Source organism: Pituophis catenifer, unplaced genomic scaffold (assembly GCF_029215685.1).
Source record: "Pituophis catenifer annectens isolate HBS135680 unplaced genomic scaffold, rPitCat1.0.hap2 SCAF_1, whole genome shotgun sequence".
NCBI lineage: Eukaryota > Metazoa > Chordata > Lepidosauria > Squamata > Colubridae > Pituophis > Pituophis catenifer.
Genome location: NW_027256881.1, coordinates 354,181,948 through 354,303,843, shown reverse-complemented (window position 1 = coordinate 354,303,843; position 121,896 = coordinate 354,181,948). Strand labels below are relative to the sequence as shown.

At 42.5% G+C, this 121,896-nt stretch overlaps 5 protein-coding genes and 1 pseudogene across 5 annotated transcripts in view; 2 read left to right on the top strand and 4 right to left on the bottom strand.

Annotated features, from left to right (window-relative positions):
• Positions 1 to 316: 316 nt before the first annotated feature.
• LOC139313816 (vomeronasal type-2 receptor 26-like) lies at positions 317 to 8,976 on the bottom strand. Its single transcript, XM_070939288.1, has 6 exons — positions 8,641 to 8,976; positions 8,327 to 8,406; positions 7,508 to 7,799; positions 5,351 to 5,569; positions 4,681 to 4,810; positions 317 to 1,221 (listed from the first exon to the last, which is right to left on the bottom strand). Exons 1-6 carry the CDS (start codon positions 8,974 to 8,976, stop codon positions 317 to 319), a joined length of 1,962 nt encoding a protein of 653 aa, XP_070795389.1.
• Positions 8,977 to 12,072: 3,096 nt separating this feature from the next.
• On the bottom strand, positions 12,073 to 30,374 carry LOC139313806 (vomeronasal type-2 receptor 26-like; annotated as a pseudogene).
• A 277-nt stretch (positions 30,375 to 30,651) lies between these two features.
• Positions 30,652 to 44,404, bottom strand: LOC139313797 (vomeronasal type-2 receptor 26-like). Its single transcript, XM_070939265.1, has 9 exons — positions 44,212 to 44,404; positions 42,666 to 42,827; positions 42,181 to 42,410; positions 40,996 to 41,009; positions 38,949 to 39,240; positions 37,628 to 38,461; positions 35,590 to 35,811; positions 34,934 to 35,063; positions 30,652 to 31,556 (listed from the first exon to the last, which is right to left on the bottom strand). The coding sequence occupies exons 1-9, from the start codon at positions 44,402 to 44,404 to the stop codon at positions 30,652 to 30,654; spliced, it is 2,982 nt and encodes a 993-aa protein (XP_070795366.1).
• Positions 44,405 to 51,295: 6,891 nt separating this feature from the next.
• Positions 51,296 to 58,961, bottom strand: LOC139313755 (vomeronasal type-2 receptor 26-like). The gene is made up of 6 exons (XM_070939204.1): positions 58,798 to 58,961; positions 57,423 to 57,714; positions 56,305 to 57,165; positions 54,823 to 55,041; positions 54,528 to 54,654; positions 51,296 to 52,200 (listed from the first exon to the last, which is right to left on the bottom strand). The coding sequence occupies exons 1-6, from the start codon at positions 58,959 to 58,961 to the stop codon at positions 51,296 to 51,298; spliced, it is 2,568 nt and encodes an 855-aa protein (XP_070795305.1).
• Positions 58,962 to 62,442: 3,481 nt separating this feature from the next.
• On the top strand, positions 62,443 to 78,727 carry LOC139313746 (vomeronasal type-2 receptor 26-like). Its single transcript, XM_070939193.1, has 10 exons — positions 62,443 to 62,543; positions 62,817 to 62,888; positions 63,640 to 63,809; positions 68,624 to 68,701; positions 69,195 to 69,264; positions 70,271 to 70,562; positions 70,818 to 71,678; positions 76,896 to 77,114; positions 77,278 to 77,404; positions 77,832 to 78,727. The coding sequence occupies exons 1-10, from the start codon at positions 62,443 to 62,445 to the stop codon at positions 78,725 to 78,727; spliced, it is 2,886 nt and encodes a 961-aa protein (XP_070795294.1).
• Positions 78,728 to 109,125: 30,398 nt separating this feature from the next.
• The window catches only part of LOC139313736 (vomeronasal type-2 receptor 26-like), a 13,073-nt gene continuing 302 nt past the window's right edge, over positions 109,126 to 121,896 (top strand). Inside the window, exons 1-5 of the mRNA XM_070939181.1 lie at positions 109,126 to 109,166; positions 115,763 to 116,054; positions 118,462 to 118,680; positions 120,465 to 120,528; positions 121,294 to 121,896. The exon at positions 121,294 to 121,896 is cut by the window's right edge and continues 302 nt beyond it. Of these exons, the coding sequence (XP_070795282.1) occupies positions 109,126 to 109,166; positions 115,763 to 116,054; positions 118,462 to 118,680; positions 120,465 to 120,528; positions 121,294 to 121,896 (1,219 nt within the window). The remainder of the gene's footprint in view (positions 109,167 to 115,762; positions 116,055 to 118,461; positions 118,681 to 120,464; positions 120,529 to 121,293) is intronic.

Genomic DNA, 121,896 nt, shown 5'->3' with positions numbered 1-121,896 from the left:
ACATGACTTGTTAAAAAACTCCTGCTGGCTCCTTTCAAACATTGCAGGACCTTCTAAATTGCTGGGGCCCAGGAACAAAGACATGAAACAAATTGTGAGGAATATATATTATAATATACTCAAATGCAAATAGAAGGAATTTCAAACAGGAATTAAAAATGGTACATTTTTGGACAGAGATGATTATACAATATTTATATGATTTCTAATCTTTTACTGAACAAGCCCCTCTCTTATTTCATTATTGTTAAGAAATCACATCAAATTTTTTAAAAAACCCAAAAGTCAAAATAAAAGTTACTACTTTTCACATAAATCAGAGATTCTTGTGCCTCATTATATTTTCCCTACAATTCAGATGGGGCCTCAGTAGGACAATGAAGCATTTGGGGAAAAAGATACAAGCCAAGAGAGCAGTTCCAGAAGCCAAGATGGAGAAGATCTCCACGGCCACCATGGACTTCCCTTTGGTGCTCAGGTAGGTGGGGAGGAAGGAGATCCAAACACTGCAAAAGACCAGCATGCTGAAAGTAATGAACTTGGCTTCGTTAAAGCTGTCGGGCAATTTCCTGGCCAGAAAGGCCACCGTGAAACTGACACTGGCCAGGAAACCCAAGTAGGCGAGGACAGCATAAAACATTAAAGCTGAGCCTTCATTGCATTCCAAGATGGCCTCTCCTACCAAAGAGTGGAAGTCCATGTTGGGAAATGGGGGAGACTTTGCCAGCCAGGTGGCACAAAGAACTGCTTGGACCAGGGGACAGGCTAAAACAATGGAGTTGGTCAGTGGTTTTCCTAAGAGTTTCCTTGCCCTGTTCCCTGGTTTGGTAACCATGAAGGCCAGAACCACCATGACAGTTTTTGCCAAGACAGAGGACACTGCAAGGGTAAAGAGAATGGCAAAGGCAGTTTGTCGGAAGAAACAGGTGAGCTTCCCTGGTTGACCGATGAAGAGGAAGGAACAGAGGAAGCAGAGCAGGAGGGAGACCAGGAGGATGTAGGTGAGATTTCGGTTGTTGGCTTTGACAATCGGTGTGTCACGATGTTTAAGGAAAATCACCAGGACAGCGGATGTGATCACAGAGAGGAAAAGAGTGAGGGAAACTAAAATGTATCCTAGGGGGTCTTGATAGGAAAGGAAGTGGATCTTCTTGGCAATGCAGTGGTCCTTGTCCTTGTTGGGATATTGGTCTTCTGGGCAGGGGTCACAGCGAGCTGCATCTGAAATCAAGAATCTTTGTGTAAGGGTTTCATTGTATGTGCTATGAGCATTATCCCTCCCTTAAGGGTAACATGTCTTCTTTCTGCTGTGGCCAAACTATAGTTAGTAACTGAATGACCTTCGACATTTCAGAGTGAGAGAAATTGTGAACTGTGTTTTTTTCCAATTTATACAGAAACCCACAGAATTCGCGTAGATCTGTTTGCCAGGAACCTTGCTACTTTCGTTATGTGTCCATTGCCCATTGTTCTGGGCTGAGAGGATTCACAAAATGAGAGAGAAAAGGACATGCAACTGTGTATTGCTGAAAAGTGAATTAGAGGGTAATTTATTACAGGAGGGAGAAAGGAAAGAAAGGTCCAAAGACAAAATAGCACTGAGAGCTCTCTAGGTCAACTTCTCTGCTTTGTACTTCAAATCCACTCACTGATTAACAGATTAAGAGTTGGAAGGGACCTTGTAGGTCATCTAGTCCAACCCGCTGCCCAAGCAGGAGACCATACACCATTTCTGACAGATGGCAGTCAAATCTCTTCTTCTTCTTTTTATATTTATATTAAAAAAAAAACAAATATAAAACATTCCATCTTTCCTTATGCCGTGTGTTGTCTGGATAAATACAGTACATCTCTGTGCTACATCATTCATCATTTATCACATCTTCCATGTTCACATTAACATTAATTTTATAATATGTTAAGTACATTACACATTTAAATATTGTAAAATTCCCCATTTTCTTCTTAGCACCTTTCAATAATAATACCCTGTTAACATCAAATAGCATTATTCTCTTCATACATATACTAACAATTTTCATCTTATTTATAACTCTTTCCTAATATATTTAACTAAATAATAAAACGAAGATGGGGGACTTAAAACAAAAGAAGAAATGAACGAGCAAGGGATCAATATAATGTGGTATTCATATGTGCAGATACAGTCTAGATATGAGAAAGATGTTAAATTACAGGGCCTTTATAAAGAATTAACGGAGGTAGATAAAATCCTAACAGGAAGAGAGGAGAGGACAATAAAGAAATTGTATAATTATTTATTGGGCATGAAATTGGAGGAGGAATAAGTAAAAGAGACTTTGGTTATACGATAGAATTGGATAAATGGCAGAAATTGTGTGATAGGAACTACAAATTAACGATGTCAACTGCATATAAAGAGAATTTGTATAAGATGTTTTACAGATGGCATTTACCACCAGCGAGGTTGGCAAAGATGTTTAAAGATAAATCAGCTAAATGTTGGAAATGTCACTAACTACCTGGATCTTACTATCGTATGTGGTGGACAAAAAGAGCCTGGTGGCGCAGTGGACTAAGTGCTGTTAAAGTAGCACTTAGTTGCCAGCTGCCTGCAATTACTGCAAGTTCGAATCTCACCAGGCTCAAGGTTGACTCAGCCTTCCATCCTTCCGAGGTAGGTAAAATGAGGACCTGGATTGTGGGGGCAATAAGCTGACTTTGTATAAAAAAGAACACCGCTTAGGAGGGGCCGAAAGCCCTACTAAGCAGGCATATACAAAAGTATGAAGGCGATTGCTTAATGCATTGTAAGCTGCCCTGAATCTCCGGAGAAGGGCGGCATATAAATCTAACTAACAAATAAATAAATAAATAAATAAATAAATAAATAAATAAATAAATAAATAAATGTGAAGAAGCGAAGTACTGGAAAAAAATTAAGACATGGTTGGAAGAGATGATACAACAACGTATTGAGTTGAAACCAGAAATATTTCTGTTAGGACTTTTACCGGAAACCTATAATAAAGAGAATGCATATTTAATTATTCATGTATCAACTACAGCTAGAATTGTATTTGCCCAACATTGGAAAAGTGGAAAGATTCCTATTGAAGAGAAGGTGATAAGGAAAATATTAGAATGTGCAGAAATGAATAGATTTATTCATTTATTCATTTATTCATTAGCAATTAAAGAGAAAGAGCAAACGGAATATTATATGATATGGGAAGTATTTTATCAATTGGAGAATAAAAATGTAGTTTGGAAATGAAGGAGACCAAAAATAAGCAGTCCAATCTCTTCTTGAAAGCCTCCAGTGATGAAGCTCCCACAACTTCTGAAGGCAACTTCTGTTCCATTGGTTGATTGTTCTCATTGACAGAAAATTCCTTCTTATTTCCAGGTTGAATCTCTCCTTGATCAGTTTCCATCCATTATTCCTTATCTGGCCTTCGGCTGCCTTGGAAAATAGCTTGACCCCTCCTCTCTGTGGTAGCCCCTCAAATATTGGAAGATGCTATCATGTCTCTCCTGGTTCTTCTCTTCACTAGACTAGCCAGGCCCAGTTCCTGCAACTGTTCTTCATATGTTTTAGTCTCCAGTCCCCTCATCATTTTGTTGCTCTTCTCTGCACTCTTTCTAGAGTCTCAACCTCTTTTTTTAAAAAAAAACATTTTCCTCCAGGGAAAGGTTAGCAGAGATGGGTAGATGGAGCTCCTATTTCCCCAATAACAGGGCCTGGTGGCTCAGCAGACTAAAAGCATTGTGATTAACACCAGCTGTCTGCAATTACTGCAGGTTCGAATCTTACCAGGCTCAAGGTTGACTCAGCCTTCCATCCTTTCTAAGGTAGGTTAAATGAGGACCCAGTTTGTGGGGGCAATAAGCTGACTTTGTATAAATATACAAAAGTATGAAGGCTATTGCTTAACTCATTGTAAGCCCCCTGAGTCTCCAGAGAAGGGCGGCATATAAATCAAATAAAAAAAAAAATAGGTCTATCAATTTCCTAGGTCAGCAGCCCCCAACTTTTGGGGCACCAGGGACCAGTTCTGTGGAGAGGGGTTTTCTCATGGACTGAAGGGGGCTTGTGTGGTTTCCAGGGCTGCCTGCATCCCATGGATGGGGCTTTGCTTGTTTGTGTGGCCCAGTTTCTGGCATGCTGTGGACTGATGCTGCTCTGGGGACCAGAGGTTGGGCCCCCTGACCTAGGTGAGTGATAGTGCTGAAAGATATTGGACAATCCCTGGTCTGAAATGGTGTAGGGTCTCCAGCCTGAGCAGGAAGTTGGACTAGAAGACCTCCAGGGTCCCTTCCAAGTTGGTCATTCTGAAAGAAGCAGCACACCCTGAATAATAAATAGGAAAGCTTGAACCTCCCACTCCCCTCCTTTATGAAAAGATTAGTATCTGGTTGTCTCAATGGAATGTGAAAGTAGGGGAGGAAAGGCTAGTAGTGTACCCATAAGTTATGTATTGAAACTATCCAGCATTAACTTGATGAGGCACAGGAAAGTTGGCTTGTGGGGGAGGTTGACTTTAGATCCATGAACTGAGATGTTTTGTGAGAACTATGAATACTTTGAAGCGTGACAATCCTACCAAAAGTGAATTAATATGAAAACATAGTAATATTAAGGTCTACTGAATAGCTTCTTGATCCTGGAATATCTACATCTGAAGTTTGCTCTACCTGTCTGATCAGAAATGGTCCCTTCTGGACAAGGGTCACATTGGTAGCAGCAGACCTGCTCGCCCTCTGGAACTCTTCTCCTCTCTCCTGCCTGGCACCTCTTCATGCCACACCTGGCAAAGGGCACCTTCTAGGAGAGAAAAGGGAAATGCTTGAGATGGCATAAGCAACTAACATGCTTCATTGATTCATTTGTACATTTCTACATCCATCATCAGAAGGTCTTCAAAAGAAATGGTTCACCATATCTACAAGAAACTGGGAACATCTCCTGAGGGCTTCTGGCCAGTAGCATTCCTGACCCATCAATGGATGCTGGAGATTGGAGCTCAGTCTTGAGAGAAAGGGGGGGGAAAGAGCATTGAGCTTTGTTTAAAAAAAGATTCATGAGGATCCAACTGAACAGGAATGGTCCATGGAAACCATTGTTGTCTCCTCCAATTGCATCCTGGGTTTCAAGCAGAAGTTCTTCCCAACCCTGAATCTTTGTAGACCTGCCACATATCTCACCTCAATTGCATTACTCACAAAGCAGGTTTTTCACCAAATGTCTGCATGCTTCAATAGTTCATGAATTCAATAGTTCTGTTTCCAGTTAGAAGGATATTCTCCATCCCCAGGAGAGAAATTAATTATTTCCCTAAATTTCCAGCGTTTCCTTTGAGCTCACCTTTGTGGCCCAGATGATTGCATCAGAGTGAATGGTGAAATCTTGGCCCGGGGAAGCCCCAGGATCTATTTGCCCAACTTTCACAGGGACAAAAGATTGATTGGGGAGGAAAACCCAGTTGAGAATATCATATTGAGAAGATCCGAGACCATTTTCTGAGAGGGACACTTCCTCTCCAGCACTGTTGTTGAAGTGGATGTTCCTCAAATGGGGAAGGATCTGAAAGAAAAGAGACCTTCAGAAATTGGAGTAACCACCTGGACGCCACAAATGAGGCATCATGGCTTCTATCATTCTGTGATGGTCAGCATCTTAGGTGAATGTCTGAAAGGCTAGACAAGTTCCCTTGGTGGAGATCCAAGCAATCAGGAGTAACATCAAATATTTGACTCATTCTCCAGCATTTTACAATTGGGCATTTGTATCATGGCTTCTCCCCTGCCAAGATTTTAATTCTGTACTCCAAATTTCCTTGTATGGTTCTGCTCCTGTGATACTTGGCTATATACATTTTTTAAATAATTATTTTGACCCAAGGTCTCGTGAATGACAAATGCATCGACATCACTCCATTATCTACAGTGCTTAAGAACTGTGACAAAAATGATGTAAAATGAGGCAAAACTTACTTAACAACTGCCATGGAAATTTTGGACTCATTGTGATCATAAATTGAAGTTCACCTGTATTTATTTGATATTACTGTTTTTAAATAATTCCTTCCCGATTCTGTTCTGAGATGCACTAGTATGGTAGCGTACAGATATTTAACCAGTAATTCAAGAAATACATACAGGAGACTTGCTAAGGATCTGTGGACTGAATATAAAGTCAAATAGATTACCTTCCATGGCTGGACATTTGAGATCTTCTTTCCAAGCCTCATCATGGCTGGTTGGGCTCCTGATCCATGAATCGCATGGAATGCATGTGCCACAGCATAAATGGCATTGTAGATGTTATAACTTTCACCTGTCATGCTCGTTTCAAAAATGTGAGCTGGCACATTCTGCAAATTCTCCTTTCCTGTACATTGTTTTTGCTTCTTTCTTCGTTTGTGGATCTTGCAGTCAAAGATCTTTTCCCACCATACAGGGAGAAAGATGTTCCCTTCTGGGCTCAAAGGATCTAAAGACATGAGAAAGTGGCTGAATTGTAAGACATCCCCTGTATGGTCTCTTAAATGCAAAGCCCCATGGAAGGGCTTTATAACTTGCAATGCATCTTTAGCTGCCCCGACATTATGTTTCCATTGGGAAGTTAAAATCCAAACTTTCTGAAGCAATGACTTTGTGAACTTTATATAATGCAGAGCTGACTGTATATGTGCATTAGTATGAGGGTCTCCAAAGATAATAATCACATCAGCTTTACAACAGTTGTTTAAAAAAGGAAGAAATTTATTTATTGTAATAAGATAATTATCTGATTCCAACATTTTGGTGAAGGCCAGGCAGATCTCCTTCTCCTTCAGCATTGGCATCAGAGCTGAGATGAAACGTTCTCCACTGTCATCTTCATTGGCTATCAGCCCAACCCAGTTCCAGTGGAAATACAGGAGCAGCTGGACTAACCCCACATACTGAGGAGATTCTTTGGAATTAATCCGGAAGAAGGAAGGATAAACTCTTCTGTCTCCCTGAGAGAACTCAAAGCCAACACCGAGCTGGAGAAAGTGAGATTCTTGTGTCAAAGGCAAAGTAAAGTTTTATGGTGACTTTAGAGGTCACCATTGTCTTGTTATTGCCCTACCAGTCAGGGTGATGCAGCTAGAGTTGCAAGTTAATGCTTCTTCCCATCTTATGAAGAGCCACCATTTACATATTTGATCTCGTTAGGACAGATCAGAAGACAAGGGAAGAAAATATCAACCTAATACAGCGAATAATCTGCACTGAAAAGGTGGCTACATTCACGAAGAATAAGTCAGGAAGGAACTTTTCTTGGCAAGTGAAACATTTCAGAAATATATCATTATCTATTATATCACTTTGGGATTATATAAAATATATCTTGACCCATAAAATATAAGAAAAAAACTTTAGCATGGATTCTCTAAATCTCATGCCCCCCTCTCAACATCTTCGGTTTCATCTTGAGCTTTTGGGTGTCCTTCTGTTTGTCTACTCCATATTGTCTCCAGTGGAGCTCTCTTACCTGTGGGACCTTGAAGATGCTGAAGATGGAGGCCATCAGCCTTGAGGATTTGGAGTTGAGACCTCCAATGACAGAGAGCAGAGGGTCCTGCCTGTCACATTTGTAGCCTGGAACCATTTCACCTCGTGTGGAGACCAAGGAGAGGCTAATTAAGGAAATATTCTTCTCAGTCTGGCGATTGTCATACATGTGGAAGCCAAGGGTGATGTTGGACAGGAGAACCGGATCCTTGTTGACCTCTCTGACTGCAAACACCAAGACCAGGAACTGCTGGTAATTCTTGGGTATGAGTCTACAGAAAGAAAAAAATTGGGGACCCTTATAGGAAAGGATGCATGTATGGGTAGAGCTTCTTTGGCCTTTTGTGGTGATTTTTGCAGCAACAAGTTCCAGGTATAAGTGGATTTTTTTAAACGAAGAAAGAAGGACAATCAGTTCTGTTTTGTTGAGAGAACTCAAAGCCAATACTGAGCTGGAGAAAGTGAGATTCTTCTTTCAAAGACAAAGATAAGCTTTATCATGACTTTAGTGGTCAACATGGTGTGGTTGATTGTCCCACCATTCAGTCTGACTCACTTTGAGTGGCAGGCTGAAGCTTCTTCCCTTCTTAGGAAGAGCCACCAGTTGCATATTTTGCTTCCTTATGACACGTCAGAAGGCAAGGAAACAAACAAACCATCCACCTGATACAGAGAATAAACTCCACTGAAAGAGCAGCTACACTTTTATGAAGTATTAACTAGGAAGCAATTCCTATATAAAATATATCTTGACCCATAAATCAAATCAACTTTAGCATGGATTCTCTAAGTCTCACACTCTTGATGTTCCTCCCTCAACATCTTTGGTTTCATCTTCAGCTTCCGGGTGCACTTTTGCTGTTTCTTACTCCGTATTGTCTATATTGGCAAGTTCAGCATTTAGGAAATATCTCATTATCTACTTCTATTGTGTTATGCAATATTTTATCTTGACAAATCAAACATAAAAATGAATTTAGCTATTGTGTGGATTCCCTAAGTCACATATTCTTGATATCCCCCCCCCCCAAGCACTTCTGCTTTCATCTTTGGTTTCTGTGTGTGCTTCTCTTGTTTGTCTAAACCACACTGTATCTAAAGGAGGCCCCTTACCTGTGGGACCTTGAAGAGGCTGAAGATGGAGGCCATCTGCCTTGAGGACTTGGGGTTGTCACCCCCAATGATAGAAAGCAGAGAGCCCTGCCTGTCACATTTATAACCTGGAACCATTTGGCCTGGTCTGAAGAGCAGGGAGAGGCAGATTATTGAAATACGTCTCTCAATCTGGTGACTGTTACACATGTGGAAGCTAAGGGTCCTATTGTGAAGGATAACCAGGTCCTTGTTGACCTCTCTGACTGCAAATATAAAGGCCATGGACTTCTGGTAGCCCTTTGGAATGACTCTATCGTGAGAAAAACCATTGAGGAAATTTTCAGGCAAGGTCATGCTGTTGGATTTGCCTTGCCTTTTTTTTTAAAGTGTTGTTTGGAATCACAAGTCCCAAGTTTCATTGGCTTGAGTCCTCAGATGTTTCTTGATGAAACTTGGAAGACTTTGTGAGAAAAGAGAAAGGGATCTCTCTTCATATCATGGACCATTTTGTACCTTCTAAGGTTCCCCCCCTTCTTTCCTGTGCTCCAGTGGCTGTAACCCTTCCCAATTGCTCCACTAGGACCCTAATTAATTAGATTCTCTCTTGGAGCAGCTTCTTCAGTGGGAATCCCAGCCTCTATTGATTAAAGATTGTCAGCCTAAAACTGAAGGGGTTTTATGCAACCCCTGGACACTGGAAAAAGAATTGAAATTCTCTTTGCACTTCCAACCATGACCTTCTGTCGAAATTAATATGATAACTCAAATTCTTCACTAGGCCAGCACAGTTTCTAAAGTGTTGTCTCTTCTCACTTTTTCACCTGATGAAAAATTCTGGAAAGCTAGAAGATCCAAACTATTGAACGGAAGAATTGAAGCGACCTTGGAGGTCTTCTAGTACAACCCCCTGCCCAAGCAGGAGACCCTATCCCATTTCAGACAAATGACTTTCTAATCTCTAAAAACATCCAGTGTTGTAGCATCCACAACATCTGGAGGCAAGTAATTCCACTGATTAATCGTTCTAACTATCAGGAAATTTCTTAGTTCTAGGTTGCTTCTTCCCTTGATTATTTTCCATCCATTGCTTCTTGTTTTGCCTTCAGATGTTTTGGAGAATAGGCTGACCCCCCTCTTCTTTGGGGCAGCCCCTGAGATATTGGAAGACTGCTATCCTGTCTCCCCTGGTCCTTCTCTTCACTAGACTAGCCAGGCCCAATTCCTGCAACCGTTCTTCGTATGTTTTAGCCTCCAGTCCATTAATCCTCTTGGTTGCTCTTCTTTGCATTCTTTCTAGAGTCTCAACATTTTCTATATCATGGTGACCAAAACTTTAAAAAAAAGAGTTTTAAATCTTAAAATATTTAGAACTTGGCAGTTTACTGAGAAAAAAGACAGAGCTTTGAACTTCACTGCAAAGATGCTATTGCAGGTATTTTTGAAGGAGTCCCTGAATTTAAAACAAAGCAAACAATTATCTAGATCATATCCCTCCAGGTGAGACTTACGAAGTGAACATACGAAGCAAGAATGGGTCTTTTTGAAAGTCTGGGACACTGGAAAAAGGAGTGGTTCCTAGTTGCAAATTCCCACCAATGATGAGATCACCCGGTCTATAGTAGCTTTCCTGCGACTGGAAATAATTCCTCAATAAACATACAGTTTGCATCCTCTTAGCAGCCAGTGGAGGCAGGAGCCAGAAGAGCAGCAGCAGGAGGAGGAGAGGCAGCCCAGTCATTCTTGTCACCTCCCCTCCTAGATTATCAAGGTTTCTGCAGAAACTGAATTGCAGGGAGCACTTGAAATATCACCAGAGATTTAGCAGAATATGGATGTCTCCAGGGTAAACGTATATCAAGAATGCTGCCTCTTCCCTGTGTTTGGTAAGCTAAACTAGGTATGGAGGCATGTTCCGTCCCCATTGGGAGAACATATTTTTTTTAATGAGGAAATTTTTTGTGGGTAGGGATCCATAAGGGATACGTACCTTAAAAATTACTGTTCTTTTGATAATTGCAAGGAAAAGCAACTGTCATACCCACTTAGCAATAGCTTCTCTTTGTACGCCAGAAGGGGAAAAACATGCTTGTGTGTTCTTTGACAAAGTGACTAAGTGAATCAGTGAAATTCTGTAGTCATGGTGTACTTGGACATCAATAAGGCATTTGACAAAGTAGGCTACCACCCAGTGGTGGGATTCAACACCACTGTTGAACGATCGGTTCTCTGCCCTAATGACCGGCTGGGGGAGCATGGCCATGGGGGGGGGGCATGACCAGGGGGCGTGACAGGCAGCACTCGGCTTTCTGCACCCCCCTGGAAGCAAAAACAGTCCACGGGGGAGGGGTCGCACACCTCCCTGCACCTCATTTTGGGCTTAGTAGGCCTCCCTGCAGCCTCCTGGGAGCAGAAACGGGCTGTGGAGGGCCTGTTTTCAACCTCCCCGGGCTCCAGTGGCTCTCTGGAGGCTGGAAATAGGCCCATTTTCCATGTCTCTAGGCTCTGGAGGCTCTCTGGAGGCAGGAAATAGGCCCATTTTCCATGTCTCTAGGCTCTGGAGGCTCTCTGGAGGCAGGAAATAGGCCCATTTTCCATGTCTCTAGGCTCTGGAGGCTCTCTGGAGGCAGGAAATAGGCCCATTTCTGCCCTCCATGAGCATCTGGGAGGCCCATTTTCCACCTTCTTGGTGGAAAATGGGCCTTCCACATGCCCCCTGCACTTACCTGGGATCCAAAACAGGCCATGTGGGGACTCCTGGGATGAGAAGGGTGGGGTGGGGCAGGGCGGGGCTAGCCGGTCATCAGAACTACTGGTTCGTCAAACCAGACATAAAATTAACATCCAGTTTACCTGAACCTGTCCGAACCAGCTGAATCCCACCTCTGCTACCACATACCTCTTGGTAAGATAGGAAAATGTGGGATAGACAGCAACAGCACCAAACAGATTCATAACTGGCTGATCAGCCACACTCAATGCATAGCTCTCAATGGAAACAATGCGCCTAAATGGAGGGAAGCATGTATTGGGGTTCTCTAAAGTTCTGACTTAGGTCCAGCGCTCTTCGATATCTTCATAAATGATCTCAATGAGGGGAGAGAAGGGGAATTCATTAATTTTCAGATGATACCCAGCTGGGGAGAGTAGCCAAGAGTTTAGAATATAGGCTCAAAATCCAGAAGGCTCTTGACAGACTTGACAACTAAGATGATCAAAGCTCTGGAGACTAAAACATATGAAGAACCAGTTCATATGGATTTGGGTTTGGCTAGTCTAGAGAAAAGAAGAATTAGAGGGGACATAATAGCAGTATTCCAGTATTTGAGGGGCTGCCACAAAGAAAAGGGGGGCTAATTATTTTCCAAAGTATCTGAAGCAGTGGAATTAAGGAGAAACTTCCTGACAGTGAGAACAATTAACAGCTTGTTAACAGCAAGGAACAGCTTGTCTTTAGAAGGCCAGGACCTGCTGGAAGTTCTTGGGTATGACTCTATAATGAGAAAAAAAACCCACACCATTGGGGAACATTACAAGGAAGCTAGAGTCTGCTGGTAGAGATTCTGTTTCCATATTTTTGGTTTAGTCTGCAACAGCAAGTCCCAAGTTTCATTGAGTCCTTGATTAAACTTCTATGGCTTAGTGAGGAAGAAGAAAGGCTCTTTCTCCATATCATGGACCATTTTATATGATTCCATCACCCTCCCTTTGACACTTTGCTTTAGTGAGTGTAATTGAGTCATTCTTGGAGCAGCTTCTTCAGGTCTGGTAACCATTGATGACCACAAGAATCCAGTGGCTGGATCATAGCTCAGATTTACTGCAGTCCATTATTCATGAGAGAAATGCTGATTTCTAAAGTGAGGGATTTTGGCAGTACCCATCACTGGAAAAGGACTGAGCTTGTACGTTTCTTTAACCATGATTTTACGTCCAAATTAGTATTATAAGTCAACTTCTTCACTAGGCCAGCAGAGTCTCTAAGGTGTCATCTCTCCCCCCCATTTTTTTTAATGCATGATAATCATCTGGATGAAGACTTCTGCAAAGACTGGGAATTCTTGAGTTGGGCTCCTTATTGAGAAAAGGACAAAGATCCAAACTACACAAGGACATTGCAAACATTACCAGAACAATTATTTCTGAAAAAAAGAACCCTGAACCCTGAAAAAACGTGGTTGGCATTGGTAGAAGTCATAGACATTCTCCTTATTGGATGATCAATCCTCACAGCCTGTGATGGGAACTCTTAGCAGCATCTGACGTTAAGTGGTAAAAATTTCATCTCAGTTGCTCAAGATAAGAAAAACTGCAAATTATGAAAATTTAATGCAACGTTACAAAGCACAATAATTAAAGGCTGAGCTTTTTGGAATAAAAGGGAGGGATGTATAAGGCTAAGCAGAGTTATTCTGGTTAAAATGTATGTTTGAATAAAATCGAAAGGCTTCTTGGAGACCCTTCTAAGAAGGTCACATAGTTAAGTCAGACTCTAACTATAAGACAGTCAGCAAAATGAGTCAGGAAAAACAAGAAAACCTCAATGTCACTTTTAGCTAGAATGTGCTTGTTGTGTTTGGATATATTTGGAGTGGAAACTTCTCTATCCATCTGTACAGAAGGGACTATAAGTTTTCTTACTTTCCTACTTAACTTTCCTCATGAGGTGACTTCTATTGTTCAGATCTGGCCTCAGCACTATAACGTAGCATTTGGGGAGAAAGATACAACTCAGCAGACCAGCTGCAGAGGCCAAGATGGAGAAGATCTCCACGGCCACCATGGACTTCCCTTTGGTGCTCAGGTAGGTGGGGAGGAAGCTGATCCAAACGCTGCAGAAGACCAGCATGCTAAAAGTAATGAACTTGGCTTCATTAAAGCTGTCAGGCAGTTTCCTGGCCAGAAAACCCACTATGAAGCTGATGAGACTCAGAAAACCCATGTAGCCCAGGACAGCATAAAACATGGCAGTTGAACCTTCATTGCATTCCATCACAATTTCTCCTATCACAGAATGAAAATCCAAATTACTAAATGGGGGGCAGATTGCCAGCCAGGAGGCACAAAGAGCTGTTTGCACGAGGGGACAGGCCAGGACTAACACCAGCTGCTTCCCCAAGAGTTTTCTTGCCCTGTTTCCTGGCTTAGTAGCCATGAAGGCCACAACTACAGTCAGAGTTTTTGCCAACACAGATGAAATAGCAACGGAGAAGACAATGCCGAAAGTGGTTTGTCGGAGGAGACAGGTGAGGTTCCTTGGCTGCCCGATGAAGAGGAAGGAGCAGAGGAAGCAGAGCAGGAGGGAAACCAGGAGAAGGTAGGTGAGATCACGGTTGTTGGCCTTGACGATGGGTGTGTTGCGGTGCTTGATGAAGGCTGCCAACATGAGGATTGTGGTCAAAGCGAAGAAAAGAGCTAGACAAACTAAAGTGAAGCTGAGTGTATCCTCATAGGAGAGGAAGTTCATAGTCTTGGGAATGCACAGGACGTGGTTCTTGTTTGGTCTTCTGGGCAGGGGATGCACTGAGCAGCATCTGGAAGAACAGGCACCAGCTGACATTAGACAGAGAACCAGGGTTTCTCTTTGAGGGGAAATGTTTTCCCAGTGAAGGAAGTGAAATGTCCTATCCTCCCTGTCTCTTTATTTCTGCTCCACACAATGCAGATGCATCCAGTGGAATCAATCTCAGAAGATAATAATTGATTTGTTTTATTTAATTATTACATTTTGAAATTCTCATAGCCCACACCAAGAGTCTCTGGGCAGTGTTCATTAAAATATTAAAACATAGAAAAAGTATATAAAAGTTAAACCTGCTGCTAGCAACTTAAAGAAGGATGCATTCAATGGACCACTCTTAAAAGTTTTGAATAATTTCCATGTTGATTTGCTCAACTGATTTGCCACCTCATATTCTCTCACTCCTCCCCAGGCAGCCACTCCAGACCTCCTCATTCGTGCTTGAGGGTCTCACTGAGCAACTTGCCTGTTTCATTAGAAATGGTCCCTTCTGGGCAAGAAACACATTCGTAGCAACAAGAGCGCTTCCCCTCTGCAACTTTCCTGACTTGTCCTGGACAGCAGCGCTTCACACAACAGGAGAAAGGCTTTGTCTGAAAGGAGAGTGAGAGTAGCTTTGAGATGGAGAGGTTAAAAATGTTCAGCTTGGCTTCGGGGTCTGCGTCAAAGCAGCCCTTTTTCCTCCTTCCCCTGAATAGAATTTCCATTGCAACATCCTGGAAACAAAATCTACTCCCCACCTGGTTAGCCCACACAATGGAATCAGCGTTGATGCTGAAACCTTCAGCTGAAGGAGCCTCCGGATTGACCCATCCGACTTTCTCTTGAAGGATCGTCATATTTGCAAAGACGACCCAGTTGAGGATGTCAAATCCTGCATATTTCATTCCAGTTTCTGAAAAGGAGACTTCCTCACCAGCGGTGTTGTTGAAAAGGACCTTTCTCAAGAAGTTGTGCATCTGGAATCGCGAGACAAGCAACAAACAACCAAGAGAATTTAAATCGTGATATGCAAAATAAATGTTTTTCTGTATCCCAGAGATAAAAGACAGATGGAGTTAACCATTTTTGAAGTTGATGAACCCAGCATTTCCCCAATAGTTTTTACATGTAGTTATTATATTTTTATCCAGCCTTTATTACTTTATAAGTAGCTCAATGTGGTGAACATAGGTAATATTTCTTATTATTCCCTGCTATTTTCCCCACCACCAACAATTTTGTGAGTTTATTATGCACTGTTGCACAGCCACAATTGCAAATGTGCCGATAGCTGTTGGAGAGAATCACCTCTGGTGAATAAATGGGCAAACATTAGAAAAAAAGTTTGAAGGGAGAGGAAAATATCTTGCTGAAAGGAGATTTAATTAATATTGTAAAATATGGTATCTGGTTATATCAAAGTTACAACTAAGCATTAAATGGAGGCCACGTTCTATTTCTGGAGCTGCTGGATATTCAGCTTCAAGGATTGAAACCACAAATTATATCCAAGGAAAACTAGGTGCTTAGAAAGATAAATGAGTCAAACTCTGGTTCCAAATGACTTGCCTGCAAAATATTTTTGGTTAAGCTGTTAACCGAAGTCATGAATGAGATGCACTGATATTGCACGTTGCTCCAGTTCTGGCAAGAGGCATTGATGTCCTTCATGGGAACAGAAGGGACTTTCTTGCCCCTAATCCAAACTTTGGCCACCTAATGAGAAGGAAGGACTCCCTGGAGAAGAGCCGAATGCTGGGAACGATTGAGGGCAGAAGAAGAAGGGGACAGCAGAGAATGTGGTGGCTGGATTGAGTCACTGAAGCAATCAGTGTGAGTTTAAATGGACTCCAGAGGATGGTAGAGGACAGGAAGGCCTGGAGGAATGTTGTCCATGGGGTCGCGATGGGTCAGACACGACTTCACAACTAACAACAATAACAACAATCCAAACTTCTAACCCTTGTCCTGATCACCAATCTTACAATAGCAATAGAAATAGCACTTAGACTTATATACCACTTCATAGTTCTTTTACAGCCCTCTCTAAATGACTTATAGAGTCAGTCTCTTTGCCCCCAACAATCTGGGTTCTCATTTTACCCACCTTGGAAGGATGGAAGACTGAGTCAACCTTGAGCCAGTGAGATTTGAACTGCTGAACTGCAGCTAGCAGTCAGCTGAAGTAGCCTGCAGTACTGCACTCTAACCACTGCACCATCTCGGCTCATCATTGTACAGTCTGTTTATTTATTTGTTTATTCACATTGACTATTTCAGATGCTTTCTCAACAAGCCCAGTTTTGTCTTGTCATGTACTCACCAAAAATGTAGCAGAAATTAAAAGGTGCCTTTAATACACACTTCAGCCTACTGACTAAAGTGGGAACTGATCCTATTAATCTTTGAGTGCCTTACAGCCAGTGAAAGTTTTATATCAGACAGCTACGCTCTTTGACTAATGCTGCTTGTGAAGTTCACACTCACTTCCAAGGGTCTTCTGGATCTCTCTTCCTTTGATTCCAGTTACAAATGTTCAAGAGGAATAGAAAGTACTGAAGTATTGGAAGTTTTCAGAAATAGACTGAACAGCCATTTGTCTGGGAAGATATAAGGTCTTCCCTGAGCAGACGGTTGGACTAGAAGACCTCTTCCAGCCCTATGATTCTATATTCCAGAACATATCAGGGCTGTTCTGTCATTGGCAAGACATTTCCAAATGGAAAGGTGACTTCAAAATGGAACAAGCTCTAAACTGATTTCAACATTTGTGGGGCAGCATTACACAATGGGCAAACATGGACAAGTGTGGAGGATACATGTGAGCCTCAAGAGAACCCAAAAACTTATAATGGAAGAAAAACAGAGTTGGAAGGGACTTTGGAGGTCTTCTTGTCCCACCCCCTGCTCAAGTTATACAGTATATCGATATTGTCAGGATAATGAAGATTTAAAACTGACCAGCCGCTGGAAGGCTGTGGACCAGGATGAGTCAGCAGGGTTATTGCCACTTTAAGACTGAGGATGAGTCAGCAGGGTTATTGCCACTTTAAGAAGATGTCTATATAAGGGAGACCATAAGAGGGTGTCTCTCTCTCTCCCCGTGAATCAGACTCTTCATTGTGTTCTACCTGCATTGTACTGTAGTTCTCCATGTAGAGTTGAAGATTGATTGCTTGCCTAGTATGTGCCTACCACATTTATGTCTGTATATAAAAGTCTATAACAGTAAACAGTATATAAGTCATTGTTTGTAATGACAAAACCACTGTGTCCTGTATTTTGTTCCTGGGTTGTCTCAAAAATAGTAGTCATGCTGTAAACACTTTGACAGATATTATCAAGATATGTAAGAGTCTACGTAGTAGGATCCAAATTTATAAATTGCTGGAAAAATTATTGAAAATAATGACCAAGGTAAAGATTGAATGATTAACTGGCTACACAAGGTTGGCTGAACAATCGAAATAGAGCAATGAAAATCCCATGGATAACTCAGTCACAGCACCAGCAAACGGTATAATTAGGGCAAAACAGTGTACGACTCTTTTTTCCTTTTCCAGCTGTGATTGCTAAAATAGAAATGGCATTAAAAATTTCAAGATTTATATAAGTTTTAAATAGAGGAGGAAAATATTAGGGAAAAGACAAGACAGTGGAGTTCACAGGCAAAAGTAAATGAATCTTAAAAGAGTGTAAATGTCAGATCCCTAATGTGATACTGCCATTCAAATGGAGGGAGGGGGAAGCACGGAGATAAGCTGTATTTTATAACCTTTTTCCTGGCACCTAAATGCCCTGCAATATTCTCACCTTCTGGGAGTGAAATAAGGAGGGAGGGCCATGTGGATTGTGTCAGTTGGTTGAAAGCGGAAGAAGACCATGGGAACGGATCCTTATCTGGTTCTCAGGACGGCTGTTACAATAAACATCTTCACAGCTGTGGATTGGCTGAAATCCACGTTTAGACTGGAGGGATGGATTCTAGACCCCTATTTCTAACTGTGCAATTCGGGAGGAAATTTAGAGTCTGCTTCGCTTGTTCTGCTATCACTTGCTATGATTCCACGTTGGTTTTAACATTTGATACTGATTTTTAATTGATATGTTTTAAATTATGGGCCAAATTTCATTTAATTATTTTAATAATTATTTTAACTTTTGTGTACAAATGTTTTTATTTTGGCTGTTCACTGCCCTGAGTCCGAAAGGAGAAGGGCGGTATACAAATCTAATAAAAGATAAAGATAAAGACTTCTTCTCAATAAAAGATTCCTTTTGAAATACCATGTTTCAAGAGTCTATGCTTTCTTGGGAAAGGAGGAGAGGCAGATCCTTACAGTAAATCTGTTTCCTGGACCAGAAGGGAAGAGTTGAAGATGAGAATTACCTGCCAGGGCTCCACAGAGAAGTGAAGGTGTGGCTTCTTTCTGCCCCTCTTCAATGCCCATTGTGATTCCAACGTATATGCAGCACATAATGCATGTGCCACAGAATAGGCAGCATTGTAGACACTGTAGCTGAATCCAGTCATCTTTCCATCAAAGACGGAGGCCGGGAGGGTGTCCAGGTTCTCCTCCCCTGTGCAAACCCTTCGGCCATCAGGTGAGGCCAGACCTGCCTTCAAAACCACACAGTCAAATGCAACTTCCCACCATTCGGGGAGAAAGACGTCTCCGTGGGGTTCCTGTGGATTCAGAGCCCAGAGATAATCTTTGAATCCTGGCACCGGTTTTGTGTGAACCGTGAAAGACAAAGCGCCATGGAGAGATTTTAATTTCACCCAATCGTAGTGATAGCCAATAGCTGAAAATTCCCATTGGGTGGTCAGGATCCAGACCTTCCCAGAAGAAGCATTGTTCTCTTCTTCATAAACGTAGAGGGTTAGTATAAGACTTTGCAGAGAATTTGAATCCCCTGAGACAATCACAACATGAGCATCACTGTTCAAAATTGTCCAAAGCATATCTATTTGATCGCCCTGCAATTCATTGAACACTGAGATTCGAGGCAAGATCTGTTTCACAAATTGTATGCAAATGTCATTCTGGGCGAGGGTGGCATTAAAAATCTGGATGAAATAGTCAGTGCTCTCTGACCTCTGAACAACCATCCCAATCCAGTTCCACTGGAAATAGAGAAGGAGCTGGACAATGGCTTCATTCTGCAGGTGATACTGGGGATCGATCTGGTAGAAGGTGGGGAACCGGCTCTTATCCCTCAAAACAGGGTCACAGAAGTGGTAACCTAGCTGAAGGGAGGGTGGAGATGGAGGAAAGGGAAGAGGTTAAGCAAGGAGCATGGTACATGTATTAATCTAAGACCATCCAGAATAGCAGAGTATCCTATTCTAGACCCTCTTCCCTACAACCTTGCTCCTTCATGAGGTCTTTTCTGGTCACAGAATTGGCTCTGTAAGTTGTTGGCAGTAACCACAGAAGGCAGAGCTTACATCATTCCCCCTTTCATCATGTTACGTGTCCACGTACCTGAGAAACCTTGAAATTGCCAAACATGGTTGCCATCTGGTATGAGGTTCTGGAGTTGAGACCCCCAAGGACAGAGAGAAGGTTGTCCTGTGTGTCACACTTATAGTTAGGGAACAATTTTCCATGACTGGAGAGCAGAGACAGGCTGACATCTTGAGTCATGCTTGCATAGTCATTCTCTTCGTAGATACGGAAACCCAGGGTGATGTTGGGGAGAAGCTGTGGGTCTTTGTTGATCTCCTGGACAGCAAATGCCAAGGCCAGGACGTGTTGGTAGTTCTTGGGAATAGGTCTTTGTTGCAAGTGTTAGTGTCAGGGCATTTATTAATCCCATGTTTGGCTCTGGGACTAATTACCCTGGTTTAGAGGAGATGTATCGTGGCTTATTCCAAGTTGCAATAATCTGAAAAGAAACGCGAGGAAAAGTTTCTAATAAAACTCATTTATTTGTTATAAAGAAAATAAAACACCTCACTAACTAAGAAAAGTTAATTGTTACATTTTGGCAAGCGAGGTCTCCTGCCGGGCCAAGCCGGACCTTGCTGGCAGGAAAACAAAGGAAGGAGTGTGAGAGCAAGTGAAGGAATGTGGGTGGATGGACATGCATAGTAGCTTCTGATAACAATTCTTGGCAAGGTACGGAAAGTCTGATAGTCCAGAAATAAGAAGCTCAGCTGGTAAATAAAATAACGCAGTGACAGTTAGAAGACAAAAACAGGAGCAGGAGGGAGATTTTTGTTAAGAAAGTATTATCAGGATTCTAGGAGTTAATCATGAAACAGATCAATACAATTTATTATACTGCTGTCAGAAAACAGGGTTGTTGTCAATCAGTTGATCCTACTACTACTGTCAACAGTGTTATGACAAAGCCTCTTCCCCCCTCTCTCTGCAGTACATTTAAATGAGTTGATACACAAGTTATAATTTACACCATGAGCTGTATTCCAATGGATGGAAACTAATCAAGGAGTGAAGCAACTTGGAATTAAGGACACATTTTCTAACAGTGAGAACGATAAAGCAGTGGAATGGTTTGCCTTCAGAAGTTATGGGTGTTTCACTGGAGGTCTTTAAGAAGAGAATGGACAGAAATGGTACAGGGTCTCCTGCTTGAGCTTGAGGAGGTTGAACTAGAAGACCTCCAAGGTCCCTTCCAGCTTTATTCTGATTGATTGATTGATTGATTGATTGATTATCATGTTCTCAGAGTCCTTTTGAATTTGGTGACTTTATAATCCAATAAATGGGATGAAATTGAATTAAATTGAATGCCTGACCAGTTTAATTTTTGCTGGCTAGTAATGTTTAAGTCAATAAATCTGGATTGTCCCCAGTGAGAAATAATGAGATGGAAAGATGAATTTAGTCCAGCTAATGACAGAGGACTCTAACATTATTTCTCCCCAAGTTCAGCCCAAAGTGGATTCTCTGCAATGTGTATCCTGCCTTCAGGAACGTGGAGAAAAGATTGACTCCCTATTCATTGTGAAGGACTTGAGGAGGGGATTAGAGAGAGATTGAATCATCAAGAAGAATCAATGTGTCCTAATTAGGAACACTCTACATCAACTGAAGCTGGGTGGGATTTAAATCTGCCCCATCTTCAAGACTGCCCTTTCCACATTGCCCTGAGAAAAAAAGACAATCAAGGAAACACTTACAGAGACAGGACATCCCAATCAGCAGGAGACTCATGGAAAGAAAGCTGTAGAACTAGAGTAATGGAGAGAGGCAGGTTTCCACTGATAATGAGATCTCCAGGTCTGTAATAGTCTTTTTGCTCTTCTAAAGGTCTCCTCCAGAAGCAGTTCGGCCTCAGGTCCATCTGGATGGTTGCAGGCAAGGTCCAAAGCAAGACTAACAGTGAAATCATTGGTCACAGAAAGAGATCTCTTTCCTAGAGCAAGCCAAAGGAGGGTCTTGCAGGAACTGTGATGCTCTGATGACTTGAGACGGTTCAAGTTGAGTTTTAAAGCTTCAGGATAATTTTTTATTTTTTTATTTTATTTTGAATTTGTATACCGCCCTTCTCCCTGAGGACTCAGGGCGGTGAACAGCCAAGTAAAAACATCAAGTACAAATATTAAAATACAGTTAAAATATACATATATAAATTTGGCCCCATTAATTAAAAACAATAAACAAAACACTTAAAAACACTTAAAAAATTAGGCCAGCCCGGCTTGCTGGAAAAGGAAGGTTTTAAGGGCACGGCGGAAGGCACCGAGGTCTTGGATTCTCCTTATCTCTGGAGGCAATTGATTCCAGAGGGTAGGAGCCCCCACAGAGAAGGCCCTCCCCCTGGGGGTCACCAGCCTGCACTGTTTGGCTGATGGCACCCCGAGGAGGCCCTCTCTGTGGGAGCGCACAGGTCGATGGGAGATTGTCGGTGGCAGCAGGCGGTCTCGAAGATAGCTAGGCCCTATGCCATGGAGCGCTTTAAAGGTAATAACCAACACCTTGAAGCGCACCCGGAAGACCACTGGGAGCCAGTGCAGCTCGCGCAGGAGTGGTGTTACATGGGAGCGCCATGCTGCTCCCGTCACTACCCGCGCTGCTGCATTCTGGACCAGTTGGAGCCTCCGGGTGCTCCTCAAGGGGAGCCCCATGTAGAGAGCATTGCAGTAATCAAGGCGAGAGGTGACGAGGGCATGAGTGACTGTGCACAGGGAATCCCGATCAAGAAAGGGCCGCAACTGGCGGATCAGGCGAACCTGACAAAAGGTCCCCCTGGTTACAGCCGTCAGATGTTCCTCCAAGGACAGCTGCCTATCCAGGAGGACTCCCAGATTGCGAGCCCTCTCTGTGGGGGCCAACGACTCGCCCCCAATAGTCAGTGATGGAGTCAACTGACTATATCGGGATGCCGGGAGCCACAGCCACTCAGTCTTGGAAGGGTTGAGCCTGAGCCTGTTCCTCCCCATCCAGATCCGCACAGCCTCCAGGCACTGGGACATCACTTCAAGGGCATCGTTGGGGTGGCCTGGGGTGGAGATGTACAGCTGGGTGTCATCAGCGTACTGGTGGTATCTCACCCCAAAGCCACAGATGATCTCGCCCAGCGGCTTCACATAAATGTTGAACAGGAGCGGCGAGAGGACCGACCCCTGAGGCACTCCACATATAAGAGGCCTTGAGGTCGACCTCTGCCCACCTGCCAACACAAACTGCGACCGGTCGGAGAGAAAGGAGGAGAACCACCGTAATACGGTGCCCCCCATCCCCAACTCTTCCAGCCGGTGCAGCATGATACCATGGTCGATGGTATCAAAAGCCGCTGAGAGGTCTAACAGGACCAGAACAGAGGAACAACCCCTGTCCCGAGCCCTCCAGAGATCATCAACCAACGCGACCAATGCCGTTTCCGTGCTGTGTCCAGGCCTGAAACCCGACTGGAACGGATCTAGATAGGATGTTTCCTCCAAGAATTGTGGAAACTGTCGCGCGACCACACTCTCAACAACCTTCGCCAGGAAGCGAAGGTTGGAGACAGGACGATAGTTGGCCAATATTGCCGGATCCAGGGACGGCTTCTTGAGGAGAGGCCTCACCACCGCTTCTTTCAAGGCGGCGGGGAAGTGACCCTCACTCAACGAAGCGTTGATAACACCCTGGAGCCAGCCTCGTGTAACCTCCCGGGAGGCCAGTACCAACCAGGAGGGACACGGGTCCAGTAAACATGTGACCGCACTAAGTCTCCCCAAAATCCTGTCCACATCATCCGGAGTCACAGCATCAAACTCCTCCCAGGTAACATTCTCAAGACTATTCCTCGTCACCCTGCCCTGATCTACCCAGTCAGAGTCCAAATCCCCCCGGATCTGAGCGATTTTGTCATACAGGTATTGTCCGAAATCCTCCGCCCTGCCTTCCAAGGGATCCTCCCGCGCTCCCGGATGGAGCAGGGAGCGGGTTACCCTGAACAGGGCGGCCGGACGATTCCCTGATGATGCAATAGAGGTGGAAAAGTAGTTAAACTTTGCCGTCTTTATCGCCACTAGGTAGGTCTTAATATGCGACCTTACCAGTGTTCGGTCAGATTCAGCGAGACTGGCCCTCCAACCGCTCTCTAGGCGTCTTTTCCGGCGTTTCATCTCCCTCAGCTCCTCGGTGAACCAAGGAGCCACGAGGGATCGACACCGGGTCAGAGGCCGCAAAGGCACGACTCGATCCAAGGCCCCACCAGCCGCCCGATCCCAGGCAGCTACCAGGTCCTCGACCGAGTCGTGTGCCAGATCTTCAGGAATTGGCCCAAGCTCCGTCTGGAACCTATCAGGATCCATCAGGTGCCTGGGGTGGATCCATCTAATTGGGTCCGCCTCCCTGCGGTGGGGTGTAGCGGTTCGAAGGTCCAGACGAAGGAGTGAGTGATCTGACCATGACAAGGGTTTCATGTCTATATCCCCTATAATAAGACCACTCAACCACTGGCCAGAGACAAAAATCAGGTCCAGCGTGTGTCCCCCCCTGTGAGTGGGGCCATGAACTAACTGGGTCAGGTCCATGGCCGTCATGGAAGCCATGAACTCCCGAGCCATCTCTGACGTTTCACCAACGGACGGCAGATTGAAATCACCCATGACCATAAGCCTGGGTGTATCAACTGCCACCGTGGCTATCACGTCGAGTAGCTCGGGCAGGGCCGTTGCCACGCGGCAGGGAGCCAGGTACATAAGCAGCAAGCCCATCTGAACCCCATGACCCCATCTCACAAAGAGGGACTCACACCCGGCAATCTGTGGCACAGTGGTCTCCCTCGGACCCAGACCTTCGTTAATAATAACCGCCACCCCCCCCGCCCCTCCCCTGGGCCCTCGGCTGATGGAATGCTCTGAAGCCTGGTGGACACATCTCAACCAGAGGGACCCCTTCCATCCGGCCCCAACCTCATCTCCGTAATGCCCGCCAGGTCCGCTCCCCCCTCTTGAATAAGATCGTAAATGAGGGGGGCCTTATTTACCACGGACCTGGCGTTGCACAGCATCAGCCGGAGGCCCAGGTCCTGAGTATCTGAGCCACCTAGTATCCGAGGGGAGCCTTGAGGACCGGGGCGTGCAATCGCTCTCAAGTAGCGAGTGCGCACCCCCGGCACAAGATAAGGTCCTCTGCTCCCGCCATATCTGCCCCTCCCATCCACCGTGCTGATGACATCCCCAATCCCTCGTCCTGCACCCTCCAGACCGTTACCCTGTGCCAGGCTGGGCCCTGACCTAGGTGGATTACCCCCCCCATCCCCTTTGGTCGCCCTCCCAGTTCCCCTTAAAAGATTATTAAAAACCCTAATTAAAAAACCCCTCAATCCCCGCTTTAAAACATGCCACCTCTCGGGGCTCCAAAGCCCGTCCTTAAGGTAGGCCTTCGATAGAGTGGAAGGCCATCGCCGCGAGAGGGGGGCATCTCGCAGCGCAAGCAAATCTGCCGAGGTATAAGCCATACAACTATGATGAGATGGAAAAGGGGAACCTTGGATGTCAGCGAAATTTAAAGATAGTCATTGAGGTGAGAGATGGCAAAAGAGGCTGGCCAGGATGAAGCTGGGGCCCCTTCACTCTCTCACAGTGATGGGGGCGACCAGATCAGATGGTTGCAGTGCAGGCGGATGGCCACAGCCATTCTCTCACCGCGGCTGGATGTAAAAGGCCAACAATAGTCACTTTCTCCCTGCAGATGGAGCAGCAGTCCTTGACCTGGACTCTCAGCTTCTCCCTCCAGCCTGCAATCTCTCCTCCCCCGAGCCAAGGCCTAAAGGTGGAAATCGGGCGGCAGGAATAAACTAGCCAGCAGCAGAAGGAGATAGAGAACAAACATAAAAATCCAGGAGGGTGATAATAAAGTCCCAGAGTCAGTAGTGATGGAAAAATGGGCCGACCTAATAGAGAGTCCAGGTAGCAACGGGGGGGGGGGGAGGCCATTTTCATAGGGGGGGGGGCGAATCCAAGGGGGAAACCAGATGGTAATTGGAAATCCCCCTCTATCACTCCCCAACTCCCTTCGATGTTCCGGGCCAAATCCCCCCAATAGTCCTGCCCGTTTTCTCCGAGTAAATTCTGCCACGATCTTCCCAGGTCTCGGTCCATATAGGGGGTTTTCAGGCGCAGCTGACCGCTGGGCCATACACCCCGGGCCTCAAATCTGGGCTAAATAACTGTTTGAAGCGGCCAACAGGCCTCCGAGCCTCCGGGTGCCGGGTCCATCGCCTTCCCGCACCCCCCCTCCCCCGGCAGCCCAGCTTTTTTTCGTCCACCGTCAAATCGAAGGGAGGCTTGGGTCGCTATAGATGATTCCCTCAGCTCCCTCAGTTCTCCATCCGGCTCAGTTAGACTCCCCAGACCACCTTAACTCCTTCACCTCCTACAGTCAGTCCGTAGGATGAAATGCCCGATCTCCGGGGCTCCGCAGCTGTGGAGTCATCGTGGAGGCCGCCATCGCCGCCCTCCTTACAGCGCTCCGATTACGTCTCCTCGCTGTAGCTCTGCCATCCCAGGGCCAATCCCGATAAGGGATGGCACATCTGAACCGTCAGACCATCGGCATGCTGAACGTGGGGCTCAAGATCACTAAAACAGCCTCCGACGTTTCCAAAGTTCTCCTTTTCCCCATCAACCTCAACAGCGAGCCCCTCGGAGGTCCGCCATCTTACGCTCCAACTGTAAAAGAGTTCATCTATAGTATTCAGAGCATGTGAATAAACTTGTTTTGAGTGGAAGCTCTTTAGGCTTAGGGACGATTAATCTCTGGAAATCCACTGAGATGAAGTTAGAATTACTAGTATTTTATGAATCTCAGGAGAGAGAAATGTCCACATTACCCCCATAACTCTCCAGTCCTTGGCATTTGGCAAGTGGAAAACTTGTTAATGAAGCCACAATGTTTCTTTCTGTGAGTTTTATGACTGCGATTGGGAAAGAATTTGGGGGGATCATCTAGTTTGATCCCCATAATATTAGGATATGCCTGATGCACACTCTTTTAGTTCCTCTGAGACTTCCTTGAACTGCTTCACATGGCCTCTGTCCAAGTGATGTTTCCCAAACTGCCCGATGGAGATGCGTTTCAGCTATGGGGGACCTAGATTGTTTTTGACAATCAAACATTTTCTTCTTTTCTTTATGACTTAGTTTTATTCTGTCCAGTCTAACTGTCAAGAGTGAAACTTTGGCAGCTAAGTACCTCTTTGCTTCAACTTGTCATTAGAGAAGCAGAGGAGGTGTTGATTAACTCGAGAAATGAATGGGTTAACTAGAGAAATGAAACTTCCAGAGCTCCACTGAAGCTTGTGAGAGTCTGGAAACCTTTAAAGGACATCTTAACAAGGTGTGAAGCTGAGGCAGATGGTTCCCATAACAAAGTGGAAGCCAGGGGGTTTGGCTGGGAAAATCTTTGTTTAATACTATGAACTGATGTCTGAGGATCGCTGAGTTAGTTTTGCTTCAACGTTACTCTGCAATGTATTCAATAAACAGTAAGCATTTCAGAAACGAAATGGTCCTGGATTTTCATTTGGATACTCAAGCTGGATGTTGACACTAACTCTTATTGAAGTGGGTCATCAATATTTTAAATGCAATTCAAATCCAATCACTTTGACCGATAGAGGGTTTCCTAAAGACAGGATCCAGAGCTTCTCTCAGATGCTCCATTCTGCTCCTCACTGTTCTTCAATCCTCACCCTTTGTGGTTTGAGCCAGGAAGGGTTGCCTTTCCTTGAGTGACAAGCATAATATCCAACCATTACCCTACCAGACAAATCCTGCATTTGTAGTGGACCAAAGAGATGATAGATGCCCCATTGAGCATCCTCCTCCTCATCTATGAGGAGTTCTTGTCATCAAGCAGGGTACCTTACTGGGCCACCTAGGGAAGTTGGGGATAGGAGACCCTGGTCTGCTCTGCACTTTTACTCTGGGGTGGTGGGAGATGAGAAGTTGGACCTGTGGGCTCGGCTCTGTGGGGAGTTGCAAGGTTGGGTCTCTCCCTAACCCTAAGCATTATTGAAAGATCATGAAACATATGTCATACAATGTTGTCTTCCTTCCTGTCTACCCAAGATTGAACTTTTCTAATAATTTCATTAATGAAGACCCATCTATCTCTCCTCATAATAATCTGACAAAATAAATAACTGCAGGGACAAGGGAAGACGCCTTAATATTCAGTCCACATGATATTCCGAAAGCTTTTTTTTTTCAAGAGGCAACTGGACTTTCTTGTTTTTCTTTGAAGTATCAAATCAGCGTCCATTCCTGTGCCAAAAAAAGATGACTGCAAGGATTGCTGCAATTCCTATCCTGATCCTTCACACTAGCAAGAGGCGCCTTAAGAACATAAAATAATGTCTGGCGTTGGCCATTGAAATGGAATTACCAGATGTTCAAGCTGGCTTCAGAATGGGTCATGGCACCTGTGACGTTATTGCAAATCTATGCTCATGGGAAAACATCCAGAATATCAAAAGAATATCCACATCTGCAGGAAAGTCATCAATTGTGTTGATCATGACATGTGGTGGAGAGCCCTAGAAGGCCTAGGGTCAACTTGGTGTAGTTCTGTGTAGAAATTGGGGAACCATTGGGCAAATACCACTGTAAGGACCTGCCCCAGCTGGTCCCTCAGGAAAGCAAAACTCCTGACTCCATTGAGTTGATTCAAAAGAACTTTTACTGAGAGAAAGTGGTTGAAGTAAAGTCAGGAGGAAACTGAAGGTCCCACACAGAGCACAAAGCAATTCTCCTGTTTCCCCAAACCCACCCACTCCCGACCAGTCCACTGGCAGCCAATATTAAGCTAGAAGGTGGTTTGAGAATGCTGAAGTGCCAGGCAGATAACACTTCATTCTCGGGACACGGTGGCCTTGGAACCAAGTTGGAACCAGTTGGGAGGCTCCTTCTCTGAAGACTCATAACTTCTCCAAGGTGGCTCCCTCTCTATGAAAAATAGCCCCCCCCCCAGAGAATGGACCCCACTCTAATACTCTTCTGGAAGGCGCTGAAGACCTGGTTCTGCCAACTGGCCTGGGGAACCCAGAGCGGGAGGAAGCCCATTAAATGACCGGGGGTGGGGGTGATTTTATTTTATTATATTAATTTATTTGATTCTTTTTATTAGTTTATTGTTTTAAATGAGGTTTTATATTCTATAAGCCACCTTGTGTTGCCATGGGCAAATAGGTGGCAGTATAAAATCAATCAATCAATCAATCAATCAATCAATCATAAATAATTTAAACTTTGCAGGAGTGTTGTCTAGCAACTAGTTGGAGCCAGCAAAGTTAGTCTTTTCTGTTGTCTTGGGAAACAAGATCCGTTTGCAAAGGTGGTGAATATTTGTAGCTCGGGTGTAGGATGAGGGTGGAGCAGGGGTGAAATCCAGCAGGTTCTAGTAGGTTCTGGAGAACCGGTAGCGGAAATTTTGAGAGTTCAGAGAACCAGCAAATGCCACTTCTGGTTGGTCCCAGAGTGGGGTGGGAATGGAGATTTTGCAGTATCCTTCCCCTGCCAGGCCAACCAAGCCACAGAACCGGTAGGAAAATTTTTGAATTTCACCCCTGGGGTGGAGGTTCATTCTCCGAGCTTGTGGGTTGGTTTACAAACATTTCATTACCAGGCGAGGTAACATCTTCACATCTTCACTGGAATGAAACATTTGGGAACCAACCCACAAGCTTGGGGAATGGACCTCCACCCTCCGTACTATATGTGTTCAGCATTGTCAGCTGGTGTGGGAAGGATACTATCACCCTGGGTAAACCTTTGATTGGCTGGGATAATTTAATTTAATTTAATTTAATTTAATTTAATTTAATTTAATTTAATTTAATTTAATTTAATTTAATTTAATTTAATTTAATTTAATTTAATTTAATTTAATTTAATTTAATTTAATTTAATTTAATTTAATTTAATTTAATTTATTCAATTTATATGCCGCCCCTCTCAGGGCGGCTGAGTGGCAGCAATGTGTTATGTGCTTCTCTCCTTTCTCTGAAGTTGGTTCCAATCAATGTTGGTTGGTTGGGAGAGATTGAACCCAAACTGCTGGTTTTTTAGGTGGCCCAGTGAGGCCTTCTCAGTTCTAGCTCAGATGTTAACTGTAGGTTGATGACATTCAGTTCTACAAGCATTGACTGACGAAGCAAGGCAGCCAATTTTTTGTCCTAGCTCTTGAAGGCTGTTGGATGGGGAGGAACAATCTCAGTTTGAATCCTATCAAACCTAAGTAACTGTGGATGATTGGTCCACTCAGAACTGGGGACTTTCCCGCTTTGACCCTGCATGAGTTTGCACTGCTATGGTGTGTGATATGGGGGTCCCCTTTGACTCTCAGCTCCCACTCAAGGATTGGATCCTTTTAAGCTGCTGCCCCTGTTCTCTGGAGTATTTATTTTGTCTATTTATTTAAAATATTTATATAGCCCCCCCTCCACTCCACCTTTCAGGCCATTGTCAGCTTTGCCTGAGAAATTGGATCTGCTTCTCATGTCCCACAAGCTATTAAAAACAGAATTATTCTGGAATGCATTTGGTGTTTAAAACCTTGCTCTCAATTTTATTGGTTTTAGAGAAACTACTCAGCATACCTTTCCCTCCCTGCAGGCCACCATTGCTTCCACCAAATCTGTGCACCACAAAATAATTGCTCTTTCTTCTTTCAGGTTCTCTTGGGAGGCTCCCCTCAGTTTCCTCCATCCATAACTTTCCAGGCCTCTCCTTAACTATGCTGAATTGTTCATCGATGTTCATTCCTCCCAACAGTTTATTCATTGTGCTCCTGCAACCAGTGCACGCCTCATGATTGTTTCACTAATTTCTCCACTCGATTATGATCCGACATTCATCCACCTTCTGTTAAAGACTCAATTGTTCCAGGTGGGAAATGGGAAAAGGTGAGTGATTGTTCCACATTAGCGGATGCTTTGTAATGGTTCACCTCAGTTGATTATTTCATGGAAAAGTCCTTCCCTCATTTCATATTTTTGAGAAATCTGATAAAATAAAAAAGTCCAAAAATCGAAATAAAAATTCTCAAGAACTGCAGTAATTAGAGATTTTTGTTTCTTATCATATTTTCTCTACAATTGAGGTGGGGTCTAAATAGGATAATGTAGCATTTGGGGAAAAAGATACAAGACAAGAGACCAGCCCCAGAGGCCAAGATGGAGAAGATCTCCACGGCCACCATGGACTTCCCTTTGGTGCTCAGATAGGTCGGCAGGAAGGTGATCCACACACTGCAAAAGACCAGCATGCTAAAAGTAATGAACTTGGCTTCATTAAAGCTGTCGGGCAATTTCCTAGCCAGAAAGGCCACCATGAAGCTGATGAGGGCTAGGAAACCCAGGTAGGCAAGGACAGCATAAAACGACAAAGCTGAGCCTTCATTACATTCCAAAATGGTCTCTCCAGTCAAGGAATGGAAGTCCATATTAGGAAATGGGGGAGTGGTTACCAGCCAGGTGGCACAAAGGACTGCTTGGACCAGGGGACAGGCTATGACAATGGAGTTGGTCAGTGGTTTTCCTAAGAGTTTCCTTGACTTGTTTCCAGGTTTGGTGGCCATGAAGGCCAGAACCACCATGACAGTTTTTGCCAAGACAGAGGAAACTGCAAGGGAAAAGAGAATGGCAAAGGCAGTTTGTTGGAAGAGACAGGTGAGCTTCCTCGGTTGACCAATGAAAAGGAAGGAACAGAGGAAACAGAGCAGGAGGGAGACCAGGAGGATGTATGTCAGATCTCGATTGTTGGCCTTGACGATCGGTGTGTCATGATGCTTATGGAAAATTACTAGGACTGCCAATGTGATCAAAGAGAGAAAAAGAGCGAGAGATGCTAAAGAGTATCCCAGGGGGTCTTGATAGGAGAGGAAGTGGATCTTCTTCGCAATGCAGTGGTCCTTGTCCATGTTGGGATATTGGTCTTCTGGGCAGGGGTCACAGCGAGCTGCATCTGAAATCAAGAGTCATTTTGTATTTCATGATGTATCAAAAAGGGCTAATCATCCTTTACTGATAACCCTGATGACAGGTTAGCCAGAGGTAAGGTTGCTTTCAGCTTTTTGGCTCAAATTCTCTGCTTTGTGTTTTTTGTTTACTGTCAGGGTTCCAAGTAACACCCACAACCAAATAAGTCTCTGAGACAAGCAATTCCTCAAAAATCCATTTTATTAGACATGTCATATTGGCACATCTGGGAAAACCCAAAGCTGAAAGCTGAAAAAGAAAGTCAAAGTCCCTTCCCCTGCACCCACATGTCCATCATATGGTCCAATCAATCCATCGTCCCAACTGGAGATGCCTCCCAGTCAAGCCACACCAGGTGCAGGCTCGATGTCCTTGACTCTCAGAGAAAAGAATGTTGTTCTGGATAAATAACTCTATTAACTCCATGTAACCCTCCCACCACCACCACCACCACTTTCCCACAGCACTAAGTGTGGCAGCCCTGAAAATCCAACAGAAAAGATGGCCTCCAGGGCTGACATTTACTCTTTCAGAATTTTCTTGCAGAGAAGAAGAAGACATACCTGGATAGAACTTCTCATTTTCCAACAGGTCTATCAATTTCCTGGGACTGAACAAACATACTCTAGATAATAAATATTAGAGCTTGAACCTCACACTCCTTCGTGAAAAGATTTGTAATGGGATTTCTCAATGGGTTGTAAGAGAAGGAGTAGAAAGTCGAGGAGGTAACACATGAAGAGCACCAAGGATTCCTCAACACATAAATTGTGTCCCAAACTGCCTTGCATTAAATTGCTGAGGAGCAGGACAGGTGGCCTGGGGAGAGGGGTGGGCAGGACAATTTAGATCCATGAACTCAGAGGTTCTGCTGAAAATCATGAATATATTTTTTTTTATTGAAAAGTTTTATAGAAGATACAAACATTTTCTCCTCCCCTCCCACCCCTCCACCCTCGCCCCATCCCACCCCCCTTGCCCACCCACCCACCCTTTCCCCCTCCCCCTTCCCCCCACCCCCCTCCCTAGACTTCCCAGAACAAGCACAGGGTATAGCATTCACAAACATAAAGCTAAAATCTGCTAACAATTTGTTGACTTCATATTCTCCCTAGGTCTTTAACTCCTTATAACTCAAAACACTATAAACATAAACTAAAGATTAAAAGTATTTCATTCATAAACTATATGAAACTTCTTAGTCTGATACTTGTTTTGAATATAGTCAATCCATCTTCTCCATTCCGATATATATTTTTCGTTTGAGTGATCTTTAAAATATGATGAAATTTTCACCATCTCTGCCAAATGTGCAACTTTTAGTGTCCATTCCTCAATCGTAGGTGGATCTTCTTTCTTCCAATACTGTGCCACCAGTAACCTGGCTGCTGTTATTAAGTTTAAAACCAACTTAGTCTCTGTCACAGTACAATCCGTAACTATTCCCAACAAAAAAAACCTGTGGTGTAAATTTGATCTTTTTCTTTAAAATATTTTGAATAATCCACCATATTTTTATCCAAAAAGCCTTCATTTTTTTACATGTCCACCATATATGAAAATACGTAGCATCTTCACACTCACATCGCCAACATTTAGGTTGTACATTTGGATACATACAGGCTAGTTTTTTTGGGATCTAAATGCCATCTATAAAACATTTTATAAAAGTTCTCTCTTAAATTTTGGGCTTGTGTAAATCTTACATTTCTAACCCATATCTTTTCCCATGTTTCCATCATTATTGGTTCTCCTATATTTTGTGCCCATTTTATCATACAATCCTTGACTAGCTCTGTTTCTGAATCTATTTCCACTAATACATTATACAACCTTTTTATATGCCTTTGACTTTTGTCTCTTATTTGTTTTATCAAGTTCTCATCCTGTTGCAAAATACCAATTTTCTGATCTTCTCCCCATCTGGCCTGCAGCTGTCTATACTGAAACCAAGTTCTAATTATTATTCCTTCTCTTAATTGTTCCATAGATTTTAGTTGTAGTCTAACTCCTTCTTTATAAAGGAGTTCCTTATATGTAATCTTATCTTGTTTTTGCTCCACATTTATATTCTCTATCGCGTGTCTGGGTACTGTCCATATTGGTAATTTATCATTTAATTTGTATTGATACTTCTTTCAGACACGCAATGAAGCATTCCTTAATATATGACTTTTAAAAGTCTTATCTACTTTCTTATCATACAATAAATAAGCATGCCAGCCGTAGACCAGACCATATCCTTCAATGTTTAATATCCTTTCCTCCGTTAAATTTATCCAATCAGTAACTGCTGAGAGGGCAGCGGCTTCATAATACAATCTTAAATTGGGCATTTTAACACCTCCTCTTTCTCGTGTATCTTGCATTATCTTTTGATTTACTCTCGGTTTCTTCCCTGCCCACACAAACTTATTTATGCCCTTCTGCCATTCCTTCAAATTTTCATCTTTTTTAAGTATAGGTATCATTTGAAAAAAAAAAAAAAAACCTTGGTATGACATTCATTTTTATTGCCGCTATCCTTCCCAGCAAAGACAATTGTAATTTTTTCCACTTTTCCATCTCTTTCTGTATTTTTTGCCACAACGGTTCATAATTGTGCTGATATAGTTTCATATTTGTGGTCATAATATAAACCCCTACATATTTAACCTTCTTTACTATCTCAAATCCTGTTTCCAGTTTTAAATTGATGTCTTAAAATCCTCCTTCTCTCAGTACAAAATTTTTTCCCAAGCAAGAGGCTGTAAACGAAATGAAACTTTCCTGTAACTTTCACTTTCCACGCCCTTTCAAGCCTCAATCACCATCCTGTTGCAAGTTTACTGAGTTGTTATTTCCGAAGGAGGTAATGATCAATGAAGTGAAGTTTAGATACTTGCAGTCTGACTTCTCCTGCCTTGTTCCACCTGCAGCAATTTAAGATGTTGAAAATCCCCTCAGTTGTTGTTTGCAGAATTGGTCGCGGCGCCTTGCTCTGCTAATTAGCAGAGTCGTCCAAGGTCCGGAGCAGATTGACAGGCTTCTAGGGAGTTCTCACCCTTCGTGCCCCAGAATTTCTCCTAGGGTGCTTGGGGAGCTCTACCTTCACCTGTCAGCTCTCCTCTCTCCCCTTTTCCCAGGGAGAGAATTTTCAAGTCTCCAGACAGCTATTTTTTGGCTGTTCTGGCGGCTTTTATGATCCCGGGGATCGGGCGCTCACGGAGGAGCGTCTGAGACACGTGCAGAGCCAACCGGAAGCCCAAAATCATGAATATTTTGAAGGATGTCAATTTACAAAAAATAACAACAAAATTGATATTTGTTTCTACTGAATGGCTTTCTAGATCCTGGAAGATCTACATTAGAAGTGTGCTCTACCTGTCTGATTAGAAATGGTCCCTTCTGGACAAAGGTCACATTGGTAGCAGCAAACCTGCTGGCCCTCTGGAATGCTTCTCCTCTCTCCTGCCTGGCACCTCTTCATGCCACACCTGGCAAAGGGCACCTTCTACAAGAGAAGAGAGGAAAGGCTGAGATGGCATAAGCAACGGACATGCTTCATTGATTCATTTGTACATTTCTATATTCATCATCAGAAGGTCTTCAAAAGAAATGGTTAACTGGGGTCTAGCAGAAACCTGGAAAAGGCACAGGGAGAGTAAGGCCAGTTCCATTCCAAACCCCCAATGGATGCTGGAGATTGGAACTGGGGTTTGGCATGCAAAGAAGGCTTGTGAGTTGAGCTGTAGCTTTTCTAAAGCAAGCAACTATGGGCCTCCAACTGAAGAGGAATAATCCATGGAAACCACTGTTGGGTGCTTTAAATGCATCCTGGGTTTCAAGCAGAAGTTGAGAATAATCTCAACCTTTGAGCACAAATCAGACCTAAAATATGTTACATGCAAAGTAGTTTTGTTACAAAATAGTTGCCAAAGTTTTGATTCAGTAACCCGTTCTCTAGTAAGGAGGAGGGTATGTTGAATCCCCAGAAGAAAATGAGTCTTTTGTTGAATTTATTTGATCTTCCAGCTCACCTTTCTTGACCAGACAATTGCCTTGGAGTTAATGTTGAAATCCTGGCCTGGGGGAGCCCCAGGATCTATTTGTCCAACTTTCATGTGGACAAAAGATAGATTGGGGAGGAAAACCCAGTTGAGAAGATCATAACGAGCAGATCCCAGTCCTTTTTCTGAGAAGGAGATTTCATCTCCAGCACTGTTGTTGAACTGGATTTTCCTCAAAAAGGGAAGAAGTTGAATGAGAAGAAATTGGATTAATTGGCTGAAATCCACACATGAGACACCGTGGCTTCTATCGTTGTGTGATGGCCCTCATATTAGGGGATTTGTATGTATCTGAGAATGTAGAAGAGTTTCCTTTCTGGAGATTTGTGCAATCCGGAATAACATTAAAAATTTAACTACTTCCCCTACAAAATTTTCTCTTTTTGCATTGGGCATTTGTATCACAGCTTCTTCAGCTGAGTTTTATCAGGATGGTATCTACCTACAAATACTGTATGTCACTGCCACTTTTCAAAATTCAAACTTCCTTGTGATACTAGGCTATTTTTAAATGTTGACTTTGGCCCAAAGTCTTGAAAATGAGTCATGCATTTTAGGAACGATTAAATAATTTCTACCACATCAGGGTACGACCCCAATGACTTTCTCTAGCTGGAAGTCAAGGAAAGCAGAATGTGGGAACAAGATCTGACCAAGTGGGGCCATGTGAAGGAATTTCCTGTCCTGGTTTGTTATTCTACTGTCCAGGAGAGGTCCAAGGTTTAGCCTTTGATGCCAAATTGTGTGTTTGCTTGTCCCCTTCTTGTCATTTTCTCCCATTAATGGATCAATTGTTTCCTTGACTTTTTTCTTCTTGTTTAAATGTTGAAATAACCTTTTTGTTGTTATTTTTTACTTTTGTTCCAAGGCTTAAGTTCCTTTTAATATGCCAATTAGCAAACATTCCTTCTTTGTTTCTGTTTTGCTAACACTCCCCTGCTCCTCTAAGGATTTCTTTTCCACACAGGGCCTGCCCTGATTTGTGACTTCACTGGCCAAAGAGATCCGTTCTTTAGCCTTTGAAATAAAAACATCTGATGAATTTTAACTGGACTAGGTTGAATCCAGTTCTGTGTGCTAAAGTTGACAGAGGTTGCTTGGACACAACAAGCTGTTCAGGACAACACATTGCAAACTAAAGACACGAGGAGGGTCGCACAGCATGCTAAGCCTTAGAAACACAAACCAAAGTTAAAATCAACTGAGTTTAATATCTTTTTAAAAAGTAGTGGAAGATTGGAAGATGTGGAGAGACGTGGCCCATACAATCGCCAAAGGTCAGACATGATGGGTAACATCATCATCATCATCATCTAGACTACATCCTGAGGGGAACTGAGATGGTTCTGCAAATATGCCCACTTGGACTGTTGAAGCATCTGGCAAAATTGCCATCTTGTTCTATGTTCTCTGTTGCCCTGAGATGATGCTTCCTCCATGGAAGGACCACTTATGAAACTCAGGCAACCTCAGAAGAACTTTTAGGAAGGTCTTTCCTACATGAATCTCGTGGGCAACTGGTCTGGTTTATTTCTCTTCTCCCCCTCCACCTCCTTCAACAAAATATTGTGCTTAATTCACTTCACTGTAGTTTTTTCTTTAAATACTGTTTCAATCTGGTTTGATGCAGTGATATGATGCCCTACATATATTTAATGAAAGAAATACACAATGGGAGCTTCCTATTTAAAGATGATGATGATGATGATGATGATGATGATGATTTGCAGAAATTACCTTCCATGACTGGACATTGGATCACCCTTTAGTAATCTTCCATTTGTTACTTTGGAATATAGGCTGACCCCTCATTTGTGTTTTTGTTAATAATTACTGTTTTAATCTGGTTTGATGCAGATTTGATGCAGTGATATGATGCCATAGAATTGTTTAATTCAAGATTATATACACGGGGAGCTTCCTGTCTAAGCATCTGTGTACTGTATTAAAAACCTTCATCCAGTCCAGGGAATGGAATGGATTAAAAAAAAGTCACAGAATTTACCTGCCATGACTGGACATTTGAGATCCTCTTTCCAAGTCTCAGCATGGCTGGAGGGCCTCTGGATCCATGCATGGCATGTAGTGCGTGTGCCACAGCATAAATGGCATTGTAGATATTGTAACTTTCTCCTGTCATGCTTGCTTCAAACACATAAGATGGCAGACTCCGTAAATCCTCCTTTCCTGTACATGGTTTTCTCCCCTTTTGAGGGGTCCTGCCTGGTTTGTAGATCTTGCAGCCAAAGACCATTTCCCACCACTGTGGGAGAAAAATGTCCCCTTGTGGGTTCAAAGGGTCTAAAGACAGGAGGAAACGGCTGAATTCTGAGACATCCCCAGTGTGGTCCCTAAAATGCAAAGCCCCATGGAAGGGCTTTATAACTTTCAATGCATATTCAGTGTTCAACACATTAAGTTTCCAACTGGATGTAAAGATCCAGACTTTCAGAAGTGATGCATTTCTCTGTTTTTCATAAACAAACATAACCGCCTGTACATTTGTAATAGTACTGGAATCTGCAAACAAAATAATCACTTCACTTTTAGACCAAGTGTTGAAAATGTAAAGTAATTTCGGCCCTGGAGCAGCATAAAAATCAGATTTCATAATTTCAGTGAAGGCCAGGCAGATCTCCTTCTCCTTCAGCATTGGCACCAGAGATGAGACGAAATGTTCTCCACTGTCATCATCAGAGGCCACAAGCCCAACCCAGTTCCACTGGAAATACAGGAGCAGCTGGGCTATACCGACGTACTGAGGAAATTCCTTGGGATTAATCCGGAAGAAGGAAGGATAAACTCTTCTGCCTCCCTGAGTGAACTCAGAGCCAACTCCGAGCTGGAGAAAATGAGAATCTTCTTTAAAAGACAAAGTACATTTTAATGCTTGATTTTCTGGGTCCCCATTGTGCGGTTTCTAGCCCCACCAGTCGGGCTGACTCATTGTGAGTGGAAAGCTTCACCTTCCTCCCTTCTTAGGAGCAGCCCCCAGTTCCCTATTTTTCCCGGTTGTGATAGATCAGAAGTCAAAGGAACAAAACATCCACCTGATCCAGGGAATAAACTTCACTGAAAGGTGCAGAAAGATGACAAACTTCTATGAAAGTCAGGAAGTAATGCCTTTTTCAGAATTATATTTATCGCTTTGTGGTCATATAAAATATATGTTGACATATAAAATCCAGAAATCAGTTCAAATATAGGATGGATTATTTAAGTCACATAACCCTGATATTCCTTCCCCGACCCCCCAACAACAACTTTGCTTTCATCCTTGGCTTCTGTGTGTTTGTCTATTCCATACTATATCCATTGAGGCCACTTACCTGTGGGACCTTGTAGACGCTGAAGATGGAGGCCATCAGCCTTGAGGATTTGGGGCTCTCACCCCCAATGACAGAGAGCAGAGGGTCCCCCCTGTCACATTTATAACCTGGAACCATTCGGCCTCGTGTGGAGAGCAGGGAGAGGCTGTATAAGGAAATCTCCCTCTGAATCTGGCTGTTCTCGTAGATGTGGAAGCCAAGGGTGATGTTGGGCAGGAGAACCAGATCCTTGTTGACCTCCGTGACAGTAAACACCAAGGCCAGGAAGTACTGGTAGTTTGTGGGTGTGAGTCTATAGTGAGAAAAATATTGGGGAGCATTATATTTTGTGTGCTGTTGAAGTTGGCTTTGCCTTTTTTTGTGTGTCCTTGGAACAGAAAGTCACAAGTTCCACTGAGCTGTTTTGGCATTTTTAAGGATGTTTCTTGACTCAACTTGGATGGATTTCTTAGAAAGGAGAAAAGCCTGGCCGTCCTTATCCCAGATCATTTTAGACTCCTCTATCCTCTCTCCCTTCTTCACTTTCCTCCAGTGGCTGAAATCCTCCCCAGCTGCTCCTCTTCCTCCCTAATCATTTTCTTCCTCTCTCGGAGCAGCTTCTTCAGGTCTGAGCGAAAGACTCCAGTGAGGGTCACAGCTCAGACTCACCAAAGGCCATTAATCCCCAGCTCTGCTGATTCCTAAACTGAGGAGGGTTTTGTTTCGTTCTTTTTGCAATATCCACATTGGAAAGTTTGAACTTTTCTTTGAGTAATTTTTACTACGACTTTAGGTCCAAATTAATATTATAAGGCAACTTCTTCCCTAGGGCAGCTAGAGATCTCATCTTCCTCATGAAGAGTTCTGGAAAGTTAGGAAATTCTAGCCTATTTCTTGAATTTGCCTCTTTATGGAGACAAAGATCTGAAGGTCCCTAGAATGAGTATTTCTTAAAAGAGCCTGTGGAAAGCCCCCCCACCCCCAAGAATGCAATATTTTGGGGAATGTTAAAAGAGGCAGAATATTATATTTCCCCAAAGGGAGAAACGGAGAAACATGCCCTTAAAGACAGAAAGCAGAGTCCGTCTTTCTTAATAGCCCCCAGAAGATATTTTGTGCCCATTAAGAACGAGTATTTCTTAAAAGAGGCCCCGAATCTAAAGGAAAGAAAACAATCCCCGACATTTTTCCCCTCCAGGTAAAACTTACGTGATTTTATTATTAAGATGCAATGGGTCCTTTTGAAAATCAGGGATGCTGTACTGCAGAGAAGTTGCCAGGGGCAAATTCCCCCCAATGTTCAGATCGCCAGGCCTGTAAAATTCCCATGGATTGTGAAACGTTAAATATTTTTGCGATGCACACGTGCTTTGAATCTTCTCAGCAGCAATTGGGGGCAGGAGCCAGAAGAGCAGAAGCAGCAGGAGATGCAGCCCAGCCATTCTTCTTCTCTCACCTTCCCTCCTAGACCAGAAATCAAGGTTTGTGCAGAAGCTGAATTGCAGGGAACACCGGAAATCTCACCAGATTTACACAGTTGAGGCTGCCTTGCCAGCTGGATGACCTCAGGTCACATTTATATGATATCTCTTTGTAATAACACATTTGGATTTTATCACTTTATATCTTCCTATCTAGCTTACTCAGCAATTAGACCATGTATTTTATATTATTTTATTTTAATGATAAGGCTGCAAGACGAATCAATCAATAAACTACTGTAAAATCGATCATGCTTTCTCTTGCTTGTGTTTGGCTCTGAGACAAAAAGCAACTGAATCTCACTGAACCCTGGAGTTAGCTCTTTGGAAGACAAAGTAAAGCTCTCCACCACTGGGAGAAGCAGGTTTTTTTTAACCTTTGAAGATGTTTGTGGGTCGAAATCCTCAGGGGATACATTAAGAATTACTGTTCTTCTGGTAATTGCAAGGAAAAGCTACTGTCCTACCCACTGAGCAATAGATGTTGTTTGCACATCAGGTGGGGAAAAACATGTTTGTGTCCCTTGTAGCTAATCCACAGAGCAGATGGTCTTGAGAGTCAAAATGAAGTGAAGTTTTTGACCTACCTGAAAGTGAATACCTGAGCAGAAGATGGAGTTTGGCCTGTGTCCTAGTATGTTCAGACAGAATGGGTGCTAATGGGGCATGGTGGCCATCAGCTGTACCCTAGGAGGTGTGAGCAATCCTCCCAGTCTTTATAATGAATGACTGGTTTAGTTATATCCACATGACAAGGGATGGAATGGATTGATTGATCCAATTTATATGGCCACCCATCTCAAGCAAAGTGATTCTGAGCAGCATGCAACAGTCCAGTAAAAACTGTAAATAAGGAAGACAATCATTGCTTAAACCTTTATACAACCTTTATTAAAACAAATTAGAATTATTGGGGTTCCCAAGTCTGCCAGCATGACCAGTTCTGAAGGAACGTCTGAAGCTCAGGAGTGATGAGGCCAACCAATGCAGCTCAGTGATCAAAGGTATAATGAGATCTACCAGAAACATAACTGCTCTTGCTAATGCATTTTGCGCCAGATGAAGTTTCTGGATACTCTTCAAGGGAAGGCCCATATGGAACACATTGCAATAGTCCAACCAAGAGGTGACCAGGGCATCCTTGGTCCAGCAATGGGTACAAGTGGTACATAATCAAAGTTGTGAAAAGGCCCTTCTAGCCATAACTGCCGCTTGATCCTCAAGCAGGAGTTGTGAGTCCAGGAGGACCCCAAATTTCTTGCAGGGTCTGTTTGGGGCAATGCAACCCCACCCAGCACCATAGATGGTGTAGTTCTAGAACTAGAGACCCCAAAACCCAAACCCATTCAGTCTTGCTGGGGTTCCTTAGAAGCTTGTTTTCCCCCATGCAGACACTCGTAGCCTCCAGAGAGCAGGACAGGACATGCACAGCCCTGCTTAATTTGCCAGAAGCAAAGATGTACAGTTGGATTTCATTGACATGTTGAGAATACCTCACCACATGGAGGTGGATGAGCTTACCCTGGGGTCTCATGCAGATGTAGAATAGGAGAGGGGACTGCACTGACCCCTGTGGCACCTCACATAAAGAAGGTCCAAGATGGGGTCTCTCCTCCAAAGTCACCACTGAGTCAAGTAAGACAAGGATGGACACAGTAACTTAGCTGTTCCTGGCATTTCACTCTCCTGGTCCCAGAGTTCTATGTTATTCCTGGGATCTGTTGGAGTCCCTCTAACAGTTAAAGTGTCACAGCCCCAAATGTCACTACTACTAGGACCACTTTGGCCTTGACTTTCCACATCCTCTCCAGTCCATCCTTTAGATCCTGGACCAGTGTCCCATCCTCCTTCTTCCTGATCTTGCTGTCATTTGACACTGCTGCATCTATCATCACCACTGTCTTCTCTTCTATGACCTCTATGTCTGGTTGATTGGCCAGGACCTGCCTGTCTGCCTTGATCTGGAAGTCCCAGAGGATTTTAGCACTGTTATTCTCCACAACTTTGTGTGAAATATCACATGTGTACTTTGGAAGGTTTAGCCCATGCACTGTGCATATGTTCCTGTTCCAACTACTTGGTGGAGTCATTCAGTGCATGCTGTCCCTGCCTGCATCTTATATCCTGCCATTGTGTGTTGGTCTGTCTCTGAGGCTGGATGCAATATTCAAGTATGGTCAAACCACTGTAGAATATGGAAGAACCATGATTCCTCTTATTCTTAGCATTCTATGTCTGTTGACATAGCAAGATTTACGGGGGGCTTTCAGCTGCATCAACAGACACAGAGGGTCAGCAACAAGATTCTCATGTTGGTTCATGGTCAGCTTGTGCTCCATGAAGACATAGAGAACCTTCTCACGTGTGCTGCTGCCCAGGATGCTCTTTTCTATCCTAAACAAGTTCCTTTTATTTTTTCCTACACAAAAGAAGGATTGGAATATGTCCATGCTTAATTGATCTAGTTGGATTCTGACTATTTTTTTTTTAATTTGATTTATATGCCGCCCTTCTCCGGAGACTCAGGGCGGCTTACAATGCGTTAAGCAATAGCCTTCATACTTTTGTATATTTTATACAAAGTCAGCTTATTGCCCCCACAAACGGGGTCCTCATTTCACCTACCTTAGAAAGGATGGAAGGCTGAGTCAACCTTGAGCCTTGGAGAGATTCGAACCAGCAGAAATTGCAGGCAGCTGTGTTAATGACAGGGTGTGTAGACCACTGTACTATCAAGGCTCTTTTAATCCAGTTCATTGAGATCTTCTTTCAATCCTGATCCAATCCTCTGTGACAGTGTTTCTCAACCATGGGAACTTGAAGATATGTGAACTTCAACTCCCAGATCTTCCTAGTCAGCAATCTGGATGGGGAATTCTGGGAGTTGAAGTCCACAATTGTTAATGTTGCCAAACTGAGAAATAGTTCTTTCTGGTGTTATTTTCCTTCCATAGTTTTTTGCTAACTGCAATTCTAATAAAGACATATTTTAATTTATTGTCCTAGTCATTTTTAATGTGTTGAAAAGCACAGGGACTAGGATGAAGCCTTCAGCATTGAAGTCTCCTTCTAGCTACAAGTATACTGTATTTCAATACATTTATTCAACTAGCTCATAGCCTCATACTTCAGCCTCAGTTTTGCTCTCTTCTCTACTGGGATCTTATGGAAGATATTGCCAAATGCTTTGATGAGGTCAAGTTACACTATGTTCATTGCATTCCCATGGTCAAGTCAACTGATTATTTTATCTCACCACTCCCACCAAAAAAAGTCCAAATTGTTTTGACATGACTTGTCGAAAAACTCAAACTTTCAAACATTGCAGGACTTTCTAAATTGCTGGGCCAGGAACAAAGACATGAAACAAATTGTGAGGAAGGGAATATTATAATATACTTTGTGTTGCATCAAATCTCAAATGCAAATAGAAGGAATTTCAAACAGGAATTAAAAATGGTACATCTTTGGACAGAGATGATTATATAACATTTATATGATTTCTAATGTTTTACTGAACAAGCCCCTCCCTTATTTCATTATTGTTAAGAAATCACATCAAATTTAAAAAAGCCCAAAAGTCAAAAGAAAAGTTACTACATTTCACATAAATCAGAGATTTTTGTCCCCCATTATACTTTTTCTCTGATTCAGATCAGGCCTGAATAGGATAATGTAGCATTTGGGGAAAAAGATACAAGACAAGAGACCAGCCCCAGAGGCCAAGATGGAGAAGATCTCCACGGCCACCATGGACTTCCCTTTGGTGCTCAGGTAGGTGGGGAGGAATGAGATCCACACACTGCAAAATATCAGCATGCTGAAAGTAATGAACTTGGCTTCGTTAAAGCTGTCGGGCAATTTCCTAGCCAGAAAGGCCATTGTGAAACTGACACTGGCCAGGAAACCCAAGTAGGCGAGGACAGCATAAAACATTGAAGCTGAGCCTTCATTACATTCCAAGATGGTCTCTCCTACAAAGGAGTGGAAGTCCATGTTGGGAAATGAGGGAGAAGTTACCAGCCAGGTGGCACAAAGAAATGCTTGGACCAAGAGACAGGCTAAGACAATGGAGTTAGTAAGTGGTTTTCCTAGGAGTTTCCTTGTTCTGTTCCCATGAAGGCCAGAACCACCATGACAGTTTTTGCCAACACAGAGGAAACCGCGAGGGAAAAGAGAATAGCAAAAGTAATTTGTCAGATGAGACAGGTGAACTTCCTGGGTCGACCAATGAAGAAGAAGGAGCGGAGGAAGCAGAAGAGGAGGGAGCCCAGGAGGAGGTAGGTGAGATGTCAGTTGTTGGCCTTGACAATTGGTGTGTCATGATGTTTAAGGAAAATTGCCAGAACTGCCAATGAGATTGTGGAGAGAGAAAGAGCGAGAGACACTAATGTGTATCCCAGGGTCTCTTGATAGGAGAGGAAGTGGATCTTCTTAGCAATGCAGTGGTCCTTTTCCTTGTTGGGATATTGGTCTTCTGGGCAGGGGTCACAGCGAGTGGCATCTGAAGTCAAGAAATCAAACCTTTGAGCATTATTTCACCCTCCTTATTCCTCCTTCCCTCTACTATGGCATGACTGTTCCTTTTCTGCTATGGCAGATCCACAAAGGAAGTGATGGAACGACCCACTGGGCATTTCATGGTGGATGAAAGAAGGCAATTCTTTCTATATTATTGATGATACTTTGGCTAGCTTAGCCTGAGACAAAGATGTCTTCCGCTCCAGCTAATCTGACCTGTTTCCTGTGCAAAAAAAGGGCATCTCCAGTTATTGGGCTCTTCCATGATTATTGTGGTTTTCAGTGTGAAAGAGATTGCCATTTCTTTCCCAATTTTTACTGGAATCACAAAAAGATTGACAGATATGTCAGCCAGAAATCCTACTCTTTCGTGTGTTTGTGCATTCTTTTTGTGTTTGTGCTGAGAAGATCTAAAATGTAACAGAGAAAGACATAAAAATGTCTACTGTGTTTTGTGGTAGGGGAAGTTCTCATATGCTGATCCAAAGTGGTTTACAGAGGAATTGATCACAGCTGGGAGAGAGGAAAGAATGATCCAGAAGTACCAAAGCACTGAGAGTTCTTTGACTCAAGTTGTGTGCTTTGTACTTCAACTCTGTTGGTTCTGATTTTTGTTGTTGTTGTTGTTACAGGAGAGTGCTAACAGACATGGATAGATGTATCTCCTGTTCCTCTGACAGATCTATCAATTTCATAGTTGACTGACAGAGGAAGCATAGCACACCCTAACAGTTAAAAAATAAACTGAAAACTGAAATGCAAGTTTTTCAGGAAAATTGTGGCAGCTAGTTTTCTCAATGGGATGTGTGACTACCCTGCATGAAATTCTTGAGTAGGATCCAAGAAATATTACATGAGGATATTAATTTTCTGCTGGAAATCTATCTCCTGGGAGTGCTAAAACGAACATTTGAAATATTTGATTATTCATATTGTCACAGCTGCTAGACTCTCCTATGCTAGATATTGGAAAGAGAAAAGAGGACCAACTGAGGGACAGATAGTCAATAAGATACTTGACTGCGCAGAAATGTGCAGATTAACATATGTATTAAATGGAAAGGAGGATTCAGAATTTTATACGATCTGGGATTTGTGGTATAGGTGGTTGGAAATTAAATGCAAAAGTTAATACTCATGAGGAATAATACACAACTATTAGTTAATCCTATATATTATTATATCTTAATTAAACAGTAATTAATTTCATATATAAGAATTTTTGTACAAACTGTATAATTAATTAGATAATTGATTAGACACCGCACTTGTAAATATACAATATGACTACACGTTGCCGAACCATATAGTTTGAATTGTAATATATTCTTAATTCAATAAAATTTCATTAAAAAAAAAAAGAAATTCTTGAGTAGTGAGAAGGGTGGCCTGTGGGTTTAGGACAAATTATATCCATAAATTGAGGGATTCGGCTGTACATTATGAATGATTTGATAGATGTTGATCCTAATAAAAATGACAACAAAATTAAAATTGTGATTTAACTATTGACTTCCTTTATCCTGGAAGATCTGCTTTTGACATTTGCTCTACCTGTCTGATTAGAAATGGTTCCTTCTGGACAAGGGGCACATTGGTAGCAGCAAACTGGCTCTCCCTCTGGGACTCTCCTCCTCTCTCCTGCCTGGCACCTCTTCATGCCACACCTTTCTCCTCTGAAAGAGAAAAAGAGAAATGGTTGAGATGGCCTAAGCAATAAACATGCTTCATTTGTTCAATTCCATGTTTTTATTTCAATCAAAAGTATGAATTCAAAGGAAATTATTCCCCTGAAACAAAACAAAACAAAACAAAAAAAATCAGCTCCTGTGTGATTTAGGGCAGCAGCATTCTGACCCATCAGTGGGTGCTGGAGATTGGAGCTGGGACTTCTGCATGCAAAGGAGGGTTTGTGACATTAACTACAGCTTTGGTGAAAGAGGAAATGATGAGGACCCAACGGAACAGTGTGAGGGAAACAAGTCATTGGAGGTGTGCGAGGTGAGCAAAATAGAAACAGGAGGAGTGTGTGCTAATTGAGACAACATTGAAGTACTTCATTCTCAGCATACTTTATCAAAATTTCTATGGCAACGTAGGTGATATGCTTCTTTTTTATTAAGACATCAATTCTTTCTTGAGGACAGTAACAGCAGAAAGGTACAGAAGTAACTTGATCCCTTTTGTCAGTAGGAATCCCTCCCATTGTTTACTTTAGTGCATACTGATAAATCCTGCAGTGAGATTTGATTCTTGGTTTTGAGGTCCTGCATTTGATTCCACAATGGGAATAGTCCATAGAAATCACTGTTACCTGCTCGAATGGCATCCTGACCTTCAAAAAATTCTTCCCAATCTCAACCCTTTCTGGACCAGCCACAAATCAGACCTGAAATGTGTTACGTGCAGATCAGGTTTTTCACCCAATGGCTGCCATATTTTATGATCCAATAGAGCCGGTTTTCCAGTTAGAAGGAGGTTCTGCATCTCCAGAAGAGAACAAATCTTTCCCGGAATTTACATCAATGCCTTTGAACTCACTTTTGTGGGCCAGATGATCGTATCAGAGTTAATGGTGAAATCCTGATCTGGGGAGCCCCAGGATCGATTTGCCCAACTTTCACCAGAGCCATTGATTTATTGTGAACGGAAACCCAGTTGACAAGTTCATAATGAGAAGAGTCCAGTCCAATTCCTGAGGAGGAGATTTCATCCCCAGCACTGTTGTTGAACTGGACTTTCCTCAAATAGGGAAGAAGCTGAAAGAAAAGAGACCTTCAGAAATTGGAGCAATTGGTTGAAAGCCTCACATGAGTTCTCATGGCTCCTTCCATTCTATCATAGCCCCCATTTTAGCAGACCGGTTTATGTCTGAGAAGTTCTGTGGCACCACTGGTGGAGATTTGAGCAATCAGGGGTAACACCAAGTGCTTAGCTACTTCCCCAACAAAACAGGGGACTGGGAATTTGTATCATGGCTTCTTCAACTTCACTTTTAACAAATTGTATGTATAAAGATTTTAATGCCAAACTACAAATTTCATTGTTTGGTTTTCCTCGTGTTTTACTTGGCTCTAAAGCAGGGATGAAATGCTCCCAGTTCAGACCGGATCAGCTGATCCAGTAGCGAAGATGGCCGGTATTTCGGCGAACCAGTAGCGATGGCAGCTGGAGGCTCTGCCTATCCACCCAGAAGTCAACAGTAACCTGGTTTTTTGAGCCTCTCTGCATGCGCTGGGGCCAAGAGAGGCGGTGGTGGCTGCACTGCATGCACAGCCCCGGGACATCCACCCTCTCTTCCGGAGCACCGCTGCCACCCCAGAGCTTGCCTTTGCCTCTGCAGTCCACTGGCCCCTCTTGCCCTCTCTTTCTGGGTGCAGCATTTCTGCTTGTTGGGCCACTTCCCTGCAGCACTTCTGCTGGTGCCACCATGCAACCCTCCCGTGAGGAAAAGGAGGGAAAAAGCAAAGCGGCTGGCTGTGGAGCTGCCAGCTTCAGGAAATGGCCCAACGTGCCCAGAAAGAGACTTTGGCCTTGCCCCAGAGCCACCACCCACTCACTGCCTGCTCACTGCCCACTCGCCACCCACTCGCCCTTCACCTTGGGTCAGGGGCCGGGACCCAGGGCCCAGGGATGCACTATTCACCAAAGCCCCGGAGCCACCACCTGCTCGCTGCCTGCCTCAGCTGGGTCAAGGAATGCACCATTCCTCGACTCCGGCCTTGCCCTGGAGCTGCCGCCACTCACCGCCCACTCGCCACCCGCTCGCCCTTCGCCTTGGGTTGGGGGCCGGGTCCTCTCCTCTCCTCTTTAATATGTAAAAGAAGCTACCGGGTGAGATCATCCACCTATGTGGGGTGAAGTGTTATTAGTGTGTTGAAGATGTTCTACTCTACATCTCTGGCCCTGGTGACCCAAGCAGCACTGTTGAAATCCTGACTCAGGATCTGATGGCTTTGGGGTTCTGGAGGGGAGAATCAGGCTTCAACTCAACCCTGAAATACTAAGTGGATTTGGGGTTTTACCATCTATGGTATCGGATGAGCTTTCACTGCCGCAAACATGCTCGGTACATAATCTGGGATCAGGGGTGAAATCCAGCAGGTTCTGACAGGTTCTGGAGAACCGGTAGCAGAAGTTTGGAGTAGTTTGGAGAACCAGCAAACGCCACCTCTGGCTAGCCCCAGAGTGGGGTGGGAATGGAGATTTTGCAATATCCTTCCCTGCCACATCCTCCAAGCCATGCCCACCAAGCTACACCACGCCCACCAAACCATGCCCACAGAACCGATAGTAAAAATAAATGTGGATTTCACCACTGTCTAGGATCCTTCATAACTCCTGCCTCCTGCCCAAAGAATAGATGGCAGTTGTAGCCAGGAGATCTTTTGCAGAGCCATGTTTTGTGTGCCAGTTGCACCCATTCCTGGTTCATGAGGGTCTGTTATTCACAGTTATTCATGCCCTGGACACTTCCTGAATGGACCGTTGTAATGCTTGCTTTCTAGCGTTGACCTTGAACAGCATTTGGACTTTTGAACAGGTGCAAAATGCCCAGCCCACCTCACAGGGTTGTTGCTGTGGGGAAGATAGGAAGAAGATGTGTTGGATATCTTAGCACCTTGAGTTATTTCTAAAAAATAATAATAATAATATTGGGATGTAGAAAAACAAATACATAAATAAATATCCTATTAATAAAAGGATGGGATTTCCAGGACCCAGAAATGATCAAGATCTCAAATCTACTTAGAAATACAACATCTGAACTAAGGCCTTTCAAAACGTTAGTTTTATCCTTGAAAGTCCTGAATGATCTGGCACAGAGGAACCAGCAACTCCATCTTCTCCAAACTCTTTTGGCCAAAACTGAAGCCTATGAAGGAGCTCAGGCCCTGCTCTTCTGTCTGGAGCAGCTTCCCCTCAGAAATTGGATCTGCTCCATGTTCCCTAAGCTATTTATAAATAAATATTCAGGAACACATTTGGTGAACTCTTCCTCTCAATTTTATTGAGTCCTCTAAATTATTGATACAGGAACCGAAGACTGATTTGTATTACAAATGAAGAAAGGAAGTACAACTAAAACTCAGTACAGCTCTCCATATCTATCTTTCCTTCCTGGCAGACAGTTGTTTCTTCCACCAAACCCGTGTGCCAAAAAATAGTTCCCTTTCCCATTTTCAGATTCTTTTGAGGGACTCTCATCAGCTCCTTCCATCCATGACTTTCTCACTATCTCCTTAAACATGTTTGATTGTTCATCAACATTTATTCCTCATAGCAGGTTGTCCACTATGTCTCTACGTCCACTTGCATGCCTCTTCATTGTGCCACCCCTTTTCCCAACTTTACAGCATGCTCTGCATTTGTCCATCTTTTAAGGCCTCAGTTATTCCAGACTGGAAACAGAAGTTCTGCAGCTCTCTGACAAGGTCTTCATGTGAATTGTTCATTTCTCTTTCAAACTATCAACTATCTTGAAGTTTGATTTGTGAATATATCATAGATGGTCAGACAGATAGATGATAGCTAAGCAAATAGAAATTTTCAAATACGTACTCACAAGTATATATATTAATTCTATGAAACATTTGTTGCAAATCATTTGAGATTTTAGACAATATACTGCTGTCTATATATAATAGGACACAGACTTCTGCCTTCCCAAATAAGCAGTTTCTAGACATTTCCTCTATTCTTATCTATTGGTTCATTAAACAAGCAACAGAATATCACACAACTGTGTCTTTTTCCCTGAATATGAACAAGTCAGAATATATTCCATTTATTCTCCCCACCTCATCCTTCCTTCCTTCCTTCCATCCAACCAACCATCTTTCTTTTTCACAATATTTGAAAAGAATAAAAAACAGTACAAGTAGCAGGAGCAGGAAAATATCTATTAATATCTATTTCACATGATCATGTTTATTAATAAAGTATGTTCTCTAGTAAGTATATAGAGAGCAAAAAAAATGTAGCTCAATTAAACTGCAGAATTGTAAGAAGTCTAATAATCACTTGAATGAAAAATTTGTTAAGGAACTTGGCAAAATATGCTTCAGAACAACCCAACATAGTGAAACCAACCCAACATATTTTTAAACTTACTTTGGATGATAATAGACCTTTAACATCAAAGCATATTTCCAAGTTGTTCATGGGGCCTCACTGGGGTGAACTGACATTCATAAAAAATAAAAATGTGGGAGATTAATAAATGGTCTGTGATTATTTACATCACTTCATTTACAATTATTTAATGAACTATACTCTCCCTCATGTCACAATTTTTTTTTAGAAATCAGATCAAATACAAAAATGCCCTAAAGTCAAATTAAAACATTCAAATCTCTGCATAAATCAGAGATTTTTGTGTCCCATTATATTTTCTTTACAATTAAGATGGGGTCTCAGTAGGATAATATAACATTTGGGGAAAAAGATGCAAGCCAAGAGACCAGCCCCAGAAGCCAAGATGGAGAAGATCTCCACGGCCACCATGGACTTCCCTTTGGTGCTCAGGTAAGTGGGGAGGAATGAGATCCAAACACTGCAAAAGACCAGCATGCTGAAAGTAATGAACTTGGCTTCGTTAAAGCTGTCGGGCAATTTCCTAGCCAGAAAGGCCACTGTGAAACTGACACTGGCCAGGAAACCCAGGTAGGCGAGGACAGCATAAAACATTGAAGCTGAGCCTTCATTACATTCCAAGATGGCCTCTCCTACTAAGGAGTGGAAGTCCATGTTGGGAAATGGAGGGGAGGATGCCAGCCAGGTGACACACAGAACTGCTTGTATCAGGGGACAAGCTAAGACAATGGAGTTTGTCAGTGGTTTTCCTAAGAGTTTCCTTGTCTTGTTTCCAGGTTTGGTGGCCATGAAGGCCAGAACCACCATGACAGTTTTTGCCAACACAGAGGAAACTGCAAGGGAAAAGAGAATGGCAAAGGCAGTTTGTCGGAAGAGGCAGGTGAGCTTCCTGGGTTGACCGATGAAGAGGAAGGAGCAGAGGAAGCAGAGTAGGAGGGAGACCAGGAGGATGTAGGTGAGATCTCGGTTGTTGGCCTTGACGATTGGTGTGTCACGATGCTTAAGGAAAATCACCAGGACTGTAGATGTGGTCATAAAGAGAAAAAGAGTGAGGGAAACTAAAGCATATCCCAAGTTATCGTGATAGCCAAGGAAGTGCATCTTCTTCACAATGCAGCGATTCTTCTCCTTGTTTGGGTATTCGTCTTCTGGGCAAGGGTCACAGAGAGCTGCATCTGAAATCAAAAGTCTTTTTCTGAGCAGTTCAGTAGCATCTAACATGATTTTGAGAGACAAAAGACTGGCCAAAAAAATCAATCAACAATGGAATTTTAGAAAGACTAAGAGATGATGAATAATGAGAAAACATATGAATAAAACTGGAAAACCCCAAAACCCAATAAGTTTTCGGTTAGTAGATGGTAATTTAAGACTAGACAATCTAATTGAATATTAACAGTGTGTTAAAAGATATTGTGAATTTAAAATATTAAGGATTAGAAATGGTGGGGACTTTGAGCTATACTCCTGTGATGGATTGAATATTGTTAATAATTTGTGTTATTTGTAATCCTATACATTTGGAATATTGATGTTATGGTGGAATAATGAGTGGTTTTTAAAAGATTGAATGACAACATTTACTAAGGGATAACAAACACAGGGTGCGAAGAAATGTTATTTATGCTTAAATGAATTAAAGGGAAAATGCAAAAGGAATATGAAATGAGACTAATATTGTTTGAAGTTGAAAGATTAGAATTCTACATACTATTTTTGTTAACGTTGTATAAAAAAGACCTGACCCAATCAATGTACTGTCCATGAAACATGTATGTTTATATTGGAAAAAACAAAAAATATATATATATATATATATAAAGCATCTAACACAATTTCCCCCTCTCTGCAATGGCCAACTCACAAAGATAATGATAGAATGACTGACTGTGCCGAGTGCACTGCATTATAAAGGGCAAATTACACTTCATTCAGGATGACCCTGGGGTTGGGCTGGGCAAAGACAAGGATCTATTCAGCTCCAGCAGGGCTGGTCAATTTGGTGGAGGAAAGAAAAAAGCTCCTTCCAGTCTTTAGGGACTTCCATGATTACTGTGGCTTTTACTGTGAGACAGATTTCCAACTGTTGCTTTCCCCAGTTTGTACTGGAACCCACAAAAGACCGATAATTCTGTAAGCCAGCAATCCTGCTAATTGGTTTATATGTGCATTATTTGGTTCACCTTCTCTGCTTTGTAATTCAGGCCTGGTCATTCAGACTTTTTTGCAGGGAAGTTTAGAAAACATAGAAAGAATAGAATAGAATAGAATAGAATTCTTTATTGGCCAAGTGTGATTGGACACACAAGGAATTTGTCTTGGTGCATAGGCTCTCGGTGTACATAAAAGAAAAGATAGGTTCGTCAAGAGTCATAAGGTACAACACTTAATGATAGTTATAGTCATAGGGAACAAATAAGCAATCAGAAAACAATATCAATATAAATCATAAGGATATAAGAAACAAAGTTACAGTCATACAGTCATAAGTGGGAGGAGATGGGTGATGGGAACGATGAGAAGATTAATAGTAGAGCAGACTTAGTAAATAGTTTGACAGTGTTGAGGGAATTATTTGTTTAGAGATAGATAGTGGGACCTTCGATATTCCCCAAAAGTTATATTAATTTCCTGGCAGTTTGATAATGCTGAAAGAACCAAAAACCCTCCACCCCACCAAAAAATAAAGCTTGAACCATATACTGCACCCCTTCAGGAAAAGATAGGTAGTTTAATTTTTCAATGTGATGTGAAAGCAGGAGTGAGAATTCTAGAAGGGAAACTATCAATTGTGCCATGAAACTACCCCACATAAATAGCTGAGAGGTGGGGAAGATGGCCCATGGGGTTAAGACGGGTCAGAGCCATAAACTAAAAGTTCTCCTGAGACCTACGAATAGGTTGATTGAGGGTGATAAAGTTTGAATAAGTAGATTAACTAGTTTGATTAAGCTCGATCAAAGTCATTATGGGTTCTTTCCAACGCCTACTGTGCAAACCCTAGAAACTATAAAAAGCTGTTTAAAACTTTTCCCTCTCTGCTCCTTATGCAAGATGGTCACAGTTCTTTCTTTTTTTCTTGGCAAAGAAAGGCAGAAAATGCAGAAGAGCAATGCAATTCTTCTGATTTGTAGTCAACTTCCTTTGATTTTGGGGTCATATGTGATTGTTGGTTCCTTCATTCAGTCAGTCCTTCATTTGGGGCTAAGGCTGGCCATTCCCACTGTCCTAAAAGATTGGAAACTCTACCCCCATGATCCTGAAAAACTGCTGCTAACAACTTACAGAATAACAGAATTAGAAGGGACCTTGGATGTCTTCTAGTCCAACCTCTGCTCAAGCAGAAGGCCTTTAAAGAAGGCTGAGTTCAATGAGCCACTCTTTACATTTCATCGTCTTGAATTTCTCAACTGATTTTCTCCCTCAGGTTCTCCTTCAACCCTCTCCATCCAGCCATGCCAGACTTCTCATTCCTGCTTGAGGGCCTCCTTGAGCAACTTGCCTGTTTGATTAGAGATGGTCCCTTCTGGGCAAGAAACACATCCGTAGCAACAAGAGCGCTTCCCCTCTGCAACTTTCCTGGCTTGTCCTGGAAGGCAGCGCTTCACACAACGGGAAAATGGCTTTGTCTGAAACAAGAGATTTTTAGCGTTGAGAGATGAGAAACATTCAGCTAGGCTGCATGATCTGTATAAAAGTGGCCCCTTCTTGCTCCATTCTGATCAGAGTTTCCATCTCAACAGCCCCTTCTCTTCTCTCAGTTTTCCTTAATCCTGGAAAGAGCGTCTGGTACCCACCTGGTTGGCCCACACAATGGCATCGGGGTCGATGCTGAAAAATGCAGCTGACGGAGCCTCCGGATCGACCCATCCGACTTTCTCTCGAAGGATTGTCATATTTTCAAAGACGACCCAGTTCAGGATATCAAATCCTGTATATTCCATCCCAGTTTCTGAAAAGGAGACTTCCTCCCCAGCGGTGTTGTTGAAAAGGACGTTTCTCAAGAAGCCGTGCACCTGGAATTGCAAATCAAGCAAACAAACAACCAACATGTCCATAAGAGGAAAGAGAGTCCATGTAAAGAGATTGTCAGGGCTGCCTCTGTCCATGTCCTAGGAAAGAAAAATTCTCAGCTCCATCAATTTAGAGAACAAACTGAAAGCAAGAATTTCCAGCCAAGCTCTGAGGCAAAGGGCACGAAAACAGCAACTTGAAAGAAACTGTACAGCCCGACCCCTCTTTCTATGGCAGCAAGCAGCAGGCTAACTGACAGAGATTTCTTTTCAAATTGCAATATGTGGAAGGAATATTATTCTGAACGCAGGACATGAAACAGAGATGGAGTTAGCCAGCATTTCCCAGATAGGCCTTTAACACACAACCTGTTATTCCTTTTAGTTTATTATACCCCACTTAAGAACTAGGGTAGCAAGCGTGTTCTTAGCTGATAGAGAAAATAACCTTTGGTGAATAAGAGGGTAAATATATTTCACTTTAAGGTAAAAAAGAAAACTATTTTTCCCCCAAATGAAAATGTGGAGGGAGCGAAATAGGCCTATGGTGAAATGAGACTTAATTCCATTTGTAAATTATGACCTGTTTTTACACCAGAATCCTAAGTGAACTGGAAGTTAAGACAACGAATGTTCCATTTCTGGAGTGACTAGATTTTCCACTTCAAGGATTGGACCTACACACTACTGTGAAGGGGGAAAAAGTGCTTGGAAAAATAAACGAATAAGAAAACTCCAGTGCCAGATGATTCCTCTGTCAAATCTAATTGGTTAAGCAGTTAATCCAAGCAATGAATGAGACACATGTTGCAGCTTGGAAGTTTCTCAAAATTTTCTCATTCTTATTTACTTGATTGTTTCCCTTACGAATCGTCTGCAGACAACAGGAGAAATTTCTGTAAATGTCAAGATATGCGATTTTTAAAAAAGAGGGAAAAGGTAGTTAGACAAGACAGTGGAGATCAAAGGCAAATGTTTATAAATCCGAAAAGAGTGAAAAGTGAAAAATGCATGTTTTACCAACGAAAGGAATAAAACATAAATTCAACAACAACAACAAAAAAAAATAGTTTGCCTGAGAAGGCTCCTGGATTGGGACTGATTGGGACTGAAGGGCAAAAGGCACCCCAATTATGGGATGGCAGTATGCGCCATCCCATAATTGGGTAAACCAAGTTGCCCTGACAAAAAAACACTTAGTGTAAAGTGAAGGTAACCAAGAGGAGGGAGGATTCATTGACCAGAAGGGAAGACTTCAAGAGTTACCTGCCAGGGCTTCACAGAGAGGTGAAGGTGTGGCTTCTTTCTGCCCCTCTTCAATGACCTTTGTGATTCCCATGTGTGCGCAGCATGTAATGCGTGTGCCACAGAATAGGCAGCATTGTAGATGCTGTAGCTGAAACCGGTCATCTTTCCATCAAAGACGGAGGCCGGGAGGGTGTCCAGGTTCTCCTCTCCTGTGCAAACTCTTCGGCCATCAGGTGAGGCCAGACCTGCCTTCAAAACCACACAGTCAAATGCAACTTCCCACCATTCAGGGAGAAAGACGTCTCCATGGGGTTCCTGTGGATTCAGAGCCCAGAGATAATCTTTGAATCCTGGCACCGGTTTTGTGTGAACCGTGAAAGACAAAGCGCCATGGAGGGATTTTAATTTCACCCAATCGTAGTGATAGCCAATAGCTGAAAATTCCCATTGGGTGGTCAGGATCCAGACCTTCCCAGAAGAAGCATTGCTCTCTTCTTCATAAATGTAGAGGGATCCTATCAGGCTTTGCAGAGCATTTGAATCTCCAGAGATAATCACAACCTGAGCATCACTGTTCAAAATGGTCCAAATCACTTCTTTTAGCTTACCGCCCAATACATTGAATATTGAGATTTGGGGCAAGATCTGTTCTACAAATTGCATGCAAATGTCATTCTGGGCGAGGGTGGCATCAAAAATCTGGATGAAAAGAACACTGTTCTCTGACTTCTGAACAACCATCCCAATCCAGTTCCACTGGAAATAGAGAAGGAGCTGGACAATGGCTGCATTCTGTAGATGATATTGGGGATCGATCTGGTAGAAGGTGGGGAACTGAATCTTATCTTTCAACACAGGGTCAGAGAAGCGATAACCTAGCTGAGGGTGGAGATGGAGGAAAAGGAAGAGGTTGAGCAAGGAAAATGGTACCTGTATTTTTTGTTACTAACCTCAGACCTTCTAGATTAGCAGGGTATCCTATTCTAGACCCCTATCCCCACAACCTTGTATCTTCATGAGATGTTTTCTTCTGGTCACAGAATTGGCTCTGCAGGTTGTTGGAAGTAACCACACAAGGCAGAACCTACAGCATTACATCTGCATTCCCCCTTTCATCATACTACGTGTCCAAGTACCTGAGAAACCTTGAAATTGCCAAATAAGGTTGCCATCTGGTATGAAGTTCTGGAGCTGAGACCCCCAAGGACAGAGAGAAGGTGGTCCTGTGTGTCACACTTATAGTTAGGGAAAGCTTTTCCCCGGCTGGAGAGCAGAGACAGGCTGACATCTTCACTCATGCTTGCATACTGGTTCTCTTCGTAGATGCGGAAGCCCAGGGTGATGTTGGGGAGAAGATGTGGGTCTCTGTTGATCTCCCAGATGGCAAATGCCAAGGCCAGGATGTGTTGGTAGTTCTTGGGAACAGGCCTTTGTTGCAAGTGTTAGAGGACAAAAATTAGACAGGAGCAGGAGGGAGATGTACTGTATATTTGGTTAAGAAAACATTATCAGGATTCCAGGAGTTAATCATAAAACAGACGAATACAAATTAGTCAATCTAATTTACTGCTGTCAGAAAACAGGGTTTCTGTCAATCATCTGATCCTGTTTCTCTTGTCAACAGTGTTGTGGTAAAGCCTCCTTTCCCTCACTCCGCAGCACGTTTCTGTGAGTTGGTGCAGAAATTATCATGTACAGCATGAGCTCAGTTCAAATTAGTATTGACTTTTCTGAAATGAATTTCTCAGTCCAGTTAAGGAAATGTTCATCTTGCTAAAGCTACACACTTTATGATATCCAGTCTTGGAAATCTTTACAGGCTGACAACTTCTGCTCTGCATTCTCAGGCACGTTTTCCCAATCTGGCACTCTTCACCCATCATGTTATCAGAGTCCTTTTCAATTAGGTGGCTTCATAAATCCAATAAATTAGAGTAAATTAAATGTCTGACCAGATTGACTTTTGCTGGCCAGCAATGATTTTCCCGATATATCTGGAAAGCCCTTTCAGTGTCTCAGAATGTGAAACTCTTTCTGTTGGGGATTCTCAAAGAAACTCTCTCCACTGACCTAGAAGTGCCCAGGATTGACAGGAGATTGGTGGGAAGCCAGACTTGGTGTGACAAAAGACAGACTTTCTCTATTTGGAATGTAATGAAAGCATGAAGGATGGTGTTATTATTTTCAATAATGAGATGAGAAGATAGAGGACCCTAGCATTATTTCTCCCCATCTTCAGCCCAAATTGGCTTCACTGAAATGTGTACCTTTCCTACAGGAATATGGAGAAAAGGTTGACTCCCTTGTATGACAAGCTATTCTTCACCACTGAAGAGTCAGAGGGCTTGAGAAGTGGATTAGAGGGACGTTGAGTCATCAAGGAGAATCATTGTGTCCTAATTAGGAAGGTTCCACACCAACAGAGACTGGATGGGATTTAAATCTGCCCCATCTTCAAGACTGCCCTTTCTGCATTGCCCTGAAAAAAAAGACAATCAAGGAAACACTTACAGAGAATAGGCATCCCAATCACCAGGAGGTTCATGTAAAGGAAACATTGGGACTACAGAAATGGAGAGAGGCAGATTTCCACCGATAATAAGATCTCCAGGTCTGTAATAGTCTTTCTGTGTTTGATAAGGTCTCGTCCAGAAGCAGTTTGGCTTCAGGTCCATCTGGACAGCTGCAGGCAAGGACCATAGCAACATTAAAAGCCAACTCATTGTCCACAGACATAGACCTTCTTCCTAGAGCAAGTCAACAAAGGGTGATGTAGGGAATGCAATGCTCTGATGACTTCAGAGGGCTCAAGTAGAGTTTTAGGTCTTCAGGAGAAGCATTCCTCTCAGCTCCAGCTTTAAAGATACCCAGAAATATTATTCAGAGCATGTTAAGTAAACATGTTTTGACCTGACACAAACCTCTTTATGCTTAGGGATGGCTAATCTCTGGAAATCCACTGAGATGAAGTAAGAGTCACTACTGTTTTATGAATCCCAGGAGAAGGAAATGCCCAAATTATTCCTGTCAAGCCTGAAGCCGACCTGGCTGGGGGCTGTTTTCTCTTTTGTGTGTGTGTGGGTCTTCCTATCGGGATTTCTCACCACAAGGCTTCAGGCTGACACAGCTTGGAGTGAAGGGGGGTAGAGGTAGATGTGAGGTTATAGTCTAAACAACATAGATCTCTGATGAATTGGGGACATTTGCATTCTTTTAGGGAGTTGTTAACACCACCTGGAGATTTATTTGTCCCCTCAGGGTCACCTGAGGATGTGGAGCCTTCTTGGAACTGCTGACAGGACTGTGTTGTAGACTGGAGATAGATGATGTCATATCCCTCCCCCTCTGTTGGGAGAGGGATGTTCAGTTTTGACATAGATGGCCTCTTTGACTTCTCTTTCAAACCAGCAGTCCTAACTGTCCAAAACGTGGATGTTGCTGTTTTCAAAAGAATGGCCTTTGCCTTTCCTCTTCCTTCCATTCCCCACCATCCAGTCAGAGCTGAAGAAGCTTCTTTGATGGGAAGCAAAACCTCTTCAAAGTCAAACGAAAAAGGCCAGTTGCCTCTGGAAAAAGCAGCTTTGGGACAACCAATATCAGAATGGCTGAGACTATCCATAGACACTAGCAGAGAATTCTCAAAGCCTCAAGGGACTATGGAAACAAATATATATGCTCAAAGCCACTGACACCAAATCTAACCTTTTAAAGTGCTGTAGGAAAAATACAAATTAAATGAATAAAGTAATAAAATATCCTCATTAATATAACAAACATATGTTTAACACCAAGCATTATTTCCACAGAGGGCATTGGGTCTCGGGGGGGGGGGACAATAGGAAGACATGGGGAGGGATGGAAGGTAGGTGATGACTGCTGACATCAGATATATTGTGATCAGTTATAGCATTTTTTTTATTAAAAGTTTTTATTTTATAAACAAACAAACAATACATAATCAATCATTCAATATATCTTCTGAGTACATCTTTTGTATCTTCTTTTTACTCCTCCAATATTTGTCATATCTTAATATTATCATTTCCTTTATTATGACATTTCCCCCACATTTCTTACTTCTCTATTAATACATTTATCTATCTTTTAGTTTTATTAAAAATTAAACAACAGTTTTATCCCCAACAACCTTCAACCCCCTCTCCGCTCCCCCACCCCCAACTTCCCAGAGCAAAAACAGGGTATAACATTAAACAAGCATAAGCTAAAATATACTAACTTACTACAAGATTCAAAACTCCCTCAGACTCTTTAACTCCTCTTTTAAAAATTATTCATCAGCCTCCCTTTTAAAATTCTAAATTAAACATTTTAAAACTTTCTTTAAAGCATATCTTTTTAAAAGAAAAGAAAAAGAAAAAAAATATTATTTTAAGTTAAACCTTTTAAGATCTCTTAATACCTTTAATAAAACATTCTTCATGATATAAGTTTCAAAACTTTTTTCTTTTTTTTCCTCCTTCAAAAGGCTATCCATATAATCTTAAAAATACTAATAATCCATTGAGTTAAATTATTTCTAACTCTTGAGTTCATTCTTCAAAATATCAATTTCAAAGCTTTCAGAGAGTTATCAATTAAATTTAAAGTTAGGCATTTTAATACCTCAATAATTTTTTTAAAAGAAACCTATCCATTTTTAGTTAAACATTTTTACTTAAACTTAAAAAATACTAATTTCAGTAAACTTTTCAAATTTATTATTAAAATCCTCCCCAAAAGAAACTAATCTTCAATTCTTCCTTTCTTTCTATATTTTTTCTAGTCCTTCTTCTTCAATAGTACTTTCTTCTTCAACATTGCTCCTCCCCCTACTTTTATTTTCGAAAATTTTTGAATATAGATTTGAGACTAATGCATCTTTGGAAATCGTTCTCTTCTAAAAGTTATCTCCTTCAATTTGAAACCTCCATTTCGACTCTTCCTGCTTTATAATCAGTCACTTCCTTGCTTGAAAATTGATTCTGTCTATCAAGCCAAAAATTGTCATGATAAAGTTTATCAGTCTGCAGGAAAGAGTCTATTTGGTGCTTTTCAGTTAACTGCATAGGAGCTTCTGCCAAAACCTCTGTTTTCAGTGTGCTAGCTTCCATCGTGATCCTGACAGCCTTTTTTCCTGCTCCAAACTCAAAATAGCTTGATTTTCTTCCTCTTTTCCAGCCAGCAAATCATTGTTGTTTTCCAGATTATAATTTTGAATAGTCCTTTCAACTGATTCCTATATAGCAGAAGTATAAAAATTTAAGAGTTCTTGTAAAACCTTTACAGTCACAACTTGTGAATTTGCTGGCTCATATAATAATGATCCTCCATCCTTGATGTCAGCCATATTTCAATTTCCACTTTAAATTTATTCAGCTGTCAGGTCAATAAGTCCAATAATTTTCCACACAATTTAGAAATATAAAGTAGTTGGGGTCAATACCATAGTCTTTTTCATTCCACTAGCACTTTAAATCTTTTTGCCGCATAATCCAGTAGTTTTTACAATGTTGCAACTTTAAGGATCACTTTCAGTAGTAAGTTTCGTTTTAACGCCCTTAAGTGCCATCTTTTTTCTTTTTCTTTTAAACGGAGTTAAAGTTTAATACTTGCATTTTCTGTTCTCCTGATTTTGCTGATCCAGCGTCCAGGTTCAAATTTTCTCATAATCCTTAAAATTGCTCTGCTGGTGTGGTCGCGACCCCTTGTTCTGCATAAAGCAGAATCGTCCCAGATCCGGAGCACTGAAGGGCTTTCAGGGAGCTCTCACCCTGCAAACCCCAGGCTTAAAAAAAAGCCTGGGGGTCTAGGGGAGCTCTACCCAGACTCTTCTGCTCTTCTCTCCCCTTTTTTCCCTGGGGGAGAGTTTTGAGCCGCTAGAACAGCTGATTTTCGCTGTTCTAGCGGCAAACGGAATCACGGGGCTGGAGCTCCTAAAGGAGTGTCCATTCAGGGAATGCGGAGCCACCGGAAGTCCGTGATCAGTTATAGCATTTGATGAGGAATTATTTAATTAACATGTTTCTCCTCTGTCATTATCTTTTAGAAATATTATACTAAACATGCCTCAATATAAATGTTTCCTATTCCTGCATTAGAGATTTTTGTTCCTAATCATATTTTCTCTACAATTCAGAAGGGGGCCTCAGTAGGATAATGAAGCACTTGGGGAGAAAGATACAAGCCAAGAGACCAGCCCCAGAGGCCAAGATGGAGAAGATCTCCACAGCCACCATGGACTTCCCTTTGGTGTTCAGGTAGGTGGGGAGGAAGCTGATTCCAGCACTGCAAAAGACCAGCATGCTAAAAGTAATGATTTGGCTTCGTTAAAATTTAATCTCTACCATAAAAAATGGGATACAAGCAGAAAATTATATAAACATCAGAAGACTATGGAAACAAATATATATACACATACACATTGATATGGCACCTAACTTTAATCTATCTAATTAAAAGTAATAAAATTGAAAAATATACCTTTTGAAATAATGACCTTATCTTTATCAGCAAGTTTTCTTTCTATGCAGGGAACTGAGCCTCAGTGTGGACAACTGGAAGGCATTAGAAGAAAATGCCTACATGATTGTTGTTGATAGCAGGTTTGTTTGTTTGTGTGTTCGTTCATTCATTCATTCATTCATTCATTCATTCATTCATTCATCCTCTATTTCTGAGCACCCCAAATAACTGACTCGTATTGTAACCAGTTATACACTTTGATAAGGCATTATTTAATGGACATTTTCCTGTTTCACGGTCAGCATGTTTTAGAAAAGTCATCGGATACTAAACATGCCTCAAAGATAAATTTAAATGTCTTCCATGCATGCACCACTTAGAGATTTTTGTTCCTTATCATATTTTCCCTACAGTTAAGAGGAGGCCTCAGTATGATAATGTAGCATTTGGGGAGAAAGATGCAAGCCAAGAGACCAGCCCCAGAGGCCAAGATGGAGAAGATCTCCATGGCCACCATGGACTTCCCTTTGGTGCTCAGGTAGGTGGGGAGGAATGAGATCCAAACACTGCAAAAGACCAGCATGCTGAAAGTAATGAACTTGGTTTCATTAAAGCTGTCAGGCAATTTCCTAGCCAGAAAGGCCATGATAAAACTCACAAAGGCCAAAAAACTTAGGTAGACAAGGACAGTGTAAAACATCGAAGCTGAGCTTTCATTACATTCCAAGATGGCCTCTCCTACCAAGGAGTGGAAGTCCATGGTGGGAAATGGGGGATAGATTACCAACCAGGTGGCACAAAGAATTGCTTGGATCAGGGGACAGGCTAAGACAATGGAATTGGTGAGGGGTTTTCCTAAAAGTTTGCTTGTCCTGTTCCCTGGTTTGGTAGCCATGAAGGCCAGAACCACCATGACAGTTTTTGCCAAGACAGAGGAAACCGCAAGGGAAAAGAGAATGGCAAAGGTAGTTTGTCAGAAGAGACAGGTGAGCTTCCTGGGTCGACCAATGAAGAGGAAAGAGCAGAGGAAGCAGAGCAGCAGGGAGACCAAGAGGACTTAGGTAAGATCTCGGTTGTTGGCCTTGACAATGGGTGTGTCACGATGTTTAAGGAAAATTGCCAAAACTGCTAATGTGATCATGGAGAAAAAAAGAGTGAGAAAAACTAAAATGTATCCCAGAGGGTCTTGATAGGAAAGGAAGTGGATCTTCTTGGCAATGCAGTGGTCCTTGTCCTTGTTGGGATATTGGTCTTCTGGGCAAGTGTCACAGTGAGCTGCATCTGAAATGAAGACTCTTTGGTTCAGTATTTCATGGGCATCCACAGTGAGCTTCATCCCTCCCACTTAGGGTCTCAGGTGAGTCTCCCATCTCTAGGGACCAAGACAAAAGGAAAGTGGTGGAAGGACTCCTGGTCAACTTATGTCTCCGAAAAGGGCAAATCATCCTGGTTCAAAATAAGCCTGGGGAGCATTTGTCAGAGATTGTCATCTCTCCCACTGCAGTCTCTGGACACTTGCATTGTTATTTTGGCTTTTTTGTGACAGAAAGATTGGCACTTTTCCCCTCCCTCCCCCTTAATAATGGAAGTTGAAGAAGATTGACGGATCTCTCAGTCAGGAATCCCGCTTTTGGCTGCTTAGTTGCATTGTCATTTGGCGTGTTATAAATGCATAAGTTGACACACACACACACACACACACACACACACACACACACACACACAGATCTCTGTAATGGGAGGTGGGAGAGACAATTCCTCAATTTGAAATCAGTTTCTACCATCATTCAGTCAGACTTTATTTTTATTTTATTTTTTTGGGCAGGGAGTAAATAGCAGACATAGGCAGATCTATACCTCTGACAAGCCTTTATGTTTCCAGGGAGACTGATAATCCTGACAGGCGCAGCACATGACAAGTAACACAACCATCAGGTCCACCGTTGTGTCCTGCCATTCTGCTGGAAAAGTGGGAGGGGAATCTTGCTGTGTTGGCATTTTCTTATGCTTTTGCTTTGACTGTAACTGCTTGGGAATTCGGGAGAGGGACTGTCTTTGGAGATGGAGCGGATTCCCTCCCAGCCAGTTAGCAATAACACTTAGACTTATATATCACTTCACAATGCTTTACAGCCCTCTCTAAGCGGTTTACAGAGTCTTTCCTTCCTTCCTTCCTTCCTTCCTTCCTTCCTTCCTTCCTTCCTTCCTTCCATCCATCCATCCTTCCTTCTTTCCTTCCTTCCTTCCTTCCTTCCTTCCTTCCTTCCTTCCTTCCTTCCTTCTATCCTTCCTTCCTTCCTTCCTTCCTTCCTTCCTCCCTCCCTCCCTCCCTCCCTCCCTCCCTCCCTCCCTCCCTTCCTTCCCACTTAGCTTTTAGATTTATATACCACTTTACGGTGCTTTACAGCCCTCTCTAAGCAGTTTATAGAGTCAGCATCTTGCCCTTTCTTTACTTCCTTCCTTCCTTCCTTCCTTCCTTCCTTCCTTCCTTCCTTCCTCTCTCCCTCCCTCCCTCCCTCCCTCCCTCCCTTCCTTCCCACTTAGCTCTTAGACTTATATACCACTTTACAGTGCTCTACAGCCCTCTCTAAGCGGTTTACAGAGTCAGCCTCTTGTACCCAACAACCTGGGCCCTCATTTTACCCACCTCAGAAGGATGGAAGGCTGAGCCAACCTTGAGCCTGGTGAGATTGGAACTGCCAAATTGCAGGCAGCCAGCAGTCAGCAGAAGTAGCAGCCTGCCATACTGCACTCTAATTATTGCACCACTGTGGCTCATTGCACGTTCCTGCCTGACTTCAAGGCCATCATTCCCTAAGAGTGAACCATTATCTGCCTAGCACCTTGGAGTTTCCATAACAAACTTGTGACATCACATTGGCTTGCCAGTGGACTGGTCGGGGGGGGGGGGGTTGGGTTTCGGGAAATGAAAGAAGGTTGTGTGCTTTGCATGGGATTTTTCAGATCCCGCCTTGCTTTCATGCAATCACTTTCTCTCAGCCAAAGTTCTTTTGATTCTACTTAATGGATTCAAGAGTCTTGCTTCCCTGAGTGACTAGCTGAGGTGGGTCCTTAAGACAACATTTGAATACTCAACCAGCGGTCTGTGTCATTCACTCAGAAAAGTAATCAGGAGGTTTTTTTCCCACTGGTATGTGACAGGAGGACAGGAAACAACTGCAAGAAAACTGAAAATTTCTGTCTTGAATTCAACCTGTGTGAAATTGGGTGCTCTTTGGTGGAAAAAATGCTTTTAAAAGTAAAAAAAAAAAAAAGCTTCTGATGATCGCGTGGCTCAGCTGGTATCATCAGAGGCTTTTTTTAAAAAAAAAAGAAAGCCTCTGCCGATCAGGCAAATCAGCTGGGATCGTCAGAGGCTTTAAAAGCATTTTTTTTACAACCTCTTCAGCCGAAGAGATTGCATTAAAAATGGTTTTAAAAGTAAAAAAAAAAAAAGTTGGCCATACCCACTCAGTCATATTACCCTCCTCCCCCACCAAGCCACACTCACAGTAGTAACAATTTTTACATTTCACCACTGGGGCCAATTAAGCAGTGGAACACCTTGCCACCAGAAATCATGGACGCTCCATTCCATTCCATTCCATTCCATTCCATTCCATTCCATTCCATTCCATTCTATTCTATTCTATTCTATTCTATTCTATTCTATTCTATTCTATTCTATTCTATTCTAACAACATTTTGTACGTGCTTTTGAACTGCTAGGTTGGCAGAAGCTGGGACAAGTAACGGGAGCTCACCCCATTACGCGGCACTAGGGATTTGAATTGCTGAACTGCCGACCTTTCGATCGACAAGCTCAGCATCTTAGCCACTGAGCCACCACGTCCCTTCAAATTACTATTAGAGTTCTTTTAATTCTGCAGTTTAAATGAGCTACATCTTTTTACTCTCTATATACTTAATAGAGACCCTGCTTCATTAATAAATACAATAATGTGAAATAGATGTTAATGGATATTTTTCTGCTCCTACTATTGGTACTATTTTTTAAATCCTTTTTCAAATATTGTGAAGAATGAAGAGGGAAGGACAGAAGAAAGTAAGGAAGTATGGGGTGGGATGGGATGGGGAGAATAAATGGAATATGTTGCAACTTGTTCATTATTAAGTAGGGAGGAAGACACAATTGTGTGATATTCAGTTGCTTTTTAAATAAACTGATAGATAAGAATACAGAAAATGAATATAGAAACTGGTTATTTGGAAGGCAAATGTCTATGTAACTATTATATAGAGCCAAAGTATGTTATCTAAAAACTCAAATGATTTACAACAAATGTTCCATAGATTATATATATATATGTAAGTTTTCACGGGTATATATGTGTGTACAGTTAATATTTCGGGTTTCTTCCCGTGTAATTGTGAACATATCCCTAAAAGGGTAGAAGCGACGTTTCGACAGCAACGAAATCCCGTGTGCTTCTTGCCCATCAATATATATTGGACAGACCAACAGAAGAATGAGTGTACGCATCGAGGAACACAAAAACTCAATACAAAAACAAGAACACACATCATCATTAGTTCAACACATAAATACAACAGGACATAATATTAATTTTAATAACACAAAAACAGTTGCAAAAATAGAACATCTCAATGGCAGAATAATCAGAGAGGCCATTGAAATAGAGAAAAGACCATATTGCATGAATAAACGTGATGACACTTCCCGTCTGCCTACTATTTGGAAACCTGCTCTCATAGATAGACGAATCTTAACACAAAATATAAAACATAGATCAAGGGTTCATCAAAAGGCCTGTATTGCCACAAGTTCCAGCCAAATCACATTCGAGCCAGCCACAAAGATGAAGCCCTGCCACCTGGTGGAGAAAAACCGACCATACACCCGAAGCCAAGCCAATAAACACATACTGGGACTCCCAACCAATCAGAATGAAAAGGTGGAGCCATCCAAGAATACCAGCACCAGATTTGAAATAGTAACGGCAGTTACTGCAAAAGAACCTTCACATAAGCCTGATGATGGCAGATGAGATTCTGTCGAAACGTCGCTTCTACCCTTTTAGGGATATGTTCACAATTACACGGGAAGAAACCCAAAATATTAACTGTACACACACACACACACACACATATATACTTGTGAGTATTTGAAAATGTCTGTCTGTCTGTCTGTCTGTCTGTCTGTCTGTCATCTATCTAATTTTTAACTTAGAAATAGAATAATAGAGTTAGAAGGGACCTTAGAGGTCTTCTAGTCCCACACCCTTCTCAGGCCGGAAACCGTATGTCATATTGATGATACAGTCAAATAGCAGGGAGTTGTTCCAGGAAGTCCCAGGGAGTTCTTCATTTGGAAAGAGTTTGGAGGAGGCAGCAAAAATAGTCAATCCCAGAATGATTTTAGAGATTTAAAACAGTTTTCCCCATGTATATCCTACATTAAGGGGATTTGACCAGGTGACCCCAAAGTTCTCTTCCAATTCTAAAGCTACACGAATCACCCTGCAATCAGAGTTGCCCAATTCACAGACAAAGAGATATATAAGTGTGATTTGAGAAATAGGGCTTCTTCCAGACAAAATGCCACAGACTCCAGAGTTATAAGGAATAATGTGGGCTTTTTTCTCTCCTGGGATTCATAAAACACTAGCAATTCTTACTTCATCTCTGTGGATTTCCCAAGATTAACCTCCCTGAGCATAAAGAGGTTATGCTCAAAACATGTTTATCTACATGCTCTGAAGGCTACAGCTGTGTCCCTTGACAGCTGGAGCTTAGATGAACGCTTGTCCTGAAGCTTTAAAACTCCACTTGAACCTTCTGAAGTCACCAGAGCATCACAGTTCCTGCAAGACCCTCCTTTGGTTTGCTCTAGGAAAGAGATCTCTTTCTGTGACCAATGATTTCACTGTTAGTGTTGCTTTCGACATTGCCTGCAGCCATCCAGATGGACGTGAGACTAAACTGCTTCTTGAGGAGACCTTTCCTTGAGCCAAAAGAATATTATAGGCCTGGAGATTTCATTATCGGTGGAAACCTACCTCTCTCCATTATGGTAGTTCTACCACCCCTAGAGGAGCCTCTTGGTGATTGGGATGTCATTTCTCTGTAAGAGTTTCCTTGATTGTCTTTTTTTGTTGCTGTAAAGCCTTCCTAATTAGGACACATTGATTCTCCGTAATAATTCAATCTCTCTCTAATCCCCTCTTCAAATCATCTGACTCTTCAGTGGTGAAGAACAGCTTGTCACACTCAATAGAGAGTTAAACTATTCTCCATGTTCCTGAAGGCAGGATACACATTGCAAAGAAACCAATTTGGACTGAACTCAAGGAGAAATAATGCTAGGGTCCTCTGTCTTATTGCTGGACTGAATTCATCTTCGCATCTCATTATTGTGATGATCTGTAACACCATGCTTCATGCTTTCATTACCTCAAACGTAGAGAAGGTCTGCCTTTTGTCCCACCAACTCTGGATTCCCACAAATCTCCTGTTAATCCTGAGTGCTTCTAGGTCAGTGGAGCAAACTTCTTTGAGAATCCCCAGCACAAAGAGCTCCACATTCTGAGACACTGAAAGGGCTTTTTCTAACTGGGGGCCATCCAGATATATCAGCTTAATCATTGCTAGCCAGCAGAAATTAACCTGGTCAGACTTTCAATTTAACTCAATTGAATTTCATTGCTTTTATTGGAAAGCCACCTAGATCAAAATGACTCTGATGACACAATAGGTGAATAGCCAGATTGGAAAAAAAGTGCTTGAGAATGTAAAGCAGATTTTTTTTTTTTAAATTTGATTTATATGCCGCCCTTCTCCAGAGACTCAGGGTGGCTTACAATGTGCTCAGCAATAGCCTTCATTCTTTTGTATATTTTATACAAAGTCAGCTTATTGCCCCCACAAACTGGGTCCTCAATTTACCTACCTTAGAAAGGATGGAAGGCTGAGTCAACCTTGAGCCTTGGCGAGATTCGAACCTGCAGTAATTGCAGGCAGCTGGTTTTAATAACCAGCTTAATAACAGGATGCCTTAGACCATTGTACTACCAAGGCTCTTGTCAGCCTTTAAAGAGTTCAATGACTGGATATAATAAAGTATAGAGCTTTATCAAGATAATATGTCACATTTCCTTAACTGTATTGAAAAGTTCATTTTGGAAAACTCAATACTGACTTGAACTGAGCTCATGCTGTAAATTACAACTTTTTGTATAAACTCACAGAAATGTCCTGCAGAGAGAGGAAGGGGAGGCTTTTACATAACACTGATGACAATAGTAGCAGAATCAACTGATTGACAGCAATCCTGTTTTCTAACAGCAGGAAAAGAAATTGTATTGATTGATTTTATGATTAACTCCTAGAATCCTGATAATTTATTTTATTTATTTTGGCTTATATGCCGCCCTATCTCCCAATGGACTCAGGGCGGCTCACAATAATAAAAACACTAATAATGCTTTCTTACAAAAATCTGCTCCTGTCTAATTTTTGTCTTCTAACACTTGCAACAAAGACCTATTCCCAAGAACTACCAACACGTCCTGGCCTTGGCATTTGCTGTCCAGGAGATCAACAAAGACCCACAGCTTCTCCCCAACATCACCCTGGGCTTCCGTATCTACGAAGAGAACGACTATGCAAGCATGACTCAAGATGTCTGCCTGTCTCTGCTCTCCAGTCATGGAAAATTGTTCCCTAACTATAAGTGTGACATACAGGACAACCTCATCTCTGTCCTTGGGGGTCTCAAATCCAGAACTTCATACCAGATGGCAACCATATTTGGCAATTTCAAGGTTTCTCAGGTATGTGGACACGTAACATGATGAAAGGGGGAATGCTGTAAGCGCTTCCTTTTGTGGTTACTGCCCACAATATGGAGAACCAATTCTGTGACTGGTATCACAGAACATCTCATGAAGACACAACATTTTGTATATAGGGGTCTAGATTGGATACCCAGATCGTCTCTAGATGGTTTGAGGTTAGTATCAAAAAATACATGTACCATTTTCCTTGATCAACCTCTTTCTTTTCCTCCATCTCCACCCTCCCTTCAGCTAGGTTACCGCTTCTGTGACCCTGTTTTGAGGGATAAGAGCCGGTTCCCCACCTTCTACCAGATCGATCCCCAGTATCACCTACAGAATACAGCCATTGTCCAGCTCCTTCTCTATTTCCAGTGGAACTGGATTGGGATTGTGGTTCAGAGGTCAGAGATCAGTGATCATTTCATCCAGATTTTTAATGCCACCCTCTCCCAGAATGACATTTGCATACAATTTGTAAAAGAGATCTTGCCCCAAATCCCAATATTCAATGGATTGCATGACCATCAAATAGATGTGCTTTGGACAATTTTGAACAGTGATGCTCAGGTTGTGATTAACTCTGGAGATTCACATTCTCTGCAAAGTCTTCTACATACTCTCTACATTTATGAAGAAGAGAACAATGCTTCTTCTGGGAAGGTCTGGATCCTGACCACCCAATGGGAATTTTCAGCTATTGGCTATCACTACGATTGGGTGAAATTAAAATCCCTCCATGGCTCTTTGTCTTTCACAGTCCACACAAACCTGGTGCCAGGATTCAAAGATTATCTCTGGGCTCTGAATCCACATGAACCCCACGGAGACGTCTTTCTCCCTGAATGGTGGGAAGTTGTATTTGACTGTGAGGTTTTGAAGGCAGGTCTGGCCTCACCTGATGGCCGAAGGGTTTGCACAGGGGAGGAGAACCTGGACACCCTCCCGATGTCTGTCTTTGATGGAAAGATGACTGGTTTCAGCTACAGCATCTACAATGCTGCCTATTCTGTGGCACACGCATTACATGCTGAGTATACATTGGAATCACAACAGGCATTGAAGAGGGGCGGAAAAAAGCCACACCTTCACCTCTCTGTGAAGCCCTGGCAGGTAATTATCATCTTCAACTCTTCCCTTCTGGTCCAGGAAACAGATTTACGCTCTTTTAAGATTCATTCCCTTTTGCCTGTGATCTCCACTGTCTTCTCTTTTCCCTAATATTTTCCTCCTCTATTTAAAACTTATATAAATCTTGAATTTTTTAATGCCATTTCTATTTTCAATCATACCTGGAAGAGGGGAAAAAAGAGTTTTACACTGTTTTTCCCTAATTATGCCAGTTGCTGGTGCTGTGACTGAGTTATCCACTGGTCCAATTCAATAGTTCAATCAATCTTTGTGTAACCAGTTAATCATTCAATCTTTACCTTGGTCAGATTCTCAATACTTTTTCACAGCAGTTTATAAATTTGGATCCCAATACATATTAGATTTATATATCTTAATACATATCAACATATCTTGAGCAGGGAGTTGGACTAGAAGACCTCCAAAGTCCCTTCCAACTTTGTTATTCTTCTGTTATAAATTGTTGGATTCTCTTGAGGCTCCTCCATGCATATTTGTATGTTGTGCAATGCTAGCCCATAAATATTGAGATCAGTTAAGAGCTTGCTCCATTTTCAAATCATCTTTCCCTTTAGAAATATCTCACCAAAGTTGGAACAGCTGTGAGTTGTTCTGGATTTTTTGTGGGAAGAGAGTTAAAGAATTATGGAAGAAATTAAAAGAATTAGGAGCTCAAATTGTGTTTTTATCTATACTTCCAATAAAACACCAACATCCAATGAGGGAGCAAAGCAGTTGTGAAATGCTACCAGTTCGCTCCAGTTCGGGTGAACTGGTAGTAAAAAGAAGCTACCGTTTCAGGTGAACCAGTAGTTAAAAAAAACTACCGGTTTCTCCAAACCGGTATTTCCGACAATCAGCTGTGCAGCGGGGTTTAGCTTTGCTAGAAAGCAGGAAATCCTGCTTTCTAGCAAAGCTAAATTGCACGCCACAGCTGATCCCCCCTTGCTGTTCTACTTACCTTCTGAAGCCTCCTTTTGGTGTGCACAGTGCACGTGCAGCCAGCGAACTGGTAGCAAACCAGATCAGATTTCATCACTGGAGCAAAGGATTTTAGAAATGAACCACTGGCTTAAAAACTGGTGTCGTCAAGAGAACTTCGGAGTCATAGACCATGGTCTGCAATACCTACATGAAGGGCTCCTGGCAAGGGCTGGAGTGACCCTCACAAGAACTGGAAGGAATATATTGGGAAAAAAACTGGCTCATTTTATTAGACAGGCTTTAAACTAAAATTGAGGGGGGAGGGGGCCCAATCTTCAAGTCCTTTAGAACCTGATTCCAAGCAAAAACCACTAGAAAACCCATTGTATAAGGAGGCAGGGAGTAAAGGGACAGAAAAAGGAAAAAAGGAAAAACCCAGTGAAATAGAAAGTGATGGAAAGGATGGAAAATCCAGATACAAAATAGGAGATATGAGAGACATACTCAAGACCCATAAAGGACTCAAATGCCTGTAAAAGAATGCTCAAAGTTTAGGGAAGAAACAGGATGAACTTGAAATACTAGTACATGAAGGCAGAAATGACATAGTTGCCATTACAGAAACTTGGTGGGATAAAACTCATGACTGGAATGTACTGATGGAAGGATAGAAACTATTCAAAAGAATTATTATCTTTGCTCTCTGTATAGTGTATATGGCTCTAATCGTGTCTATAAATTTTTCTCCAAAATTCATTCTTATTAATTGGTTTATCATAAAGTCCCAGTTTAAGTTGTCAAAAGTTTTTGTGCATCCAAGAAAACCACAGCTACCTGTTTTTCCGGGTGAGCTTCGTAATATTCTAATGCATTGATGATAATTCTTATATTGTTTTTTATATATCTGTTGGGTAGGAATCCATTTTGATCTGAATGTATAATTTCATTCAGTATATTTTTAATTCTATCCGCTATTATGGCCATAAATATTTTATAGTCAGCATTTAGCAATGAGACTGGCCGATAATTCTTTATCTTCTGTTGTTCACTATTGTTTTGGGGGATGAAAGTTATTAATGATTCCCTCCAGGATTCTGGTATCCTGGCCCTTTTCAATACTTCATTAAATATTTCTAATAGCAGTTGTTCTAACGACTCTTGAAATGTTTTATAGAATTCAGCAGGAATTCCGTCTGGGAACAAACAAAAAGTTTTGAAATAACTAAAGGAGTAAGACAGGACTGCCCGCTGTCTCCTCTTTGTTTATTCTGTCTGTGGAGACATTAATGTCCCAAATCAGAGAAAATTCAGAAATAAAGTGATTAAAAATTAAGTCACAAGAATATAAGGTCCAAGCATTCGCAGATGACCTGGCATTTATTATTGAGGAACCTTTAGAATCTGGACCTATTTTACTACAGGACATAAACCAATTTGGCACAGTAGCAGGATTTAAAATGAATAAAGACAAAACTAAAATATTGATTAAGAATTTAAACAATAGACAGAGTGAACAACTAGAGGAGGAACTGGGAATCTCGAGAACAAAGAAAATTAAATAATTAGGAATTTGGCTATCAGAAAAGTGTAATACCATAAAGAGGGACAATTACGATACACTCCTATTACAAATACAAAAAGATTTGGATAACTGGACTAAATTACCAATATCATTAATTGGCAGAATTTCAACGATAAAAATGAACATATTGCCCAATTACTATATTTATTTCAAACAGTACCAATAAAATTAGGGAAATTTTTTTTTTTGAACAACTGAACAAATTGACATCGAAATTCATATGGTCAGGGAAAAAATCGTGCATTAAATTCAAATTATTGCAAGATAGTAGGAAAAAAGGAGGTTTCGGTTTACCAGAATGGGAACTTTGCTATCAAGCGGCATCCCTAACAAGGCTCAAAGAGTGGATACAACTTAAAAATAAGCGGATATTAACGATAGAAGGCCATGACCTTCAACTCTGTTGACATGGCTTTTTATGGGATGGGAAAAATAAATCACACACTTATTTTCAACATCATAAGGTAAGGGATGCACTACTGAAAGTATGGGAAAAGATTAAAAAGAATCATTATATAAAAGTCCCAGTTTGGTTGTCTACAATGGAAGCAATGATACATCCAAATACCACAGATCTAGATAAAATGATGAGATACGCAGATTTATTAGACACAAAACGAGAATTAAAATCAAAACAATGATAAGTTGGGCTAGGAATTTTGGACATACCATAGAATTGGATAAATTGGAAAAAATGTGGGAGAAAAATTATAAATTGACCATGGCAGTATCATACAAAGAAAACAGCTATAAAATGTTTTATAGGTGGCATTTAGCACCAGCGAGGCTGGCAAAAATGTACCCCAATTTATCACCCCAGAGTTGGAGATGTGGTCACAAACTAGGGACAAACTACCACATGTGGTGGGTGTGCCCTAAGGTGAGGAAATTTTGGTAAAAAATTAAAGGGTGGTTGGAAGAGATTACACTCCAAAAGATAGATTTTAAACCAGAGATGTTCCTCCTAGGAATGATTGATAGAAAAATGGAAAAAAGTCTCTATTATATTATATTGCATATTCTAACGGTGGCCAGAATTACTCTAGCGCAAATGTGGATGTCGACCAATATACCATCAGAAGAAAAAATAATAAAGAAAATACTTGAATGCACCAAAATGGATAAATTAATGATGGAGATCAAAGAAAGAGAAGACTCGGATTATTATAAAATATGGAATAGGTTTTATACATGGTTGGAAAACAGAAATCAAATTAAGAAATAAGAATATAAAGTGAAATTAGATATTAACATACTGGATATAAATATAAATAATGATCCTGCTAACAAAACAGTTAATTATGAATATTTAAAAATAAAGAGAAGGAGCGGGAGGATAAAAGTTAAGAGTAAAGACAAAAGTCGATGCAGAAAATTGTAAAATTGAATATATCTGTTGTTAGTATTGTATTTTAACATCTGATGTGTATGTGTTTTTGTTTTTTGTTTTGTCTCTTGACTTCTTTTGCTATTGTGTGTTTGGTTTTAAAATGTAAACTACTAAATAAAAATTGTTTTTTTTTTAAAAAGAAACTATTCCAAAGAAACGGACCTACTAAAGAGGAGGTGGGTTTGTAGTGATATAAAAGATCACTACATTTCTACAGAAATCCACAAAACCTAGGATGAAAAACTCCTAGAATCCATATGGGTCAATATAAAGGGGGAAAAGAATGACATTGTTATAGGCCAGTGATGGCTAACCTTTGTGCCATCTCGTGCCAAAAGTGGGGGGAGCCGGGGTGGGTCGTACACATGCGTGCCCACACCCATAATCCTATGTGCCCCGCCCCCACGCATGTGCGCACGGCCCCCCTGCGCTTTTGGCACGCAGTGGCATTGTGGGCTCGGTAGGCCTGTTTTTTGCTCTCCCCAGGCTCCAGAGCCTCTCTAGGAGACTGGGGAGGGCAAAAACAGCCTTCCCCAAACCCCATGGAGGCCCTCTGGAGGCAGGAAACAGCCTGTTTCCCTACTTCCGGGTGGCCCAGAAGGCCCGAAAATCTGCTGGCTGGCACACACATGTGCGCCACAGCTGAGCTCGTGTGCACACTAATATGGCTCTGTGTGCTACCTGTGGCACGCGTGCCATAGGTTCGCCATCACAGCTATAGGCGTATACTACAGGCCACCCAACCAAGCAGAAGAAATAGATGAAATATTTGCTAAACAGCAAATATAGGTAAGAAATATACCACGGTAGTAATGGGGGACTTTAATGCGATTTATATGCCTCCCTATCTCCACTGGATTCAGGGCGGCTCACAACAATAAAATACACAATTGCACATTAAAACAATATGTTGTTGCTGGAACTTGGGGCAAGAGCAACCACGTCATGTTGGAATTCAATATAAGACAAACACAAGCAACAGAACATAATCCAGCCAGCGACTTAAACTTTAAAAGGGATGATTTTAACAAACTCAGAGACAATTTAAGAAAAAAAAAATCCATGGATGAAAATCCTAAAGGGGAAAACAACTCAAGAAGCATGGGAAACTCTGAAAAAATATGATCACAAAAGCCCAGTCCAGCACAATACCACCAGAAAAGAAAAACAGACTAACTCTGTTTCATCTCTGGGATTCAGAAAAAATATTTATTCCACATAATGTAATTTAAAAGCTCTGCAGATCAATTCTCTTCACTTTCATTGATGTTTTGTTTGATTGTTGCTTGTTTTGCAATTTCAGGTGCACGGCTTCTTGAGAAACGTCCTTTTCAACAACACCGCTGGGGAGGAAGTCTCCTTTTCAGAAACTGGAATGAAATATGCAGGATTTGATATTCTGAACTGGGTTGTCTTTGCAAATATGACAATCCTTCGGCAGAAAGTCGGATGGTTTGATACGGAGACTCCCTCAGCTGCTCGTTTCAACATCGACACTGATTCCATTGTGTGGGCTAACCAGGTGGGGACCAGATGCTGCTTCCAGGGTTAAGGAAATCTGAGAGGAAGGACCAGGTTGTTGTTGCTGTGAAAATTCTATTCAGTGGAAGGAAGAAGACCCATAAAGCCAAGCTGAACATCTGCCATGTCTTCCCCTCAACCTCTCCTAACCTCTCTCCTTTCAGACAAAGCCTTTCTCCCGTTGTGTGAAGCGCTGCCATCCAGGACAAGCCAGGAAAGTTGCAGAGGGGAAGCCCACTTGTTGCTACGGATGCGTTTCTTGCCCAGAAGGGACCATCTCTAATGAAACAGGCAAGTTGCTCAAGGAGGCCCTCAAGCAGGAATGAGGAGGTCTGGCATGGCTGCCTGGGGACAAGTGAGAGACAATATGAGGTAGCAAATCAGCGTGAAACTAATCAGCGTGAAAGTCATTCATGCTGAATGACTTGAACTAATCAGCGTGAAAGTCATTCAGAACTTTTAAGAGTAGTCATTTGAATGTAGCCTTCTTTAACTTATTAGCAGCAGCTTTTTGGGGTGATGGGGTGGATTTTTCAGCTTTTTGGGAAATTGGGAAAGAGAATCTATCTGAGATAGATTCCACTGTGTTGTGTGCTGCAGAAGCAAAGAGATGGGGAGCATGGGGCACTTCCTTCACTGGGAAAACATTTCCCCTCAAAGAAAAAAAAAAAGAATCCCTGGTTCTCTGTCTAATGTCAGCTGGTGCCTGTTCTTCCAGATGCTGCTCAGTGCATCCCCTGCCCAGAAGACCAACACCCAAACAAGAACCACGTCCTGTGCATTCCCAAGACCATGAACTTCCTCTCCTATGAGGATACACTCGGCTTCACTTTAGTTTGCCTAGCTCTTCTCTTCTCTTTGATCACAATCCTCATGTTGGCAGCCTTCATCAAGCACCGCAACACACCCATCGTCAAGGCCAACAACCGTGATCTCACCTACCTTCTCCTGGTCTCCCTCCTGCTCTGCTTCCTCTCCTCCTTCCTCTTCATTGGGCAGCCAAGGAACCTCACCTGTCTCCTCCGACAAACCACTTTCGGCATCGTCTTCTCCGTTGCTATTTCATCTGTGTTGGCAAAAACTCTGACTGTAGTTGTGGCCTTCATGGCTACTAAGCCAGGAAACAGGGCAAGAAAACTCTTGGGGAAGCAGCTGATCTTAGTCCTGGCCTGTCCCCTCGTGCAAACAGCTCTTTGTGTCTCCTGGCTGGCAATCTGCCCCCCATTTAGTAATTTGGATTTTCATTCTGTGATAGGAGAAATTGTGATGGAATGCAATGAAGGTTCAGACGCCATGTTTTATGCTGTCCTGGGCTACATGGGTTTTCTGAGTCTCATCAGCTTCCTAGTGGCTTTTCTGGCCAGGAAACTACCAGACAGCTTTAACGAAGCCAAGTTCATTACTTTTAGTATGCTGGTCTTCTGCAGCGTTTGGGTCTCCTTTCTCCCCACCTACCTGAGCACCAAAGGGAAGTCCATGGTGGCCGTGGAGATCTTCTCCATCTTGGCCTCTGCGGCTGGTCTGCTGAGTTGTATCTTTCTCCCCAAATGCTACGTTATAGTGCTGAGGCCAGATCTGAACAGTAGAAGTCACCTCACGAGGAAAGTTAAGTAGGAAAGTAAGAAAACTTATAGTCCCTTCTGTACAGATGGATAGAGAAGTTTCCACTCCAAATATATCCAAACACAACAAGCACATTCTAGGTAAAAGTGACATTGAGGTTTTCTTGTTTTTCCTGACTCATTTTCCTGACTCTGTCTCATAGTTAGAGTCTGACTTAACTGTATGACCTTATTAGAAGGGTCTCCAAGAAGCCTTTCGATTTTATTCAAACATACACTTTAACCAGAAATAACTCTGCTTAGCCTTATACATCCCTCCCTTTTATTCCAAAAAGTTCAGCTTTTAATTATTCTGCTTTGTAATGTTGCATTCAATTTTCATCATTTGCAGTTCTTCTTACCTTGAGCAACTGAGATGAAATTTTTACCACTTAATGTCAGATGCTGCTAAGAGTTCCCATCACAGGCTGTGAGGACTGATCATCCAATAAGGAGAATGTCTATGACTTCTACCAATGCCAACCACGTTTTTTCCCAGGATCCCAGACTGGATATCCAAACCCACCTTTTCCAGTCTTTATTTTTTTTAATGAAATCAGCCAAACTGCACACCAGTTCCATCTCAGCTACTGTGACCCCATCCAGAACTAAGGATAGAAAATCACTGGAACTTGTTATGAGTTCTCTTTTAAAACTGTATTTGATTAGATTGCCCTAGACTCAAAAGATCCACAAAAGTACTGGACCCTGGACAGACGGATGTTTATGTGCTCTTATAAGAGTTGGGGAGGTGCTTCATTTTGAAAAAAATATCCACGATACAAAAGATAGAAACATACATCTGTGAGTTCTTTCCGTTTATGTTTTCTATTATTATTATTACACTTTTATTCGTTAAACATGAAGCTCAGTCAACTGAACATTTAAAAATGTATCACAAATATTATTGACTGCAACTGATGGTTGATAGGGGTTGCTGTCAGCATCCTTGGTATCGACCAAGTATCTTCTTAAAATGTACAATGTTCCGAGTAGCACAGTTTTTTTGCAGCTCTGCTGGTGCAGGTTTAACAGATGTTTTTAAAATTGAGAAAGGAACAAGGCAGGGTTGTCCCTTGTCTCCACTGCTGTTTATTTTAAGCTTAGAAGTTTTGTTGAATAAAATACGTGACTCTGATAAAATAAAAGGAATTGTAATTAGACAGCAAGATTATAGATTAAGAGCGTTTGCAGACAATTTGGTTGTTACTTTATCTCAACCTATAGAATCGACTCCATATATGTTGGACATAATAGGTCAATATGGTAAGGTATCTGGGTTTAAAGTAAATCAACATAAGACAAAGATGGTAACTAAAAATATGTCCATATCTCAAAGAGAAGATTTAGGGAGAATAACGGGGTTTGAAATAGTTAAAAAGGTTAAATATCTAGGAGTAAATATTGCAGCCTCAAATACAAAATTATTTAAAAATAATTATGAAGTTCTCTGGCAAAAGGTGCAGAAAGAAATGGAAAATTGTAAAAAGTTACAACTATCTTGTCACAAGTAAATGCCTTATTCTCCAATATGTAAATAGTATATGAACGGGATATCAGGGGTTAATTTATTCTTCACTTCTTAATGTATTCATATTTCACCACTCCCATATCTAGCTCCACCCATTGTATATATAAGGAGCTGCACACACTCATTCCTTGCTTCTATCTGTGAATATTCAGTGAATATAGAATGCCTCATGTAAATAAAGAGAGATATATTTGAACTCTTAATTCTTAAATGATTTATTGAGTCTGATCCTGAAAATATTGCAACAAGCTGGTAGCAGAGGATGGTTAAATTGACTCAATAAAAACTTAAATATGTCTAAGAGAAATAGGCCCAACACCAGGGCATACAGCAAAGAAATGGAAATGGATCAAGAAATAATCGATGAATCCGCAAATGCGATTTCGAGAGAATCTGAAGAATACACCACTGAAGACGAAGAAATAATAAATGAAAATGATGACCGAGAGGAAAACAAAATAGAAAACAACGAACTCAGGTCAGAGATATTAAAACTGTTAAAAAGCCAGAAGAACGATGAAAGCCTCATCGCGAACCTCCAAGATATGCTGAAAAACAGCGGAGCAGCGAGAGAGAAGCACATCGCTACTGAAAAGCCAAAAGATTCAAAAATAGTGAGTGGTACGATTACAGACGAAAACGCTATGAAGAAGAAAAACGGTGATCCCGCGCAAAATTTCGAATGGCAGCCATCTTGGTTTCAACAGACCTCCAGGATGAGCGAAGCAGAGCCAATCAGAAAACTTGATTCAAAATTTCTGGCGCGAAAGACATTACTAGATAATGAAAATGAAAAAGAAAAGTCAAACACTTCAGAAAGATCAGAATCGGAAAGTGAAGATGATTCAACAGACACACAAATAAAGTCAGCAATGAAAACGCTTTTTGCTGCTTTTGGACCGAAACTAAAGATTACCAAAAAATCAACTAGAAAGCAAGCGAGCAAGCCAACGCCTCAAAATCTACCCGCTCCCATCCTGACGACGAGAGCACCGACGCCTGAACCCAGAGAGCCCTGCAGATACCGCCCCACACCGCAGATCGATGCAAGCACCAACGCTCTCAAGAGAAGAAAAAGAACAACCGCCATCGTCAGGACTCCCAAGATCAAGCCGGAGACCGATTCATCTGAGGAGGAGCAGAGCGAGTGAGCCGCAATGACGAGAACCTCTCACGATGACTCCAGGAATGAAATGAGCAACGCGCATGCGCAAGACCACGCAGACGGCCCAGGAAGACATGAGTTGCTGAAAGGACCGTGCAGACTCGTCGCGAGCATTCCCACGCCGTTTTGTAATTTCCAGCATATACGAGACCACGGACTACCCCCGGTTGTAAGTAATGAACCCAATAATGTCGGAAACTTGCCCAGTGACTTCCCAAAGCTGAGAATAGATGGCATTAATTTACAAGAATGGTATCAGCAGCTCCAGGTTGTCTTTATGAAAGAAAACTTACTATTTTTTATCACTAATCCCCCAAAAAGACCTTGGACTCTAAAGTTAGACTTTAAGGGGGGAGGTGATTTCAGACCAAACGATGAAAAGTGTTATCATCAACTCACTTGACCCATCATGGGATAATTATATGTCACATTTAGACACAATCAATCTAGGATACTTATCCATAGAAAGTCTATCCAATAAGTTAATAGCTGAAGACAATTCAAGGAGGAGTCGCTCTAACAACCACATAGAACACAAACCATATAGAAAGGTAGCTTTTCAAGAAAGATATCATGAAACATTTAGATGCCACAACTGTGGATCCAAGGAACACAATAGGAGAGATTGCCCCAAAATTTCAAAAGAAAGACATAGGTCAGAACACAGAAATAAATACAACTATAGACAGTCTTCCATTGATAGACATAGATATAGAAGCCCACCAAATTATAAAGAGCATAGAGGGGGCAGAGATAATTCAAAGGATAGAAAACCTGGTTCACTGAATGGACTAAACAAACAAGACAACACTAACATACAACAAACTGAGAACAATAATTGGCTTATTGATTCTGGAGCAACTAATCATACCACTAATAATAAAAGTATATTATCTTCATTTGTAGAAGATAAATTTGTAATAAAGGTAGCTAACCAAGAAAAAGTCCAAGTAATAGGTAGAGGGAATGTAACCTTACCTGGCCTAGGAAAAATAGAGGGGGTATTACTAATACCTGAAATACCTCATAACATACTAAGTGCCATAAAACTAAGCAGAGATTCTGATATTAATATTGTGTTTTCAAAAGGAAAAGCGACTTTGGAGAAAAATAAAATAGATATAGGTACAGTAATGATTAAAGGAGGCCTACCTTATTTAATAACAAAGGAGAAATGGTTACACAACATTGATTCAAATATGGAAGATTGTATTGAACTAGATAATGGAAACATTAGTAACAGTGACAATGATGAATGTAAAGTAGCTCATAATCACAAGGATACACACAATGAGAAAAAACCAAAAATAGGTAAGCCAATTCATGATGAGTGTGCTCATGTTTTACATAGGAAGTTAGGACATGCCAGTTTTCCTGTAGTACAAAAGATGACTGAACACGCAGAAGGTGTTAAAATAAAAAATTGTGAAAACTATTTGGAATGCTCAGTATGTAAGTCTACAAAACTAAAAACTAGTCCCAGGCCTAGAAAATCAACAAGGTCAACCAACAAAATTTTTGATTTAGTACACATGGACCTGGTTGGTCCACTAACTCCATCAATCACTTATAAAAAACGTTACTTCTTAACCATTGTGGACGATTATAGTCGTTATGGATTTGTTTACACATTAAAACATAAAGATGAAACTTTTCAGAAATTTAAAGAATTTTACAAACGCGTAGAAACACAACACAATATCAAAATAAAACAAATCATGACAGATAGGGGATGTGAATTCATGTCTAAGGAATTCTCCCAATGGCTGAAGGACAAAGGAATGTTACATTACACATCTAGCCCATTTTCTGCATTCCAGAACGGAGTTGTAGAGAGAAAGAACTCAACATTACAAACCATGATTAGATGCACATTGGAAGATGCTGGCTTAAGCAAACAATTCTGGTCAGAAGCCCTACAATATTCCAATTACACACAAAATAGAACTTGGTCCAGCATTGTAAATAAGACACCATATGAAGTGATGTATAATAGGAAACCAAAATTAGCACACATGCACATATTTGGAGTCACTGCAGACGTACACATACCTAAACAATTAAGAAGAAAAGGAGAAAATGTGTCTAGAAGACTTAGATTTATGGGATATGAGACAGGTACAAAAGGATACAGATTCATTGATAATAATAACAAATTTATAGTTTCCAGAACAGCTGTGTTCCATGAACAGGCCAACTGGTCTAAAATACATCTTAACGAAATATTCCCAAGCAACAACACAGGTACTAAACCCCAAGAGAAAAGAACCATAGAAAAGCAAAATGACAACAAACATAGAAACAAAACCAAAACATGGACAAATAGCCAACACAAAATAAAGACAGATACACTAACAAAAAAGGAAGCAAGATATTTGCATGATAATAATAGTAAACCTGAAAAAACAATTAGAAATACCAGAAATCAAATGCCAAATAAGTACAAGGATTATATAATGCATATGAATGGAGAATCAACGACACCTAATACATATGAGGAAGTGTTAAAACTTCCTCCTAAAGAAAAAGAAAAATGGGAATCAGCAATGACAAAAGAGATGGAAAGTTTACAAGGATTAGATGTATTTACACCTGCAATTGCACCAAAGGATAAAACTATTATTGGCACTAGGTGGATATATAAAATTAAAAATTTAGAGGGAGGCAATACTCTATACAAGGCTAGATTAGTTGCACAAGGTTATGCACAGAAATATCCCGAGGATTATACTGACACATACTCCCCCACAGTAAGAACTGAGAGTGTCAAAACAGCTCTAGTTGTAGCATCAGCACTCAATCTCGATGTATTCCAATATGACATACAGACTGCGTATTTACACGCAAAATTAGATAAGGAAATATATGTAAGAGCACCTCACAGTCAATACACAAACAAGAATGAGACTTGGTTATTAAACAAAAGTTTATACGGGTTAAAACAATCTGGTAAACGATGGTATGATTGTTTAGTAAAAGTACTTAAAACTATGGATTTCAGTGCTACTACTGCTGATAACTGTTTCTTTGTTAAAAAGGGTGATGATTCCATAGAATTTGTATTGATCTATGTGGATGACATTTTGTACATAGGTAAACATAAAGAAAGAAGAGAAACATTTGTAACAAAGCTAAATGAACATTTTTCACTGAAATCTTTGGGCAAAGTAAATAAGTATCTTGGTGTTCAAATTAGTAAAACTAGAAGAGGATTCAAGCTTTCTCAGAGAGATAAGATCATAGAGCTCTTGAACAAATGTAATCTAAGCGATGCTAAACCCTGTGACACTCCTATGCAGACTGATTTTCTAAGGAATGCAGATGAATCATCCCCTGAGTTCAAAGATAACACATTCTATAGATCAATCATAGGTTCCCTTCTTTACATTTCCAATTGGACCAGACCTGATATCGCTTTACCCCTCAATTTATTGTCCAGACATGTCAGCAAACCAACAATGTACCATTGGGAAGCTGTCAAAAGGATATTAAGATATTTAAAGAATACCTTAGATTTTTGTTTGATATTAGAGCCTAATAATGTCAAGGAGCCAAACCTAACATGTTACGCAGATGCGGATTGGGCTGGAGACACTTCATGCAGAAAAAGTACATCTGGTTATATATTCCTCCTTAACGGTTGTCCAGTTTACTGGTACACTGGCAAACAAGATTTAGTGGCCACTTCAACAACAGAAGCAGAATATGTTTGTCTATCTAAAGCAGCAAATAACCTTGTATGGTTTAATGACTTAATTTCTGACATTTGGAAAAAACCCACCTTGCCTTTTATCATGCATGAAGATAATAAAGCGGCTATCGAAATATCTAGATCTGACGCCATTGGACAAAGGTCCAGACATATAGATATAAAATTTAAACATGTGAGACAGTTATCTCAGGATGGATTTATTAAAGCGGTGCATTGTGAGACATCAGAACAATTAGCTGACATATTAACAAAACCTTTGCCATCTAAACAACATAAATACCTGACTTCTAAGTTATATGTTTTGTATTGTTCTGAATCTGAATGTAATTGGTTTAGCATATCGAATCGGCATTTAGAGGGGGATTTGTCACAAGTAAATGCCTTATTCTCCAATATGTAAATAGTATATGAACGGGATATCAGGGGTTAATTTATTCTTCACTTCTTAATGTATTCATATTTCACCACTCCCATATCTAGCTCCACCCATTGTATATATAAGGAGCTGCACACACTCATTCCTTGCTTCTATCTGTGAATATTCAGTGAATATAGAATGCCTCATGTAAATAAAGAGAGATATATTTGAACTCTTAATTCTTAAATGATTTATTGAGTCTGATCCTGAAAATATTGCAACATATCTCTATTGGGAAGGATAGCAGTAATAAAAATGAATGTGCTACCCAGGTTCTTATTTTTATTTCAAATGATACCAGTGCTTAAGAAAGATGGAAATTTGAGGGAGTGGCAGAAAGGGGTTAATACTTTTATTTGGGGTGGGAAAAAACCAAGAGTAAAATTGAAAATTATACAGGATGTACATGAGAGAGGAGGTCTTAAAATGCCTAATTTAAGACTGTAATACTTTTATTTGGGGTGGGAAAAAACTAAGAGTAAAATTGAAAATTATACATGATGTACGTGAGAGAGGAGGTCTTAAAATGCCTAATTTAAGATTGTACTATGAAGCAGCTGTTTTATCACAAATTAGTGATTGGTTTAATCTTACTGAAGAAAGAATGTTAAATATAGAAGGTTATGATTTGTTATATGGATGGCATGCCTATTTGTTATATGAAAAAAAAGTGGATAAGGTGTTTAAAGGTCACATACTGAGAAATGCTTTGTTGAGGGTTTGGGAAAAGTATCAATATAAATTAAACTACAAGATACCTATATGGGCAAATCCCAGACATGCAATAGAAAATATAAGTATAGAACAAAAACAGGAGGTGATTACTTACAAAGAACTTCTTTTTATGGAAAGGGACAATTTGCAATTGAAACCTTTAAATATATTGAAAGAAGAAGGGATAATCCATACTTGGTTTCAGTATGGTCAGTTTCAAGCTAGATGGAGGGAAGATCAAAAGAAGATCTCTAAGTGGTTTACAGAGTCAGCCTATTGTCCCCAACAATCTGGGTCCTCATTTTAGCCACCTCAGAAGGATGGAAGGCTTAGTCAACCTTGAACCAGTCAGGATCGTCTGACTGAGCAGGAGGGAGGGAGAACTGAAGTGAATTCCATACATTCTTTCCAACTGCAATCAGAAGGAGGGCATTAGGTTTCACAGCCAGCCAAAGTGGTTAATTGGAGAATGTGATTTATGACATGGCCAGAGAGGAGGGGAGAGACAGGGTCATAGGGGAACGTAAATCTATGGAGGATCAGTCCTAACTACATCCCAGTATTGCTGAAATATTGCTCCTAATAAATGACTATATTTCCTTTGAAGTTTGGATCATGGCTCATGAATTAATTAGGGCATCTTTCGGAAACTTGACATAATATTTCTAAAAGATAATGACAGAGGAGGAACATGTTGATTAAATAATACCTTATCAAATGCTATAACTGGTCACAATATATCTGATGTCAGCAATCATCACCTAGCTTCCAAACCCCCCCGTCCCCCCAATGTCTTCCCATTGTCCCCATTGAAACCCAATGCCCTCTGTGGAAATAATGCTTGGTGTTAAGCATATGTTTGTTATATTAAAGAGGATATTTTTTTTACTTTATTCATTTAATTTGTTTTTTTTAGTACAGGGCTTTAAAACAGGAGTCCCCAACCTTTCGGAACTCAGGGACCACTAAATTCATAATTTTAAATCCCGCAGACCATTAATATGATCTGCCTAATGACCGGCTGGGTGGGCGTGGCTAGGTGGTCATGTGACTGGGTGGACATGGCCAATTCACAACGAGGGGTGCCTCACCAGCCTCTACTCAACCCTCCCCTTCCAGCCACTCCTCACCTGCCCGCCCGGGCTCCTTAGGGCCCCAACAGGAAGCAGTTGTTGGAGCTAAGCAGCCACCATGAGAAAGAGTTGGCAAAAGAGCTCAGTTCAAATTGAATCCGACTGAGAAGGAGGCTCAGCAGAAGCACCTCACTGAGGACTAGGAGCATAGGCTTTCCAAGCAGAGGGAAGATGTGCAGGAGTGCAAGGCCAGGTATCGGCACCGGGAGGCTCAGTGGGCTGAGATGGTCAGCCAGTTCCAGGCCATGATGCTGTCCCATTGGAACGAGGCCCTCCGGCTCTTTGCCACCAGTGGCACTTCCCTGCAGCCTTCCCCCAAAGTCCCTCATCAGGAGGCTGAAGCAGACCTCGAGTCAAAGTTTCTGCCCCCCTCCGACCTGCACAAAAAGACCCTGAAGGGGGAGACTCTCTGCAACAAATGTTCATTGCACATATCCAGCCCAGGGGCCGTAGTTTGAGGACCCCAGATTTAGTGCAATATAAAAAATGCAAATAATTTTTCTGCGGACCACCAAAATTTTCTTGCAGACCACTAGTGGTCCATGGACCACCAGTTGGTGACCGCTGCTTTAAAAGGTCAGATTTGGTGTCAGTGGCTTTGAGCATATATATTTGTTTCCATAGGCTTTGAGAATTCTCTGCTAGTGTCTATGGATATTCTCAGCCATTCTGATCTTGGTTGTCCCAAAGATGCTTTTTCTAGAGGCAACTGGCCTTTCTTGTTTGACTTTGAAGAGGTTTCGCTTCCCATCAAAGAAGCTTCTTCAGCTCTGACTGGATGGTGGGGAATGGAAGGAAGAGGAAAGGCAAAGGCCATTCTTTTGAAAACAGCAACATCCACGTTTTGGACAGTTAGGACTGCTGGTTTGAAAGAGAAGTCAAAGAGGCATCTATGTGTCAGGTGTGCTTCCTTCAAAGTCCAGGAAAGAATGACCCAAACTCCATGTTTTATAGAGAAAGGTACTTTTACTAGAAATGAAGTGAACGCAACCACGGCTAAGCTGAAATTAAAGCAATAGGCGCGAAAAGTGCATATAGAAAGCATCCCCTCCCACTGTCCGTCGTAAATCATCCAATCCAAAGGTCTCCCAGGGTCAGGTGGAAGCACGTCTGGCAGCGTCATCAATCAGGAATGCCACGACAGTTGATCTGATAGCCCCTTCAGGGATTCAGTTTTGTTTCTTCCGAAGCCTCGCCCCCCTCCAGCACGCTTCCCCCCCCAAGCTCCCAAGCTCTCCCCCCTCCCGGTTCCTATGGCAGCCAAAGCAGCAAAAGCGGAGGCTGACATTCGGCCCCTCTGCAGAAGAGATGTTAGTCTTAAACAGGGAAGAGAAAAAATGCAACACAGAAATTACGGTTTATCAGGGTATTTGGTATGAAACAATTGTACTTTCCTGGGCGCCCGGACATCACGTTTATTCACCCATTCAGCTTGAGATAAAGGAAAATGTTTCCAGGCCACCAGAATTGTCTTTTAACGAGATGTAGAGTTTTAACAAATCCAAAGTGCCCTGCTGCCTTGGCATCATGAGTGTACTGCAACACTGTTACTCTTAAACTGGCAGAAACATACAATTTCGCCCCAATCCAAGCTAGATCATCACGGAGTGTACATTCATTTGAGTGGGTTTTAAACCATTTGTCGGTTCTCAAAGCATCTTTTAGTTTCTGAAGTAACTCGCCTGAGAGGGCTGGATCAGTCTTCGCCTGTGCTCTGGCAGTCACTGGTGCTGCTAGTTGTGTCGAAGGGATGATAGGACAAACCGCTTTCTCCTTGGTGCTGTTGTATTGAGGCAATCTGGAAAGTGCATCTGCCATGAAGTTCTTTCCACCAGGAAGGTATTGTAGAGTGAAATTAAAATGGTTGAAGTGCTGGGCCCAACGGGCTTGCTTTGGCGACAGCTTACGCGGTGTTTTCAATGCCTCTAGGTTTTTATGGTCAGTCCAAACTTCAAAAGGGTGCTTTGCTCCTTCTAGAAACTGTCTCCACATTAACAACGCCCATCGCACTGCAAAAGCTTCCTTTTCCCATATGGCCCATCTGCTCTCGGTTTCTGATAATTTACGGGACGTGTAAGCACAGGGTTGTAATTCCCCTTTTTCGTTCTTCTGCAGAAGTACTGCTCCCACGGCCACGTCGCTCGCGTCAGCCTGTACTACAAAAGGTTCTTCCATGTCCGGATGTTTGAGGACTGGTTCAGCAGCAAACAATCGTTTCAACTTTTCGAAGGCCGCTTGACAATCCATAGTCCATTCAAGAGGTCGTGAGGGCCTTGGTTTTGCCTCACTTTTAGTTTTCAGAAGATTTGTTATTGGCTATAGAAGTTCGCAAATCCCAGGAAACTCTGTAGTTGTTTGCGGGTGCGTGGGGTGGCCCATTCCCATATGGCCTGAACCTTCCCAGGGTCCATCTCTATCCCCTCATGCAATATGCGATATCCAAGATAGTCAATTTTGCTTTGGTGGAACTCGCACTTAGAAAATTTGGCATATAGTTCAGCAGCCCTGAGTTTTTTCAGGACCATTCGCACCAACTTCACATGGTCGTCCATGTTCTCTGAGTAGATAAGAATGTCGTCCAAGAAGACCAGGACTCCCTTATACAGGTGCTCATGCAGTAATCAATTGCATGAACACAGCAGGGGCTCCCTATAGTCCAAACGGGAGCACTCTAAACTGGAAACATCCAAGTGGGAACTAAATGCTGTCTTCCATTCATCCGCCTCTTTAATTCTCACTCGGTAGTATGCCTCCCGTAAGTCAAGTTTGGTGAAGATTTCCCCTTTCCTAGGTGAGATAGGATGTCCTTCATGAGCGGTAGGGGGTAAATGTTTTCCACGCAAATCACGTTCAGATTTCTATAATCAACTACCAAGTGAAAGGAGCCATCCTTCTTTTCTCGGAACAATACCGGTGCCACCACCTTTGGTCTGGCTGGTTGGATAAACCCCCATTCTAGATTTTTATCAATGAAGTTTCACAATTCCCCTAGTTCACGAGGGGTCATGGGGTAGATTTTTGGCTTAGGGAGCTTCACCCCAGGGTGTATTTCAATGGTACAGTCCGTAGCTCTGTGAGGAGGCTGCACATCCGAGGCCCTTTCACTAAAAACTTCACGGAGATCCCAATACTCTTTTGGAATCTTCTCCTCTCCTTCAATGTGGCCTACTGCCACTTCCGCTCTTTTGAGTTCTATACCTTCCTCAAGGGGGGGCTTCTTCCCTTTCTAGCCTCAGTTTTCTGGTATGAATACGCAGGACCCCAGTTCTCCAGTTAACCTGTGGGTTCCAGCTACAGAGCCAGGGTAGTCCAAGTATTAGGGGTCGTTCCATGCCAGGGGCCACAATAAATCTGAGGCTTTCTACATGATCTCCCAATTGCATTTCAATAGGTTCAGTTACAAAGCTGGCCGGGCCCCCTCCTGCAATCGATCCGTCCAACTGACAGAACGCAATGGGCCTTTTTAACGTTTTTAGCCTCAGGCCCAATTTCTCCACCACTTTCGGGCTGACTATGCACCTGGTGCACCCAGGGTCTAATAGGGCTAACATCTGCGCATGTTTCCCTGTGGATGGCACCCTTATTTCTATGGGGACGAGCATGGGGTCCTCTGTTTGACTCACCAGATCATCGGAGTCGGAGTCCGTCCCGCTGTCGTCTGCAGTGATCGGAGTTCCCAACTCACCCTGGGTTCGGGAAGCAAACTCAACGAGTTCTCCTTTCAGGGCAGTGTCGCGGCCTTTTGCTGGCACTTTGTTGGCCTTCTTAGGGCCCGAACCGGTAGATTTTGGCACTGGCTTGGAGAAACATTCTGCAACCCGATGGCCTCCCCTTCCACATTTGTAGCAGGTGAAAGGCTTCGATTTGGGTTTGAATTCCGCTCTCCCCGCGGCCGCTTTTGGCGCTCCTTTGTGGTAGAAGGAGGATGATGGGTCTCCTCCGGCTTCAGGCCAGCTCGATCTCCACATCCTCAGCTACTACATACCAACTCTGCAAGTCTTCGGGGACCCGCCTGTCCTCTACAGTCCTTATATATTTCTTCATTCAGCCCATCTTTGAAACTCTCCAGTAGGGCCGCTTCTGACCAACCTGTCATGTAAGGTGCCAGCTCGCGAAATTCTTGTGTGTATTCTGCCACTGATCTTCGGCCCTGCTGGATGCCCTTCATTCTGAGTCTCGCCTTCCGTTCAGCTAGGTGGTCTTCAAACTGCCTCCTAAGAGCCCCCATGAACTGGTTGTAGTTTCTCAGCAAGGGGGAGTTATTATTGTGGAGGACCACCATCCAGTCAGCTGCTACTCCCTCTAAGACGTTCGTGACGCATCTCACTCGAGCCGCATCTGATAAGTAGTCCTCCCCCCAGTCCTGCATGTGGTTCCACACTTGGGTCAAGAAAAGCCCCAATGTCTTCAGATTCCCCCTTCACTCCAAGCTGTGTCAGCCTGAAGTCTTGTGGTGAGAAATCCCAATAGGAAGACCCACAAACACAGAAGAGAAAACAGCTCACAGCCAGGTCAGCTTCAGGCTTGACAGGAATAATTTGGGCATTTCCTTCTCCTGGGATTCATAAAACAGTAGTGATTCTTACTTCATCTCAGTGGATTTCCAGAGATTAGCCATCCCTAAGCATAAAGAGGTTTGTGTCAGGTCAAAACATGTTTACTTAATATGCTCTGAATAATATCTCTGGGTCCCTTTAAAGCTGGAGCTGAGAGGAATGCTTCTCCTGAAGACCTAAAATCCTACTTGAGCTCTCTGAAGTCATCAGAGCATCGCATTCCCTACATCACCCTTTGTTGACTTGCTCTAGGAAGAAGGTCTATGTCTGTGGACAATGAGTTGGCTTTTAATGTTGCTATGGTCCTTGCCTGCAGCCGTCCAAATGGACCTGAAGCCAAACTGCTTCTGGACGAGACCTTATCAAGCACAGAAAGATTATTACATACCTGGAGATCTTATTATCGGTGGAAACCTGCCTCTCTTCATTTCTGTAGTCATAATATTCCCTTTACATGAGCGTCCTGGTGATTGGGATACCTATTCTCAGTAAGTGTTTCCTTGATTGTCTTTTTTCTCAGGGCAATGCAGAAAGGGCAGTCTTGAAGATGGGGCAGATTTAAATCCCATCCAGTCTCTGTTGGTGTGGAACCTTCCTAATTAGGACACAATGATTCTCCTTGATGACTCAACGTCCCTCTAATCCACTTCTCAAGCCCTCTGACTCTTCAGTGGTGAAGAATAGCTTGTCATACAAGGGAGTCAACCTTTTCTCCATGTTCCTGTAGGAAAGGTGCACGTTGCAAAGAAAGCAATTTGGGCTGAAGGTAGGGAGAAATAATGCTAGGGTCCTCTATTTTATAGTTGGATTGAAATCATATTCTCATCTCATTATTGTGATGATCTGTAACACCATCCTTCATGCTTTCATTACATTCCAAATAGAGAAAGTCTGTCTTTTGTCACACCAAGTCTGGCTTCCCACCAATCTCCTGTCAATCCTGGGCACTTCTAGGTCAGTGGAGAGAGTTTCTTTGAGAATCCCCAACAGAAAGAGTTTCACGTTCTGAGACACTGAAAGGGCTTTCCAGATATATCGAGTAAATCATTGCTGGCCAGCAAAAGTCAATCTGGTCATTTAATTTACTCTAATTTATTGGATTTATGAAGCCACCTAATTGAAAAGGACTCTGATAACATGATGGGTGAAGGGTGCCAGACTGGGGAAATGACTGAGAATGCAGAGCAGAAGTTGTCAGCCTGTAAAGATTTCCAAGACTGGATATCATAAAGTGTGTAGCTTTAGCAAGATGAACATTTCCTTAACTGGACTGAAAAATTCATTTCAGAAAAGTCAATACTAATTTGAACTGAGCTCATGCTGTAAATGATAATTTCTGCACCAACTCACAGAAACGTGCTGCGGAGTGAGGGAAAGGAGGCTTTACCACAACACTGTTGAGAATACAAACAGGATCAGACGATTGACAGAAACCCTGTTTTCTGACAGCAGTAAATTAGATTGACTAATTTGTATTGGTCTGTTTTATGATTAACTCCTGGAATCCTGATAATGTTTTCTTAACCAAATATACAGTACATCTCCCTCCTGCTCCTGTCTAATTTTTGTCCTCTAACACTTGCAACAAAGGCCTGTTCCCAAGAACTACCAACACATCTTGGCCTTGGCATTTGCCATCTGGGAGATCAACAGAGACCCACATCTTCTCCCCAACATCACCCTGGGCTTCCGTATCTACGAAGAGAACCAGTATGTAAGCATGAGTGAAGATGTCAGCCTGTCTCTGCTCTCCAGCCGGGGAAAAGCTTTCCCTAACTATAAGTGTGACACACAGGACCACCTTCTCTCTGTCCTTGGGGGTCTCAGCTCCAGAACTTCATACCAGATGGCAACCTTATTTGGCAATTTCAAGGTTTCTCAGGTACTTGGACACGTAGCATGATGAAAGGGGGAATGCAGATGTAATGCTGTAGGTTCAAGGTACCATTTTCCTTGCTCAAACTCTTCCTTTTCCTCCATCTCCACCCTCAGTTAGGTTACCGCTTCTCTGACCCTGTTTTGAGGGATAAGATTCAGTTCCCCACCTTCTACCAGATCGATCCCCAATATCATCTACAGAATGCAGCCATTGTCCAGCTCCTTCTCTATTTCCAGTGGAACTGGATTGGGATGGTTGTTCAGAAGTCAGAGAGCAGTGATCATTTCATCCAGATTTTTGATGCCACCCTCGCCCAGAATGACATTTGCATACAATTTGTAGAACAGATCGTGCCCCAAATCTCAATATTCAATGTATTGGGCGGTAAGCTAAAAGAAGTGATTTGGACCATTTTGAACAGTGATGCTCAGGTTGTGATTATCTCTGGAGATTCAAATGCTCTGCAAAGCCTGATAGGATCCCTCTACATTTATGAAGAAGAGAGCAATGCTTCTTCTGGGAAGGTCTGGATCCTGACCACCCAATGGGAATTTTCAGCTATTGGCTATCACTACGATTGGGTGAAATTAAAATCCCTCCATGGCGCTTTGTCTTTCACGGTTCACACAAAACCGGTGCCAGGATTCAAAGATTATCTCTGGGCTCTGAATCCACATGAACCCCATGGAGATGTCTTTCTCCCTGAATGGTGGGAAGTTGTATTTGACTGTGTGGTTTTGAAGGCAGGTCTGGCCTCACCTGATGGCCGAAGGGTTTGCACAGGGGAGGAAAACCTGGACACCCTCCCGGCCTCCATCTTTGATGGAAAGATGACCGGTTTCAGCTACAGCATCTACAATGCTGCCTATTCTGTGGCACACGCATTACATGCTGCACATATGTGTGAATCACAGTGGGCATTGAAGAGGGGCAGAAAGAAGCCACACCTTCACCTCTCTGTGAAGCCCTGGCAGGTAACTCTTGAAGTCTTCCCTTCTGGTCAATGAATCCTCCCTTCTCTTGGTTACCTTCACTTTGCACTAAGTGTTTTTTTGTCAGGGCAACTTGGTTTACCCAATTATGGGATGGCGCATACTGCCATCCCATAATTGGGGTGCCTTTTGCCCTTCAGTCCCAATCAGTCCCAATCCAGGAGCCTTCGAAGGCAAACTATTTTTTTGTTGAATTTTTATTCCTTTATTTCGTTGGTAAAACATGCATTTTTCACTTTTCACTCTTTTCGGATTTATAAACATTTGCCTTTGATCTCCACTGTCTTGTCTGACTACCTTTTCCCTCTTTTTTAAAAATCGCATATCTTGACATTTACAGAAATTTCTCCTGTTGTCTGCAGACGATTTGTAAGGGAAACAATCAAGTAAATAAGAATGAGAAAATTTTGAGAAACTTCCAAGCTGCAACAAGTGTCTCATTCATTGCTTGGATTAACTGCTTAACCAATTAGATTTGACAGAGGAATCATCTGGCACTGGAGTTTTCTTATTCGTTTATTTTTCCAAGCACTTTTTTTCCCCTTCGCAGTAGTGTGTAGGTCCAATCCTTGAAGCGGAAAATCTAGTCGCTCCAGAAATGGAACATTCATTGTCTTAACTTCCAGTTCACTTAGGATTCTGGTGTAAAAACAGGTCATAATTTACAAATGGAATTAAATCTCATTTCACCATAGGCCTATTTCTCTCCCTCCACATTTTCATTTGGGGGAAAAACAGTTTTCTACCTTAAAGTGAAATATATTTGCTCTCTTATTCACCAAAGGTTATTTTCTCTATCAGCTAAGAACATGCTTGCTACCCTAGTTCTTAAGTGGGGTATAATAAACTAAAAGGAATAACAAATTGTGTGTTAAAGGCCTATCTGGGAAATGCTGGCTAACCCCATCTCTGTTTCATGTCCTGCGTTCAGAATAATATTCCTTCCACATATTGCAATCTGAAAAGAAATCTGTCAGTTAGCCTGCTGCTTGCTGCCATAGAAAGTGGGGTCGGGCTGTACAGTTTATTTCAAGTTGCTGTTTTCGTGCCCTTTGCCTCAGAGCTTGCCTGGAAATTCTTGCTTTCAGTTTGTTCCTAGCAAAAGTACTTTTCTCTAAATTTATGGAGCTGAGGATTTTTCTTTCCTAGGACATGGACAGAGGCAGCCCTGACAATCTCTTTACATGGACTCTCTTTCCTCTTATGGACATGTTGGTTGGTTGTTTGCTTGTTTTGCAATTCCAGGTGCACAACTTCTTGAGATACGTCCTTTTCAACAACACCGCTGGGGAGGAAGTCTCCTTTTCAGAAACTGGGATGGAATATGCAGGATTTGATATCCTGAACTGGGTCGTCTTTGAAAATATGACAATCCTTCGAAAGAAAGTCGGATGGGTTGATCCGGAGGCTCCGTCAGCTGCATTTTTCAGCATCGACCCCGATGCCATTGTGTGGGCCAACCAGGTGGGTACCAGACACTCTTTTCAGGATTAAGGAAAACTTTGAGAAGGGGAAGGGGCTGTTGAGATGGAAACTCTGATCAGAATGGAGCAAGAAGGGGCCACTTTTATACAGATCATGCAGCCAAGCTGAATGTTTCTCATCTCTCAACGCTAAAAATCTCTTGTTTCAGACAAAGCCTTTCTCCCGTTGTGTGAAGCGCTGCCTTCCAGGACAAGCCAGGAAAGTTGCAGAGGGGAAGCGCTCTTGTTGCTACGGATGTGTTTCTTGCCCAGAAGGGACCATCTCTAATGAAACAGGCAAGTTGCTCAAGGAGGCCCTCAAGCAGGAATGAGGAGGTCTGGCATGGCTGGATGGAGAGGATTGAAGGAGAACCTGAGGGAGAAAATCAGTTGAGAAATTCAAGACGATGGAATGTAAAGAGTGGCTCATTGAACTCAGCCTTCTTTAAAGGCCTTCTGCTTGAGCGGGGGTTGGACTAGAAGACATCCAAGGTCCCTTCCAATTCTGTTATTCTGTAAGTTATTAGCAGCAGTTTTTCAGGATCATGGGGGTAGAGTTTCCAATCTTTTAGGACAGTGGGAATGGCCAGCCTTAGCCCCAAATGAAGGACTGACTGAATGAAGGAACCAACAATCACATATGACCCCAAAATCAAAGGAAGTTGACTCTACAAATCAGAAGAATTGCATTGCTCTTCTGCATTTTCTGCCTTACAAGCTTTCTTTGCCAAGAAAAAAGAAAGAACTGTGACCATCTTGCATAAAGAGAAGAGAGGGGAAAGTTTTAAACAGCTTTTTATAGTTTCTAGGGTTTGCACAGTAGGCGTTGGAAAGAACCCATAATGACTTTGATCGAGCTTAATCAAACTAGCTAATCTACTTATTCAAACTTTATCACCCTCAATCAACCTATTCGTAGGTCTCAGGAGAACTTTTAGTTTATGGCTCTGACCCGTCTTAACCCCATGGGCCATCTTCCCCACCTCTCAGCTATTTATGTGGGGTAGTTTCATGGCACAATTGATAGTTTCCCTACTAGAATTCCCACTCCTGCTGTCACATCACATTGAAAAATTAAACTACCTATCTTTTCCTGAAGGGGTGCAGTATATGGTTCAAGCTTTATTTTTTGGTGGGGTGGAGGGTTGCTGGTTCTTTCAGCATTATCAAACTGCCAGGAAATTGATAGAACTTTTGGGGAAAATTGAAGGTCCCACTATCTATCTCAATCTCAAAACGATGCTATAGAACACTGCACACCAGAACAACTAGACACAAGAACAGTTTTTTCCCAAATGCCATCACTCTGCTAAACAAATACCTCAACACTGTCAAACTATTTACTAAGTCTGCTCTACTATTAATCTTCTCAACATTCCCATCACCCATCTCCTCCCACTTATGACTGTATGACTGTAACTTTGTTTCTTATATCCTTATGATTTATATTGATATTGTTTCCTGATTGCTTATATGCTCCCTATGACTATCGTTAAGTGTTGTATCTTATGACTCTTGACGAACCTATCTTTTCTTTTATGTACACCGAGAGCCTATGCACCAAGACAAATTCCTTGTGTGTCCAATCACACTTGGCCAATAAAGAATTCTATTCTATTCTATTCTTTCTAGGTCTGCTAAACTTCCCTGCAAAAAAGTCTGGATGACCAGGCCTGAATTACAAAGCAGAGAAGGTGAACCAAATAATGCACATATAAACCAATTAGCAGGATTGCTGGCTTACACAACTATCGGTCTTTTGTGGGTTCCAGTACAAACTGGGGAAAGCAACAATTGGCAATCTGTCTCACAGTAAAAGCCACAGTAATCATGGAAGTCGCTAAAGACTGGAAGGAGCTTTTGTCTTTCCTCCACCAAATTGACCAGCCCTGCTGGAGCTGAATAGATCCTTGTCTTTGCCCAGCCCAACCCCAGGGTCATCCTGAATGAAGCATAATTTGCCCTTTATAATGCAGTACAGTCGGGTCTTTTTTATACGACGTTCAATCTTTTAAAAACCACTCATTATTCCACCATAACATCAATATTCCAAATGTATAGGATTACAAATTACACCAATTATTAACAATATTCAATCCATCACGGGAGTATATCTCAAAGTCCCCACCATTTCTAATCCTTAATATTTTAAATTCACAATATCTTTTAACATACTCTTAATATTAGTACTGCAGTTAGATTGTCTAGTCTTAAATTATTATCTACTAACTGAAAACTTATTGTGGTTTTGGGGTTTTCCAGTTTTATTCATATGTTTTCTCATTATTCAACATCTCTTAGTCTTTCTAAAAATCCATCGTTGATTGATTTTTTGGCAAGTCTTTTGTCTCTCAAAATCGTGTTAGATGCTACTGAACTGCTCAGACAAAGACTTTTGATTTCAGATGCAGCCCACTGTGACCCTTGCCCAGAAGACGAATACCCAAACAAGGAGAAGAATCGTTGCATTGTGAAGAAGATGCACTTCCTTGGCTATCACGATGACTTGGGATACGTTTTAGTTTCTCTCACTCTTTTTCTCTTTATGACCACAAGTACAATCCTTGTGGTTTTCCTTAAGCATCGCGACACACCCATTGTCAAGGCCAACAACCGAGATCTCAGCTACATCCTCCTGGTCTCCCTCCTGCTCTGCTTCCTCTGCTCTTTCCTCTTCATCGGTCGACCCGGGAAGCTCACCTGTCTCTTCCGACAAGCTGCTTTTGCTGTTCTCTTTTCCCTTGCAGTTTCCTCTGTCTTGGCAAAAACTGTCATGGTGGTTCTGGCCTTCATGGCCACCAAACCAGGGAACAAGACAAGGAAACTCTTAGGAAAGCCATTGACAAACTCCATTGTTGTAGCCTGTCCCCTGATCCAAGCACTTCTTTGTGCCACCTGGCTGGTAACCTCTCCCCCATTTCCCAACTTTGATTTCCACTCACTAGTAGAAGAGACCATCTTGGAATGTAATGAAAGCTCAGTGTTAATGTTTTATGCTGTCCTCGCCTATCTGGGTTTCCTGGCTCTCATCAGTTTCACTGTGGCCTTTCTGGCTAGGAAATTGCCTGACAGCTTTAACGAAGCCAAGTTCATTACTTTTAGCATGCTGGTCTTTTGCAGTGTTTGGATCTCATTCCTCCCCACCTACCTCAGTACCAAAGGGAAGTCCATGGTGGCCGTGGAGATCTTCTCCATCTTGGCCTCTGGGGCTGGTCTCTTGGCTTGCATCTTTTTCCCCAAGTGCTTCATTATCCTATTCAGGCCTGATCTGAATCAGAGAAAAAGTATAATGGGGCACAAAAATCTCTGATTTATATGTAAAGTAGTAGCATTTATTTTCCCTTTGGCCCCTTTTTAAATTTGATGTGTTTCTTAACAATGAAATAAGAGAGTGGCTTGTCCTTCAAATAGTTGGAAATCATGGAAATTTTTGGTGGTGCAGTGTTAGAATACAGTATTGCAAGCTAATTCTGCTGATTGCCAGGGTTTGATCCTCACTGGCTTAAGGTTGACTCAGCTTTCCATCCTTCTGAGGTCAGTAAAATGAGGACCTAGATTGTTGGGGGCAAGAGGCTGACTCTGTAAACTGCTTAGAAAGGGCTTCAAAGCACTGTGAAGTGGTATATAAGTCTAAGTGGTATTCCTATTGCTATTTTATAATTGCTATTTTATAATCATCTCTGTATAAAGACATATCATATCTCTGTCAAAGACATATCACCCGTGCGCTCCCACAGAGAGGGCCTCCTCAGGGTGCCATCAGCCAAACAATGTAGGCTGGTGACCCCCAGGGGGAGGGCCTTCTCTGTGGGGGCACCTACCCTCTGGAATCAGTTGCCCCCAGAGATAAAGAGAATCCAAGACCTCAGTGCCTTCCGCCGTGCCCTTAAAACCCATTTTTTCCAGCAAGCTGGGCTGGCTTAAGAAGAAATTTTAAATGTTTTAATTGGTTTGTGATTTTTAATTTTTGGGCCATATTTATATATATTTTAATTGTTTTTTAATATTTGTATTTTATGTTCTTAATTCTGGCTGTACACCACCCTGAGTCCTCAGGGAGAAGGGCGGTATATAAATTGGAAATAAAATTAAAATAAAATTAAAAAAAAATAAAATCATTTTTAGTTCCTGTTTGAAATTCCTTCTGTTTGCATTTCAGATTTGGTGCAGTACAATTGAAAGTATTAAAATATTTCTCAGTAGGTCTCAGTATTGTGATGTGATATGCTTTACTAATTAGAATAACATATTAAACATATGTCCTCCTGTCTGGGGGTTATGATTGTCTGCATGGGGAAAAACAGACTTCAATTGAACCCCAGCAAGGCTGAGTGACTTAGGGTTTTGGAGTCCTCTCGTTCAAAGACTACACCATCTATGGTGCTTGGTTGGGCTGCATTGCTGCAAACAGATCCTGTGAGAAATTTGGGGTCCTCCTGGGTTCACAACTCCTGCTTGAAGATCCAGGGGCAGTTATGGCTAGAACGGCCTTTTCAAAACTTTGATTATGTGCCAGTTGCACCCATTCCTGGGCAAAAGACCTCCTGGTTGGACTATTGCAATATGTTCCATATGCAATATTCCTGACCTTGAAGAGTATCCAGAAACTTCAGCTGGTGCAAATTGCAGAAGCAAGAAAAGTTATGCATGTTTCTGGTAGGGCACATTATCTCTTTGCTTGCTGAGCTGCATTGTTTGGTCTCATCACAATAGACTCAGGGACTCTATTATTAGCATATAAAGGTTTTAAGCAATGATTGTCTTCTATATTTACAATTTACAAAATGAGGAGGTGATAAGGCACCTGGGAAAGCCAAGGGAAATCATCAAAATCATAAAAAAGCAAAAGTTAGACTATTTCAGACATGTGATGCAACACCCAGAAAAATACGGCATCCTTCACTTAATCTGCCAAGGAAAGATTGAAGGCAAATGAGGTCCAGGCAGAAGAAGAACATCATGGCTTCAAAATCTAAGGGACCAGTTTGGGCAAAACTCCACAGCACTTTTTCATGTGGCTGTTGATAAAAATAGGATCGCCAACATGATTGCCAAGATCCAATGATGGATATGGCAGAAGAAGAAGAAGATTTACAATTTTTACTGGATGGTTGTATGCTGCTCAGAATCCCTTTGCATGAGATGGGAAGCCATTTAAATGTGATCAGTCAATCATTTCCATCTCTTGTCTTGTGGGTAAAACTAAACCAGTTATTCCATCTAAGTAGTGACATGATTGCTCACACTTCCTGGGGTACACCTGACTGCCACCATGCCCCCTCAGCACCCATTCAGTCTGAACATGCTATGACACAGGCCAAACTCCATCTTCTGCTCAGGTGTTCACTTTCAGGTAGGTCAAAATCTCAACTCTCAAGTCCATCTGGTCTGTGAATTAGCAACAAGAGACACAAACAGGTTTTCCCCCACCTGATGTGCAAACAACACCTATTGCTCAGTGGGTAGGACAGTGCTTCTCCCTGCAATTACCAGAAGAACAGTAATTCTTAATGTATTCCATGAGGATTTCAATGCACAGAAACCTTCCAAGGTAAAACCTGCTTCCAAAAATATGCCCCGGGTTCTCCCAATGGTGGAGGGCCTTGTCCGGTCTTCCAAAGAGCTAACTCTGAGCTTTGGTGAGGCTCAGCTGCCCTTTGTGTCAAAGCCGAAACTCAGGTAAGAGAAGGCATGATTGATACAATGCTAGTTTATTGATTGATTATTCTTGTGACTTTATCATTAAAATAAATTAAAATAAAATACAGCACATAGTCTAATTTCAGAATAGGCTAGGTCGGAGCAAATAAAGTGATAAAATACAAATGTGTTAATGCAAAAGGACTTCAGATATATTTGCCTTGAGGCCATCGAGCTGGCAAGGCATTCTCATCTATGTAAACCTGCTGAGATTTCAAGAGCTCCCTGCAGTTCTGCTTCCCACACACCTTGATTTCTGTTCTAGGAGGGAAGGTGAGAAGAATGGTTGGGCTGTCCTTCCTGATCTTCTGGCTCCTGCCCCCAATGACTGCTAAGAAGACTCAAACCATATGTGCATCACAAAAAATCTTAAAGTTTCAGAATCAATGGGAATATTACAGGCCTGGCAATCTGGTTATTGGTGGGAATTTACCCCTGGCAGCTCTTCTGCTCCCCAGTCTCCCAGATTTTCAAAATGACCCATTAGTGCTTATTTATAATCTCTCGTAAGTTTCACCTGGATGGAAAAATATTGATATTGTTTTCTTTGTTTTGGATTCAGAAACTCCTTTTAGAAATTATTTTCTAGTGATGTTTGCAAAGTCTTTGTTTAGTTCAGATGTTTGGTCCTTTTCTCAGTAAAGAGCCAAACTCCAGAAGTCAAGTAGGATTTCCAGTCTTTGCAAAAGTCTTTCTCCAGATCATTATAGACCATATGAAAGTGGGGAGGGACAACATCTTGGAGAACTCTGCTGGACAAACAAAGATGTTCACTTATAATATTTATTCCAACATAAAATCATGATTAACACCCCCCCCCCAGAAATCTCAGACCTTTTCCAATGTGGAGTACTGCAAAAATCCCTGAGTTTTAGAATCAACATTTCTCATGTATAATGTCCTTCGGTCAATCTGCGCTGTGACCCCCCCCCCACTGGAGTCTTGTGGTCAGCAATGGTGACCAGACCTGAAGAAGCTGCTCCAAGAGAGACTCAAATTGATTAGGGTGGAAGAGAAGCAATTGGAGAGGATTCTAATCACTGAAGCAAAGTGAAGAAGGGAGGTATCAAAAGTGGCTTTTAATTTGGAAAGGCAACTGGACTGAATTTTTGAGGAAAAAAACAAGATATATCATTAATTGGGAGTGATCAGAATACTACACTCCCTGGCTGAAACTTTGTCTACCAGTAAAGAAAGAAAAGAAAAAGAACTAAAGCACATCAAGGAATCCCACAGAACTTGTAGCTATCCTATCTGGACCTTCATCAAATCCCAAAAATGACCCAGCATGACCTCCTCTACTACAGACAAAGGAGGGAGTAATAAATGAAGCAATGTTCCCATTCCATAGGTGGCTGCAATATCTGAAAAGCTCAAGAAGATTTTCAACTGACATCACCTACTTGTGCATTTTAAGCCCAATAATACATTAAGGCAGAAACTTGCCCACCCCAAGGATAAAACACCCAGACACAAACTGAGCAACGTAGTATATGCAACACATTGCAGTGATCCATGTACATTGGGGAAACAAAACAACCACTTCACAAATGCATGGCACAACATAGGAGAACAAACAGATTCAGCGGTCCATATGCATTTGAAAGATAAGGGTCCCTCTTTTGATGACAGCAAAGTCCACCTTTTGGATAGAGAGGACCATTGCTTTGAAAGAGGAGTAAAAGATCCCATCTATGTCAGAGCTGATCAGCCCTCCCTCAACAGAGGGGAAGGGATAATAAAGTGCCTATCCCCAATTTATAATGCAGTCCATTTGGCTGTTCCAAGAAAATTCCACACTTCTGATTCAGGTGACCCTGAGCTCACAGGTAAACCCCCAAATAACCACAATGGCTCCCAGAGATCATTAAGACCGCTTGACATCAAAGAAGACACAATCTTTCCATTTCCCCCATCACATCAGAACCTATCACTCCCCCCTCCCATCAACTAATCTCAACTATCAATAGCTGTCCTTCCAACTCCCACCACATACATCGATTTTAATACAACGAATGAAGCTTCCAGGATAGGAAGCGAAATGTCTTGTTTTTCCCCTCAAAAAATCAGTCCAGTTGCCTTTTCAAAATAAAAGCCACTTTTGATACAACTATGTCCTGGGTGATGGAGAATCTTCATCCCTGCCCTACATATGTGTGGGTCCTAAAACACTGCCTTGGGGGACACCGCTGTTAATAGGTACAGCGTTTGATAAGGCATTCTCTATTTTGACTACTTGTTGCCTGTTTGACAGGAATACAGCTATCCACTTATGCAGGGATCCGGAAATGCCATAAGATTTTAGTTTTAGAAGTAGTTTGTTGTGTACCACTGAATCAAAGGCTTTACAGAAGTCTATAAAAATTGTGTCTATTGCTTTACCCTGGTCAAGTTGTGTAGTCCATATATTTTTGCAACGTAGGAGTTGCAGTTTACAGGATATTTTTTTTCTGAAACCAAATTGTTTGTTAGAGAGTAGAGTGCAACATAAAGAGATTGGTCTGTATGTCAGTCCCGGAGCAGCCGGCGCTGCCACAGCCCACCGAGCTAACCTTGATCCTACTGCCTCCAGGAGGCCACCAGCCACTGCTACAGCCTACTCTCATTCCTGAAGGGAAGGATGATGTCATAAGGCAGCCAGCAGCCTTCTCTGCTGTTGAATTGCAAGCATCTCCGAGCAATGGGAGGCACCCAGAGGGAAGGAGTAAGCCTAGCAGCCCTAAAGTGCTGGCCTGAACTGGGAGCTGAAAGTGCTGGCAGGACTGGGACTGATTGGGACTTGCTGAAATTCCCTGTACGCAGTAGGAAGTAGGTAGGAATGAGGTGGGTGTGACCAGTGTGTGGGCGAGTAGCCCATGGATTAGGAGTGCTGGTAGAAGGGTGGGGCTGCTTAGGCACAAGACTTTATAAGGTGGTGGGGAGCACGGAACAATACCGCCAACAGTATTTCCTACATATTTTTTCTAACAAAAGCATAAAAATAAGACATTTAATCACATTTGGGGTTGCTCTTCTACCCTCTCTTTTCCTTCTTTTCACAACAAACCTTCTTTTCCTTCTTCTTTCTTTCTTGAAACAAAAATTTGGCAACCATTTTATGAAAAAGCTGTTTTGCATGTAACATATTTGAGATCTAATTTGTGACAAATCAAAAAGGGTTGAGATCAGAAGGAAATTCTGCTTGAACCCCAGATGGAGTAGCCAAGAGTGGTTTCCATGGACCATTCCTGTTCAGTTGGCTCTCCATCACTATTTTATCTCCAGTTCCAAACTCCAGAAACCATTGATGGTTTAGAGTGGCACTAGCTCAGGAGCTTTTCCTGGTTTGTGCTATACTTGAGTTAACCATTGCTTTTGAAGATATTCTGATGATGGAAACATAAATATACAGAATAATAAGTGAAGCATATTCATTGCTGAAGACATCTACAGTATTTGTCTTTTCTCTTCTAGAAGGTGCCCTTTGCCAGGTGTGGCATAAAGAGGTGCCATGCAGGAGAGAGGAGAAGAGTTCCAGAGGGTGAGCAAGTTTGCTGCTACCAATGTTCACCTTGTCCAGAAGGAACCATTTCTAATCAGACAGGTAGAGCACACTTTCAATACAGATCTTCCAGGGTCAAGGAAACCATTCAGTAGAAAAAATATCAATTTTGTTATCATTTTCTGTAGATTGACATTCTTCAATGTATTCATGGATCTAAACTGGCCTCCCTCCCCCCGGCCATCTTTCTTGCTCCTCAGCAATTTACTACAGGGTAGTTTCAGGGCACAATTCATGACTTTCCTACTAGACTTTCTAGTCCTATTCTTACATCCAACTACATCCAGGAAAACCAGTTACCAAACATTTCATGAATGCAGTGGGCTTGAAGCTTTGATTTTAATTATTTAGGGTTGCTTTTCTGTCAGCACTATCAGTCTCTCAGGAGATTGACAGACCTGTTGGAGAAGAGGGAGATACATCTAACTATTTCTGCCTGCCCTTCCCTGCCAAAAGGTTGTGAAATACAAAGTAGAGAACTTAATCCCAAAAGGTGCAAACTTCGTTGTCTCAGACTAACCTGTCCACACGATAGTCAATATTGAAGGATGATTTCTTCTTTTTTATACTCCATGAAATGCAAAATACTCTTGATTTCAGATTCTGCAACCTGTGATCCCTGCCCAGAAGACCAATATCCCAACAAGGACAAGGACCACTGCATTGCCAAGAAAATCCACTGCCTTCCCTATGAAGACTCCCTAGGATATGCTTTGGCTTCTCTCACTCTTTCTCTCTCCATGATCACATTGGCAGTCCTGGTGATTTTCCTTAAACATCATGATACACCCATCGTCAAGGCCAACAACTGAAATCTTACCTACATCCTTCTGGTGTCCCTCCTGTTCTGCTTCCTCTGCTCCTTCCTCTTCATCGGTCAACCTGGGAAGCTCACCTGTCTCTTCCGACAAGCTGCCTTTGCCATTCTCTTTTCCCTTGCAGTTTCCTCTGTGTTGGCAAAAACTGTCATGGTGGTTCTGGCCTTCATGGCCACCAAACCTGGAAACAAGACAAGGAAACTCTTAGGAAAACCACTGACAAACTCCATTGTCTTAGCTTGTCCCCTGATACAAGCAGTTCTGTGTGTCACCTGGCTGGCATCCTCCCCTCCATTTCCCAACTTCGACTTCCACTCCTTGGTAGGAGAGGCCATCTTGGAATGTAACGAAGGCTCAGCTTTGATGTTTTATGCTGTCCTTGCCTACCTGGGTTTCCTGGCCAGTGTCAGTTTCACAATGGCCTTTCTGGCTAGGAAATTGCCTGACAGCTTTAACGAAGCCAAGTTCATTACTTTCAGCATGCTGGTCTTTTGCAGTGTTTGGATCTCATTCCTCCCCACTTACCTGAGCACCAAAGGGAAGTCCATGGTGGCCGTGGAGATCTTCTCCATCTTGGCCTCTGGGGCTGGTCTCTTGGCTTGCATCTTTTTCCCCAAATGTTATATTATCCTACTGAGGCCCCATCTGAATTGTAGAGAGAATATATTGAGGCACAAGAATATCTGATTTGTCCTGGGATTGGAAAATTTTACTTGGATTGGGGCATTTTGGCAGTTGTCCTAGTAAGGTCCCAATGATCACCTGAATAATACACATTGATATCAAAGATATGGAAATTTATTAATTAAACATATTTACGTAGCCACCCAACTCACACTTAGGTGACTCTGGGCAGCTGAAATAATATTTTTTTTAAAAAAAATAATCCATCATATAATAAATCCACCATATAAAAAAATCCATAACCCCCCAATTTACAGCAGGGAATTTTCCCACTTTAATTAGAGTCTCTAAAATGGATTGTGTTGGGTTGTGTTGCAAGCAGAAAGGGGATCCTTTTATTATACAAAAGGAAAAGTTGCAAATTAAAAAGAGACCAAGAAATTATAAATTGCAAACATCTTCAAGTACAGAAGTACATAAATTAAATCTGCACTAAAATAGTATAGTTTATATTAAGTTTATTTAAATAGAAAACACTATTTCCTATAAACCCTTAATTTACCCCATATACTTTTAAAGTCCAATTTCACTACATTTTCACATCTTTCTATTCTATATCTCAGTCTTCTGTCAATCTTCTCAATATTCTGTCTTAATCCTAGCTGATCACTGTTTGCCACTCTCTAAGGAGCTATTCTCCTTTTCCTATGGAGTTCAATCTGCCTATTAATATTTTTTAAATTTCTGTTTCCTCTTACTGGCCTGTCTTTAATTTCCCTTTGTCTCTTCTGTTTGTTTATTCCTGGAGGGCCTTCTTCATTCTTCCCCTCTTCCGGCTCTCAACTCCGTCTGAGAAAATGGCTGGAAAAACATTTCCCTGAGTAGCAATAGCACTTAGGCTTATATACCGTTTCACAGTGGTTTTTACAGACCTCCCAAATGGTTTATAGATTACCCCCAACAATCTGATTCCCCATTTTACTGACCTCAGAAGGATGGAAGGCTGAGTCCAGCTTGAGCCGGTGAGAATTGAACTGCCGAACTGCCTTCTAACCAGGGTACCTCCATGGCTCTGAGTTTCTGAAGGGAGAAAATCAATTACTTTCTTTCCCTGCTTTTCTCAGTTGATGCCTTCATCCCTGTTGCCTCTTCTCATCAGGGCAGTCTATCTTTTAGTTTGCTTGTTTATGTGACTCCTGGCCTTTGGCTCTTTTTATTCAGCCTCTTCCTCATGAGGCCGCTGGTGGAAGTGCTTCCATGAAGCCATCTTGTCTTCCCTCCTTCTTGTTTCTTGCTCAGCGCTTCAGCTTTTCTCTTTGTTTATTCCTTCTTGATTCTTCTCTTCCTCATCTGAACCTTCACTCCATCTGAGGGAAACTCTCCAGAAAATATTCCAACACCTCTTTCAGGGATTCCCTGTAAATAAAACATCTGTCCCATCTAGCATTATTGCTCACACTTACAAGGCTACAACTGAACTTCCATGTTGAATGCCTCTTAGCCCTCACTCTGACAGTCAAGTTGTGTGTCCCATCACAACATACCTATTTATCAGCAATAAATACTCCCTGTTTTACTTTTCATGGATGTCTGTTGACCCCAGGTAGCACCTTTGTCCTCCCGAGCTGGTCTCCTGGCTTGTATCTGGTCTCCCAAATGCTTCATTTCCTGTTGAGGCCCAAATTGAGTCATAGAGAAAAACATAATCAGGAACAAGAATCTTTGACTAATGAAGGAATTGGGAATTTTTATTTTGACTTTGGGGCTTGCTTAGAATTTAAAAACACTTCAAAAAAAATGAAGAAATGAGCGAGTTGTCCATTTAACAACCGATATTTAACTGATGTGACTGATTTCAATATACTTGTTAGCTGCTCAGAGTCACCTTCCGTAGGGGAAATGGGCAGCCTAAACATTTTATAAAGAAAGAGTCTGCAAGAGTCACCCGTCCTTTTATTTTTCACGAAAACCACTTGTTCCCAGGGAAGCTGTCTCCCCAATTTGGTAATACAGGTTGATCTTGAAGACGTGCATTTCCAGCAGAACTTTTGTCCCTTTTTTTGTTTTCATGAATCTTTGAAAAGAAGCATCAGGATGCATTACAGTGGTGAAGAAAATTCGTAGAGAAATAATAAAGTAATACTAAGCACCTGTGTTTTAGACCCATGTCCCTCCTGGCTTGTGAAATCTTCCCCGGAAGTGACAGGTGTGTGGACTCTGGAGGTGATTAATGCTTCCCTACAGGAGGGGGTAGTACCCCAGCACTTTAAGGAGGCTGTGGTCCACCCTCTTCACAAGAAGCCATCTCTGTATTCCACCCTGTTAGCCCCCTTTCTCTGGAATCATCCCCCCCCGAGATTAGACTGCCCACCCCCCACTCTAACACTCTTTCAGAAGGCCCCTGAAGATCTGGTTCTGCCAGCAGGCCTGGGGAGCTCAGAGTGGGAGGAAGCCCATTAAATGACTTGTTTGAACATGTGTTCTTCTGGGGAGGTAGGTGGTTATTATTTTATGAATGTCTTATTATTATATTATTTTACTATTTTCTTATTTTATTTAATTTCTTTTATATGGTGTTTTTATATCAATGTAAGCCACCTTGAGTCAACAGGTGGCAATGTAAGCACCCTCACATAGCAGAGCCCCCTGGGCTGACTTCTCATCGTCCACCACCATAGACTTAAACTGTCCTTGAGTGGAACCAGAGCACAGCCAGTTCTCCAATCTCGAAGCTTTCTAGGTGGATACCAGCTAGATACCCTGCTTGGTGGCATGAAGACTGCATGGATGAGGAGGAAGATGTACAATGGGGCATCTATCATCTCTTTGGGACACTGCAAATGGAGGATTTGTCTTGTAGGATGATGGTTGGGTATTATGCATGTAGAGTAGAGCATCTTCAGCACACTGATAATAGCTCACTCCGCATAGGTGGATGATCTCACCCAGTATCTTCATGTATATTTTAAAGAGGAGAGGAGAAAGCACCAAACACTAGAGGACCCACATAATAAGTTGTGGGACCTGTCACTCCCAATCAGCACAGACTGGTATCTGTCCTGTAGAAAGGAAAAGAACTTGCAAAATGCAGTGCTGCCCAGTCCCTAAGAAGGCCCTGATATAGAAGTTGATGTCAAAGAACACCGAGAGGTCAAGAAGAGCAAGGATGGATGTGCTACCACCATCCCATTGCTATCAAACTTATCTGAAAGTTCAACCGATGCCTTTTCTGTCCCATAACCCAGGTCTGAATCCTGACTGAAAGAGGCCTAAATAATCCACCCAGGATATGGTGAAGGTACTGCATGGCCAGCTTCTCCACAATCTTTCCTTTCAAAAGGGACATTGGTAGTGAATTGCCCAGTATGGTGGGGTCCAGCCATAGTATCTTGAGAAGGGAGCAAACCAAAACCCTTTTAAGAAGTGGAGATACCACATCATCTCTCAAAGAATCTCCACTGCTAAATCCCATTCCAATAACTGAGACTTCCTCCTTCAACTCTGGCCATTGCTCTGTCCCTCTCGTGGGACTCACCAAAGTTCAAGATCCTTGTGTTTCACAAAATGAAACTTTACAAAGACCTTCCTGGCCATTGCTATTATCTCTTCTTTGAGCAGGAGATGAGTGTCCACCCCAAGATTGCACAAGAGTCCCAAACATGGCAAAGCAATGCCATGCAGGACCCAATACTGGAGGGGGGGGGGTTTCCAATCATCCATGGCTGCTCGATTTGGGTAGCATTAAAACTAAGACTCTTCCTTCCCATCTAACAGCTGTCAGGAACAAGGGCAAAACCTTGATGACATTGCTTAGTCCTTCACTGCTTGTGGAATTGAATACCTCCAGCATATGGATGATACCTGACCTTGAGCTGAGAAGACCTCATTGAGACTACTTGAAGATAAGGAGTTGAGCTCAATCTCTCCCCTCCAACCAACAGTGGCTGGAACCAGCTTCAGAGAAAGGGGAGAGTCACATAACACCATGGACCCATTCGTACTACCCCAGCTGGTCCAGACATTGACTATGAATGATGGTTTCCTTTCCACCCCAGTTGAGGATTCGGATGAGCTACGTCATAAGACAAACACAGCAGACAAACATTTATGGTGCCAACAAGTTCTTAGACAACCTGCTGTAGAGTTTAAATTAGCTTGACAACTTGCCTATGTTAAAGATCTATTTTTATTTTATTTTTATTTTATTTTGAATTTGTATACCGCCCTTCTCCCTGAGGACTCAGGGCGGTGAACAGCCAAGTAAAAACATCAAGTACAAATATTAAAATACAGTTAAAATATACATATATAAATTTGGCCCCATTAATTAAAAACAATAAACAAAACACTTAAAAACACTTAAAAAAAATTAGGCCAGCCCGGCTTGCTGGAAAAGGAAGGTTTTAAGGGCACGGCGGAAGGCACCGAGGTCTTGGATTCTCCTTATCTCTGGAGGCAATTGATTCCAGAGGGTAGGTGCCCCCACAGAGAAGGCTCTCCCCCTGGGGGTCACCAGCCTGCACTGTTTGGCTGATGGCACCCCGAGGAGGCCCTCTCTGTGGGAGCGCACGGGTCGATGGGAGATTGTCGGTGGCAGCAGGCGGTCTCGAAGATAGCTAGGCCCTATGCCATGGAGCGCTTTAAAGGTGATAACCAACACCTTGAAGCGCACCCGGAAGACCACTGGGAGCCAGTGCAGCTCGCGCAGGAGCAGTGTTACATGGGAGCGCCAGGCTGCTCCCGTCACTACCCGCGCTGCTGCATTCTGGACCAGTTGGAGCCTCCGGGTGCTCCTCAAGGGGAGCCCCATGTAGAGAGCGTTGCAGTAGTCAAGGCAAGAGGTGACGAGGGCATGAGTGACTGTGCACAGGGAATCCCGATCAAGAAAGGGCCGCAACTGGCGGATCAGGCGAACCTGACAAAAGGTCCCCCTGGTTACAGCCATCAGATGTTCCTCCAAGGACAGCTGCCTATCCAGGAGGACTCCCAGATTGCGAGCCCTCTCTGTGGGGGCCAACGACTCGCCCCCAATAGTCAGTGATGGAGTCAACTGACTATATCGGGATGCCGGGAGCCACAGCCACTCAGTCTTGGAAGGGTTGAGACTGAGCCTGTTCCTCCCCATCCAGATCCGCACAGCCTCCAGGTACTGGGACATCACTTCAAGGGCATCGTTGGGGTGGCCTGGGGTGGAGATGTACAGCTGGGTGTCATCAGCGTACTGGTGGTATCTCACCCCAAAGCCACGGATGATCTCGCCCAGCGGCTTCACATAAATGTTGAACAGGAGGGGCGAGAGGACCGACCCCTGAGGCACTCCACATATAAGAGGCCTTGAAGTCGACCTCTGCCCACCTGCCAACACGAACTGCGACCGGTCGGAGAGAAAGGAGGAGAACCACCGTAATACGGTGCCCCCCATCCCCAACTCTTCCAGCCGGTGCAGCATGATACCATGGTCGATGGTATCAAAAGCCGCTGAGAGGTCTAACAGGACCAGAACAGAGGAACAACCCCTGTCCCGAGCCCTCCAGAAATCATCAACCAACGCGACCAATGCCGTTTCCGTGCTGTGTCCAGGCCTGAAACCCGACTGGAACGGATCTAGATAGGATGTTTCCATCCAAGAATTGTGGAAACTGTCGCGCGACCACACTCTCAACAACCTTCGCCAGGAAGCGAAGGTTGGAGACAGGACGATAGTTGGCCAATATTGCCGGATCCAGGGACGGCTTCTTGAGGAGAGGCCTCACCACTGCTTCTTTCAAAGCGGCGGGGAAGTGACCCTCACTCAACGAAGCGTTGATAACACCCTGGAGCCAGCCTCGTGTAACCTCCCGGGAGGCCAGTACCAACCAGGAGGGACACGGGTCCAGTAAACATGTGGCCGCACTAAGTCTCCCCAAAATCCTGTCCACATCATCCGGAGTCACAGCATCAAACTCCTCCCAGGTAACATTCTCAAGACTATTCCTCGTCACCCTGCCCTGATCTACCCAGTCAGAGTCCAAATCCCCCCGGATCTGAGCGATTTTGTCATACAGGTATTGTCCGAAATCCTCCGCCCTGCCTTCCAAGGGATCCTCCCGCGCTCCCGGATGGAGCAGGGAGCGGGTTACCCTGAACAGGGCGGCCGGACGATTCCCTGATGACGCAATAGAGGCGGAAAAGTAGTTAAACTTTGCCGTCTTTATCGCCACTAGGTAGGTCTTAATATGCGACCTTACCAGTGTTCGGTCAGATTCAGCGAGACTGGCCCTCCAACCACTCTCTAGGCGTCTTTTCCAGCGTTTCATCTCCCTCAGCTCCTCGGTGAACCAAGGAGCCGCGAGGGATCGACACCGGGTCAGAGGCCGCAAAGGCACGACTCGATCCAAGGCCCCACCAGCCGCCCGATCCCAGGCAGCTACCAGGTCCTCGGCCGAGTCGTGTGCCAGATCTTCAGGAATTGGCCCAAGCTCCGTCTGGAACCTATCAGGATCCATCAGGCGCCTGGGGCGGATCCATCTAATTGGGTCCGCCTCCCTGCGGCGGGGTGTAGCGGTTCGAAGGTCCAGACGAAGGAGTGAGTGATCTGACCATGACAAGGGTTTCATGTCTATATCCCCTATAATAAGACCACTCAACCACTGGCCAGAGACAAAAATCAGGTCCAGCGTGTGTCCCCCCCTGTGAGTGGGGCCATGAACTAACTGGGTCAGGTCCATGGCCGTCATGGAAGCCATGAACTCCCGATCCATCTCTGACGTTTCACCAACGGACGGCAGATTGAAATCACCCATGACCATAAGCCTGGGTGTATCAACTGCCACCGTGGCTATCACGTCGAGTAGCTCGGGCAGGGCCATTGCCACGCGGCAGGGAGCCAGGTACGTAAGCAGCAAGCCCATCTGAACCCCATGACCCCATCTCACAAAGAGGGACTCACACCCGGCAATCTGTGGCACAGTGGTCTCCCTCGGACCCAGACCTTCGTTAATAATAACCGCCACCACCCCCCGCCCCTCCCCTGGGCCCTCGGCTGATGGAATGCTCTGAAGCCTGGTGGACACATCTCAACCAGAGGGACCCCTCCCTCCGGGCCCAACCAGGTCTCCGTAATCTATGGGAGAAGAATTGCCCCATTCCATTTGAGTATCAATAAATCAGTTATTCCAATCTGCATTGGTATTATTGCTCACAGTTATTAGTGTACAACTGATTGCCATGTGCCACCCTGTCCCATTAGCACTCATCCTATCTGAACAAGCTATGGCAAAGGTCAAACTCCATCTTGTTTCCATGAGCTGCTTCATGTAGGTTAAACATTCAACTTTCTCTTGTCTCTCAAGTCCATCTGCCCTGTGGAATAACAACAAGAGACAGAAACATGTTTTTCCTTTCCTGGTGCACAAAGAAAGTCTAGTGCCAAGTGGGTAGGACAATTGCTTTTCCTTGCAATTACCAAAAGAACAGTAATTTTTAATGTATCCCCTATGAATTTCCACCTACGAAAACCTTCCAAGATAAAAATTGATTTGCAAATATTCTTTGATTTCTCCAAGTGGAGGGAGGGAGACCTTTTTGTGTCTTGCAAAGATATAACTTCAAGCTTTGGTGAGACTCAGCTGACTCAGCTTATTCTTTGGTCACTGCCCAAACACAGGTAAGAGGAAAAACATTTCATATAAATTTGCATTGGGGCCATTCAGGTGGAAGGAGCAGACTATGTGCTAAGACTCTGCTGAGATTTCAAGCGATACCTGTAAATCAGCTTCTGCACAACCTTGATTTTTATTTTTTTTTATGTAGGAGGGAAGGTGACAAGAATGACTCGGCTGCCTCTCCTGTTGCTCCTGCTCTTCTGGCTCCTTCCTCGAACATCTCCAACATCTGCTAGGAGGATGCAAACCAGATGTGTTCTGCCAAAAAGTTTTATGATTCAGGAATATTATTACAGGCCTGGTGATCTCATTATTGGTGGGAATTTCCCCCATGGTGCCCATCCTAGCATTTCTGCTGGCATAGACTTTAAAAAAGATCCATTGCGATTATATATTGGACTTTCGTAAGTTTAATCTGGAGGAAAAAGATTTACATGGTTGTTTGCTTTGTTTATTCAGAAATATTTGTTCTAGTGATGTTTGCATGTCCTAGAGTAGTTCAACTCTCTGTGTTTTTCTCAATAAAGAGCCAAGCTCCTAGAACAGGCTACATTCCCAATCTTTCCAGAATTCTTCATCTGGGAGATGATAAACCATGTACAGAAGGATGAGGGACAACTTATTAGGAACCTTACTGCCCTAGCTAAGCAGATGACTTGCAAGATTATTAATTTGGAAAGTATGTCAAGATGAAAAGCTCAAAACTGTTCCTGCATGGGGTACTATAAACCCCCCACACACACACACACAAAGCTCAGTTTTGGAATCAGCAGTGCTTATAAATAATGACTCTCAGTAAATCTTTGCTGTGGCCCCCACTGGAATCTTGTGCTCAACAATGGTCACCAGATGAAGAAGAGAGAACAAAAGTGATTAGGGTACTAGAGGAGAAATTGAGTAGGATTAAAAACACTGGAGAAAAGTGAAGAAGGGAGGGAGAATAGAAGAGGGATAAAATGGGGTGTGATAGGGACACATACCTACTTCTCCTTTCTCACAAATCTACCCAGGTTGATAAAAAAATCCATTTAAAAAAAAACCTATTAATATTTGGGACATCCTGCTCCAAAGAAAACCCCACAAAAATCAAAGACAAAGCAAATTCCTCCTGCACGCACAGGCTTTCATGTAATATCTCACAATCTTTCTCTCGCTATAGACCCACACCCAACAACTTCCACCAGTTCCTGTCCTTGGTGTTTGCAGTGACAGAGATCAACAAGGATCCGATTCTCCTGCCCAACATCTCCCTGGGCTTCCACATGTATGACAATAGCCAGTGGGAATGGTATATTTCTTCAATCAGTCTCATGTTGCTCTCCACACGTGACCGAATGGTTCCAGGTTATAAATGTGACAGGCAGGACCCTCTGCTCTCTGTCATTGGAGGTGACAATGCACAATCCTCAAGGCTGATGGCCTCCATCTTCAGCCTCTACAAGGTCCCACAGGTAAGGGGGTTCCTTTAGATACAGTGATGGGATAGACAAACAACAGACAAACTCACAGAAGTGCAAGATGGCTACAAAGGTGTTGGGGGGGACTCATTTAAATATTTTATGTGTGTAAAGATAGCAATAAAAATAGCAATAGCACTTAGACTTATGTATCGATTTACAGGGCTTTTACAGCTCTCCCTTAGTGGTTTACAGAATCAGCCTCTTTCCCCCAACAATCTGGATCCTCATTCAGCCTGGTGAGATTTGGCTGCCAAATTGCAGGCAGCCGGCAGTCAGCAGAAGTAGCCTGCAATACTGCACTCTAACCATTGCGCCACCACAGCTCAGTGATACGTTTCATATGATATAAATCATTGGTTGATGGTTTCTTCCCTTGGATTCTGACATGTCCCAACTCTGCAAATATGTTAATTGGTGGTTCTTCCTAAGAAAGGAAGAAACTTATCTCTCAAAATGATTCAACTTGACTGATGGGATCACTAAACCACACAATGGGAACCATCAAATTTTGCTTTATCTTTTAAAGAAGATTTTCACTTTCTCCAGCTCAGTGTTGGCTTTGAGTCCACTTGGGAAGACAGAAGAGTTTATCCTTCCTTCTTCCGGATTAATCCCAAGGATTCTGCTCAGTTTGTGGCTTTAGTCCAGCTGCTCCTGTATTTCCAGTGGAACTGGGTTGGGCTTCTGGCCACTGGAAGTGACAGTGGGACACATTTCATCTCAAGTCTGAGGCCAATGTTGAAGGAGAAGGAGATCTGTGTGGCCTTAACTGAAACGGTGAAAGATGATTCTATAAAGCATATATTCCAGTTACTTTTATATTCCAAAATGTGGCTTAAAGCTGACATCATTGTTTTCTTTGGAGACACTGGAACTGTTGCAGCTCTTCAGTTGGGTCTTTATTTGTATGTAAATTATAAAACTGGATCACTTCAGAATGTTTGGATCCTAACTTCCTCTTGGAAACTTACTGTAATGTATCGTACAGATATCTGGGAAGCTCTTATGCCCTTGCATGGGGCTTTGCATTTGAGGGACCACAGTGTTGATATCTCAGAATTCAGCCACTTCCTCCGGTCTTTGGACTCTTTGAACCCACAAGGAGATATGTTTCTCCTGTCCTGGTGGGAACAGGTATTTGGGTGCCGGTTCCGCAAACCAGGTAAATTTCATCCAACAGGGATGAAAAACTGTACAGGGAAGGAAAAATTACAAGATGTCTCATCTTCCTTGTTTGAAAGAAGAATGACTGGTGAAGGTTTCAACATCTACAATGCCATTCATGCTCTGGCACATGCTTTACATGCAATGTATGGATCTGGAGGACGACCAGCCATGATGAGGCTTGGAAGGAGGATCTCAAATGTCCAGTCGTGGCAGGTAATCTCTGTGGCTTTTTCTTCAGTCCACAGATCCTTAGAAATGTATTTTCCCATATGTATTTCTTGAGTTACTCATGAAATATCAGTGAATACCAGAACAGGTTAAAACAGCAATTATTATAAACAGTGACATGACTTAACTGTAGTGTTTAATTGAAAAAGGAAGGGGGGAACAGAAATAAACCAAATCAGTTTTCCATAAGGTCCATACAGGAAACATCTTGATAGAAAGTCCTGAAAGATCTTCAACGGTTGCCTGAAATTCAGGAGGTGATCATTTCATAGAGGAGGTGTCAGCCCAAGAATAAGATGACAATCTGGGTGTGTTTGTGCCAGACTCTTCAATAGGGCAGTTGATGTCCTTGTGGGCACATTTCCAGAAACACCTCAGTTTGTCTCTATATGTAGCCTGAATCCAAGTTGTTCCTGGTCTAAAATTCATCTGGATTTTCTGCATCAAAGGATAAATGTTGGACCTCTCTGGACATTGAAGGGACAACCCTGGACAGGCACTTCCTTCTGTCTGGCCCCACTTAGTCACAGCTGGTTCCTGCCTTCTGCTCTCTTTGTCTATCAGCTAAAGGAAGTCAGTGGAATTGTACAACATTTTGAAAGAAATTGTGCAACTGTTTCAATGATGCATTTGTCATTTACAAGACAAATTTACAAGTAAAGATTTCTAAATGTATGTAGCCACATAAAGTATGAGAAAATGAAACATTGATATTTTGAATGCGGCATTAAAATCTTTATATGTAGGTGTCATTTGTTAAAACTAGAGTTGAAGAAGCCATGATACAAATGCCCAGGCACAAAGGTAAAATTTTGTTGTGCTGTGGAAGTAGCGCTTGGTGTTACCCCTGATTGCTCAAATCTCCACCAATGGTGCCACAGAAATTCTCAGACATAATCCCGCCTGCTAAACTGAGGACCATGATAGAATGGAAGGAGCCATGATGTCTCGTTTCTGGCTTTCATCCAATTGCTTCAATTTCTGAATGTCTCTTTTCTTTCAGCTTCTTCCCTATTTGAGGAACGTCAAGTTCAACAACAGTGCTGGAGATGAAATCTCCTTCTCAGAAAATAGACTGAGATCTGTTCGTTATGATCTTCTGAACTGGGTTTTCCTCCCCAATAGATCAATTGTTCTTGTGGAAGTCGGGCAAATCGATCCCGGGGCTCCCCCAGGTCAGGATTTCACCATTAACTCTGATCGAATTGTCTGGTCCACAAAGGTGAGTTGAAAGGCAACATTATGAAATCAAGGAAAGATTTGATCTCTCCTCTCCTAAGGATGCAGAACGTCCTTCTAACTGGAGAAATGGCTCTATTGGATCATAAAATATGGCACCATTTGGTGCAAAACCTGGTTTGCATTTAACACTTTTCAGGTCTGATTTTGGCAGGTCCAGAAAGGGTTGAGATTGGGAAGAATTTCTTGAAGGCCAGGATGCCATTAGGGTGGGCAACAGTAATTTCTATGGACTATTCCCACTGTGGAATCAAATGCAGGATCCCAAAATCAAGAATCAAATCTCACTGCAGGATTTATCAGTATGCACTAAAGTAAACAATGGGAGGGACTCTTACAGACAAAAGGAACCAAGTCATATATTTCAGGAAAGGGGAAGAAAGTGATACAGTCAAACAAACCCAGATTGTCATCTTGCTCTAGACTGATTCCTCCTCCATGAGATGGTCACCTCCTGAAACTCAGGCAACCATTGAATATCTTTAGGAACCTTCTATAAAGATGTTTCCCCTATGGATCTTAAGGATGGCTGCTTTATTTAAATAGATTTATTTCTATTTTCCCCGTCTGCCCCTTTTCAATCAAACACTACACTTAATTCATACCATATGTATACATAGGTCATAGATGATGTAACCATGGATATTCATAATTAGCAAGCTTCAAGATACCTCTCTCTGTTTCTACTGTTACTAACCTCAAGAAAGAATAATTGCCTTAGAATTAGAACCCATTTCTCCTGTTTCTACTTTGCTCCCCTCCTCCCACTCCTCCAAGAACTCCTTCCCTCCCAACCTCTTCAGTTGGTCCTCATCATTTACAGTTTCATCAGAGCTCTAGCTCAATGTCACCAGCCCTCCTTTGAATGCCAAGGTCCCAGCTCCAATCTCAGCATCCATTGAAGGGACAGGAATGCTGCTTGCCTGATTCACCAAGGAGATGTTTTTGGTTTCTGGGGACCCATTTCTTTTGAAGACTTTTTTTCAATTGAAATAGGAATGTGGAGAAGAATGAATGAAGCATTGGAAGGCATATTATTTATTTATTTATTTATTGGTTCAATTTGTATCCCGCCCTTCTCCAGAGACTCAGGGCAGCTTACAATGCGTTAAGCAATAGCCTTCATACTTTTGTATATACCTGCTTAGTAGGGCTTTCACCCCCACCCCTAAGCGGTGTTCTTTTTTATACAAAGTCAGCTTATTGCCCCCACAATCCAGGTCCTCATTTTACCTACCTCAAAAGAATGGAAGGCTGAGTCAACCTTGAGCCTGGTGAGATTCGAACTTGCAGTAATTGCAGGTAGCTGGTGTTACTTAACAGCACCTTCTTCTCATGTGTGGGAAAGTAGGAGGGGGGATTTAGTAGAGGGATTGTCTGTAGACATAATAGCATTCTTCCTGTCGGTCAAGGTCAGGGCGATCCTGCATCTGGAGAAGGAGTGGTCGGAGTGCTGTCTCGAGATGGGATGGGTGGTGATGGGAGCATGTGATCAACTGAGGAGTGAAGGGATGGTTTTGGGGGTTTTGATTTACTAAGGGAAAACCCGGACCTCTCAGATTTGAGTTTTCCTAGGTGTGCCAGTTTGCCTATTCTAGTAAACAGAACTTTGGAAAAATGCTTGCTTCAGAGTTGTAACCTGGAAGTGGGTTTTTTCTGGAATGCTTATGCCACCGCAAACATTTCTCTTTTCCCTTTTAGAAGGTGCCCTTTGCCAGGTGTGGCATGAAGAGGTGCCAGGCAGGAGAGAGGAGAAGAGTTCCAGAGGGCGAGCAGGTCTGCTGCTACCAATGTGTCCCTTGTCCAGAAGGGACCATCTCTAATCAGACAGGTAGAGCAAATGTCGAAAGCAAATCTTCCAGGATCAGTTGATAGACATGTCAGAGGAAGAAGAGATACAGCTATCCATGTCTGCTAACACTCAGCTACAACAACAATAAAAAATATAAACCAATATATTTTAAGTATATAGTGGAGAACCTGAGCCAGAGAATTCTCAGTGCTGGGGTGCTTCTGAATCAAACTTTCCTTTTCCCCTCTTGTAATCAATTTCTCCATAAACCACTTTGGATCAGGAAAAGAGACTTTTCCCTCTCCCAAAATTAAGTAGATATTTTCATGACCTTCTCTGTTGCAATTTAGATCTCCTCAGCACAAACACAAAAAATAATGCAGGAACACTCAAAAGAGTAGGATTTCTAGCTACAGATCTCTCAGTCTTTTTGCGATTCCAGTAAAAAGCAGGGAAGAAATGGCAACCTCTCTCTCACTTAAAGCCACAATAGTCATGGAAGAAGCCAGTGACTGGAGACAGCCTTTTCTTAAAGAGCAAACAAATCAGAATAGCTGGAGCTGAACATCTCCTTCTCTGGGACCAACTTATCTAAAGCATCATCAATAATACACAAAGAATGAACTTGTTTCCTCCACCATGAAATTCACAAAGAGTCATTCCATCACTTCCTTTGTGGACTGGCCATAGCAGAAAGGGGAACTCATGCCACAGCAGAGGGGTGGAGGAATAATGAAGGGGAAATAAGGCTTATGGCAGATGTCCCTGGAATCCTCAGGCAAAGATTTGATTTCTTGATTTCAGATGCAGCCCTCTGTGACCTCTGCCCAGAAGACCAATATCCCAACAAGGACAAGGACCACTGCATTCCCAAGAAGATCCACTTCCTCTCCTATCAAGACCCCCTGGGATATGCTTTATCCTCTTTAGCTCTTTTCTTTTCTCTGCTCACAACTGCTATCCTGTTGATTTTCCATAAGCATCATGACACACCGATTGTCAAGGCCAACAACCGAGATCTCACCTACATTCTCCTGGTCTCCCTCCTGCTCTGCTTCCTCTGCTCCTTCCTCTTCATTGGTCGACCCAGGAAATTCACTTGTCTCTTCCGACAAACTGCCTTTGCCATTCTCTTTTCCCTCGCGGTTTCCTCTGTCTTGGCAAAAACTGTCATGGTGGTTCTGGCCTTCATGGCCACAAAACCAGGGAACAAGACAAGGAAACTCTTAGGAAAACCTCTGACCAACTCCATTGTCTTAGCCTGTCCCCTAATCCAAGCAGTTCTTTGTGCCACCTGGCTGGTAACCTCTCCCCCATTTCCCAACATGGACTTCCACTCCTTATTAGGAGAGGCCATCTTGGAATGTAATGAAGGCTCAGCTTTGATGTTTTATGCTGTCCTCGCCT

Bases quoted from the DNA above. Each gene is read 5' to 3' on its own strand.
- LOC139313746 (XM_070939193.1), top strand. From the start codon at position 62,443: ATGAAGCACTTGGGGAGAAAGATACAAGCCAAGAGACCAGCCCCAGAG. The intron at 62,544-62,816 runs GTAGGTGGGGAG...CTTTCTATGCAG, and splicing joins GACTTCCCTTTGGTGTTCAG to GGAACTGAGCCTCAGTGTGG. The intron at 63,810-68,623 runs GTAAGATCTCGG...GGTTTGCTCTAG, and splicing joins GGGAGACCAAGAGGACTTAG to GAAAGAGATCTCTTTCTGTG.
- LOC139313797 (XM_070939265.1), bottom strand. From the start codon at position 44,404: ATGGACTTCCACTCCTTTGTAGGAGAGACCATCTTGGAATGTAATGAA. The intron at 42,411-42,665 runs GTAAATCTTGCT...TTTCACACAAAG, and splicing joins GATGCAGCTGAAAGCCCCCC to TTGTGGAGAATAACAGTGCT. The intron at 35,064-35,589 runs GTGAGCTGGAAG...CTTCTCTTGTAG, and splicing joins CAATTGTCTGGTCAAGAAAG to AAGGTGCCCTTTGCCAGGTG.
- LOC139313816 (XM_070939288.1), bottom strand. From the start codon at position 8,976: ATGACCTTGCCTGAAAATTTCCTCAATGGTTTTTCTCACGATAGAGTC. The intron at 7,800-8,326 runs GTGTGAGACTTA...TTCTTTCTGTAG, and splicing joins TTGAGGGAGGAACATCAAGA to ACTCATACCCAAGAATTACC. The intron at 5,570-7,507 runs GTAAGAGAGCTC...CTTTTCTTTCAG, and splicing joins GCATCTTCAAGGTCCCACAG to ATCCTTCCCCATTTGAGGAA.
- LOC139313755 (XM_070939204.1), bottom strand. From the start codon at position 58,961: ATGGACCTGAAGCCAAACTGCTTCTGGACGAGACCTTATCAAACACAG. The intron at 54,655-54,822 runs GTGGGTACCAGA...CTCTTGTTTCAG, and splicing joins CCATTGTGTGGGCCAACCAG to ACAAAGCCATTTTCCCGTTG. The intron at 52,201-54,527 runs GCAAGTTGCTCA...TTTTGATTTCAG, and splicing joins GACCATCTCTAATCAAACAG to ATGCAGCTCTCTGTGACCCT.